The sequence below is a fragment of the Seriola dumerili genome, unplaced genomic scaffold (genome assembly GCF_002260705.1).
Source record: "Seriola dumerili isolate Sdu_G_001 unplaced genomic scaffold, Sdu_1.0 BDQW01000219.1, whole genome shotgun sequence".
Classification (NCBI taxonomy): Eukaryota; Metazoa; Chordata; class Actinopteri; order Carangiformes; family Carangidae; genus Seriola; species Seriola dumerili.
The window spans coordinates 4,663,590-4,781,116 of record NW_019174474.1 but is presented as its reverse complement, the minus strand read 5'-3'; the positions used below and the strand labels follow the sequence as shown (position 1 = coordinate 4,781,116).

The window sequence follows — 117,527 nt, the reverse complement described above, 5'->3', positions numbered from 1 at the left end:
GGGTGGGGTGGGGTGGGGTGGGGTGGGGGTTGCTTCTTCCAGTGTCTGTTTTGAAGACAGAGCAAGAGCTCCAATAAGGAAACGGGAGGTGCTGTGGGAAGGTTGGAGCTGTTGTTTTACACTGACCACATCACTAAACCTTCTCCCTCCTCCACCCCCCTCCATCACTGTTTGCTGATAGATTGAGTTATACTGCTCCCTCGGTGACAGGCATTCCCTCACGTTTCCACGGCAATAAGGTCAGAGGTGGACGCTCGTTATTGGCTGTTGTCTGTAATCATCACAGATCATGCTGTGTGTTTGTTGCCCCTCCTCCTCTTCCTCCTCCTCCTCCTCCTCTCTCAACCTTGCTGACCCTGCTCCGCGCAGCAGAGCGTGACCCCCGGAGGCCAAAGGGTCTCGACTGTTTCGACCCGGAGGTCAGGGGTGTTTACAGAGTGTTGGCGTTTGTGTTTGTATGTGTAAAATGGAGTGTGCATGTAGCATCTTGGGCTGATAATACAGGAAAGGAGATGAATAAGAGTTACATCTGTTTCAGAACCAGTCGCAAGAAACTGACAACAAAACAAAACAAAACAAAACAAAACAGGAAGCATAATTTTCTGACAATTATCCTCTCCCATATCACACACACACACACACACACACACACACACACACACACACACACACATGCGCGCCAATACTCCCCTCGTTCCCTTATCAACCACACAACCACCTCTCCATCCTCTTTGCTGTTTCCTCACTATTCTTTATCTCCTCTCCCCAGTCTGCCCCCACTGTCAGTTTGTGGTCGGCTGATGTTTCACAACTGGTCTCACAGCTGTTGATCTGTGTGTGTGTGTGTGTGTGTGTGTGTTTGTGTGTGTGTGTCTGTGCGTGTACATGAGTGAGGGTCTGCCTGTTGGCTTGCAAGGCTAATGCGCGTCCTTGTGTTTGTGAATGTAAGTGTCTATATGTGTCTGTGTGCATGTGTGCATTGTATTGTATACAGTGTATCCTACAGCAATCTCTCTTCATTGATTCAGCGGTGACAGACGGGGTTATAGATAGCTTTTTGAGAACCTCACGATCAATCTTATCACCAGCAAAGCTTCCTCCTCACAGCTCACAGAGGAGAGAGGTAAAAAAAAAAAAAGAGGAGAAGGAAGATAAAAAAAATGAAGAAGAGGAGGAAAACAGAAATAGAGAGGAAATGGGGAGAGGGGGTGAGATAACTGAGACAGGAAAATATAGCATTAATTTTAATAACATGCCTGTGTCCATCTACATTCTTATACTTGTGTATGAGTGATGAAGCAGACACTGTGTAAGCTATGAGGTTGCACGCACCACATGTGCGTGAGAGAGGAAGTGACAGAGAGAAATGAAGGATACTGTGCAGAGATGGAGACAGTGATAGACGGCCCAGGTTCCTCCAGGCTGCCATGGACACACAGACTGAAACCAAAAGCGGCACAAAGCCGGCCCAAAGCGGCACCATTGACATTATACCACCAACGAGCAGAACACCACAGAACCACCTCAAATAACTGCTCCTAATGGCAGATCATTCCCCTGTGATGCAGCTCGGTTTGATGCTGTGTGTGTGGGCTGTGGTGTCTGGCTCTAACGTGGCTGTGATAGAACTAGGTCTCAGTGACAGTAGACGGGACGTTAGCTCGCCAAGAGTGGACAGTAATTGATGGAAAGCCCGGCTAACGTGATGTGTCAGACATATGAGGCCTGTCTAATCAATGGGAGCATGTGACCGGTTTTGGGGCAGTGTGTGTGCTCACATTTGTGTGTGTGAATGATACAGTTATGCTGGTCACATCATGGTATGCACCAGCGTGTCTGAGATCCAAAGCAGCAGACTGTGTTTTTTTTTTTTCTTCTTTTTTTTTTGAGGACTGGAGGCTGAAAAAGAGGAGAGGAGGAAAGAGAGGAGAGGAAAAGGAGATCTGAATGAAGCAGATGCTTAAGGGCAGGTTTCAACCCTCCCTCCCTGCTCTAAACACACACACACACACACGCATGCACACTCACGCACACACACACACACAGACACACACACACACACACACACACACACACACACACACACACACACACACACACACACACACACACACACACTTCTTCCTCTCCTTCACTCTCTCTCCCATGATGAATCAGCTGTCACTCAGGCACCAGTCCAATCTACTGATAATGAGAACTGCATCAACACCCTCTTTCCTCTCTTCCTCCCTCTTTCTCTTTCTCTCAGTCTCTTTTTACTCTATCTCTCACACACACACGCACACACACACACAGACAAATCATCCTTCCTCCTCTCTTCATATTTCACACACACACAGGCACGTGTGCGCACCACACTCTCATAAACTCATTCATCTCTCCCTCACTCATCCGTCTTATGATTCTCCTCCCCTCTTTTTTTCTTCCTCCCACCCTCCCTCTTTTCTCTCCATGCTTCCCTCCCTCCTCCCTCCTCCTCTCTCCTCCTCCTCCTCCTCCTCCTCCTCCTCCTCTGGGCACGCTGAGCTGAGCAGTCAGTGGTGGGACTGAGGCAAAGGAGGGAGGATAAAGCAAGAATAGAGACAGAAAAGAGAACAGAGGCAGAGAAAAACAGATCATTATACAGCAAACGAGCAAGAGGCCGCTGAATGAATAACAAGGAAGGGATTACAAAGCGCAGGACTAAAATAAGGAGAGGACGCCAGCTGAAGACTCTACTCTCTCTCTTCTCTTTCTCTCACTCCACACTCTCTATCCTTCCTGTCACCCTCCCAACTCTCTCAGAGGCTCTCCCTCCCTGACGATCTCCTCAGTAAGAGATGGCATGAGCACACTGTCACCCATCCTCAGCTTGTGGAGTATTTTCCCCCCTCTCTGTCACTCTTTCTGTGTCTCTCTCTTTCTTCCTCCTCCTCCTCCTTCTCTTCTTCTCTGGGTTTCTCCGATCCATCCACCTGTCTTTTTTCTCTGTACGGGTTCAGTCCAGAGGGTGAAGAGGAGGGGAGGGAGGTAGACAGACAGCTGACCTCTCGCCTCCTCCCTCCTCGCACCCGCAGGGCCCAGAGAGAGAGAGAGAGAGAGAGAGAGGGAGAGAGAAAGAGAGCCGGAGGAGGGAGCCGTCTGATGACTTACACCAACAACGAGCTCCTTAACCTGGCTGACCACAGCCCGATCCCCCTGCCCACCCCCTCCCTGCTTCCTGTAACCCAGACTCTTCTTCTCTGAGACAGTGAAGGAGTGATCCAGGACCATGTTTGGATTAAAGACTCCACACTTCTACCTCCCAGGTAGGACCATTTTTATTTGGTATTTAATTTTTTTATGTGGACAGGTCTGTGCTGGTATTCCTTCCTTCTGTCAAACTGTATCAAACTGTATCAAACTGTACACTGGACACATGGCTGCAGAGTGAATTTCCTTTTCATTCAATCATTCTTTCAAGGCAGAATTAATGACTTGAGAGATTACATGTGCTTATTATATTGCTCCAAAGATTCGCTGCATGCCTTTAGTTGTGTGTTTTCTTTTTGCCAGTTTTCTGAAGGTTATATCTACAATGTGGATATTTTCTATAATGTTGACCACAGTGTCTCTGTACGCACCTGGATTTTCTATTGTTTTACTAGTTTTCTAGCAAAACAATAATTAATTGCTTGTTTATTTTAAAATGTATTAATTAATGCAGTGGACAAAAATGACAAAACACAATTAGAATGAATGGAACTGAACTGAAACGATTAGCTGTTCTAATTAAAATGAATAGGTAACTCTTTTCATAAGCAATTATTTAAGTAATTTTTGGGAAAAATGCAAAAACTATCATGAAATATTTTATCTTAATACATGAACTTAAGCATTTTTTTAAACTGTTTTCTGACATTTTTGTACCAAATAATTAATTGATTAATCAAGAACATAATTGACAGTTTAATAAATAATTTTTTTAAAAGTTAGACGCAGCCTTAAAATGAAATAACTGTAGGATGTCATGATAAATGTTGGTCTGTAACAGCTGCATGTTTGATTGTAACTCTGTGGTTTATCTTTCCTTTGCTGTGGGGCTTTTGCTGCTTCCAGTTAGCTAAACAGCATGAACGTCTATTGTCTGCAGTTGTGCGATATGCTCGAGAGTGCGGCCGGTGTCATTGTGGAGACAGGTGTGAGGTTACCTGAGAAAGGTGCTTAAACATGCCTGATGGCTGGATGACAGAACGACGCTGAAAAGAGAAAGGAGGAGGGGGGAGGAGGACGGTCGGTGAAAAGGCAGTGTGAGGAAGAGAGTTAGGAGGAAAGGGAGGGTGTGTAAATGTTGATGTAAAAAGTAAAGGAAACTATATGAACAGTAATGTTTGAAACACAACAGCTTGCTTGAAGGCAGACCTTCACAACGTGTCTTTCCCCTGACCCCTAACCATGATCTCCAACCTTTTAGTTGTCTGGGCCAGACTGTGGTCAATGATTAAAAACCCTGCTGTGGCAAAAGGTGAAAAGAGAGCGAGAGCGAGAGACGGGGTGAGAGGCAGGGAGGGGGGCAGTAGGGGGGGTTGATGGAGGGAATTAGAGGGCGGAGGGCAGATTAAACAATGTTCTTTGCCTTGTGAATCTTTCATGCTGGTTTTTGAATTATACATCTGCTTTCATAAATGATTGAATGAGAGTGATTATGTGGTGCCATGTCATTGTTTGTATATCTCTCTGTGTGTTTGTGCGTGTGTGCGTGTGTGTGTGTGTGTGTAGTGTTCTCTATCTATGTGTGCATGTCAACGAGAGAGGAAGAAGAAAATCTCTTCAGGAAGCAACAACCCCCCCCCCCCCCCTCTCATCCCTCCCTCCTCTCCACTCTCGCTTTCATCTTCTTTTTTTCAGATTCCTGGGTCTCGCCTAATGTCTGTGTAGTGTGTGCACTTTTGAGCGTCTGTGTCTGCGTGCGTGACGGTGTGCGTGTGTGTTTGTGTGTGTGAACTTGACTGTGTTATTGTGCATGTGTGTAAATGGTTTCTTGTTATTGCTGGCACCTTTATGTATATATGTGTGTGTGTGTGTGTGTGTGTGTGTGTGTATGTGTGTGCACCTGTCTGAGCTGTGTGCATTTATATGGGTATGTTTTCATGTGTGTGTGTTTGTCTGTGCATGTGTGCATGTGTGTGTGTTTGTCTGTGCATGTGTGTGTGTGTGTGTGTGTGTGTGTGTGTGTGTGTGTGCGTGTGTGTGTGCTCTCATCATTCACACACTGGAAGATGCCCCAGCCCCCCTCCTGGTCCTAACTGCCGTTGCTGTGGAGACTGTCAGCCACACACTTGCTCCTCAATGATCATTTGACAATGTAGGGGGTGAGGGGTAAAGAAGGATGTCTGTGTGTGTGTGTGTGTGTGTGTGTGTGTGTGTGTCTGTGCAGTGTGGAGCGATTACTGTGTGATTAGTCAGGGTAGGAGTGGAGCAGAGTAAGGATGAGAGAGGAATGGAGATTAGAAGCAACAATAGAAAATCAGGTTAATGATACATGAAAATCTTTCATAAAACCATAAACTGGAGGAGAAAAAAGTGTGAGATAGAAGACATGACAGTGAGAGAGAGGATGTGCGTGTGTGTGTGTGTGCGCGTGTGTGTGTGTGCGTGTGTGTGTGTGTGTGTGTATGTGCTACATTCACACGTTGTTACCCAGAGCATACCATGACCTTAACATTGTATCATAAGGAAAAGAAAGTGGCATTTTGCTTTCTCCCACTCCCTAGACCCCCTGGTGATATGTGCCACACACATTACTGCAGTTTACAGTTTTCCGTCAGTCGATCACAATCCAAATGTCTTTCCAAAAACTGTTTTAAAAAAAAAAAAAAAAATCAAATTACATTCCCAGCAGAAGGAGCATCAAGGTTTCTGGGAGTTTGCAAATCATGGAATAAACAAAACCATCTTTTATCATATTTAAAGGATAAGGTTGGTGATATTCTATATTCTCCTTATTGCCAACAAATCCCATGAAAAGACCACAACCAACAGTGTGTTAGTCTCTCAATACGTTTCAGTTTCTTTACTCTCTCTACGGTTCTCAGGCTTAAACCCATTTGTTACATCTGAAAATGTAAGTCTATGTAAAAACGATTCACACATATAAATGAACTATTCTGTAGATTTGACCTCATAATGAAGGAAGGGATATGTTATTCACTAAAACAGTGTGGCTTACTGATGTGTAACAATGGAGCTCTCTGGCACAGAGGAATAAGCTACCTCAGGCTTTGGCTACACAGACAATACTTGTAACAGTTCATTTTTGGTTTCGGTCTTTTAATGGGATTTGTTGACAATGAAAAAAAATAAAGAACATCACCAGATTTATCCTTCAATATTACTTGCAGTAGCCCCGTGGGCTGAGATAATTAATCTCCAGTTCTTACAGTATCACCAGGTCAAACCTAGCTGAAATGTCTCCATGAAAAATGGACACACACTCTGTGACATTTGTGTTTCATTTGTCCATGTATTCATTCACTCACGTGCACACACACACACACATTCTCCGCGGCGAGTCGAAAGGGTGAGAAAGCCAGGTTGTTGACGTGTGTATTAGCCTGCCATATTTATTGGCTGCTGTGGTATTTTCGGGGGTTGGGTAGCTCTGTTCGACTTGACCTCTGCATTGATTTCCATGATACGTGTTAGAGCTACAAGGACACTGTGGCTTGTGATTTATGGCAGATGTCACATGAATGCACACACAAACACACACAGTACAACACACACACTTCTCACTCAGCCTCAGGCTCCTGTACTGTCAGTGTGGCATTTGATAACTTCACTCCAAATATTTTTCATGCATTACGCAGCAGCAGCAGCAGCAGCAGCAGCAGCAGCTCTGCACACAAATAAATACTTATTTAATGTTTGTGAATGTTGTGGTAGCGAGTGAAACTGTCCTTCATCCAGAGTGCTACTGAAGCGCCACTGAGCAAAATGGAGGACGACAAAATAGGAGTTCAGAACAGCAGAAAATAATTGATTTAAACAAAAAAAAATCAAAACATAGCTCAAGTTCAGTGCAAACTTACTTCAAACTGTGTTTAAATATTGATGATATCCAGCATGGCTAGTTGTTTTGTGGTACAGACAGACTAAAACTGGTCCTGAGAGCCTGTAATGATAGATTGAGGATGCCTTGGTGGTGGATCAGTATCCCTTAATTTGACTCTCATGCCTCCCAATGCTCTCTCCTTTTTTTCTGCTTCCCTCTCATTTCTTTCCTCCTTGTTTTTCATTTTACCTTGGTTATGATGCTAGGTGGGCTCTGTGCTGTAAGTGAGACCAGAATTCTATCTCTGCTTTCGAGTCTTTATTTTAAGTGGGACACAAGACGTTGTGTGTAACTAAAATATATACATATGTTTATGTTTTAGTGGGTGGAGAAGCTGCTGGCACGCACACACGTGAGGGTGTTTTGGCTACATTTCTATTCTGTATATATGTGTGTGAGAGTCTTTGTGCATTCATGTAGGAGGCTGAGATGGGTGCTGCCTCAAAGGAAGCTGCTGTCAGGCTCTCCTTTGCTGTTAATTGTGTGTGTATACGTGTGTGTGTGTGTGCGTGTGTGTGTGTGTGTGTGTGTGTGTCTCTATCTTTGTGTGCAAGTGTGTGTGCGTGTTTGTGCTCACTAGCGTGTGCTGATGAAAACAGGGTCGCAGAGCTCCACCTCAAGGGCACTGTTATTAATGAGATGAATAAAAGACCATGACAACGGCTTGATAACACAGAGGAGATAAAAACCACACACAATTACAAACACACAAACATCATATGGGAACCGGGCGATTTTCTATGGCCAAGAAAAAAAAAAACAAGAATAAAAGTGCAAAAACAACCATAATCTATTTTTTATGTTTTCTATCCCCCAGAGACGGTGAAAATAAACCCAGAGAAAGGGTGTAAAAGAAAAGGAATGAATAAAACAACGTGTTTGGTAATGTCTCAACCAGAAAACAAACAAGTGAGCAAGGAAGCAAGCCATCCTAATTGGTCAAAGAGCTGGTGTCACTAATGAGCTCTTAATTAACAGAGGACTCACTTAAAGCACATGTAGACACAGCAACAGCAACACACACACACACACACACACACACACACACACACACACACACACACACACACACACACACACACACAGGAAAACATTTCTGCTCTGTGATGTTTACATTCATTTAGAGCAAGCAGAAAGCTTTGATGTGAGATCTAACATGCAAGCATACAATCACACAGAGAACACACACACACACACACACACACACACACACACAGGCAGAGGCGTGCACATGCAGTCTGCCATGCTCACTGAGCTGAGGAGATTGGGATAAATGCCAACAGATTTTGACCCGAGGTGATAACGACAACTCCTGGTAGCTCAGTCACACACAAACACACATGCGCGCACATAGACATGACATGCACATGCTCAAAGCGCACACATACACCAACGCGCAGGGTAAAACTGTAATAAGCAGCTCGGTGTATGATAACGAGCAGATGGCAGGAGGATTAGCCAAATGAAAATACAGCAGCTAAAATTTGCCAGCATTAATATCTTTTACAGGGAGGTGGACTCCTTAACAAGCACACATACACACACTGGCAAACACATATACATCTGCAGGACTGAGTGAAACAGAGAGAGAGGGAGAGAGAGAGAGGGAGAGAGAGGGAGAGTAGTCAAATACTGAGTCCTCTGCCCCTGCTGGTCCTGCACCATCTGCATGTTCATGAACCATGTCAAAACATAATTGATTGAATGTGTCAGAGTGTATGTGTGTTTGTGTGTGGGAGGGGCCTCTACTCTGGGCAAGAGAGCTGGTTAGCAGCAGTTGGATGGCAGTTACTATCAGACAGGGCATGTATGCTTTATAATGCAGATGTTTGTTTGCACATGCCTCGCTCGTGAGGTGCCACAGTGCTCCAGCCGAGAGGGATATGGTCCTCTCACGCACACTCACACAGACACACACGCACACACTCAATGATGTCGCTTCACTGAAGAGCCTGTTGATTACCCATGGGGCATGGCTCTGTGTGCCACCTGGCCGCACCATGTTAGCAGGTTCTCAGTGAACTTTCACATTTGACTACACACACACACACACACACACACACACACACACACACACACACACACACACACACACACACACACACACACACACATTTTTCTTAAAACAAGCAGGCACCGCAAATATAGCTTACTTCTTGTGGTATGTAGCCATACCACAAGCCCATGGGTAATCAGATATTTTCCAAAGTCTACTGACTTTTTAAGATATTCGCTCTGGAGATCTCTACTTTGCTGTTGGTGCTTGTAAAATTCAAGAGAAAAAATATTCTAGTCACTCTGGATGATCCACTGACCTCACTTTGTCAATGATTTTGCAAAAAATTAAGTTTCAATCTGTACCAAGTTATACGAGTACAATAATTATCAGGTATGTACCTAGGCATCTTTTCTTTGATATTCATCCTATTGGTGCAATTCTAAAATACTGAGACGAGATTTATTGTGGGAAGTATAGATACTTGAGCTATCTATTAACCCACCCTATGCATAGACCAGATTTGGGAGAAAGCAGTTTTAGTGAAAACCACTGAGAGTGAGTTCTTATTATCCAGAGTAATCATAACAATGTTTCTGGAAAGACAAACTGCTTGTGCAAGCTGACCCTTAAATTCAGATAAATTCAATTTGGGATTCATTCAAACTTTGTGTAATGCAGATCGCAGCGTGCAGCTTATGAAGGGACTTATGCAGACAGGCTGGTATCTGACATTTAGACTTTTTGTTGAAAGAAAGTGGCACAAAGAAAAACATTAAATATGATAACAAATCAGGAAAATGTCAAATATGTCCCACATTCTATTGCACACATATGTACCTTCTGACACACACATCAACAGTGCACACACACATATACACACGTGCACACACACACACACACACACACACACACACACACTGTTACAGGGCACGTGTTTGCTCATGTGTGATCTCTCACCACCTTGTTCTGCCTCTGACTGTATTTGCATAATCTGCATAATGATGCTGGCTTTAATTGCCCACGCCCAGGTAAGGGATCATGTGGTTAAGTGGGAGATCATAATTATGTAAATAATTGGCCTGACCACAGCAAGCTGCTACTCTCTGCCACCCATCTGGAGGGAGAGGAGGACGAGGAACATTACGAAAAAGTGACAGAGAGAGAGAGAGAGAGAGAGGACAGGGATGAAGGAGAGGAAGAGGTGAGAAAATGAGGTGATAGAGAAGGATAAGAGGGGAGGAGTGAGAGAGAAAGGAGAGACAGAGGGATGAAGGAATGAGGACAGTTTGAGAGGAAGGTGGAGGAAAGAACATATGGTGAAAGTGATGGCTGAGAGGATGAGGAGGAGGAGAATTAGAAAGAAAGAGGAAATGTAAAGAGCAAAAAGCATGAAAGAGAGCTATGTGTGATTGTCTGCATGTTTAATCTGCTGAAGAGTTCACCCACAAGTTCCTGATCTCTTCCGTTTTCATGTAATGCTTGATTTAGTTTCCTCTTTTAAGTTCGTCCCCATGAGACAGCTCTATCTTCAGCTATAGAAAAACCCAAACACACACTTCAAAATGAAGAAAGGACCTGCCGCACATCAAATAGTCAGCTCTAGACAAAATTTAAAAGACAAGTCTAGCGATATTCTTTATTTCTTGATTGTTGAAAAACCAACAATAATTTGATCCTATGGTATTGCCTTTGTAGCCAAGGCCTGTATGTGTCTTATTCCTTTGTGAAGCATGCATGTGCATTTTGCACATGCATGCTTCACTGGGCTCACGTCTCCATCAGGTAAACAGATCACAGATGTGATAGAGAGGAGTTCAGTCATATGATTACAAGCTACACATTACACACATGTGAAATAGCCGGAAATTTAAAAAAGATCACATTACACATGTAATTCAGGAAACAGCCTTATGCAGCCTTATGCTAAAATCATTTGAATTCATCCCCCACAAATTAACACTCAATAATAACAAAGCAAAAACAGAATTTTAGAATTTTTTGCAAATTCATTAAAAAGGAAAATCTGAAATCACATTGACATAATTATTCAGACACTTTGCTATGACACTTGAAAGTTAGCTCAGGTGCCTCTCATTCCTCTTCATCATCTCTGAGATGTTTCGTCACCTTGATTGGAGCACACCTGTGGTCAATTCAATTTATTGGACATGATTTGGAAAGACATGCACCTGTCTGTATCAGGTCTCACAGTTGACAATGCATATCAGAGCAAAAACCAAACAATGAGGAGGAAGGAACTGCCTGCAGAGTTCAGACACAGGACTGTGTCGAGGCACAGATCTGGGGAAGGCTACAAAAAGATTGCTCCATTGAAGGTTCACAAGAGGACAGTGTCCTCCATGACTTATAAAAGGAAGAAGTCTGAACAACCAGGACTCTTCTGAGAGCTGGTTGCCCAGCCAAAATGAGTAATCGAGGAAGAAGGGCCTTGCTAAGACCAAGAACCACTCTGGTCACTCTGGCTGAGCTCCAGAGATCATGTGTGGAGACGACAGAAACTTCCAGAAGGACAACCATCACTGCAGCACTCCACCGAGACAAAGCCTATCCTTAGTGAAAGTTTTAAAAAAAACAAACAGCAAAAGCACACACAGACTGTGAGAAACAAGATTCTCTGGTTTGATGAAACCAAGATGGAACTGTTTTGCCTCAATTTTAAACATCTTGTCCGGAGGAAACCAGACACTACTTGTCACCTGCCCAATACCATCCCAGCGGTGAAGCATGTTGGTGGCAGCACCGTGCTGTGGGTGTGTTTTTCAGCAGCTGGAACAAGGAGACTGGTCAGGGTTGAAGCAAAGCTCGGCAGAGCACAGTACAGAGAGATCCTTAATGAAATCCCTGGTCCAGAGCAATCAGGACCTCAGACTGGGCCAAAGATTTACCTTCCAACAGGACAATGACCATAAGCACACAGCCAAGATTACGCAGGAGTGGCTCAGGGACAACTCTGTGAATGTCCTTCAGCCAGAGCCCTGACTTGAACCCAATCGAACATCTGTGGAGAGACCTGGAAAATGGCTGTTCACTGACAGTCCCCATCCAACCCGACAGAGCCTGAGAGGATCTGCAGAGAAGAACGGCAGAAAATCCTCCAAATTAAAGCTTGTGGTGTCACACACAGAGTCGAGGCTGTAATCGCTGGCAAAGGTGCTTCAACTAAGTACTGAGTAAAATCTCTAAGTGCTTATGTCAATGCGATATTTCAGTTTTTCCATTTCAATAAATCTGTAAAAATGTCTAAAATTCAGTTTTCACTTTGTCATTATGGCATATTGAATGTAGACCAAAAAACAATACATTTAAATGATTTTAGCATAAGGCTGCAACATAACAAAATGTGAAAAAAGTGAAGGGGTCTCAAAACTTTGTAAATGCACTGTAATACATATCTGATCTCATCCAAACACTACACATATAAACCATATTAGGTTTAAAAGAAAACAAATAGATAAAGATAAAGTAACAACATAAAAAAGATTTAAAAATCCAAAAATTTACATTTCAAAAGACTTAACATAGAATTTCATAAACTGAGCATACTCCGTCATATGAGCAAAAGCTCCAGTAGAGCTACTGAATGGATTTTGAGCTATAGGTTTTTTGGTCAGCTGCTGTTTCCAAGATAAAATCTTTAAAATATTACATTTACACAAATTTCAAGACAAATGAGCGAACTACATATGATTAGCATCAGCATTAATATTTGCATTATTAGAATTGTGAGAACCTTACATTGACAACATTTATTCTTAATTCTTATTCTTAAAAATACCTCACCAATAACCTTAAATTTCACCCCCAGTCTTAACTCCCCAAAATGCCCCCTGTAAAGACACCAGATCCTGTGTCTTTATTCTGGAATATTATGGAAGTATAGTGGTACAGAAACACACACATGTGCACACACGCAAGTACACGTACGTACACACACGCCTGCCACTGTATCCGCTGCACAGATGGTAAAGGCAGCAGCCCCTTTACACAGACAAAGGGAAGGTAATTCTCTCTGCAGGACGTGAACAGAGCTGGAGCTGGAAAGGAGCAGCACACATCAACACTCCCCTCCCTGTTTCCTCGTCTCAGCCTCCGGCCAACAAACAACACAGGAGTAAACTGACAATGTGAGCGCTTGTGTTTGTGTGCATGAAATGCGTGTGTCTGTGCACGCTGCTGAAATAGGCTTGAGGAGGAGAGACAGGAAAAATAAGAGAAGAGGAGAGAGAGGGAGAAAATGAGAGAGAGATAAAATGAAAAAGAGAGGGAGAGTGCAGAGAGGGAGGAGGTAATAAACAGGATTAGTGCTTATCTTTACAGCACTGTGTGTGTGTGTGTGTGTGTGTGTGTGTGTGTGTGTGTGTGTGTGTGTGTGTGTGTGTGCGTGTGTGCGTGCGTGTGCACGTGAATGTGTGTGTGTTTTGCCTGAGGACAGAGTGACTGACTCCAGCATTACCTTTGCCAATGTGTCTCCATCCCCAGGTAGGCCTATCTCCTCTCTCTGGACTCCCTCTGCTTTATGTGTGCTTGTACACAATGTACTTTATGTGTGTACAAGTCTGAGTGTATGTGTGTGTGTGTACTTGCACTTACCTATATAGTTACTCTGGCTATGGTCTGTGCACTTTGAGGGTGTGTGTACAAGTGAGAGTAAATACATATGCACTCAGTGTGTGTGTTTAGTGATACAGTAGTGAATCTGTTCTGCTTTGTGTGTGTGTGTGTGTGTGTGTGTTTCTGCACACTGTTTTGCATGGTGATTGTGAGCACACAACTGTACAGTATGTGTGTGTGTGCAGCTGACTGAGGATAAAGAGTGTACTCACCTCCTTGTTGCCTTTGCAGTTTGTCTGAATTGCCAATATTGCTACAGAGTGTGTGTATCTACATGTACGTCTGTGTGTGTCTGTGTGTGTTTGTGTAAATGCTCAGAAGGTGGGTGCAGTTGCCATTATAATACTTGTCCAGCCACGTAGCACCATTGTTTGTGACAGTGTTTCTGTTTGTAATCTCCTACCTGACCAGAGCTAACAGGCTGCTACAGCGTCTCACTTTCACTGGATGGGGAAGGAGGAATACATTTAAATAATCAGGGGTTTGGGTTCATGGCTGATATTATGCCTCGCTGCTTTTGTAAATGAGCATCTGTGTGTGTGTGTGTGTGTGTGTGTGTGTGTTTATTCGCGAGCAAGCGCATCTGTTTTCAAAGACATCTGTGGATGTCTTGGTGGATTGTTCTTGTAGCAGTTTCCCCAGCTCTATACTCTTCTACACTAGATAAGATGAATAGACGGAGAGCAAGAAAGAGAGCAGGAGACGGAGACAAACCATGCATGTGCTTGTGCGTTTGTGCATATAAATGTGTGTATGCTTGGGTGTGTGATGGATAGAGGGCTTTATGAGAGAGGAATAGGCTAATGACCAGGTCTCCAGAGGCAGTAAGATTCCTGGAGCTATTACTGCCGGAGTTCATAATGGCCTCTGTGCTTGGCCTCTTTTACACGCTACTTAATGGGGGATCCAACAGTCCACTGCCAAGTATAACCCACCCAGAGAATACACACCGCTGTGCGCTTTGACCCCAACACTGTGCACAAACACACACAAAAACACACAAAGCAGCACATGTTCAATCAGAAGCTTCTTTCATGCACCTGCAGTTGTACACACACCAGCTCATGTGTACATTTGTCTCTCCCTCTCTCTCTCTTTCTCTCTCTCACACACACACACACACACACACACACACGCTATACAACCTGTATAGGTCACAAAGGATGGAGGTGAGACACCCACCTCAGAGAAAACTGAGAGTGTCTGCCTGCAGCACACAGCCAAACCATAAATCATGTCAGGCTACACACACACACACACACACACACACACACACACACACACACACACAGAATTGTTGTTCGCTCCCCCTCTTTTCTCTTGTGTAGGTTTGAGTACAAGAGAGAGGGATTTGGGGATTATAGAGGAGCCTCACTTTTTTCTTTTCTTCTTCGTTGCTTCCTTCAGTACTTGTTGTTTCCATAGAGAGAAAAGTAGGGAAGTAGGGGGCCACTAATCTGTGTGCATGAGTGTGTGTGTGTGTGTGTGTGTGTGTGTGTGTGTGTGCGTGTGTGTGTGTGTGTGTGCATGAATGTACAAATGTGTGTCTATTAGGGTGTATGCATACCAGTTTGTGTTTATGCATGCTTGTGTGTGTGCTTCTTTCATCACTGAATGGATCTCAGGGAAAGACTTGAAGGAGACAGTCTATTCATTGAGGAAAACATCAACGCTGTTTGGTGTTACTGTGCGTCTGGCATCTTAGAAATGGAGGAGTAGAAGAGGGAGGAGAGGCAGGAGAGGGGGAGACATAAAAAGTGAGCGGGGAGAGGAGGATGGACAAGGTAGAAATCTGCACTCGGATGCGCAAATCAATGCAAAACAGCTGTTAAATAGCTGCAAAGTGGAGCAGCTGCTTGGGAGATGAGGAGAGAGGGATCGGGAGATGAAGGGATGTATGATCAAGAAACAGACAGGGAGACAGAGAGAGAGAGAGAGCGAGAGAGAGGGGGGCCCAGGGGAGATACTGAAATATTAGACTAAATGAAGCAGGCTGAGTGAGCTTATAGCACATGATGACAGATGAATATTAATAAACATGTTTGTTACTTGAAACTCCATACAGTATGTTTGTGACTCCAGTAAATATCATAAATATCATGAATTAATTATGAGTATTTTCACCTTACGTAACTCGTGCTATTATTTGAAGTAGAATGTCAGATAAACACTCAAGATCTGATCAGAAATTATATAAATAGTAAATGCATTAAAAGTAAAACATACATGTTATGGATGTGGTTCTTTAACAACCAAATTTAAAGGATCTTTATCTAAAAGATTTTCTCAGTTCTACTGTTCTACTTATAGCAGTATTACTGTTATTATTAATATGAGTTAAATTGGCCTGTGTATTTATACAGTGTGAGTGTACAGTGAAGCAGCAGGAGGAGCTGACTGGAACAGATCTGATTGTCTCCAGTGGACAGTAAACATGTCCAGGCTTTGAGGTATCAGCAGTCTGGGGCCACATCTTCCTTCTCTCCATCCCTCAATCTCTCCAGGGAGCATCAGTGGAGCAGGTGCTCGCCCTCCTTCTCCTCCCCTCCCCTCCTCCTCTGATACCCCGCCTCTCTCTCTCTGTCTCTCTCTCTCTCTCTCTCTCTCTCTCTCTCTCTCTCCCTGAGGACAGTTAACGTGTTGTCCTTCTCCCTTCCACATCTGCTATCAGGGGGTGGGGGGTGATCACACAGTAGTCAGTATCGCTGCCCACAGACCGGCTGCTATTCATCTTCATAAGGATGCGCAAAAATTGTGGATTCTCTTTTCTTTGGTGAGGCGGTAAGTTTTCTGTTTTCTGATACAAAATGTCTCTACTGCTACTGTACTACTGCCTTTAAAGTTAACATGGGTTTGAAATTATCACTGAATTATTATCGTCTGTGGTCCTGAGCGGTGACTTTACCTTTAATGACCCCATGGTTTCCATTTTTAAAAACATACGATATTTTGTCTATGTGAGGGCTTTACTTTGTCTGTAGTTTTCAACAGTGACTCGCCTGATATGTTCTTCTGTGTTATGGCTGCGATAGTTTTAGATAGTTACATTTCTGGACATCTGGTCTACCTCAAACCGACTGTAAGAAGTAAGAGGAGGAAGTAAAATTATATTTTTAATCGAGACTATTTTTAGATAAACTGCAGATGACTCAGTGTGCCGTGTGTGATTCAATCAGTCGATAATATGTGATCAGACAAACTGGTTGAGCTTGACGATTGGAGGAGGAAACAGCTTCTGGTTCCCACTTTCAAAATAAAGTGTCGTTAACGCGTGACACGGTAACTTACAACTGGAGCAAAAGTATTATTGCAAGGAAAGTTCAAGCACAGGTAAATCCCTTGTCTTCTTTTCCACAGCAAATGATGCATCCTCAAGCAAATCTTCATGTAGGCAGCATTGCATGCTCTTATTTTTAAGTTAGACTTCCCCAACTTCCTGTTTTCGTCTAGTTCACAGCGCGCGTCTTGACGCAGCTGCAGGAGGTGAGGTTTGGAAAGGTGTTTGTGGTTCCTTGTTGTGTTATCTTTCTTGTCAAACCTGTCGGTGATCAAACAGGGTTGCTGTTTGCTCCTAATAAACTTAACGGACTGGAAGACAGACCTGAAACGCTGTGGTGTGTCACCCAGTTTCGCTGAGATGGTTTGTTAAACAGCACCCATGGGAGTTAGAGGAGTCGCTCTTTAATCCGGGACCTTTAACAGCGGCTGTATTGTTTGGCTGAGATAGATGCCGCTGGGCGCATTAGCAGCAGTCAAGCGGATCACGTCGCTTTTGTGTGTGTACACAGCCCGCAGGTGGAGTTCAACACACACACACACACACACACACACACACACACACACACACGCACGCACACATACTCTCCATGCGCCATGTGTTGTTCCTGACCTGCCGTAGACCAGCTGCTCAGCAGGGGTTATTGAGTAAACCTCCAATCTCTTTAATTACCTCCTTCTCATATAGATGCTGTAAACCCAGACTCCACCGCTCAGATCACCTCAGGGTCTATTTCTTCAAAATCTTTAAAGTATGTTGTATTTGTTGGTCAGTGAATTGTTAGAATTGCAGTAAAAATGACCACCATATAACGTGGTTTTTGATAGTCCACTCAGTATGTAAATATCTGATACTATTTACCCCCTGTATTTTTCAGTATTGTTAGAGTTGAAACTTTTATGAAATAGCAAAAAACATTTTCAATTTCCAACCTGTCAAATATGAGGATTTCCTGTTTTTTTATATCACTGTAAATATAATATATGTCGACCTGGACTTAGTTTTAGACCATTGTTTGGACAAAACAAGACATACTGAGGAGGTCCAACAATTAATCGATTGATCAAGAAAACAGTCCATTCTTGACATTGGAAGCCACAGTTGAGTAAACACTCTCACCACAAGCTCCATTTAGAGCTTTGGGTCATATTACATCTTCATCAGCAGATGAAATTATCATGGAGCTGTAGATGTTCACTTTATGGATGTTTTGTCCACATTGGCTGAAAAGTGGAGGTTCATTTTCAACCTTGAAACAACAGCTGAGGAAACTATCCTGACAAAAGAACCATCTACATCCTTTAAAAAATAATTATCACATTAATTGACATAATATTCAGGTTGAACAGCCCTAAAAGTATATCAATAATGGAAATAATCATTAGTTGCTGCCCTACTGAAGATGTACACATGCTATAGAATTTATCTAAACAGCATCATCTGCACCTTTCACATATTGAAAAAAAATAGGGTGGAGGAGCTGAATGAGTCTAGCATGGAAGCACAAAGTAAATTACATTATTACAGCCGTAACAGACTCAAACAAACAAAAATACCAGACATACAACTGACAGCCAAACGGCACATATTCAAGTTGACACACAGGACAGAGGTGATGACAGTAATAAATAAATCAACCACCAGGCTGTTTTCCTATCCCTTTGGTCTCATCTAAACAGTGATAATATACAAAGAAATAATCCATGAAATTTGAAAACCTAATTTTCTCTCTAGCTCTGATTTGCTGACCCAGATTGTACTTTAAATATCTCATTCAACATTAACATCCTTGTTTACGACAGTGATTGTTGTTTTGCAGGTAGCACACACCTCAATTACACCCTGCACTTTATACTTATCCAACACCTGCCTGACAGGCCAGTCTGTTGTATCTTTATGCACCTTTGTGCAATGAGAGTGTGTCTGTGTGTGTTCTCCCCCCTCGTGTTTGTTCAGATGGTTGAGGTCTAGCCGCCGCGGTGTCGACACCTGGTGAGCAGAGGCGGCCTCGGGCCAGAGGAGGAGGAACTGTGGCTGTCAACTGTCTGACACGACCCTCTGTATACACCTCTACCAATGCTGAACACACACACACACACTCATCAAATAAAAACCTGCGTGCAGGAGTCAGACGCAGCCAGGCGCCGAAAACAAACTGAGACAGAGTAAGATTGGTTTGCCTCAGATTGTTTTATCTTTTTGCATCATGTCCTTATCAGAGAGAGGCGAGACTGAGCCACACGTTGCAGAAGAGATCGATGACACAGAGGGGAAAGCAGAAATGTAGCCGACGTGATGGGAGAGGCTGTCGAGTGAGTGGTAGGAGACTGTAAAAGAGATAGTGAGGAGATGACAAGGCAAAGAAACGGCAACACAGACAGATAGAGAGAAGTGTAAGGGGTCCCAAAACAGCTGCTATTTATATTTTCTGCTTTCTGTATCTGACAGACAGTGACAAGATGCTCGTAGACAAGTACACTGATTAGAGAAATGGAGAAGGGGTCACTGAAAGAGAAAAAGTGCCCTGCAGCCAGGAGGAGGGGGGAGTAAAGGCCTGAGTTTGAGAAGAGAAGAGAAGAGAAGAGAAGAGAAGAGAAGAGCTTTTCCAGTGTAGCCATCCCGTCTTTGCTGACAGGCCACATTTCTGCTCTAAGCTGTAGCAGTGATAATTTATAGACCTTTCACTAACATCTCGACTCTGTTATGATTGCACAGTAAACATGGCTCTGCTCTGGCGGACGCACTGTTTAATATAAGACTGAGTAATGACCGCTACATTAACCATCCTTTCTGCATTGTTTCTTTTCCTGCTGTATGCTGCTAACTCTCTGCTGCAGCGTGTCTTCGGATGTGCTTCCTGTTTGTTTGTTTTTTGCTTGAGGTGTTGGTTATTACAGTATGTGGTTTTTCTGCTCCATTTATCCCAGGACCATAAATGCATGCTGGCTGTTTGGTCTCTAGGAGTCACATGCATATGTTTTGTGACGCACAATGCCTGAATCCTGAGTCAGCTAATTGTGTATGTGTCTATATTTGCAACTATTTACACAGACTGCTCCCGTATGTGTGTTTTTGATGATGTCATTGTTCTGTCTTATGTCATTTTACCGACGTTAATGTTAATTTGCGGGCCTATTCCTGTGTCCGTGAATGTGCGAGAGTGGGAGAGTGTGTTCGTTGTTTATGGATTGTAAGGAAGTGTTAAGTGTTTCAGTGCGAGCTGCAGAGTCACTGGAGCTAGTAAAGCCATTTAGCAGCCCCTGGAGTAACCCTGGAGACTGCTGTGTTGACGCCACTCTGACTGCTATTACAGACAAGTTTAAGAGGCTGTAAAACATTTGGCTACTTTTTCTCTCTCTCTCTTTCTCTCTCTCTCTCTCTCTCTCTCTCTCTCTCTCTCTCTCTCTCGCTCCCTGTGTATGTGTGTGTGTGAGTGCGTTCTTGTCAGAGGAATTTGAAAAAGTCTGCCAGCTATTGTAACAGCAACAGTAGCTGTTCTTGTGATTAGTATCAGCTGTAGGAGCCAAAGTAATAGTGTCTTAAAACTTAAATAGAGCATATTTTTGTGTTACTTGTTGTTAAGTCACTGTGTGTGTGTGTGTGTGTGTGTGTGTGTGTGTGTGTGTGTGTGTGTATGTGTGCATTCTCATTATTGGTCTAATGTTAGGTAACTGTAAACACAAATGAGGATAGTTAATTTAATCTCTAAGTGTTAACATGGTAGCCGACACAGGAACACACACACTCAGACATGTCAATGTGATGAGGGTTAATGAGTAGGTAGTGTGTTACAACCTCTTCTTCCAACCTAATCACTCATCCCTGCTCTTGCTCTCTGAAACACACACACACACACACACACACACACACACACACACACACACACACACACACACACACACACACACACACACACACACACACACACACACAAAGTGCTTTTTTTAATGAGCTGATAGGGCAGGGCAGGCCCCCCCTGCTGTCCTCACAGTCCCCCTGTAGTGAGTGTTTGTTTTTGTGTGTCGGAGAGAGAGGGAGAGAGTGAAAGTGAAGGGGGAGACAAAAAAAGTGTTAAAGACACAGGCCTCAACATGTCCTATGTCACTTACTTCATGCTGAGCAGAGTGTGATTGTGTATGTAGTGTGTGTGTGTGTGTGTGTGCGTGTGTATGTGTGTGTGTGTGTGTGTGTGTGTGTGTGTGTTTGTATATGGGTGAATGGAACCACACCCGGATGTAATTTCCATTTTGACAAAGCTGGGAGTAGTTGCACTTGTGATGTTGTGATGCTTATTTTTACCCAGCATAGCAGTGCGGAGCGCAATGAAATTTCATACAGACAGCAATGGCTCACACAGGGTTAATCATAACGACTTTGGTGATCAACTCACTTTCAGGACTCATGGCAGGATACATTAAAAATAATGACTAAAAGCTGGTGACCTCACTTAAAATTTATGCTAACATGCATATGGATAGCTGTTGCATGTTAGCACATTTCTAACTTACTGTATGAATGTTAATGCTAACATGCATATCAAAACATGCCCTCTGTAAATAGCATAATGTTGCCTGCGTTAAACTCACAGCTGAGCTCAAATACACTGAGGTTGACAGTGGAGTTTTGAGCATGAAGGTATGTTCAGATTTGATCTAAATATTGTATGTACTGTAAATATTTAATTTTGAGTGTTTTTGTGCTCTGTGTAAATTCACCCCTAGCTGCGAATGTACCAATTGGCTGTAATGGTTAGCTAGCTAGCAACCTATATGCTGATGGTGTGTAAGCGAAGATTGGCTGTGTGTGTGTGTGTGTATGTTTGAAGCTCTGACTGGTCTCAAAACTAATAAGGGACTGCAATTTTGTTATTTAGCTGATCTTCAGTTCTTCCTCGTGGTTCAGTTCAGTTACATAAACTTCTGCTTAAGTTGAAACATGTCCAACATTTTCAATTTTCGTTTTCATTCTATTGATTTTCTATGTAGTTGTACCACCTCAGTCTGAATACAAACGGAGCTGTAGTTTGATGTTAATGCTTATGCTAAATCTTAGCGTTTTTGTAGCAAATTTAATTTTAGGTTAGTCTATCTGTAGTAATGTTTGCTGTAATTCAGTATGTTGACTTGTTTGTAACATAACAGTAAAAATGTTAGCATACATTCAGCTGAAAGCACAGTTAAACTCCATGAAGCTAAAAACTTAAACAGGAGAAAGTGAAATCTGACGCCCTGGAGAGTCCATCAAAATGGTAACTGTGCATATACATATTTGTTTTGCTTCAGTAGTCTATTGATATGACTTGCAAAGTTGTCTCTTCATTTTTACAGTTTTCTGATGTCTTATGAACATTATAGTCTCATGGGGCTGGAGTCATGTAGATGTGTTTACTCATTCAGTCATAATTTTTTTTTTTAATTCCTAAAGGGAGTTAAATGTCTTAATTTGTCTTTAGGGTGAAAGGGTGAAAGGTCACTGTCAGACCCACCCCCAACCCCAGTGAACTCACCCCTGTCCCCAAAGCAGACAGAGCTGACTTGCAGTAAGACAGAGTGATGGATGGAGGGTTAACACTAGCCTCTGCCACAACACACACACACACACACACACACACACACACACACACACACACACACACACATTCTCAGAGCTTAAACCACACACCCAACCTCCCCGTCATCCCCCTAAACCCCCCTCCTTCTACTCACTCCCCCACCCCAACCACCACCGCCACTGCCACCCTCCCAGGACTGAGAGCCAAAAGGAGGAAAGATGAAGAATGAAGACAGAAAAAACGACAGAGAGCACAGTTTGAGAGAGAGAGAAGGGGCAGCTAAGGAGAGAAAATGGAAAGATAAAAAGAGTGACACAGAAGAGAGGAGGTAGGATGGAGAGGGTGGTAGATGGAGAGGGAGGGGAAGGGGAAGGAGGAGGAGGAGGGGGCGGAGGATGGAGAGGAGGAGGAGGAGGGGGGGTGGGGTGGGGGGAGTGGATAGAAAAGAGGTCACGTGACCACGTAGCAGCTGCAAGGCTGAGAGGGAGAGAGAGAAAGAGTCTCACAGAGGAGCAGAAAGACGACGAGCAGGAGGAGAACAGTGAGTGGGAGGGTGAGTGTGTCTGTTTGCATGTCTGAATTATGTGCACATGCATATGTTAGTATGTTTGTGTTTGTCTTTGTGTGTGTGAATGACATGGATAAATATCAGAGGAAGAGCCTGTAAAAAAAGATTGTAGAAAGAAGGAAGAAAGAAAGCAAGAAACAGAGAGGAGATTATGTGTGTTGGCTTTTGTTAAATAAGCTCCAGTATGCTGAGATAAACGAGAGAGAGGGGGAGAGAGAGAGAGAGAGAGGGAGAGAGAAACGGGAAGGAAAGAGTGAGTGAATAGAGAGGAGGGAGGGAGAGAAAGAGTCGATAGAAACTGTCTTATCATCGCTCCCTGGACTGCTGGGCTCAGCAGAGACAGAGATATAGACGCACACTCACACAGCCTGTCAGGATCTGAGCTTTTACTCTCTTCATCTTTCCCTTTCTGTCTGTCAGTTTCAATTTCAATTTGCTTTATTGACAAGACATGCAAATATATAAGTGAAGCCAAAGAAATAAAGAAAAACAGAGAGTAAAGAAAAGAAATTATGACTACAATAGAAACAAGATAATAAGAAAAGAACATCTTGTGTACACTGTAATCTTCTAATGTATGAAGACAGTCATGTCAGAAGCTGAATGCATGTTAATTGTATACATAACACATGTTATATATCTCATCCAGTGCAGTTAGATGTAGATTGGCAGCTTATCTGTTATTTGTCTGTGTTCTTTTGCAGTAGCTGGTAACAAACTGAGGAGAGGAAGCTTTTTCATCAGCTGGCAGGCTGTAAAACCTGGAATTTCAAACTTTGATATTTAGCTCATAATGAGTTTTATATTTTAGGCATATGCAGAGGACGTGTGTGCAGGTGGCAGTGGTTGTGGATGTGTATCTCTGATGGTTAAGATGATTTCATGTAGAAACCTCTGTCCATCTCCACTTCATGTACCCTTACTTTGAAAATTGGCTTTTGTTAATTTTCTCTCCCTTTCCTCACTGTTTCCTTCATATACCTTCTTCTCTCACTCTGTCGCTCTACAGCTCCCTCTGCATGTTTGTGCTCACGTGTGTGAAGATGGCAGGTATCTGCGCTGACATCTTGTAAATATGAGATTTATTACACTTTGAGCTAACAAACTCTGAGATCTGACTTTCCTTTATTCTTCCGATTCTTCAGAATCATCCATGTGATGAGCAGAACATTGAATAATGGTGTTCAATGTGCATATATGAATTTTTCATGAGTGTGTCCACTGCTTTGGCTGTTTGTTTGTTCCTCCTGTGGTAAATGTGTGTGTATGTATGCTTGAAAGGTAGTTGTGTGTGTGTGTGTGCGTCGTGGTGGTAATGAGATCATTGCTGTAGCAGGCAGGGGGGCTGCTGGCTAATTCCAGCTGTAATTAACATTAGTGGGTCAGTAAGAGGGTAGAGGGTGAAGACAAAGGTTACTCCAACCATGTTTGCTCCAAGTGTGTCCACTGCTCAGTAGATCGATAGGTGTTAGTTGTGTCTGTGGCTGTGCGTATTTATTTGTGTGTGTAGATGCATGTATTTGTGAGGGTGTAAAAATACCTAATAATGTTTACGTGTAGACACGCCCGAGGTCTTAAGATGTGTTGACTGGCTCCCTTGAGGAAATGGACATGTGTGCACTCATGTGTGTGATTTGCTATTAGGGTCACCGCTCTATTTGACACAGCTCTACTCCCTCCACTCTGTCTCTAGTGGAGCTGACCCACGCTTATACACTCACAATGATGTCCAGACACAAAGGGAGGAACACACACACACACACACACACACACACACACACACACACACACACACACACACACACACTTGTCCAATATCTTTGACTACTTGTGTATGACAAGTTTGACTCATTCAAGATAAATGAGATGCCAGCTGTGTTCACAAACTGACGCTTTTTCATACAAACCAATTCAAAGCAGAAACATAATTTTTGGACAACAGCAGGTAATCAAATGCATTAGTTGACAAAGGCCTCATACACCTCTGCAAACTGAATTGTCCATGTTTTATTTAGAGATATCAAATAATAACATCTTTCTTCCCACTCTCCTCAGGTATGAACCATGACTCCAATAAATCATCATCATTAGGAATGATCTCCACGGCAACTCGCACCACGGCTACTGTCAGTCCCCTCAGCCCGCTAACCAATGGGAACGCAGTTGCCCAGTCTGCAAACTCGGGATTCGCTGCTGCTCTTCGTAAACTGGCCAAACAGGCTGAGGATCCCAGAGGTGAGCGGTGATCTAACTTAAAAAAACCCAGAGCTCCAGTGGCTCCCCGCCCTGGAGAGGTAACATAGTCCTGAACACACACACGCACATACATACACACACACACGTTCAGAGGACTCTTCTTTGTTGGTCAAACCCAAAAAACAACCACCTCCACTACTGCTGCCAGGTTTGTTCAGTCTCCTTTAATATATCTGTATATTTAATAATTTCTGTCACCTCTAAACCAAGAAACTGAACTGTGAAAACAAAATAAAAGGAATAGTTCAACATTCTAGGAAATACACTTATTCCGTTTCTCTGCTGAGAAAAGACAATAAGCTTCTGCATCTGTCATAAATGTAACTGATTATTTAGAGATACTGAGAGATGGATTTTGTCACAATATTTTCCCATCTTTTATGCTAGCTTATGCTAACCAGCTCCTGGTTGTATCTTCATATTTACCATACAGACATGAGAGTGGTATCAATCTTCTCATCTAACCTTCCTCCAAAAAGCAAAATGTCAGATTATTCATTTAAGATGTTAACAAGTTATTAATGACTTTAAATTGGACACACTTTTGCAACACAGTGCCAGTAGATCACTTCGCTGACTGAGGTTATGTTTTGTGGATTAATGTAAAATGTTTTAGCGCCTGGTAGCTCTTTGGTTGTGTATGTGTGTGTGTGTGTGTGTGTGTGTGTGTGTGTGTGTGTTTGTGTGTGTCCTCGCTCAGCTTGTTGGTGTCCTAATGAAGGTGTTGGATAAGAGCTGACCCATTCTGACCTCTTCCTCTCTGTCTCTTCCTTCATCCGTTTCCATTCATCTCCTAATAACGAGAATCTAATTACAGCCAATTATAACAAGCTCTCTCTCTCTCCCTGTCCCCAACTCTCTATCACCATCTCTTGCTCTCTGCCTGCAGCTCTTTCTCTTCTTCTCCCACCTTCTCTCCACCTCATTATTTCCTCCTTCTTGCAGTCTCTGAATGTGTTTGTGTTTCTGTGAGTGTATACTGATTAGTGAGTGTTACAGTAATAGAGTAATGGTGGAGTGAATGTTAAGGACAACACACATGTTCTCTCTCTTTGTCACATTTAACACCTCCCCTTGCACTGCGTCACACCCAGGCCTTTTTTTTTAACACTTTCATTTATGACATCCTTCTTTCGTTCTCTATATATCTGGGTTTTTTTTTTATCCTTCATTAGTGTGCACACATACATACTTGTCACATACTTTTATCTTGTACCCTTGTCCTCATCTCTTGTACCTCCTGTATCTTTTTACACTTTCCTTTATTTCTGTCACATTTCACCAGAACACGTTTCATCAAGATGATTGAATCACTTTTTACCTCTTCACAGGCCAGCACACTGACAAAAAAAGTTGATTTTTCCTTTTGTGTACCATCTGTATTATGTCACAGGGGGATTGTTTGATCCTGAAATCTTTTTAATCTGATAAGCCGTCTGATAGCTGCAGTTTATTCTCGACTCTGCCGCTGTCATTCACCCCCTCTCCCCTCCCCAGGTTCGACCCTCAGCGGTGAGTCGTCTCCAGTCTCCTCCCCGGCCACCAGCCACAGCTCGCCAGTCACCACTCCAAAGCGGGGTTCTTTAGGGCCCCTCCTGGGTCAGAGCAGGGGCCACGGTGTCCCCAGCACCCCTCCGGTAGTCACCATTGCCCCCACAAAGACCAGCAACGGCCTGTGGAGGGCCGACGGACGACAGGTAAGAGATGATGTTTATCAAACTGTCATGCCTGCTGGTGTTCCAGACAAGTTTGAGACAAGACATCTGCTGTTCTCTCTGTGTATCAGTACTTCCTGTTCCCTTGTCTTGCTGGTTTGTATTTTTTCATCTCTCTTTTTCTCTCTCTCTCTCTTGCTCTCCTGTGCTCTCTCTCGGCACAGATGAGTCGTCTGTCTCTTTTTGTCTCCCTTATTCGTCCTGCCGCTGCTCCCTCCATTAAAGAAATGGTCCCAGTGCTTCTCAACATCAAACTGTCAAAACCAGCCATCCCTCTGTGTCTCTCTTTCTTTCCCCCTTCCTCTCTTTCTCTTTCTTGTCTCATACTTTTATTTTCATGCTTTCACCCTTCTTCCTCGCTCCTTCTTCCTCTCACTAATCAGTCCATGTCTTTTTCAGCAACACATGAGGGGTTTGTAAAGAAACACTGGAGGCTGCAGAGACTGGCACCTATTGTGTTCAGCTTCCTGCAGTGTGTGTGTGTGAGTGCTCATATGTATGTGTGTGTGTGTGTGTGTGTACTTGACCCTTCACCACAAAAGGCTTAGGATGTGAAGAGGGACCTGTGTATGTGTGTGTGTGCGTCTGTGGATGTGTTTGCTTGTGGGTGTGTGAGTGAATTTAAGCTGGGGCGAGGAACCAGGCCCCTCACACAATGCAGGGGTTAGCCCCCACAGTAGCCACTTCCCCCTGGATCAGAGCTGCCTTTCTCCCCCTTCACAAAGACCACTCTGTGGCTCTGCCTGCCTGGGGCTCCCATTCAGACATTCAGAGAAAGAAGGAGGGAGGGAGGCAGGAAAATAGAGAATAGGATGTTAAGAAAGGAGGGGAGGGAATGTAAGAATGACCAGGAGAGCGACAGAGAGAGGAGTGAGGGCTCTAAAAGTTTGTCTAAATTCAGTATTTGTCCTTTTCTGTATGCAGCTTGTCCTAGACCGGAGAAAGACAAGACAGGATGATTTAAGCTGAAGAAACAGACTGTTTGTGTGTGTTTATTGCTGCATCTGTGAAGGCTGTTGGCTGTCTGCGGGGTCAGAGGTCAAAGAATGTGTTGGCTGTTCTCCAGACCCCTCGTGCATTGCCTCCCCTTCTCATTTTGAAACAGTGTAGATTGCTGAGTGATAGAGAGAAAGAGAGCAATATGGCTCATCACGGGTTTGAATCTGCTTTCCATGAGTGACACATTCAAAACTAGTCAAACATATTCAAAGCACAGATATTTCACTGCAAGTCAAGGGTTGTACAGAGCTAAGGTAGCAGATGGGGTTTTGCTGGGAGAGGTCATTTGTTTGTCGGTTGTCCATGGTCTGTCTGACTTTGTATTGTACTTGTATTGTGGTCTGCTACTGTAGCAACAACATTTGACACATAGGTGTGCATAAATGTATGTGTCTTCTTCTCATTAACATGCTGTAGGCCTAGTCAAAAGTTTCCTGGCAGCTATTTCTTCTTTATCCTGGAAAAATCAATGTCCACAAAGATTTTCTCCACTACTTGGTCCCAGTGTCACAATAAAAGACAATGTTTTGTTTTTTTGCCATGCTAGCATTGTGGCTCTATGATGTCAGGCTGTCAGTCTGCTGGTCAGTTGAACAGTCGGTGTGTCCTGACCAAAATATTTCAGCAACTATTGGATGAGTCGTCATTAAATTTGAACAGACATCTATGGTGTCCAGTAGATGAATCCTAATGATTTTTGTGATTCTCTGACTTTTCACTTGTGCTATCATCAGGTCGAAAATGTCATTTCTCCAGTGTAGTACAGATTTGGTTTATGAACAAATACCTGCAAAACAAATGACATTCACATCAGCTTAGCTGTGTTTGTGCTTAGTGATAATTAGTAAATATCAAAATGCAAACACGTTTAACTAAGATGATGTACCTGCTAAACATCAGCATGTTAACATTGCCATTGGGAGCATGTTAGCATGCTGTCATTAGCATGTAACTCAAAGCACCATTAGCATCACAGAGCTGCTAGCGTGGCTGTAGACTCTTAGTCATATTTAACATTATCTTTTAGCTTTTTGCCTCTTTAGTTGAAATTTTTAGAGACAGGATTGTATAATGACACATGACATATTGAGTGAACTGGGACAAATGCGCTTGTTACAGAAGCATAATGCATTCACTTGAGAGAAAAATGTTTGCCCCTTTTTCCTGAACAAGATTATTATCTCAGAATTCTGAGATAATAAAAACATGGCAAACATTCACTCGAGTGTATTATACTTCTCTACTTCTCTACCTTGGCAGTAGTGGCACTATTAACTGTATATTTATATGCAAGTTTGGGGGAAATTTAAATTTGTAATTTGGGTTTTTTTTCTATTACTATGTTTGTCATGGTGGTGATTTGAGGGTTGGAATTTTACTATAAGGAATCAAGGATCAAATGCAATGTTGTAGCGACCAAATCCAATGAGGGAGAAGCTCTTAGAGAGAGAGAGTGAGTGATGAAGGAGGAGAGCAGTGGGTCTGATATTAGGATCATCTTTCCGCTTTGATCTTGACCTGTTATGACATATCAGACCCACTTTTCCACCGCTGAGCTTCTGGGTGCAGCTTGGGGGGGGTTTTACCCAGTCACTCATTTTCATTTCCATTTCCTCTTTTCCTGAACTTTTTTTCTGCTCAGTTTCAGTCTAACACACATTCTAACCCCACAGATATACATAGTAATGTCTGCTCTCACACTGTCTGTCTCCCTGCTAGGTTGAGCCTGGTGTTCAGGGAATCAGTCGGGAGAGGGTGGGTGCTGAGAACAGCCAGCAACAGCAGGATAAGAGGACTCCGCCCATCCCTTCACCTCACCCACTGGCTCACCCCTTTGGCCTCACCCCTAGCTCCATCATGCAAGATCCCAGAATACAGAGCCTTAGGTAACGCACACTCGTAGTTGGACTGTATTTGCATGAGGGTAAAGAAACATTTTATTTGATTATAAACCCTCAAACTCCTTCGTACAGAGCATGTCTGAAGTCAGATGAAGTATGTTTGGCTTAAATGTATAGTATGAGAGCCAATGTGACACATAAAACTGTGTCATGTTTCCACAGTTTGCCTGGGCAGATGCACCCTGTGATTCCTTCAGGTGCCGTCCCAGAGGAATACCTGAGAGCACTCCGGCCCTTCGCCACCTCAGACGACCTTCGATTGACCTCTTTACCCCTGAGCCTTGATCCTGCTGCTGCTGCTGCCCATGCTGCAGCTGCTGCTGCTTACTATCATCCTGCCTACCTGCACCACCCTCTGTCCTTACCAAGGTAACAATACCCCTTTAAACTCTTCAGTCCCATGAGACCTTGACAAACCCATGTTATTTTACGCACCAAGGTGACACTGCCTATTCTACCATTCTTTTACAATCCTAAACACAATGACACAACATAGATTACACTGAACCCATCACCTTACAGATACTCTTACCACCCTACCTGTGATATCCCAAGTTAAGAAGATTACTTAGTCACAGAACATGTTAAAACAGTTACCAGGGGCAAGGACACATTATTTGAACTTCACAGTTCATACACATGGAAATACAAAGCATTTTAATAAGACAGTAGGGAGGCTTAAAGAAGCATAAACTACAATCTTTAAAATCCTAAATAATCAAAAAAGCGGTTTAAACGTTTATTAAACAATCAAAATGGTCATATACTGGTATCAAGTGTGTGTGTTCTCAAAATTAGAAAAAGCATGTTTTAAAACAATTCATAGTTTTATTGAAAGCAGTGGTGAGAGGTTCGTTATACTGTTTGTCCACAGAGGATCAGTTGGTGTGTTCATGTCCATGCTTCTGAAAATCAGGAGTACTCCTGTAAATACCCCATTCACTCCAACTAATCTGCTAACCTGTATTTTTCTTTCAGATTTCAAGCTATAAAACCTACTTTAATACTTTCATACACTCACATCGTCCTTTCACCTTCACTGTGATGTTACCTTTATATATCAGATAATCTTCCACTTCCATATCTGGCCTGTGCAGATATGCAGTAGTGTGACTGGTTTGCCTCTGTGTGCCTGTCATAGGATGGAGGAGTCTCTGTGTCTTTCTGCGCTGCGGTCACAGTTCTACTCTGTGCCTGCAGGGGGCACCTTCCCTCCTCTACACCCCTCTGCCCTCCACTTGCACCTGCCTGGAGGCCGCTACCCTGGAGAACTAAACCACACAGCACTGGCTGAGAGGTAACATACACACACACACACACACACACACACACACACACACACACACACATAAACACACATACACACACACACACACTTCTTTCTTTCTTACGTTCTTTCTTTCTTTCTTTCTTTCTTCCTTTCTTCTCCCTCTGTCTGTAGGGCTGTGTAATGTATCTCTGTAGGGTAGGCACGGGTTACTGAGTGTGTGATATTTTTAGCACACACCCCACAGTGCCTCCTATACACTCATCACACACACTGCCCTTCACACACACACACACACACACATATACACACACACTGCACACCCATACACATGCATATGCAAGCCACTGCATACATAAAAACTCAAACATGCACATAAGGAAGTCTTTTTTACTCCCTCTCTCTCTCTCTCTCTCTCTCTCTCTCTCGCTTGCTCGCTCGCTCTGTTTTCTTTGAGTACTTTGAGTTCCTTCCTCACTTTCACAATACACATTGTTTCCCTGTGGCATAAAGCACAGGGAAATGTTTGTTTTTGAAATGGATGGTATTTATCATCTGCTTCTATAATGGCTCCTGCATATCTTGTAGGTTTGTTTGTGTGCAATTGATTGCTGGTGAATGTGCTCTGCTTTGTGTGTGTATGCGTGTGTGTGTCCTTTTCCTGTGGATACCTATTAAGTGTTCATCTGCTCTTGCTCAGTCATGCTGTGTATGGATTATTTTCCTCATGGTAAGTGGAGAGCGTGTGTGCATATTTGTGTGTGTTTCTGTGAGTGTGTGTATGTTGGAGCAGAAATGTTTGTGTGAGGTTCACCAGTGTGTGGTTAATATCTGCCTCATGTTGGGTGTTGCATCTCTCACCTTCTCCCCCTGCGTGTGTGTGTCTGTTGTGTATGTGTGCATCCTTGTCAACCTCCCCCACAGGCTACAGATGGAGAATGAGCTCCGCCAGCGAGAGAGAGAGCAAGAGCGTGAACGAGAGAAAGAAAGGGAGCGCGAGGCAGAGCTGGAACGAGAGCGGGAGAGGGAGAGGGAGAGAGAGAGGGAGGAGGAGAGGGAGAGAGAGCGGGAGAGAGAGCTGGACAGACAGAAGGAGAAGCAGAGGGAGAGGCAGCAGCAGATGGTCCGAGCGGCGGAGAGCCACTACCTGGCTGAGCTGCAGGCTCGGAGGGCGCCACCGGAGGACAGGGCCAGGCCAGGGGAGAGGCTGACCCCAAACAGACTGGGTACCTACACACGAACATGCGCACACCCACCACACACATGCACTCATGTATGTCTGCACAGACGCAAGCAAAAACACAACCACATACTCAGAGTTGAAAAAAACGCTTATAATCCTTTTCTCACTAACGAAGTCCCTGGTCTCCACCTGGTTAACTAAATACATTATTCTGAGCACAGATAAGAGATTGTTACTCGTTGAAAATTACATGAGAATGCCATTTAAGAAGTTTTGATCCTAAGTAGTTACATTTTTTGAATAGCCAAATATATTGATATCTACTGGGCAGATGGCCATCAAATTTGGTATGGATACTTATAGCCCCCAAAGGACAATGATTTTCTAGACCCCTTGACCTTCCTCATGTGCACCACCATGCCAAATTTTCCATTTGTATACAAAAATATCAGCATATAATAGGCATAAAATTAGCACAAGCATGCTCCCCAGAGGATGAATCCTCTGAATTTTATTCTCTCCATGAGTTTTAATGGGGCTTCAGCATCAGGTCTTAAGTTCAACTCTGCACACAAGATATCTTGTGATCTCATGCAAAGTAGAGTCTTTGCTGAAATTTGCAGAACACAGTCAAGTTCCTTAAATATTGAACACTTCTGGTTACAATGACCCCGTGACCTTTACTGTAGAGGGTCAGTGTAGGAAGAATACATGACTACTATATGACATGGTTGATAATAGATAATATGCCGTTTGCTTCGTCTTGGATGCTTTTCCTTGTGTCAGATTTGCACTCAAAATGTATTTATGTATAAATGAATCAAGACAAGACAGTGTTTGTAGCACAGCAGTAAATGTGCTTCTTTCACATCTGTTACTACTTTCTACAAAGTAGTACTTTGAAACTTTATGATGATTCACGATGCTTCACTTTTCTCCACTTTCACACATTAAACAAATATAGATTACAAATAAATATACAAAATATATGCATTGAAATTTAATGAAATACAATTATTTTTATTTTTAAACAACCTATACAGCACTAAATGCACATATTTTTAACCTTTTAGTTAGAATTGTATTGGTGATCCATCGGATTTTCCACCCTGTCAAAAAGTGTTAAGTATGGGAATGATGTCTGAATAAATCTCTGGATATTACAGAAAAGATTTTTTGCTGTTCATCCAAATATCTACACAAACATATTAGTATTGACATAACACGTTCAACAACTAATTTTATGGTTTCTGTATTTATGTTTCAGATAAACCCAAGGATTCAGAGCATCCAGGTTTCCCAGCACCTAAACCTCTGCCCCTGCAGGCTGGCCTTCACTCTTCCAGGGGCTCTATCCCACACCCAATGCCCAGCCTGGTGCCTTCTCACCTGGGGAAGCATCATGCTGCTGCTCTGGCAGCCGCCATGATGACTCAAAGGGCCAGCGAGGAGGCGTGGTTAGCACGGCAACGAGGACAAGGGCAGGAGAGGGAGGGTCCGCTGGAGCTGGGCCTCAGGTCACCAGGGAAAGGGGTGGATCAAAGGAGAGACATTTACAGGTGAGAATGCCAAATAAACTAGCTTCACAAAATGGTTTGTTTTCCTTCTGTGATGTCACACAGTTTAGGTGGACTGTGAGTCTAAATGGAACTGTATATGGCTTTCTATTTTCCTAAACAGAACCAATTCAATCCATCACAACCCAGGCAGCAAAGATGTACCCCCTTGCCTCGGTGCCCCACCTCCTCTTATCTCCCCTAAAGGTCCCCATCATACTCCTGCTGCTCCAACTACACTGTGGAACCCAGCTTCCCTTGTTGACACACCTACAGACTCCCGCAGAAAACTCAACCCTCCTACACCACCAAGTCGACCGCCTCCGGGACTGACGAGAAACGACAGACCCTCGCTAAGCTGGGGGGAGAAGCTGGAAGAAGGAGGCAGGAGGAGGGCAGAAGGCCCAGAGAGGTACCCCTCACTGAGGGCGGCTAGTTTACAGGAGTCCTGGAACAGGACTGAGCAGGACAGAGCCATTCAGAGTCTCTACCACCGGCATCACATCAATAACCTCCACCAGAGATCCTGCGTACCTCTGTCGATCCCCAGCACTGACCTGGGGGGACTGTGCCGGGAGGCCTCTCCGTCTCCGGTGAGGGAGCGACAGAGTCAGGCGCCCGACAGCATGCTGGTGTATGACGAGGTTCTCCAGCAGCACCGTCGGCTGCTCAGCAAGCTTGACCTGGAGGAGAAGAGAAGGAAGGAGGCCAGAGAGGGAGGTGAGCAGGATGATAGAGGAGGATAAAGGGGAGGGAGTTTTTTAGCAGGAGGGGGAAGTGGTAGGCAGAGGAGATGACTACAGGGAATGATTGCTTTTTTTGATGAAAGATAATTTCAGTCTTGCTCTGCTCTTGCCAGGTTATTACTATGACCTGGATGAGTCGTATGATGAGAGTGACGAGGAGGAAGTGAAAGCCCATTTGAGGAGAGTGACAGAACAGCCGCCACTCAAACTGGACACGTCCTCTGAGGTGCATAAATATAGGTTCACATACACATTCATCACAGGTTTGAAGTTTGAACACTTTTGTTGATATATATGATATTCACCTGCCCAAATTCCTCTTCCTAAAGAAAGTGGATTTGCTACGTGTGTGTGGTCTGACCACGCTGGCCCATCGCGATGAGCTTCTGGCACAGAAGAGGAGGAAGAGGAGGAGGATGATGAGAGAGCGCAGCCTCTCTCCGCCGGCCGTGCGGGGCAAGAGAAAGGCCTCTTCACCTTCAACACCTACAAATCCCTTAAGTACCCCATACTCTGCCGAGCAGATGGACTGCACCCCCGAACTGGAGGAGAAAAAAGACTTCCTCCTTATGTTCAACCTCTCCCATGTCAGCCCACAGCAGAGGAGAGGTAATAACCTGTTCAGCATCCACACACATCCTACGTGTTACTCTGCTCTGTGCACAGTTGTTCTGGTGATTCCCTGTGGAAAAATACAACATTCAGTTTCTCTCAGTTTTGCTTTTTTACCAAGGATGTAGGAGCAGTGAGGAGAAAATAAAGTTAGGAGAATTCTGGAGGTTGTAGCAGGGTTTTCTACTTTCTCCAGCAAGGGTAGATTTTAATCTACAGTCTGTCAAAGTATACAATAAGTTAAGAATGTATGAATTCCTTTGAAAAAAGTTATTAAACTAATACATTTTTTATGTAAAAATGTAGACATTCACATTTTAAAAATAGGCAAAATTAAATATTTAGATAGATTTTGTTAGGTTTGGAATAATTTTGTACCGCATGCATATATACATACGGTACGAGGGAGAGTTTCTCTACTACATGTTACTGATACAGTAACTCTGCAACAAACACTATCCTCTGTAAAGACTGTGTTTGCAATGTTGAACTGTTGAGCTGTACTCAAGGCTCATTAGTTCCCATTCCTTATTTTTAAAAAGCTGTGAATTTGCTGTGTTTACTTGGTTTTTGCCATTTATTATTTATTATTAATCTGATAAATAAAATTCACAATACAGAAATCCAGGCAAAAATCTGATTTAAAATACAGTTAACAGTGAATATTTACTGTTGTTGAAATTTTTTTACTTGCTTAGAGGGACACTGGCGCATAATCAGCACCTCATTTGCACTGCTTTTCAATTTTTCTCTCCATTTTCTGTTACAGGAAGCAATCAGCATAACAAGAGAATGTAGTTTTCTGTAAACTTCAGTGTTCAGCTTTTGGATGAATAGGGGAGATAAAATCTGGGTTAAAATCTGTATACACCAATCTGCTCCAAACCAGTTGATACTTTTTAGGCGAAAACTGGTACAAACTGAAAGTGAGTCTGTGGTGCTCTTGCAATCGACATTACCCTCAGATCATCCATTTGCTGACCTTTTTCCTTCAGCTCCTGGTGCCAGTCAATTTTTTAAATCCTCCTATTTTCAAATATGAATGACAGCTGTTCTCATTCTGTCTTTTTCTCTGTAGATAAGGAGAGGACAGAGGAGCTGCTGAGGGCCATTCAGAGGAAGACTGTGACGTTAGACACTCTCAGATATAATCCTTTACCTCCGTGTAGCAGTCCTCCTGCTCCCGCAACTGGTAAGACACACACAGACAGAGAGGCAACTACACACACACACACACACACACACACACATTTATGTATAAAGCTGTGGAAAAACTCCTTCTCATGATCTGTGCACATTTGTTTTTAGGTGACTCCTCCTCAGCCCCTCTGCCGTGTCAATCAAATGGACATCTGTACCCAGACTCTCCCAGCCCTTCACCTCCTTACTTACATAAACCTAAGCACCTCCATAATGACACATTCAAACCCTCCATGGACTCGCAGGTGGCCCGTGTTCCTCCACCCTTGGCCTCTCAATGTGAAAAGGTTGAATTCATGGAGGCTCAGCCAAACAGGAAGCTCCAGGGGCTCCAGAACGGCGTTGTTGTTTCGCCTCAGAAAAAGGAGCTCAATCTGGTGCAGAATGGAAGGAATCGACCCTGGGAGAGATTCACACCTGAGGCCTTTGCTCAGCACTTCCACCAGGCTGTGCTGAAGTCCACACACAACACACTGCAGAACAAAGGTTAGCCTCTCACTCCCATAGGTGCATGGCTATTAGGTTTGATTATGAATTGTAAAATGACAATGGTCTGCCATCTGGTGGTGTTTACGTGAACTACCCTAAAATCTCTAATGGTGTACATTCAGTGTGTTGGCTCCTTGTGAGGTGCTGCAAAGACTGACTTTACCCTTTTGTCTCACTCCTTTCCTCTAAGGAATCTCAAATTGTGTCCCTGAAGCTGGCGTGAAGGCTGAGCACTCGTTGGCTCACAACATCTCTCACCCGAAACATTCAAATCTTAACCATGCCCCTCAGCATGCACACATCAACGGCAATCACTTCCATTCTCCGGTGGTCAGGCGGGACACTGCAGCACCACGAGAAAACCTGTCTGATGAGGACGAGGAAGAATCTGGGCAGGAGGATGAGGATGAGGAGGAGGAGGAGGAGGAGGAAGCGGAAGAAGCTCCAAGGAAGTGGCAGGGTATTGAATCTATTTTTGAGGCCTACCAGGAGTATGTGGATGGTAAGTCAATGTCCAGTCAGTTTTATGTGTATAGCCCAGAATTTGTGTCAGAGGGATTCAAGGTTGCTCTGAGTGACTGTTCCCTCATAAAGCATTGAGGGGGTTAAATGGGGGACACAGAATAGATAATCTAAAGAGAAAACAACCATGAAAATACTTAAGCAGGAAATACATCATTGCTCATTTTTGTTTGATGTGAGGAAAAAGTGTTATCATAAAATGATTGAAAATAAGGCTTGACTAATATTGGATTTTGGAGGTTGATACTAATATTTATATTTGACAGTTAAAAAAAACATAACAATATGTTATCCAATATTCACTTTTTAACATAAATGCATAACATAAACATTTCTAGTAAGGAACCCTTTTTAAATGAAATAATTAATTTACAATTGAAAAATATATCTGCAAGCGCTCCCTAGAAGACAAACTATGTCATGCTTTGTATTGGAACTATGTTAAATTGCATTCTCCCTATAAAATGAAAAAAATGTCACTGTTTCTGAATTACCTTTCTGTTGCTTTTTAAGAAATGGAGTTGCACCTTGTGAAGCAATGTCATTTTACATCCCTTACATTACTGTGTGTGAGGCTCAGGGGGACTGTTTTACACTCTGTGTGAAAGAGATAAATGCATATAATTTCCCCTTGTTTATGGTTTCTGTGTATTTCTTCCTTCACAGAATGGAGTATAGAGAGGCAGGTTCTTCACAGTCAGTGTAAAAGACTCGAAGCACAGAACTATAATCTGACCAGAACTGCTGAACAGCTCTCTCTCACTATGGGGGTAAGTATCTGAGAACATATCCGCACGCCTGCCTCTTCGTTTCTTGCAGATTTGTGTGCTTTCGTTCATCCATGTCAGGGTTCCCATTTTCTGTTTAGACTTCTTTCTGTAAGTGATGCAGCTTAGTGCAGAAAATCTTGGGTCCGTAATTAAGAGTTGTGTCCACCCTTCATTTGACAGGAGCTGGTGAGTCAGAGGCAGAAAGTGAGAGAGGAGAGAGAGAGACTGCAGGCCCAGCTGGAGCACTTCAGGAGGTGTTTGACACTACCTAACATTCACTGGGGCAGGGGGCAAGTCAACGGGCACACACCGAGGTGACCTCTGACAACGACTCTGATGGATTCGCCTCTGACAGGAAAGGAGCAGTAACAAGAACAAGATGGACTGGAGCCAGGCCACTCTCTGCACTTGAAGCACTTGAAGGAGCCAATCCTTGTCTTGTTACCTTTTCTGGCCAATCAGTTATGTTACCTGACTGGTTCCAGATTTAATTGATTACCTGCCATGTTTGCCACAGTAACATCAATCCACCATGACCATATAGTCTGGGCATTCCCACTTTCTTTGTTGCTCTGCCAATGGACTGTAACAATACTGTGTAGGCGAAACAGCGTCTCTGTAACGCTAACCACTCCCACTAGTCCCTGAGTTGGCTTTAAGGACTTTCCACCATTTAACTCATATCATATCAATTTCTGTGTAAACTGTATTGATCCACACTAATGAGATGTATCACTTGGCACAAATCTGTAGCCTCTCTGGACAGCAGTGAGAAGAGACTAAGTGTGCAGAGGTCACTTGGTTAAAACTCAGAGAATGAAAATTGAGTCAAGGAATCAAAGCACACCTCAGGCCTTAAACTTGACAGGATGCACTTGAAATGGAATTTGAGGAAATACTTGACCGTCCTCCGTGTGGTATAATGTTGTAGTGTCTACTGAGTACTGTATCTGACAGATGAAGCAGTTTTTGTGCTGGTAATGGTTCTACAGAGGATAGGAAACATCTAAAAGATAATATCTATATAATGGCAAATGGTATCAGTGAAGTTTTTTTTTTTGAGGTTTAATACATTTTTCATTGGTAATGTCACTTGTGATAGACAAAGAATTTTGTATGTTTTATTGTTTTAACCATTTCTTGTGGGAAGCCATATGTTTTGATTGAACTGCTGCTGGTCAGAATCAAAATGTTTAGAAAATAAAGGGTGTTATGACAGTTGTATTTGGAAATTGTCATGTGATGTCAAAATGTTTAGGGGTGGACAAAGAGGAAATAGGGATGAAAGACAACATGGCAACCGTCAGTAATTGTTATGGTTGTCATTACCATCGTTCAGATGGCCCAGAGTCTGTCTCCTGAGCCCTTCACATGCCTACAAATGTCAACAAAACTTGAAGAGAATAAAAGTTTGGATTTGATTTCATTGATTTGACACTATACGTGTAGTTAGATAATTGAGTGAGACTACAGTACTTTTAGATATTCTGTCCAACCATACAAACCTGAAGGTGATCTCATATGGCATTATTTAGAAAAACTAAGTTTCAATTAAGGAGATAGAAAAGCCAAGTCATTATTCACCTTCACTTCAGGACTATGTCAGAACATATAAACAGTGTCTTTTCACTTGATACTCTTAGAGTACTTGAAATTCTGTAATTGTTTATGGGTAACATAGACTTCAGAATGACACTATCCTTCTGTGGATAACAAACTACACCTTCTGTGGTCTTTGGATGAGATTTATTTTTGTTCACACCAGATAAAACAATGTCAGAAAATTCATAATTTCTGCCTGTTTGCCTCTGAATATTGAAAATCCCAGGAGCCCTTTCCTACAAGCACAAACTACAATAACAACTTCCCCAAATCACCTGACCTCCCTCCATCACCTGCTCAGTCTCCTCTGCAAACTTGCTGTGAAATCCTGCATATTTGTTTCAATCAGTTGTTATGTAATGTATTATTTGGGCTGTATAATTGCAATGAATTATTTATTAACATATATTGCTGTACATTCTGATGGAAATTTACATTAAAATATTTGTAAAATGTCTATTATCTGTGATTGTCACGTATCTGGGGAGAGATCAAGTTTTCACTTCTGATGAATATTAAACAGTTGCACAGTTTGTGCAGCCAAACTCACAAATATTTACAACTGAGTCTTCTAATGCATTTGCTCTTCAGTAATCACTAACTATTTTCTCTAATCCTGAACCCCTCTCCAGCTTGGGCTGATGTATGTTGTCAACCGGTTTTGAATACACAGAGGTAGTAAATGAAAATTAGTTTATCATGTCAGACCCTCTATTCATAAAATATTTCCTAGCTACACAATATTTCCCCAGTAATTAAAGTAGCTGAATTTAATCATTGTAATTTTCTACAGAGCATGTGCTCCATTGTCAGTTAATGAAGGGGACAGTTAACTTGCCCTATGATGTAATGGAAGAGTGTAACCAGATGTAAGATGGCTGCTCCGACTGCATGGTTGGTGAAATTCAAAGGTCGCTGTCACTCTAATTACTTAGTGTGTCAGTTCCATGTTTACTGAAAAACACTGCCATGTTTGTCTTCTTTGGTTTGTAAAACAAGATTAAGAAAGACAACCAAATGAAGAAATGAAGTCCCATGAGCAGGTAAGTATGGCGTATATACCATTCTATTGCATAGATGATTAATTTATAGTGCCATATACAGATGGATAACTGACCATCCTTTTCTGATTTTAGATTTTTTGTCTCTGAACTCTACTGGAGGGATGGGACACCAATCTTCCAAAAGATATTCCCTCATTTGGTGAGATGTTGCTCCAAAATCTCCAATGTGTGTTTAATTGGTTTGAGATAATGTGACTGTGAGTATATAGTATAGTAAATGATTCATTTTAATACTCATCAAACCATTCAGTGATCTCTTGTGTCCTGTAGATGGGGGTATAGTCATCTTGGAAGAGACCACTCCCACCAGGATAAAAATGTTTCAACACAGGATAAAAGTAGAGGTGGATATAGGCTACCTTTATACAAGTACTGTGTCTAAGTACAATTTTTAAGTACTTGTACTGTCCCCAAGTTTTTTTCTTTTTATATGACTTAATACTTGTACTCCACTACATTAATTTGACAGCTATGCTTACTAGTTACTTTGCAAATGAAAGGCTCTGCCCACCCACCCAGGTGTTTTCAGTTACCCTGGCTGATTAGACCTCTTGTCAGGTGTAAATTGGATGAAACTATGCTGGACATTACATAATTTCACCGAACTTTGTGCAATAACAATGATACTCGGTAAGTTTTCCAGCCACAATAAAATCAACAGTAGGGTGAGGGAGATGTCAGTAGAGCAAAGCACTGAAAACACCTGTGTGGGTGGACCATGGGTGTGGCCTTTAAGATTTTACATACAAATCATATACCTTTTATAAAATGTGTTGCTATTGATTAAATTACCAAACATAACTTATAGCATGAGCTCCATCTCAACCTGCTACAACATTAACATGCTGCTTGTATATACTTGAAAGCATCACTTGTAGGAAATCAATGATATATGTAATTATATGAACATATAACACTGACAGAGCCCATTCTGAGTAATGAGTACTTTTACTTTAAGTTAATTTTTCTGAAAAACATTTTGAATGCCTGTTTGAAAGTGACCCTTCTCTCTATGGGGACAAGCAGACTCAAACCACAGCTAGGAAATTTATCCTATAGCACACAACCAACAGACCACCTCATTGGGTAAAACATACAGACTATTGCTGATTCCATTGAGTTAAATGCAGATTCCACTTTGGTCACCTTTCCTGTTTCAGTCACAAAGAGTGCTCAGTTTTAGTCAGTTGAGAAGTCTTTGTTGCTGAAGCTCTTAACCATCTGTGGCATAATAAGGACCCCTCCTTTAAAGTTTTCTCTTCTTGCTTTCTTGATCTAAAATCAAGCCCTAATCAAAGCTAACTCAGCATCTTTTATACATTTTATATGATACTTAATAGCTTTGTTTTATGAAACGGTACACCAGTGTGGAAGCATATGTATTTATTATGTTTCTCCTCTGATTTACTCAGGTTTAATATAATGAACATGGCTGATCTATTAACTACAATACAGTGCGCAGCTGCTTAACACCATTGATTTGTTCAACATACGTCAGTTTCAACAAGGACAAGAGGGATTATGCAGTACATGGAGCAACATAACAGTGGAAAAAGATGTTTTGCATGGATAAAGCACCACCATGTGACAAACCAAGGGCTGAAAATGGAAATGCCTGGCAGCTATTCACATGGGTTCTGGATGACTATCAGCAGAAAGTCATTCTCTGCGGAGACATGAAAGAAGAGAAGATGGAGGAATAAAAAAAATGCAGTGAAAACAGTAGAACCTCAGCTCCCCTCTTACAAGTTACAGCTAATGTCTGAAATAATATAAAATCTTTGATAAAATGGTCATCATTAACCCAACAATATCAATGTAATTGCGACGCACTCACCTGGTGCAACCAGGATCTCATGTTTCTTGGAGCGGATGCGGAGGAAGGTGAGATCATTCTGAGGGTCCATATCCCTCACTGTACTCCTGGCCTTCATCGTGAGGTGGCGAAGATGTCCTGCATACTGAACTGTTGTGGAGTTATCTAAAGTTGTTCTGATGGGAATACCTGAAAAGATAAAACAGCAACCTTAACAGTGAGACTGTATAGTGAGCATGTTTTATCAGAGGAAACTGCTGTGCTTGATATTAATGCTGTTTGTCTTACCTTCAGCATTGACAACTATTGTTCCAATTACACCTTTATGGGCTTCGATCCTCTTCAGTGTTTCCTCAACTTCAGCCTGCAGGACAAAGAAAATTAAAAACATTTAATAAAACACCAAGTTATGGAATGACTGGCAAAGTCTGGGTTAATAATAATAAAGAAAAAAATAGTAATAAACATCAACTTTAAGGATGGTCGATTTGGTTTCCGTCAAGGCAATCGTTATCAAGGTCGGTACCAGTAAGGTACGTTACATGTAACATAATTTATCCTGTTACAAATGTTTTCGGTTATCTGACTTTAATATAAACATTAAGGCTATGATGAAATATACATTTATGAAAACGTATGAACTTACGTGCTCAGTTCCTACCATTTTGCGACAACTCCAACTTCTCTGTCTCCACTGCGCGTCTCTCTGTTGCCAAGAGAAACGGAATTAACGTCAGACGCAAGCGGACGTGGTAGCGTAGCCGTCATTGTGTGGAGGTAGGTTGTGCGCTGTTTATCTTCACTGCGAAAATGCCGGAGTTAGCGGTGGAAAATGTGGTCGTTCATCCCCTGGTGTTGCTCAGCGTGGTTGATCACTTTAACAGGTCAGTAAATTCAACATTCGTGATGAGCCTTTACCAGTGCTGGCAGTTAAAATTTCCAGAAACGTAACGCCGATGCTAAGCTAAGCTAATGTTAGCCCTGCTGAGTCAGAGCCCCATTGAGAGTGAATGTAGATATGACCAGGCTAGTTAGCTTGCTGAAACAGTTAAGCTCCTCACCAGTGTTAGTATACAATATATTTTACATTGTTAAATGAGTAAATAACATACAATATATATTAGTATTTTCCCCTGACATGGTCTTATCGTTCATTTCATTAAAAATAGATGAATTGTTAATTTGGGCAGTAGGTTAGCTCACAGTAGCAACCTAGCTAACTACTCAGTCTATGTTTATGAGTCATGGTAAGCAAATAAATTAATTTGTTCTGTTAATTTGACTGTTCAATCTACAGGATAGGAAAAGTTGGCAATCAGAAACGAGTGGTTGGAGTCCTACTGGGATCATGGCAGAAAAAAGTTCTTGACGTTTCAAATAGTTTTGCAGGTGAGTCTCGTCGTGACTGTATTTGCTTGGGAGAAACGTATTCAATAAAAATAAATAAAAAAAAAAAAAAAAAAAAAAAAGTTAAAAAAATTAGCACAAGAGGCCCGAGATATACTGAGTTTTATTCCCTCCTATGACACCAACTCTTAAAAACCTGGATCCTTCCATTCTGTCATCTTTCTTTGTAATACAGATTTTCTATTACAAATGAGTAGTTCCAGTCCTAAATAGTTGACATCATTAGGGTTAGTTTTTTTGACTTTAGAAAGCTCCCACCCCAGCCACAGAAAACATTATACAACACTTACACTGGCTGAGTATTTGGCTGATCATATGTAAAATCAATGAAGTTTCCCTTTTAAGATATGCATTAGTCAGGGTTTTACTGAGGACTCATAAGTGCTACAGCACAATATGAACCAAAATTATTCTAAAGGTCAATAAATATTGTAGGTCTGCCACAGACAGATTTTGTCAGTTCTTTTAGTCATTGTCAATGTTCCTTTCCAGTGCCATTCGATGAGGATGACAGGGATGACTCAGTTTGGTTCCTGGACCATGACTACTTGGAGAACATGTATGGCATGTTCAAGAAAGTCAATGGTAAGGCTACATTTACGTAATTCATTTGTGTATTACATTACTGTTACCCTGATTTTATACTTGTGAATAACTGCCTTCTCTGGTTTTCAGCAAGAGAAAGAATAGTTGGATGGTACCACACAGGCCCCAAATTACATAAGAATGACATTGCCATCAATGAGCTCATCAAGCAGTACTGTACCAATTCGGTATGTAACAACTTTGCCTTTTCCTTCTGCTTAATGTGCATGAATCTGGACAACACTTTGTTCTGCTCATATTCATTCTGATGTTTAATAACCCACTCATATGTCTCTTTTATCCCACCAGGTGTTAGTCATTATTGATGTGAAGCCTAAAGATCTTGGCCTACCCACAGAAGCATACATCTCCGTGGAGGAAATACATGATGTAAGTAAATCACAGATTGTATTGAAACAGATTTTTCCAAATGTCTTTGGAAAGTTTATTTTCTGCTTCCCATTGAATTAGAAATGACAGAATCTATACATTGTAACTGTATGAGTTACATGGCCATGCATGAAGGCTTTCCTAGGCACCAGTAATTTACAATTAGATTTTTTACTTATTTATTTATTTATCTTTTTTGTGAGAAAGTATTGTCATTAAGTCGGGGCAGGTCTGGATGATCCTGAAATGTTATCATCCTGAATCATCTGAAATAATAACTTTTTACTGAAAATTTGAAGTTGTTCATCCAAACACGGTACTGATTATTTCAAACAAATAATTGTCTTTTGAGAGCTAACTGTTATCTAGTTTGAAAACAAACCTAGGATTGTAGTTGGAATTTTTGTTTATATGGGCGATTCACTATTTCTAGGATGGCACTCCAACATCTAAAACATTTGAACACGTCACCAGTGAGATTGGAGCTGAGGAAGCAGAGGAAGTGGGAGTGGAGCACCTGCTCAGGTACTGAAAGAACTTTCGATTTAAGCACACTACAGCCACACTGTTAATAACATTATAAATCTTTTAGTTACCACAGTAAATAATACTGATTTAAGATCCAGAGCACAAATGATACAACGCTGGTACGAATTTGCTAAAAACACCCAAGCACAAACACCAACAGACAGTAATAGCCACCAAATGAGAACTTCCTGTCTACTTGAGTGAACCAAAATATGTAAACATGCCCATTCTCCTGTTATCTTTTATATCCTATTTAAAGAGATATCAAAGACACCACAGTGGGCACTCTGTCTCAACGCATCACAAACCAGGTTCATGGCCTAAAGGGACTAAACTCGAAGCTGCTGGACATCCGCTCTTACCTTGAGAGAGTGGCAGCAGGCAAACTTCCCATCAACCACCAGATCATCTACCAGCTGCAGGATGTCTTTAACCTGCTTCCAGATGTTAATCTGTTGGTAAGTTGTTGGTGTTTGCAGTACATCTAGTGTGTTTTTAAAGTAATCATTGTAGGGAAATGGGTGTGTGTTAAATTGTAGTGAAGCAGATGTCACTTAATTTTAAGTGACATCTACTTCACAAAGATTTTGTTTATAGTTTAATTTACTTAAAGTTGTGAATTTTGTGAATTTCACAGCTTTTGTTTTTACACAGTGTTAATGATGCATTATTGTAAGGGAAAATAGTCCAGCTAAAATGCTTAAATGTGGAAGTATAAAAGAATGTACAGTAATATAAATGAATATACAGTAAAACAAAAAACTTAAGCTGAAAATGTGAATTTTTTCTTTTAGCCGGCATCTCTAACACAGCTTCTCGTTTCATCCACTGGAGGGCAACCTGAGTCTGGTTTAGTGAAACAAATGTAGTTAATGCTTGTTTGTGCTCAGATGTTGCATGTATATCCTGTACTATTGTAGCTCATAACAAAAAAATATCAACTAAGGGCAGTTAAATGTGGATTTAAACTGATTTAATTTAATGATGTTGTGAAATAAAAATTTATAATGAATCAAAGTTTAAAATGACAGTTTATAGTCATGTAGAGCACTTGCTCAATGGATGACATGCTCAACCACCAAAATAAGTCAGTTGCAGTTCTGTGAAGCACATAAACCAAGATTGTAGATACACATAAAACTTTGGGGACGAATATCTGCTCTTTTCATATTTGAGAAACAAAATATAATTCTGTGTTTGGTCCTTGGCCCATTGCCTGTGATTTCTTTTTGTCTTGTTCAAAAAGTTTCAGTGCATCTATATGAAATCACATCACATCAATTATATTGCCTTTCACAATATTTATTATTAAGCTACCAGACCATTGTTCATTTCATATTATGTATTGTGTGTTGTTTGATTTTCTTTGTTGCTGAATTTTATGTGTTCTGTCTTTGCAGGAGTTCACAAAAGCCTTCTACCTTAAGACCAATGACCAGATGCTGGTGGTCTACCTGGCCTCGCTCATACGCTCTGTGGTGGCCCTGCACAACCTGATCAACAACAAGATTTCCAACCGAGACGCAGAAAAGAAGGAAGGACAGGAGAAAGAGGAAGGCAAGAAAGAAAAGAAAGATGACAAAGAGAAAAAAGATGAGAAGGACAAAGACAAGGAGAAGGAGAAAGCAGATGCTGGCAAGAAAGATGAGAAGAAGAAAAAATGAGTTCTTCCTTTGAAGTCTTCTCTCAAATCATGCTGCCTTCATCTGGATGGTGCTCTACTTTCTGCCCACAGTCACAGCTCTGTATTTGGGTCTCAAGCTAAAAGTAGGGCTCTATATGGGGAACAGTGTCATTTGAGATTTGGCCTCACGGTCACATATGGCACTCATAAAGACTGTTATTATCGTACAGAGATGATGATGTTTTCTTCTTTGGTGTTCTGAACTATGAAAACGTTTATTCTGTTTTCGTAGTTGCCCATGTTTCTGGTGTTGTACAACACTTGGTATTCCTTTATTGTAAGATGGAACTCTTTTTGTTTCTGTATCACTCATTAAATTGGGATCATATTAAATTTTTTTTTTTTGCAGTTACGGTTTTCACTTTTCCTGTTCTCTCTAAATTTAGATAGATAGATAGATAGATAGATAATTGGATACTTTATTTATTCCCTAGGGGAAAAGATCATGATCATGATCATTTAAAAACAGTTGGTAAATTGTTGTACAATAGACATGCAAGTAGTTATATGTACAGTGGTCACTTTTAACATGGAGTTATGAAGACTGAACTTAAGACAAAAACTGTGTGCGTGTGTGTGTATTCCCCATAGGGCAGTATGAACTCAGTGATTGTCAATTTATAGCCTGACATGGAAATGAGGACAAGTTATGTTGGTGAGAAGCTTATCTGGGCAGATGCTGTTAAATCTCAGAAAGCTGTAACTAACAAAATTACACATTTTAGATAGGTACTAAACACCAAAAAACTGTGTTCCAGTTGGAATATCATAATATATGGCAACACCATTTACAAAAATCTAACTATTATTTATTGGCATCATCATTAACAGTATTTCCAAAGCATGATTTTGTTTTTAGCCAACATGGAATGAGAAGTCCTTAAAAAGTCAAACAAACCCTAATGTTCTCCCAAAAAATGGAAATTTGAATTTGTAAATTTGAATGAAATCCATCTGGTGATAAAGATCGTGTCATATGTCTGACAGCTGCAGTAGGGTTACAAAATGGACTTTGAGGTGGTATTTTGTCAACAAATGTGTAATCAAGATGCAGAAAATACAACAAATGGATTGGCTTCTTCATATTACAGCATACGGAAAAAAATCTAATAAGTTAAATAAAATGTGAAGATGAGATGTAGCTCAACAGTTTAATGCAATGGTGAGGAGGGATCTTGGGACATTAGGGCTACATACACATAAAAAAAATCCATAAGTACAGTTGTGATCTCACACAGAGCGGTGTGGTGCTTTTAGAGAGGCAGAGGCGGACTGTCATCCGTTATATTTTTAAAACTGCGTCATCTGCAGCGTCTTGCCCGCACTACTTCTCGGCCACTGTTACCACAACATGCAGTTGCAATCGTAGTAACCAGTATAGCGCATTTTAAGCTCCGGTTGTGTCGGACAAATCAGATTATTGGGAAGGTAAACTGGATTCTGACGTAAAGGACTTAACCCCCCCCCCCCCTCTCTCTCCTCCGGCGGCGGAGCATCGCATGTGCTGCTCGGGCTCGCTCACGGTCAGCAGCAGTCTGTGAGGAGAGCGGCTCGTGCAATCTCCAGTCAACAACAAACCACCCACTTCTGTGCCCCCCCCTCCCCCCTCTCTCTCTTTCTCTCTCCTCCCGGACCCGAGCATGACTCCTCAGACATCTCACTGCAACTGAACGGAACACACGGCCGCCGGTAACATGGCTTCGTATCTGCAGGTGAGGCTGTTAACCGCTGCGTTTGCTTGTCCGGGGATTTGTTTGGTATTCTGATAACTTGTTCACTTGTCGGGGTGTGGTTGTAATGCGCGTCCTGCAGGCCTGTTGTGATAGACAGCGGTTGGCACGAGCTTTCCAGTATTTAGGTTTCAGTTGTGCTCTGCTACATTAGCGTTTGATGTCCATTTACCTCCAGCCCTCCTCGGTCATGTGTGAGCGGAGATAAACAGGTGGTTGAGAGGCTTCTGTGTTGCCAGGGGAGGGAGGGGAGCATAGCTTCACTTTGATTAAATGCGTCTTTGGCGCACGCCAGTGCCAACCGTTTTGCGCAGAGCTGAAGAGATGGCTTCTCCTTGGTCTTATTCCAGATCGCTGATGACGAGAAAGGCCATGATCTGGACCTTTTCTGTGTCCCCAGACATTATGAGAACGATTTAGACAAGGTGATCATCCCCCATGGACTCATCATGGACAGGTAAATCGGTTAACAGCAGCCTCACCACCGACGCCGAACACTGGCGATTCTTAGAAGTCACGTGACACACTCACTGTGGCTCTCTCTATTTCACTTTCCCTGTCATACACACATATTCGTGGTTTATGGTTGGATTACAATAGAGAACTATACTGTATTTGCTTGACAAATCACTAGCCTACATACTGAAGCACATTTGAATGTGAATTTGGAAGGGAGGGGTTAAATGTCCAGTGCAGTGTAGTAAAATGCATTGTAAGCAATTATGTTTAAGTGCAATGTCATGTCAGTGATCTCCTCCTTATTCGCAAGAACTATACAACATTCCCCATTCATTTATGATCCATCTCTTTCCTTTGTTTCTCCCCTCTCTGGTCCAGGACAGAGCGTCTGGCCCGCGACATAATCCGGGACATGGGGGAACACCACATCGTAGCTCTGTGTGTGTTAAAAGGGGGCTACAAGTTCTTCGCAGACCTCCTGGACTACATTAAAGCACTGAACCAGAACAGTGATAAATCAGTCCCGCTGACAGTGGATTTCATTAGGGTGAAGAGCTACTGTGTAAGCTGCCTTTTCCCATTTCATTTCTGGGAACCACTTGTGCTGACATGAGGTGTGTGATATGGACTTGGCAAAGAACAAATGAAAGTAATTACTGTTTATCAGAAATGGGCCGCTGCAGTGTTCAGTGTGTGGTGTTGAGACTGGATGCAATGCAGAGACATTTTGAAAATTCAATGTAGATTTGAGGTGAAGGTTTGAGGTGATTTTTCTTGTGACTTAAAAGCAGAACAGGCAAGACAAAAGTGAAAATGCAACCACACTGGTAATGCTGTCTCCTCTTTCTGTCCCTTAGAATGACAAGTCAACAAACAGTGTCAAAGTCATAGGAGGGGATGAGCTGTCAAATCTCTCGGGCAAGGTTAGTCTTCAGATGTTTGTCAGGAAGAAATGCTTCAACTGCACATTTGTTTTTTGTTTTTTTACACTTCATTAACTGTTATTTCATTTTTCCCTGCAGAATGTTTTGATTGTCGAGGTAAGACATTTTGTTTTTATTCTGTATTACCGGTACACAAGTATGTCAACATATTAATGCAGAAATCATTTAAAGTTCCAATATTGCCAAAAATCGGTCTCACTCGTGATTTGCAACATTGTCCATAATGGTATAAATAACTCAAAGGGATACATACCGACCTCCATATAAACAGGTGTTTGACAAATTCATATAGTCTCACTGTATTTGTTGAACCAGTTTGAACCAGTATTTATTCAATTTGTTCATCTTTTAAAATTATATGCTACATTAGGCATAACCTATTAACTTTAAACTAATTGGATATAAAACACAAAAGTCTGTTGTCAAATGTCATATTTTAAGCAATGTTTCCTGTGTGTTGCATTGTCAAAAGGATATTGTGGAGACAGGAAGGACAATGCAGACGCTACTTTCCCTGCTGAGTGAATGTAATCCCAAGATGGTTAAAGTTGTAAGGTAGGCATCATCACATACAGTTTACAGTCTGGGAATTATGAAATGAATGATAGACCTCCACTATAACTGTCTGGTATGCCTTCAGAGAGAGTGCTCTTAGCTAATGGACACACTTCTTTAGGACTGTAATGCGACAGAGGGAGGGAGCAGCTTAACAGTTAATCTGCCATACTATTAACTGCTCTGTGGACATAGAGGCCATTTCTCTTAGGTATTCCTGATAGTTGGTTGAAACAGGAAATATGTTGAGACAATGTGGGTTTCCTCTGATTCTTGCATTGTGGTTTGGTGTACTGGGCAGGATCATTTTTATGGCTTTGATGACAGCCATGTAGTAATTTATCACCCATACATCTCTTGCCAGGCTTCCATCGTGAATAACAATTTCGAACTTGCCTGTGTATTTAAATAAAATTCAGACTTAAACGGTCTGTTAACCCAGTTCACACACACACACACACACACACACACACACACACACACACACACACACACTTGGTATCAAGAATTGCAGATAGTTCCTGTTCCGGTTTTATAATATCTACTACTGACATTTATCCTTCCACCCCAATACAGTAGAGCTAAACAGAATTGTATTTGTGTCACTCAAAGTATAGAAGAAGTACATTTGAAGAATTTAAAGTGCCTTTTTTAATTTGCAGACCTTTTCTTTTAACTGCTTTCATTTACAGCTATTTTTGATGAGGACCAAAAATACAGCGAGGACGGATATTATTCTGAATTTTTTTTACATAATTTTTTCCTTTTTCATTAATTTCCATTTATTCTAGTATTCAGAATAATCTGACACTTTGTTAAATTCATTTTTTTTCAGTAATTTAAGCTTTAAAGCAGAGGAACTCTATTCACTGGTCACCACTTAGCCTGTACTCTGGTATAATGTTGCATCCATGCATGTAAAGTATCCACACAAAGAGGTTGATCTTGAACCCTGAATGGGTATCTGCTCGGTCAAGGTGTTGTGCAGGTCTGTCAGGATTAAAACCTGTACTGAAAATGTATTTTTATGTAAAGGCATTTGTTTCAAATAGGCTTTATTTTCCTCATGTATCATTCCAGCCTCCTGGTGAAGAGGACCCCGAGGAGTTCCGGGTACAGACCAGACTGTGAGTACCTCTGTACTCACGTTACACTACTACATGTTATCTGTGTAGTGTAGTAATGTATGGTAGAGCTTCATGCCTATCACTTTATTTTTTTTAGTTTTATTTAATAAAGCTGTGTTTTCCATGCAGGATTAACATTCATTTCAGAAAATATACTCCAAATGTAGCCAAGCTGGGCACTTATGCACTAATGCATGCCTGATAACCCCCTGTTCACCCTGTCAGTGATTATGTAATGCTTTTAGGTTTGAGTTGGATAATCTCTTTAAGATTGTCCCTCAAGGACAGCTGTTACTGTAAGCGTTTTGACTTTCCACTGTACAGCACTGACAGTTTAAGTACAACCTCACACAGACAGTAAAAGAGCAACATCTATTAGTTTACTACAGAGCCTCTTCTTCTTATTTCAGATTAGCCCAAGAGTTTTACTTTCACTGCACTTAAAGTGGAAATTATGTGTTTTCTTTACACGACTCACATCGATGGTATTTGATATTTATTTCAGACATTGGCTTTGAGGTACCAGATGCCTTTTTGGTAGGCTATGCTCTGGACTACAATGAGTACTTCCGAGATCTCAGTGTAAGTTTGCGTGAGTTGATTACTCCCTTCCTGAGTTACAGCAATTAACAATGGCTGGAAATGCTCTTGCAGAAATATAGGATGTCATAGTGAAGTTGTGCTTTGAGAAATTATTAGATGTTTAAGTTAAATAATTAGTGATTTATTCTTGACCTGGACTCAATGATGAACTGATTAGATTTTGTTGGTCAAAGGTCAACGTCACTGTGACCTCACAAAACACGTTTTTGACTATAACTCATGAATTCATATACTAATTATGATCCAATTTAACACAAAGGTCTAATAGGATAAAATGATGAAGTGATGACATTTTATATCCAAATGGTCAATGGTCAACTTCACTGTGATATCATAATGTTCTGTAAAAACACTTCTGGCCTGTGACCATATTTCCTGCAACTTGGCTGATTGGCAGAGGCATACAATGATGAGGCGGTATTTCTAATATGCATACTGACTTTGAATATACTTGACCTTCTCAGTTCCCCAGTGTAAATACACTGTATACTCAAAACCTGCTTAGAATTGGTGTGTAGTAAAGAATATGCTCATTGTCATTTCTTTTGTGAAGTTTACTTTTGACAGAAATTTGATCTGGATTACTGTAGTTGTTTAGAAGTAGGCATACAATTAGTTTCTGAAAAGAATGAGCCAAGGCCATATCCAAACTTATCCAAACTGAGGTCATAAAAACAAATTCTCTTAGTGTATTCCCATGTACAAAAAATGTTTGACTGTCCACCAAAAAAATCTAAATGCTTGTATTATTATTGTTTTCACATTTTATTTTGCTGTTTAGTATACTTTTGATAAACTTTATCTCCATTTATAATAATCTAAATGCTGCTTCAAATCCTTCTCTACACTCCCAGGAATGCAAAAGGGCCTGTTTGAACTGTCACAGTAGGAAAAGCACAGGTGTAAATAATAAAAGTAATTGTGGCTGAATTCCATTTAGTTGGTTCAGTTTTAGGATCCTGGTATTGTTCATGCTGCATCAGTATCACACTGTCATGACTTACTGGGACATGCTAACAGAACAGAGGCATTGTTAATGTTATTAAGAACACCTGTGTGTTTTCTACTACGACAAGTCACAATGTCTGCTGTGATAATGGCCTTTCTGCTGGAAAAATGCAAAACTCTTCTTGATTAATTCGATTTTAATTAAATGTTTTCTTTGAAAAGTCTAACATAAACACATTGAGTAAAGAATTTGTCACATTTCCAGAAACCAAACCAAAGATATGACCTCTAGTGGGTTTTTCCACTGTGAGAAAAATCTAATTCCTGGACAACTGAAACGAATCAAACATGAACTCACTCTCCTCTGGTTTGCTTTTATTTCAGCACATCTGCATACTAAATGACCAAGCCAAGGAGAAGTACAAAGTGTGAGCAGATAAAGTGCTGCAGAGGTGATACCTGAATCAATGAAGACTAGGACCACTGTGATGACCTTCCTTAGCTTTGCTGTGTTTTGAATCTTATTTATTTTTCTACCTAAGAGTCCACAAAATATGACTTGTGGGTTGTATATAACTTTAAGAAGAACATTTCCTTTGCCCCCCATTGAATAAGTGGGATTAATTATGTATATTAAGAATATTTTGGATGTTAAATTTTGATTTATTTATTCACTTCCGTGTATAGACTCTGCCTGTAAATTGCAGTTTTATCTTGGAGATGGAAAATGAATGTTATTAATTTGCCCTGGCACATTAAATCACAGGTCTCAGGCGTCTGCTTTATGTTCAGTTGTCAGATATTAGCACTCTTCAGTTTGTACACGTTTTTATTTTACTTAGAATGATATGTCCTCTCATTATGCCATAAAATGACTGACTTGGAATGTACTGTATGTTTTATTTCATATCTGATGTTTTCATGGAGGACCTGTTTACAGCAATACAAATCCCTTTGAAACCTTGATTCCTGTTTTTTTTCTGTGGCACTTCATCAGTTTCCCCAGCAGAGGGAGTAATGTTACATGTTACATGTTTACAAATAACGTCGATACTTTTTTTTGTCATATTCGAGTAAACATTTTCAAGTCCCTGTCCTTACATAAGATTTTTTTGTGCAGTCCCACAGTCCGTTTTATTTTGGAGAAGCAAATGTATAAATGCCACAAAACTCGAAGCCACAGTGCCCAGATAATTGAGGCTAACGCTCGTCGCCTAATTATGACGACATATTTTCGTTTTCAGTTTGATTTCATTTAACGTTCGTCTAGCCGTTATAGCAATTAAGAATAACATTTTTCGGGTGAATAATGCAGGTAATCATAAGAATATTGTCACATGTAAACTACTGCTGTCATTAACATTAGGGTTAGCTTTGTGCTAACGTTAGTTTATCGCGTCACCTTGTGACGTACAATGCGTAGTACTGCTGCAACTTGCACCAGTGCTGTGGCATGTTTACTTGTAAACGGAAATCAGCTAGCTATTTAAGACTCAGTCGGACCTGAAAACCCACATATTCAAGCTGTACACGAATAGTTTTCACTTGTAGGTTATAGGTAGGCTTCTAATTTGCTTTTGCATTAAATGCATGGTTTTGTAGCTGTCCCCCGCTTTTCTGTTTCTGCTTTGAAACCGAACAGCTAACATGGATATTAAGGAGGAGACTATAGCCATTTTAAAACAGTTTGACATTGGAAACAAATTGTCTTATCTACCGGTCCTGCCCAAAGCCTCGGTGCTGATCCCGCTGTTTGTGAAGAATGGAGAGCTGTACACCTTGATGACCCTGCGTTCAAAGGAGGTAACCTGCATGGATGTCAGCTGGGTGAAGGACTAATGCGATATCTGTAATTTAACTCTACCTTTGACTGACTTTTGTCTCTGTAAAGTTGAAGACCAGTGCTGGTGAAGTGTGTTTTCCCGGTGGGAAGAGAGACCCCAGTGACAGAGATGATGTGGACACAGCTCTGAGGGAGGCAGAGGAGGAGATAGGTCTATCTCCTGAAGGTGTTCAGGTGGTCTGTAGACTGTTCCCTATCATTAATAAGGTAGGACAACACAAATGACTCTTCCCTGTCAGATCATCAGCTGCTCTGGGTTCATCTTTTTTCTCACATTACCCCCTCAAATCTTTTAACAGAGTGGTCTGTTGGTGACCCCGGTGGTTGGATTCATAGAGGAATCATTTTATCCCTGCCCGAACCCAGCCGAGGTCAGTGCCGTGTTCACAGTCCCTCTGGACTTCTTCACCAGCAAGAAGGAACATTGTGCTGCCCATGGTGCTGCTGGGATGGTTGGGCCATTGCACTCATTTCATTTTGTGGACCCTGATTCAGGAAGCCAGTATCATATATGGGGCCTGACTGCCATGTTGGCCATACTGGTGGCTGCACTTGCTCTCAGAAAACAACCCGAGTTTGATGTTGGTTTTGACTCTGAGGATCCATTATCCTTCTTCCAACAGATTCTACATAGAAGAATTAGTAAACTATGAACACGTCCTTTCCCAATGTTGGTAATGCATTTGTACCAATACAAAATACTGTAAGCCAGATTTATTTAACAGAAGTGTATTAATTTGCATTAATTGTGAGGATATGTGTACAACAGGAAACTTGACTTACATGCAATACTAGATTACTTTGTTTCAGAGCTTTGTATAACTAGTGCATTTAAAACTTTAGAGGGGAGAAAAGAAGCAAATCAAGACGTTTAGATTTTTATTAATTCATTTAATGTAGCAGCAGGATTACAGATATAAACAGAAGAGTATACAAATGTCCAGACCAAGGCAAAGTACATGTTAATAATAATTCAGATGTATGATAACACACTGGGGTTGACCTTTATCCCTACTTCAGGATCTTAAGGCTAGATACTAAAGCTCAAGCTACACAGAACGGATACAACAGAACTGTTGGAGAATGTGAAATAGAAAGCGAACTAGGAAAAGTGAGCAAACTGATTACACACAAGATACAGCTCACACTATTGGCAATTAACAGTTATCATGGTTGCTCCATTTGATCAAGCATTTCACAGCAACAATAGTAATGTTGACAAGCACATCAACACAAGAAAGCTCTCCATAAAACAATCTCCACTGTCTCGTCCCTTTTACCTCACATGTACAAATCTCATGAGGCATGAAAAAAACATTTTCAACAGAAAATAATAAACAAGTTGACAATTCACTGGTGAAGCTGCACAATATTATGTTGAGAGTACTCACTCTGATATCTTGCAATGGATTTCTAAATAGAAAATGTTAACACTAAAATATATGGGTATGGGCTATGGTTGCGCTTGTGTTGTAGAAATAAAACTTAAATCACAGAAAAGTGTCCTGATGTTAGACGGTCCTCAGGAATAAAAAGGACAAGGGGCCAAATAGCAGTGACACAAAAGGGACACCAGTGAACACAGCAGAGTAACGGTTAAGTTATCAAGGCACACAAAGTTCTGTTGAAAGCATCACAATTGAAATTCAAGATACCCCTGCAGTATATTTCACATTTAAATATACATGGATATTCATTTACATGACTGAAGGACAAAACTGATATTGTGTAAAGATTTGTGTGCTATCTTCGCCACTATTAAATCAATGTTTCACATGGTTTTTTTCAGGTGGAAGTGGCTATTCGAAGAGTCAGACTGAGCATCCTGGATTGCTCAAAATGAAACGACTGGACGTGAAAAACATGAAATTACACCACAATCCAAGACAAAACAATCTGACAAATGTACAGTGACACAAATGACAGTTGGTGCCACCCCACCCATCCCCTCTGCCTCAAAATATATGTTCTCATAAACTGTAATTGGTCCGATGTTTGATGTAGAGCAAGCTCTATGTCCACACCATGAGGTAAAATTTACATTCATGAAACTGAAGTCACAGGTTGGCTTTCTGTGTTGGTATGGCTTTAAGAGGCATTACTGTTCCGCACTTCCTCCGCAACATCATGTGCTCTTAAACTCCCCTACCCAAGAGGAATGGAATGCTTGGAAACATCACTACTGTGTTCTAACCTGATCTACACTTAACGGATGAATCAAAGTGCCATTTGAGATGCATGACATTTAAAAAAAAAAAAAAGTTCGAAAAAAAAAAACACACAAGAAACCTAGCCCATGTATTACATTATACAAATTGGGTAAATGTTAAAACAGTAGAATGATGTTCTAACAGATCTGCTTGATGTCCACTTAATTACATTTCTAATTTCAGTCATACACTTCACAATAAACCTCCGCTTCATTTCAGGAAAACATACCAGCAATGATATTCTGTGCTATGAGCATAAACCAAAAACTTTAGTTTTACAAAAATACTCTACATTTTGATACATGGATACAAAATTCTAAAAAAGATAAGTTACTTTAAAATGGATCACTAACAGCTGCAGGACAAAATAGTATGACTATGAAAATGTAAACAGATGCATATGTGAACAATACTACTCTAACATTTGAATTATTCTCAAAAATTGGCCTTTTGATAATGCCAAATTGGCTACTGTTGTAGATATGGAAAGTACAGCAGTGTTATTTTGCATCAAAAAATAGAGTAATGTAATGAGAAATGTAAAAACTGGTGGAAATGTTAATGAGATTAAATGATCCATGAAACAAAGTACCTTTACATGTCTTTTATAAATGTACTTAAAACAAAACAACATGCTGAATTGCTATCCATGTAAGAGCTGCATAATTTAAATGAGTGAGTAAAAATTAGTAAACATGAGAAGGGCATTCGAAAAGGACATGTATGAGACAAGATGACAAGGATTCACAACAGGAGCTTTGGTATGCCTGGGTGCACTCCAGTCTGACCCCACAACAACAGCCAGCTCTCTAGACTCAACTCTGCTTCGAAGCTAACAATTAATGTCAGTGCTATTGATTTAAGTAGAAACTGTTATGTACTAACATCACATCAGAAGTGCCCATCACTCCTGCACATAGCACCATAGATAGAATCAAAATGGCGGCCTCTATGTAACAGAGATTTCATTTACCAGTGAGCCCCTGTTCACAACACAAGGGACGGGTACTGGGTGCCAACTTCACATGGTGCCAGCCTGCGCACGGTACCAACACACTGAGACAAAAACTTAAATATCTAACACAACACAAGGTAAAACAGTCTCAAGTGAAAGAATTGAACAGTAAATAGTACAAATAGCATAACAATGAAAATCCTTCATTTCAATGCACAGTCTAAATGAATCAGTATTTAGGTGTTTTGTCAGTGTGTAAAACACAAAGGCCTACTTACCACTCCAACACTGAAAAATGACAATGCTTTTGTGGGAATGGCTGTTTTTTGACAGACTTGACTGGACCACTGAGACTGAATACAAAGAGGGATTCAACAGTGAGCAGACATTCTATACAAAGTTGTCCTAGACCTCAAAAATATTCTGACATGAGAAAATGTAAAAATGCTTGGTTAAGATGTATTTACCTTTACAAAGACAACTGCTTTCTGTTTTTTTCTTTTTTTTTTTTTTCTTGTTTTTTAACTGGACGTATCCGAGTACAAATTCAGCTGGGTCAGTAGAGAGCTGTGGACGGATATAAGGATTAGCTGGTTACACAAAAGAGGTTATAAAGTGCTTGAGATAAAATGTTTATAAAACCACACAACACTCCATTTTCACTAGTGGAAAGTTTCTTTCTATCCACATTATCAAAACAAAAAGATACACACACTATAATGCTCCTTAAAATTTCACCAAGAAAGCTTCTGCAAACCCAGTGATGAGGCCTAAACATATGAAAACACTGGGAGGTGCCTAAATGAAAGACTAAGTCACATTATTCACCAGGTTGAATCTCATTTGTGAGTGTTAAATATTCTCGCTGCTTTCTGCACATAGGGGAATCCCCTGCAATACCAGAATGTATTGACAGCCCGTTTTGGTGAGCGAGTTCATTTTTGTAGAGCAGAGTTGATATCAACATTTAACTGTCCTCCCTCTAATAGAGTCTGCTCAGGTGCAAACTCCAGCCATGGCAGCAAATATGATGGAGGCAAAAACATTCTACAAATGTACGTATTTTAACAGTCTTTACTCTTAGAGTATAATTTAGTCAAACTGTTGACATGTGCAAACACAAGGGTTTGATTAATTGTGAAAGATCTTATGTCCTCCATGACAAAGAAGTTTAAATTGAGTGGCTGTGAAATTATTTCACCCCTGTTTTTAAGCCAGGTATTTTCCCCACATTTTCACTGTCGCTCTATATGATGAACAGAGAAAAACACTCCTCGCTGACTGCTTCTCTCTGAGTGAAGTGAGTTTACACACTCACAAAATGAGATTCAGCCCATACCTGACACTTATGTGCAATCTGATATACACTCCATGGCTGGCTGTTTTATCTTCTCTGCCTGCTCTTACAGCCTCATCTCCATCACATTACTATTCCCCCTGTTTCCCTGTCACTGACATTCTTTATCCCTTTCCAGTTTTTCCACCAAACCTGACAGGTTTTTTTTTTTTTTTTTTTTTTTTTTTTTTTTAAATCATAATCATCTCTTAGACTCACATTATTAAAACACTCTGACAACAAAACACTGCATTTCTGAGACTGATGGATAAAGCAGTTATTACAGGCCTCTCTGATCCTGCAAGAGGGGTAATAACAAAGGCGGATTCCTCAATTCAAGGTCAATGGATGTATGAAGGCTGTGATTAATGATAGATATTTCATAAAAACAATGAGTTACATGAGCTCATAATTTGGGTTTTAGATAAAAGGGGAATTTAATTCTTAAATTTTTCTAAGTTTTGTGGCATTGGCACAAAAAAACATGCACCACCACTCTGTTGATGTTAGGATGTATAACTCTCAGCTACATATCACTCACTCTCCTTAGTGCCCACATTGTCCAAATATTTATCACTACTTCTGTAGGCTTTCCAGTAGGTCCTCAATTTTATCCATGTTGGACGATGCAGATATTGATGCCTGCAATTGATTCTGTAAGCTGCTCTGTATTTGTGTCTGTAGACTGGTCTGCATTGGAGTTGGCAGACTTGTTTCTATGGTTGCCTGTAAACTGGACTGCAGAGCTGTTTGTGTGTTTGTCTGCATTGCATTCTGTAGGGTGGTCTGTATGGCGCTCTCTAAGCTGGACTGCATCTGTGCCTGGAGGGTGTTCTGTAAGCTGCTGTGCATGGTCGCCGGCATTGGAGAGGCAGCTTGGGCCATGGGCTGGTCCAACAGAGGCTGCATGTGACTGGAGTTCTGGGGCTGGCTCTGAGCTGGCAGAGCGGGTCCGGAGGAATTTAGCAGCTGGGGCGAGTCTGGGAGAAACAGAAAATGTAAATAATCACTATAATCAAACTGCAGGTGAACGACATGATTGTGGCATTGAGGCAACTCAAGGAGTTGTACAGTTGCTCTTAAGAAAAACAAGAATTTCACAATTACTACATTCTGATTTACTGAACTTTGGAGGTAAAGAAGCCCAAAATCATCTTACCATTCTGGATGCCAAACACAAACAGGTTGGCTTGTCCCTGTGGAGCCACATTCCCACCCACAGTTGTCTGGAAAAGCTGCTCTGGGGGCTGCTGGCCAGGGCTGGCTACGACACCCACACCGCCTTGAACCACAAAGATGGTTGTGCCAGGGGCTGGAGCCTGATTGTTTAGCTCCTGTGAGCCAATAGTACTCTGCAGGCTAGACAGAGATGTCTGTGGCAGGAACAGCTCCACAGGTTGACTGCTTGGGACACTGCTGGAGCTTGGGCCCACTTGCATTGGCTGCTGCTCCTGGAACAGGCTCTGCTGTTGGTTCTCAGTGGATGCTGAGTTGGTGCCTGAGGAGCTCTGGTCTTGGAAGGACATGGGCTCTGCTGGGTCTGGCTGAGGGATTCCAACGTTAATGCTCCCTATAGGGGAAGGGCCTTGAGTCGGGGTGCTGAAGAGAATAGTTGGGGGAATAGCCTGAGGGTTAAGATCTGTCGTGCAAAGGAGCAGACCTGTCTGCTGGGGTTGGGAGAGTTGGCTCTGGGAGGCGGGGTTAGCCTGTGAGTGGTTTGGGATACTTTGGAACAAGGAGCCCTGCTGGCCCATTGGAAGCTGTGGTGGCTGTTGTTGGTTCTGCTGCGCAGACTGCTGCTGCTCCATGGGGGTGCTCTGTTGCTGCATTTGGGAGAGCTGAGCTTGGGGTTGGTTTTGAAACATTGCAACGGGCTGGGGTTGGCTGGTAGATGTCTCCATGGAGGAGATAAATGCCAGTTGCTGTTGTTGCTGTTGTTGGGGCTGAGGGTTTGGGGACAGGTAAAGTGATGACCCAGGGGACTGCTGCTCTGAGTTGAGACTGCCACTGGTCAGAACAGTCAGTGTATTCTGGAGCAGGGCAGCTTGGACCTGCTGTTGAGAGCCCTGGGTCTCAGCAAGGGGCCTGGGTGATTGGAAGAGCTGTTGTGGGGGAGATGTGTGGGATGGAGGCTGTGTTGGGAAGCTGGTCTGAATGGTGAGCAGCTCTCCAGCCTGTTGAAGGAGGGACACTGGCTGCTGTACTTGTGTGGTGGAGTGGATCTGGGGCTGCAGCAACTCAGCTTGAAGGTGCTGCTGCAAATTCTCCAAGACCTGCTGCTCTTGTAGTTGTTGTTGCTGTTGTAGGTTGCTCAATGCCTGATTTTGCTGCTGTTGTTGTTGCTGCTGTTGTAGCTGATGTTGTTGTAAGTTTGTAAGTATTTGATTTTGTTGTTGCTGATCCTGAAGTTGGATGTTGTTTAGGACTTGCTGTTGCTGATTTTGTTGTAACTGTTGCTGCTGTTGGATATTCTCCATGAGTTGCTGCTGCTGCAGCTGTTGTTGGTCTTGTGGCTGTAGTATTAGTTGCTGTTGGATCTGCATGTTGCCAAGGACCTGCTGCTGTTGTTGCTGTAGATGTTGCTGCTGTTGTTGATGCTGAAGGTTACCAAGGATTTGCTGTTGTTGCTGCAGTTGTTGATGTTGTTGAAACTGTTGTTGTATTTGTTGTTGTTGCTGCTGTTGTTGTTGCATTTGCTGTTGCTGTTGTATCTGTAACTGTTGTTGTGTAGAAAGTGAATTATCTGTGGTTCCCAATCTAAGGCTGTTCATGTTCTCCTGGACGTGCTGCTGGAGAGAGTCTGCAGAGGGTGTGGGGCTGTAAAGCACAGAGTTTAGTTGCTGCTGGGCTACAGCTGCCTCCAACACCTGTTGGAGCGTGGTGTTACCTCCAGCCTGTAGCTCCCTTACTGCCCTCTCCAGCTGCGCCACCCCTTCCTGGGGGAACAAGGGAACCTGTGACTGTTGTGGCTGGGGCTGAGCGGGAGTTGCTATCTGGGGCATGGCCACAACTACAACCCCCCCACTATTGTTAGAACTCTCAGGAGGCAGGCTATCCTGAGGGTCTCTAAGGAATTGTTGAGGGACTTCTGGTGTCACAGGGGGGATTGTGGTGTCTCCTGACACTGGGAAGGAAGTTGTGGGGGCAATGTCTTGCTTTTGTATAGTGCTGAGAGACTCTAGGCTAGGAAAGACAGGGGGCGCCTGGGGAAGCTCCACATCCTCAGGTTGTAGGGGCATTGGGCTCTGAAAAGACTCTCCTCCTGGATGAGGACTAGCACTGAGCTCCAGGGTCTGCTGCACTGAGACGAGAGGGTCAGGGGATGGCTGAGAAAGGAAACATTAGTGTTACCAACTGAAATTCTGAAATAGATATTTCAATTCCTCTTTCTTTGGAATGAAATGTATATTACCTTAAAAACATCTGTGGGTGGTGGATTGCTAGACACTTCCATTGGTGTGTCCTCTTGCCGTTTGGAAGGCTGACCAGAGCAGTCGGTCCGCTCAGAGGACATAGATTTCATCTGACCATCAAATATACATGTCTTGACCAGTGAGGGTCCCTCTGTTTTTACTGTCCGGACATTTGAGTTATCAGCTGAAAGTAAAAGTGGAAACACAGGATAGCTTGGTGTCTGTGAGAAAACCATGCACCTACTGGAAGTATATACCTTAAGTTTCACAATTTATTAACCTATAACAGTGTGATTCAAGTTTCAGTGATGAGTCATGGATGAATTCTGATCCTGAAACCTTTCATTTAAATGCATCTTCTGTAACTGAAAAAAGTCAAGATGTTTATTGATACAGACAATACAAGTAGTATTTTTCCTAACAAAATCAAAAAAATTATATTACCATGTTAGCTATAATCATAAAGCCCCATCCACACCTCTAAGAAATAACCTACAAGAGGCCTCTAATCCAAAGAGATTATCCCCATGTAGTCTGAAAATTATCAGCTAGTCAAACTCTGCGCTTGAGCTAGTGACTGTACCTGAATCTGGAGTGTAGGTGAAGGGCTGGGCGTCATGTGATCTACCAGCATTGGTCATCACAAAGATTCCCACAGAAACGGGAGAAGTAATTGACTGGTTGTGGAACGGAGGGACTGTCACTATCAAATGGTTCTGGAAAACATTGGAAATCCAAGAGTGTGATATTTAGTAGAATCTCATGAGGAGTATGGTCAATGAAAAGAGGCAGGTTTGACACAGCATCTTATATTATTCAAGAACAAACACAACAGTATACATACAATTCTGTTGCATTTACCTGATGGAAAAGGTCCATGTCAATCTTTGCCTCGGCTTGCCAGGAATTATCGTCTACAAATAAAACAAAAAATATTTTTTTATTCTTCCATCCACCAGGAGCTCTACATGCAGAAACCCGTATCCACATAAATACAAAGCACAACACGGACAACATCAAGCTGGCTACAGCACCTGCAATGTTCTCCTGAAAAATAACTTTGGTTCCTTTGAGGAAGTTCTTTCCAATGATAAATACTTCCTCTCCTCCTCTCACTGAGCAGCTCTGAAGACTCTTCTTCAGGATCTCTGGCACTCCTGCTGGCTGGGCTGGAGAATGACAGAAGAGTCAAACAATCAAAACTCACATGACATCTGGGTTAGTGTTTGCCAGAGGGCATGCACCTGACCATGATCTGTGGTCTGTTCCAACCAAAAACTGAGTTCTATGGATCATCACAGTAAATGCTGTGTGTGACAAAAAAGCCAAACAACACACACTGTAAACACACCATTTGGATTCCCTAGCATTTAGCCTCATGAAGCCTGGTGATAACTGCTGCCTTTGTAGTTTTGGACTATTTTTTAGTTCATGTTATGACTGAACTACTCACTGCAGAGGATGGGCGATGAAGGGACCTGTAAAGTGAGGACAGATCCATCAGGTTGGGGGATGTTGACTCTGAAAGCCAGCCTGGCTCGGGTACTCTTCTTCTTGGATCCTGCTACACCAATACGGGCCTCCACGTCTGCATTACGCAGCTTCAAAATTCCTACACAGTCCACCCTGTAGAAGCAAGCACAAGATGTGGACTACAGAGCAAGCACACAGCACACTTCTTAAACATCAACACAGCGTAAATATTAACTAATCCCAAATTATGAACAAAAAATAACATCTTACGCGAGTGTCATGTCATTGCTAGGCTCCAGGGGGATCTCAATAACAGTGGTGCCCTCTATGTCCACCTCCTTGCAGGCAGTGGTGTTGCGTCCTGTCACTCTGCAAGCCTGGTAGAAACCGTGAGGCTTCACTCGGCCTGCATCATTAGCTACAAAGACCTGCAGCACCACTGGCTCAGTCACACCCTCCAACTGGGGACAGAATAGAAAATTGTGTAAATAACTTGACCATCAGTAATAATGAAAAACATATCACTATTAAACAATAAAGATGTTTTAAGCGCAAAGCAACACGTGTCATGGGCTAAACGCAAAATGCATGAAGAGTAATGTTTCCCCTATTAAAGAATCCTTGTTAGGCAACAAGAATGCACACAAAAGAAATGCATACTGAAGAGTGCAATGTAATGTGTGGATGCTTGCCAGGGTGGTAAGAAAAAGTCTGTATAAACTCACAACAGTATACAAGGGTAATACAATGCAAATAGGAAACTTTGAATTATATCACAAAAGAAGCACATGAATTTGTTCAAAGCTAGACTCTCTAGCATCTTTAGTGTTGTTGTCATACAACACATGCGCTGATGAATTTCAGGGTCGTTCTGTTGAGTGCTTCATACTTTATACACAATGACAACTGGGAGCAGCCTCAGTGGAGCAGTGGAAGGTTAAGTGCCTTATTAATGAATACAGAGCAGCAGCTACTCCTTCACTTCCCTGGCCAGATTTTTCAGTAACAGGATAAGTTTCTATAGGATGATCTGGTTTTCAATTTTTTGCCCTCCTAAAATCGGGCATGTTGTTGAATACAGAATACAGCACGTTAGCCATTGTAAAATCAAGCTTTTGAAGTAACTGAAAACAAACTCTCGTTGGTAGTGGTTAAGAGTGAATGCTTCTGATGTGTCTGTACTGGCATTCTCATGTGGTGCACAGTACTCCACACTCCGTGTCCTGTGTATCTTTGGCCTTATTCAGTCATTTCCAACTTAGGTGTTAATATTTTTCCTGTGTCAAGAAGCAGCCGTTGGCCTTCTTTGTCAAACCTTGACAGTGGGGAATCCCTGCTGTGTGCGGTCTTTGACAGAACCTCTGCTGCCCTCGGTCAGATAGCGAGCTCTGTGCTGGGTCTCTGGCTGCACCAGGATCTTGAGCTCCTTCCCATCACTCTTCTGGGGGAACTGAGCAGACAGTGACCCACCCTTCACAACAGTCCCTGACTCAAGAGAGCTGCAGGGCAACAAAAAAAGAAACAAATCACATGATGGCATTAATATGGCTTCCAGAAATTCAATTACCCCAGACAAAACTAAATTAAATGACTTTTACTGTATTCCTACAGGGGGACAGAGGTAGTCTGAGTTACAATGCTAACACAATGTTCATTGGACAAGGGTCACCGCACCTGGTCATGGCACTGCTCTTGTCTGTGCCCAGCTGGGATAGGACAAAGTGAGGGGCTTTGGCGCTGTCAGCATCGAACACATCCATGCTGTCCTCCGGAGGAGCAGGCTTGGGGCCAGGCCGCTGGCGAGGCGTGCGTTTTCTAGATTTGCGCGGCACCTCTGTGTTGTCATTGTAGGAGATGGAGCTGATCAAGCTGAAGTTGGAGACGGAGTCATCAGCCCACATGCTGCTGCTATGCTCAGAGTCTGGACCTGGTGGACCAGATATGGTAGGCTCCTCTTGGCAAGACATCTGGCTGTCGTCAAATAGGTCCTCAGGTGGCGGGGATATGCTCAACACAGGCCTCCGTTTTGATGGGGTGTTCTGAGGCTGCTGGACTCCTAGCCCTGACAACACTCCTGACCCTATGTCTCCTGCTGCAGTGTTTGCTCCACTGTTGCCTCTGCTGGGGGCAGATACAGCGCCCTCCATACCTTGCATCTCTGAAGCTCCAACTCCATCCCCTCCAGTGGAATGGAGATGCTGAGGAACCTTGAGATGGTCTGAGGATGAGGTAGCGGGGCCAGTGGATGGGACTCCAATGGCCAGGGAGGAAGAGGCAGAGGGGCTGGAGGTGGAAGAGGTGGCATCTGCAGTAGTATATACAGATAAATAAGTTAGTACAGATGTTCAGCACATTGCAGGCTAGCAGTCCCATTCAAGCAGCTGAATTTGTGCATAATTTGTATTGATTTCCCCTCTTCCCAACTCTAATTTCAATAGACTGTTGTGGGTTATATGCTCTCACTGTGCATGCGAGAGCTGTCAAGCATTGATCAAATATTCTGAAGTTAAAGTTGAGAAGGGTACTATAGGTCCCACAATGTTTTGATTCCTACAAAACCTTTCTCAATATAAATCAATGTGACAAAACTGGCATGCTTTGTTTACAAAAACAAAAGCAAGCTACAAATTGTTACATACACATTGCCAGAAAAAAACATAACAAAATCTGGTCAAACTTTCTTGTACAGCCAAATTTGCAAGCTGGTAATGTGGCGCCAAATTAAGTTGCCAGGGTTGCCAGGGTTACAGTACAGTTTGTGCAATGTGCATTCAGTAGTAAACAGTAGTTTGCGCATGCCAATTGGAAGATTTGGTTGGGACTGAGCGTAGCCATGGAGACAGAATAAACAAGCCTCTGACCTATGGAGCAGTGAACTGCAGACCATTTTATATGCAGACACTCCCTGCCTCAGAGGGAACTTCCTGCAATAAAAACGAGACAGCCAATGAGCAACAAGAGAGCTGATCATTCAAGACTCAACTTCTGTCAATCAGTAAATTGGATGAGTTAATATACTGAACGAAGGAGTAACTTTTGAAGTTGATCATTTATAGACATTTTGAAGCACGTGTATTTGGTTAATGATGATCTTAAGGACATTACAGTAGTCATGCTTTTGATCAGCACTGCTTAGGGCCAGCTGGGTCAGACAGGATAGTGAAAAGGTAGCGTTAACAAAAGCGCTCTCTCCAACATGATTGTGGACCAGTTAGTTTGCTCTTTAAATGAAACTGAAGACTAGAATCCTTCCCAGTTATAGCTGACATTGACTGCCCTGAACCATGATCCAAGATCAGACCATATTCCTTTGCTTTACTACATGAAATTGAAAAGACAGTCCATTGTCTGCCAGGGGCAACTTCACTGTTTCATAAAGAGACAGAACCTTCATAATTAATGAAAATATCAGCTGCTTTCAAACGTGGGAGTAGCTGCATTTAGCTGCAAAGCTCAAACAGTTTGAAACCTCAGGAAATTTTCACATGACCTTCTGTTGAATGAGTGTGTATAAGATTAAGTGTGAAAATGCGTAGGCTGTTTCTGCTCTAGGCACTTGTTAAGGCATTACAGAATAAAACCTAACTATACTGACGCCTTCAAACTATGGTGCTAATACACAGACTCTGAGACACAATGTAAAGGCATAACATGGGGGATGTCTGAGATGACTGCTAAAGCCAAGGGACAGTACAGGGTTACGCTGCATGGGTTTTTTTTCTATGTTTTTGAAGCTGGACCACCCAAATATATTTTTCATTTGCCTAAAAAGCCAAGTGACAAAAAAAACATTTAGCACAAGCATCACAGGGAAAAGTGCTGCTGAAAAAATGAGTGAAATGAGAAAGAACAAGCTATGTTAGCATGCTGTTAATGCGAACTCAACATTTCTTGTAGCTGTTATTCAGAGTAAAGCTTTCCAGGAGAAAAAAAAACATTCTGTGTATGACTTTTATTCCAAAGAAACCACTAATTTATAGTTGCTGCCAGTAGCATAGAACAGTTACATAGTAATTGCTTTTAGAAACTGGTTTAAACTATACAACAATTTTCAAATGTATATCTTTTTTGGTGTCAATCAGATTTATTAAGTAAACTGGTCATGTGAAGAGCTGCAGACACTTATTGCAGTTGCACTTTGAGGGAATATCAAAGCTTCAATGCATAGAGTAAAGGTGAGCAATGCCTCTTCCCATGCTTTCACTATGTTAATCACATAATTATCTAAAATACCTAACAGGGTCCCCCAACCCTGACAATGTCAAACAAGCTTTCAGACAGGCCTTTGGGATTAATCAAAACAATTACAACAGATATTCACAAATTGGTTGTTTCTTTAATACAACACAATAATAGAATAAATTACAATCCCAAAATATATCTAAATACAGCTCAAGTACAACTGTAAAAATTGGCTCTGCCCCCACCCCCCCAACTGGTACTACTATTGCTCTGTGGAGCCAGGAAGGGGAACCCCTAATATACCCAAGTGAAACCCTAATGACTATGCCAGCAGTATTAAAATAGCTTTGCTGAAATATAAATAATATATTAGCCAATATAATCTCATACAGTCACAAAGATGAATTGTCTCCGAAACTGGTGAAAGGGTGAAGTTGCCCCCAGACAATTGATACAAGGCCATATTAGTTTCTTTACCCCTACTGACTTGGGGAATAGTTTGGCAAGGGGAAAACTGATCCCAGATCATGGTTTTCATTGGCTGAGCAGGTAGCTCACCTGAGGCCAAGGCTGCAGAGGGTGGAGGTCCCGCCTCTCCCCCACTCTTCTGGCTCATGGTGGGTGGGTCGGTCTGGGTGGACGACGGCTGGAGCTGGAGCTCTTTGGGGAGGAGGTCATATACTGACTCTGCCATAAAGGATGAGCAGGAGAAGATAAATTAGGCTCTGAAAAACATAAATCAGATTGTTTATTTACTGGACCAAGTAATTAGAAACGGTAGTGGAAATGTTCTGACAACTTTGAATTCAGCAATTTTGCCTTAAGCCTGTACAATTGTGCCCAATTTTTTAAGAGGAGAACAAAACATCTGCTTTTGCTATCACTTAACCCAAATCGGAGTTCTCACAAGTTTAAACACCAAACATACAGTATTATGCACAAAACGTCCTATGTAAAACATACGGCATCAAGAGTTCCATGCCAGCCATGCTCTTGGCCTGGACACTGAGGCGAATGCAGGAGTGCCTTAAGATGCAGCACCACTAATGATTGCTAGACACTGGCTCCAACATTTTCAGACTGCACTTAACTAAATTCAGTACAGCCAATACATTTTCTTCACAAAATGTAATTGTGTCAATAGTTAATTGCACTTACACTAGTGTAATCTTGACAGCAATTACAAAACTAGTAAAGTATCTCACTCAGATTAGTTGTTGTTTCCATGTTCCCTTTTCAGAAATAAGTGGAGGCAATCCTGGAATGAGACTGGAAGCAAACCTTGGTCTTATGATCAAAATTTCTCCTGCATTCAACACTAACATAACACAGGGTATCTTATGATGATCTAAATTAGCCTCCCATGGGGTTTACTGTAATAAAACCTGCAGAGACATTACTTGGTATTTGATGGTGATTCCAAGTAGACTATAAGCAACCACTGCAGTTACACTGGCATAAACCACATTTGATGGCAGATGAACACATCATTAGGTAGTCTGGTTGCTAAGAAACAGGGACCTGTCAACTCCCTGACATGGGTGTTTCAGCTGTGCATCGGCGGCACCCAGCAAGTGTAGTAGTCATCTGATACACAGCTATGACTTAGCACCAGCAGAACGATGAAACTGACAAGACACATGATCTCGCACTTCTGTGACGTCAACGATGCTGAGGGAGTGACAAGACAAAGTCCTCACAGTTCACACAAAGAATTACACAGTACACTAATTGACAAAAATCAGACAGGGAAAACTTGAAAGCATTGAGATGGAGGCCCACTTCATGCTCTATTGCTTATCCAAAGCTAATCTGTCTTAAATGAATAGTCCCGTCAAAATTACAGAAAATCTTGTCCATCTAGAGGGATAACCCTCCATCTGAGACTGTTGTGCTTTGTTCATGGTGTGAAGAGAGGGGGTCTTTGTGCATGGATGTATAACGGATTGACTGGCAACCCGACATGACCTCAGTCTTGACTAATAGCCCTTTCACACAGGAGGTGTGTGTATGATGTGAGTCTACTGAATGTTTGTTCAACCTGCCTGGAACCCATTCATATACGACAAGCATTCACATATGAACAAATGTCGTCACTGGTCACAGACTCACACTACATCTGCGACGGTAGGCTGTTACATAAATATTCCTGCTAAATTGATTTATATTACATTACATAGTAAAGATAACAGAAATGACTGTTAATTGGGCTGGGCATTCTCTGACCCAGGTAAGGAGGGTCACAAAGCCAGGTAGGATGACATGCATTGCCGAGTCAACACTATAAAAATGTATATATTTTTTTCAATTAAATTTTACAATACATTTCAACAGTGCAGTTTCTGCTTAAACACATTTCCCACTTGCTCTCAATTAGATCATTTTATAAAATTCACAACAGAACAGACCAACCTCAAATTTGCACCATATCAAAGTATGAAAAATATCCTCTGGAAAATGGATCCATGGTCAAAAAATGTAAAAGGTGACTTTAAAAAAAAAAATACTGACAGTTGTTATAGGGATGGTTTTGTTCAAACATGCAAAGTATAAATTAGTTTATTTCAATCATTGTTTTTCCATGGGTTCTGCATTACAATGCACTAATTTATGATGCCATGCATAGACAGAACAGTGTAGCCAAGTATTCATCTATTCAGCAGAAATAAACTTCATAGGCAAACTTAGAGGTGAGGGAGGTTCTACATAGAAGTCAGAACATAAGGCTGCTTAAAATACCAACCTAAAATTTAACTAAAGTGCTGTTTAAGCATACAGGTTTTTTTTCCGAATGTCATTTATGTCATAGTTTTACTTGAATCTGCCAAATTAACAATCAGGGGCATTTTATAGTGTCAATATAAAAAAAAGATCTCATGAAGCTTATCAGCCATAATAGTCAATAAGAGATGACTGTATTTGCCTGTCACACACTGAATGTTTGTTTTCATGTGTACTAATACCTTTAGTATTATCATATAAAATATTTAATCTAATCATCTTAAACTCATAAGGCTCATAACCAGCTCAAGCACAAACCAGCTGACACACAATGTTGCTGCTCAATCATTCCACTCAGTTTGGATATGTAAATGGATAGTCTGGATTTCATTCGGTGTTTTGAATTTACTCATGGACCAGACTGCCCAGGGACTGAGCAGAATGCAAAACAGTGTTTGTACAGTACATACACTCACTGAGCACTTTATTAGGAACACTGTACTAATACTGGTTAGGTCCTCCCTTTGCTCTCAAAACAGCTTTAATTCTTCGTGGCATGGATTCCATTAGATATTGGAAACATTTCTTTGAGATTCTGGTCCATGTCGACATGCCTGCATTGCATCATTTCTGCAGATTTGTCAGCTGCATATTCATGCTGTGAATCTCCCGTTTTACCACATCCCAAAGGTGTTCTACTGGATTCAGATCTGGTGACTGGCCAATTAAGTACACTGCACTCACTGTCATGTTCATAACACCAGTTTGAGACTTTTGCTTTGTGACATTGTGCATTATCACGCTGGACGTAGTCATGAGAAGATGGTAAATGGTGGCTATAAAGGGATCCACATGGTCAGCAACAATACTCAGATAGGCAGTGGCATCAAACCATGATTGATTGGTACTAAGGGGCTCAAGGTGTGCCAAGTAAAACATTCCCCTCAGTCTGACTTGCCGATTCCGATTTGAGCCAATTCAGAGTTTTTTCTAGGATCATATACAGAACTATAATTGATAGCTACACAAACATTTTGTTACTTTTCTTTAATGGACAATTCAATTGTATGTTCATAATAAAACATAGACTATTGACTATCAAATAACGAAGTTAAAGGCTCTTCCTCTCTCTTGCTGTGAACCAGGGTAAACAAAAATCATGTGAGTACTTTCTGGTTACAATTCATTATGCAAACTATTGTGTGGCGCATGATTGTAAACTTGACCTGCACAGAATTGGATATCTGAGACTGATCCGGCCGGTCACAGTCCATTCATTTTCATCACACTGAAAACCTGGCTTTTCCTATCGCCAGCCGATCGATCTGTGCATCTCTATAAGGCTTGGTTACACTCAATGCTTTGATACTGATACAAATACAACATTGGGTTTTGGTTTCAATATCAAAACAATACTTACATAGCAAACTTTGCGAGTATGAACATATTTTACTACATAAAAATTCACCTTAAGGAAAAGGCCCAATGCATGTGCCTATTATTGTCCAACAGCTGTACCTAAAACTGACAAGAGACCAAGTAAACAAGAAGAATCTGACTTAAGTGTTCGATACTCATATTTGGTACTTGATGGTTTTTGATATTCCATCCTACTGTCACATTATGGTTAATACTAAAAACTTAAATTTTGATACACAGCTCTGTTCATCAACACCATCACTGAAGTCCCTTCATTTGTCTTCTCTTACTGTGTGAACAGAATAAGGTGCTTCCTAAAGGCTACTACACATCCTTCCAGAAACAATCATCAAATACATCACACAAATCTTTAGTTTTACTGGAGAAATTGCCTTACATTGAACCATGTTAACATTTTAATCAAACTGTTACTCTTACTGTTGTCTTAACAGAGGGAAGCTTCAGAATGAGTAACTTCACAAGAAAAAAAATATTAGGCTAATCTTGACTCAGACAATCCTCAGTTGATAAGGAAAAGAAGTTTAAATTTCCTCTGTGCTCAAATGGACAATGGATGCTGATAATGTTGTGAAATGGATTTTAGTATTGGTCTTAATTTGCTTTTATAGAAGTCAGATGACATCTGTACAAGTTTATTTGCCTGCCAGAGTATGCCCAACAAAGTAAATTGCAACACACTAGCCAGCCAGGGGTGGACTGACTTTAACCTACACTTTGAACAATTAAATTACCTCATCTCATAGTTATGCACTGCTCACATTACACATGCCTTAAAGGTTTTGCCAAATGGCAAGGCCACCAGTCCATTTTTATTCATTGCAGCTGGCTTAGGACTAAGACGGGGGATGACAGATGAATAGACAATTCATGAGGGCTATGTTTTTGTTGCAAATGAAAAAATATGCAGACCAAGAATGTATCTCAGTGCCCAACAATGGCTGCTTTAATTACACTCTTGAACACATAACGATATGCTCAAGCCAGAGTACTGACAAAAGAGCCACTCACTGCACTCAAACCACAAAGAATGCCATTTTTGGCTATTTGCACCATTTCTGTTTACCTTGAAATGTAATGGCAAGGAATGGCTGGATACTGTATTTGATGTGAGAGCAATAGTAAATGGTTATAATAATAAATGTATTTAAACTTTCTAAAATGTTCTTTTAATTGTTAACCTAGCCTGTATTTAACCATTGTTTTGAGTTTGGAAAGAAGCAGTGAATACACATACACAAACAGACATGAATGTGTACATGAAAGTTATTAGGCAGCATGCTTTTAAATGATTATTTCCAGAGTGGACTTTCATTTCTTCTCATATGTCTCAGGTGACTGACAGTAAATGGAGCCTAATGGATGCCTGCACTGATATGAACACACTCAGTTCAGGAACAATGAAATAAAAATAGAACACAGCAAAGCCAAACTAAGATTTCATATTTAACATGTTGATTTCTAGTCTTCCCAATCTCCATAATGTACAAAAAAAATTAATGTCAGACAACAAATGGCTTGTTCTGGAGCTATGAGAATGAGCTAGAGCTGCTAAAGGTATCCAGCCATGCAGATAGTTTTGGTTTTATTTATCCAGTTTTTGACTTTTCCATCTCTTAGATTTATGCTGATTTGAAGTTGAAGAACTACATCAAATCACATCTTTCCAGAAGCACTGTCCACTTTCTCTGGATAATACACAAACTGCAATGTGAAAAATGTTGGAACTACTCTCTATCAAAGAAATGATCCCTTAGAAAACGACTTGCATTGTTCATCATGTAAAGCATCCATATAAATGAACACTTATTGTCATTTAATGGTTGAACCAAATCTCAACGGCGCTGTAATGAATGTCCTGTGTGTCAGTCTCACACATTGGAATCCAATCGCACACACTGATGCTGCAGCTCAAGCTTCTCACACTGATAAGTTGATGTGGGATTTTTTCCCCCTCTCACTAAGATTAAACTGTCTTTCTGGATTTTCTATCCATCTAAATGAAAACATTTGAAATGGGAGCTCGATAAGATAATACACAAGCTGTGTAATGCAACGATAAAATATTTCAGCAATATAATCACATTACATGTTTCCACTTGAAGTTTGAGGGAAAAGTACTGATGAAGCCAAATAGATAACCCTTCAGCAAGTGTCAAAGAAGCATCACACAATTTCTCTCTTACTGAATATTTTAAAATGCTGGTAGATAAGCTTATTTTCTCTCACATGTAAAATGAACTTCAACCTATGAGTTGGCATATTTCCATTGTTTTAATAAATCATTATGTTAATAAAACAAACCAGATTTTTTTCTAATGATGGATGTCAATAATTAAACTACTGTGAATATGGACATACAGATGGGAAAAGTATGATAATCATAATTTGAGATGAATAAAGAGTAATCATGAGGTTCCCAGTCATAAAGTTGTATAAGTTTATAACCAGATTGTAAAGGTGTTTATAATTTTGCTGTTCGTCATTTACAATGAAACATATATGCCTTTTGCTTTAGTGTTGGAGTAGGGAGACAAAGCAAGTCCGTGGTGGTGCTTCCTAGAGCAAGACTGGGCAAATGGGGTCTCATGCATCTACTAAAAGCGACTGGCAGGTTATTTTCCACTTTAAAAACATCAGGGTTCAGTAGTTCACTTTTGAGGTTTCACATTTGCCTAATTTTCAACCAAAAAAAAAAAAACATGACCAACTAAATGGTGCAATGTACTTGGGCAGGCCAAAATGCAACTTGGCCAGCTGTCCCCTCTCTTACTTACAGCCTGATATACATGAGGTCTCTGACTAGATCTTTGATGGGCAAGTCAGCTACCTTGACCCCAACACAACACATACCCAATTACTGAGATATAAATAAACAGCCATCATGTGATACAGTGCGACCATATGGCAGGCTCAACTGAGTAATTCAGGGTCACAGAGCAATGCTTTCCGCTGGCTCATGAGTACCCTATACATAACAGCCAGACAGATGTGGGACCAGCAGGTCAGACAGCAGGCGGGTAAATGCTGCATTAGATATTATTGCAAAATTATTTGTTAACTTTGAGCAATCAGAATATAGACTACAGCTTAGACCAGGGGGTAAAATAGGCAGTAGGGGAAGCTCTGTTGTCTACCAGCATTCTATCAAAATGCATAAATTCATGCTTCTCAGGCTACATTACAACTTTGAGTGCAGTGCACAACAACACACAGTATACAAGGCTTTCTCATGAATAAGCAACAATACGATAGCTGACAGTGTTGAGTGGAAGATTAAGAGACAGTTTCTTTACACATTAAGTTGATACACTTGTTAACAGAGGGCAAATTAACTTAAAGACTGAGGGCTGCTGAAAGCCAGTACAACCCACTAACCCTGCTAACCACAACAAGAGTTAACTGTCTAGTTCCTACATGATGCAGCAACATCCTCCTAATAATAACATAACAGTTGGCTGACACGTGTCCAAAGCCTATTACAGATAGGATACATTTTGGCACTAGCAGCCCCGGTGGCAACACCTCTTATCCTGTCAGGGAGAATGAGCCCTGGGCTTTGAAATGCCAACAACTGCATTCTTTCTGTGAAACCAGAGAATGTGAGGAGGATAACGCTGGCTCAATTCCACCCATAACCCAAAACAACAGGGGCACTGTCACTTTGCAAAACTAAACAAGAAGAATAAACAAAACAACACGCATGTACAACTTTTCGACCTTCTCTCGCGATGCGATACACACACACATACACACACACACACATACACACACACACCTCTGCAGGATCTGACCAAGACTTAAAGTACGTTAAACTGCTGAACAATGTGGCTGGAGAACGACCTCACGTAGCTGTGGCTAGCTAATCGTATGTACTTAACATAATGCTAGCCACCAGCCTATCAAAACTATAAACAATCTAATGAAGTCAATGTGATCTCACGTATCACTGTTGCAATTAGAAGAGCAACCTAGCGTACCATCTCTTCCAGGCATGTGACATGGACAGCTAACCAGTCAGGTAGTCGCCAATGCAAATACAGCTAACTATCTAGGCTAGCTCGGCTGGCTAACAGCAGAAAAGAAGCTAACTACAGCTAGCTAGCAGCTTAACATGAGCTATCAAGACATTCATATCACTTCCGTTCAAACCAGGACAGAACGGGTTAGTTTCGCAACAGTAGCCTTTCTTTAGTAAAATCTTACCTTTAGAGTAAAGCGATTTGGGGGAATTGAGGTCGAGATCCGAGCTAAGAAGGGATATAAAATCAGAGGGCATCGCAACGCTTCATCGAGGGGAGGGGAAGCGGACACTCTTTAGAAGAAACGAAGTCGGCTGCTCTTAGCCAATAAATATTGCGTTTTACAAGCGGAATGTTTAATATACAGAGTACAACATCGAAACAGTCTTAAGGCGACAAAACAAAACTTTAAATACCTAAAAAAAACCGTTAACTAGCACGTCTCACGTTAGTGTGTATGTTTTTGCTGAGAGGACACACATTTCGTGCTACGTTGAGACGAACACACACAAACACACACACTTGCCTACAGTTGGTCGGCCCACCTCCTGGCCCCTCCCCTTTCTGCTGCCTACGAGCATGCGCTTTAGCATACGGTTCCATTAATACATCCATGGTTTCAACAATCAAAGAGGAAAGTAATAGAATTACATTATATACTGCTTGGTTTATTGTTATTATTGGTATATGGTAACTGATCTAATTTATGTGTCATTTATATCATGTACACCTTGGGTAAATAGACCGATTGTGACACCAAGTTGAATTAAACAACTGGTTACAGGTCCAGGGGTCCAAGAGGTCTGTGGGTCTCAAAGCAATAGTCTGAAGTGACAGTGACAATTAATATTTCTTTTTTGGAAGTCATAGAGCTCAGTTAGACACAAAACGACCCTAAAGAGATGCAAAATGACCAAAAAGAGACACAACATGACCAAAGACAGGTGCAAATCCAAGCAAAAAGAGATGTCAAGCGACCGTAAAAGGACCAAAAAGAGAGTCAAAATGACTACAAAGAGACCCAAAATGACCATAAATAGATGCAAAATGACCACAAAGACAACCAAAACCATCACAAAGAGACACAAAACAGCTACGTACATAAAGACCAATAATGACCAAGACACAAAACATCCTCAAATGACATTGAAGGTGTAGGCCTAGTTGTTTCGTTTTTCGCTGTTTTGCTAAGCTGTAAACGGTACATTTCACTATCATAAGCTCTGTATCATTTGCACTGTCTGAAACATCTTCTGTCTTGTGACTATGCCATCACGATGACACCATAAGAGAAGATTAGCCAAGTGGTGTTCATATGCTATTCACTGAAAGGCAAACTGGAGGAACTCTCAGTGTTTGTATGCAATAAGTATATTTGCAGTGGATTGTACTAAATCAGTTACTAGGTTGAACAAGTCAGCATACAGATATACATGCAAATATTTCATATTTCATGTTTCCTTGGAAGCCACAATATCCAAATCGCTCTCACTGTCCGTCAATCCAACTGCTCACTTAAAGTCGTAGTTGAATCATTACACAAGCAAACTTATGTGGCAGAAGTGGAGCTCAAGAAAATAGTCAAGTGTGAAAACCAGCTAATCTTTGTGTGGCCCTCACTGCAGCTTCCTGTTTTACAACCACACTAAACTCCAAATAAACATATGTAAACCATTATGTGGCTCTCAGTTCATTTAATTAAGACATATCAATAGCAAGTACATTAATAGTTTATAAGGGTGATTAATAGAAATGAAAGAAATGCAGTTCTGTCCAATTTGAGTTTACAGACATGAAAAGATAAAAACACAAAAAGACAATTTACCCACAAATATAAAATATGAAAAATACTTAATTTGCTTGTATAAGGATATGAGATAATGAATTAATAGGCCTATTTCATGGCAGACCATTTGGCTTATCCTAGTAGGAAAAGTGTCACTAATAATGTTAACAATGGCTCTGTTCTATTCAACTGTCCCAGTGAGCCAGGACTCAGTGACAGTGAGCCAGCATGCATAATACCAGGACCCTGAAACTGAAGCAGCTTTGAACTCAGTCATAATTAACTTCATTATTTACATCTGTGCTATGGGCAATGAGGAAACAGGAGTTATTGTTGAAAGAGTGGAGTTTTTATTTAGCCAAAAGATGCAAGAACACAAGAACATGAAGGAAAATAAATAGTGGCTTGGCCAAACCATATAACACACAAGGGGTAAAAGATGGACACTAACTATAACTAAATACCAAGCAGAACTAACTTAACCTGAAATCCCCCCCATGACACTTTGGCACATGGTTTGGCCCAATGAGCTGGCTCAGGATTTAAGAGTCCCCAAATCTCAGCCACACCTTTCGACCAGAGGAACATATTGAGGACTAATTTGGAACAAGAAGGGATAAAAAAGCATGGATCTACACTGTCTTTACAAATAATCCTGGGAATAGTATTTAGAATTATATTTTTAGTTACCTTAAAGACACTGGATTAATAACAAGGATATAAGGATTCTATAATTCTGCAGTAGGTGGCGATAATGCTCCATATGGTTGCAATTTGCCATAAAAACGAAGAAGAAAGGGAGCCACACCTTTCACTCCACCAAGAATATAAAACAATGTGATTAAAAGCAAATAAACAGATTGAAAAGCAAACAAACTGTGTGATATTAATTGTGTAGGTGTGGATGAGTGCAAATGAAAATAACCTGTGTTGGGCTGTAATATTATCACCATGTGTGGCTGTGGCCAGAAAACACATATCAAAATGTTTTCTATGAGGAATGCCTGTGAAAACAAGGTTTGAACACAGCTATCATAGTTTCAGTACATAAAAAAGAGACAGTGACTAAAGGGGAAGCTTTTCATCTGCTTCTTTTGGTGCCTTGTTTTTATATACAGTCTATGGTTTTGAACACGTGACCTTTGTACAGAGGAATGTGTGTCACCAGTAGAACGCTGCAGGAGAACAGAACAGCAGAACTAGAACCCGCCGCAGTTCTGCCGGTTGTGACATCACAATGGAACAAGTGCAGAGATACAGGTGGACACAGTCCTAGCCTCATTCCAACATCAACCATTGAGAAGGTAAGACCATTATTTAGCTGGGACCCAAATGTTTCTGTTTTAACTTGAATTTATCTGTTTAATAGAACTGTATTGTGTTCAAGAATAAGAACATTTACTTTCCCTGTGTTTATCAGTCGAGTAAATGACTTTTTTCATTAGTTACATTGCAAACAACAAGCTGTGTTTGCAAACAAGCTGTAATCAGAAGATGTAAAATGATGTGCAAAACGTAGTTTCCACTTGTAAACTTTGCTTCACTTGTGGCCTCTGTTGCATTTGTGCAAACTGGACTGAATTTAGTCCTTTTTTTTGCACAAGAGCAAAATTCACATCGATCGAACAGTTTCTAGTTCTTTCACTTGTGACACTTTGCAGTTTCTCTTACATAAATAAAATAAAACACAAAGATTATTTAATGTTTATTTGACTAAGTATGATTCTTTTTTTTAATTTTAATTTTTTGTTTTTTCTGCATGTTGTTTGCTGATGACAAATAATATCATGTCATGTTACTGAAAAATCTTCTCTTAATTAACTAATTGTGAGATTATTAACACCAATAGTGCTTTTATTATTATCATAATTACAATTATGAGTATTATTAGTAGTATTACTGTAACAACATTTGGCAGCAGTGCAAGTTCAGTACCATCTGATGCACCAGTAACAGCAATACTCAGTTGTGGATATAATAATTTTCCAACTTATTTTTAGTACTCGATGTGAACTTGAAATGACATTATTGTATTTTAAGTGTTTACCATGTACAGAGTCATGTTTACCATGTACAGTATTGATGGAAGAAATGCTTCTCAGTTCACTTTGGTTGAGTAAGAAAGTTTAGTTGAAGAACCTGCAGAGCATGTTTGTGTTGTGTGTGTTTGTGTCTGCATTTTTTCGTCGTTGGTTAGTGAGAATATTACAATGTCCTGTTCTGTTCAACTATCGTTTACGAGACCCTGGTCTCTTGGAGATTTGTGCTCCTTTAAAAGAAGGAAGTGCAGCCGAAAAGCTGTGAGATCTGGTATCTGGCAGATGATGCCGATACCTCGCCTGATTCCACCTGGCAGGATCCCGGCCCTTTGGCTTCTCAGTGTAAGACTGAACAAAGGGGTGAGAGCACCTATAAAACTGTGAGGATGACGAAGGTCCTATCAGACCAAGGGCCGAGGTAACATCTGGTAAATATGATCGGCCTTTTGTCGCCTGGGAGACGAGAGAGGAGAGGGATGAGAGAGAGAAGGAGGAGAAAGAGAGATAGAAGACGGAGGAGGAGGAGAGAGAAAGTGGAGAGAGAGAAGAGGAGGAGGAGGAGACTCCGAAGATGAGCTGGATCTCCAGACTGTACATGTGGTTGATCAACAGCCAGAGAACCCGAGTCATCAGCGCCATGTGCGTCTCACTCAACCACTCAACAGTAAGAAACTCACACTCACAGTTTCACACACTTCTATAGAAGCATGCACCACCTCCTATAGGCGACACACACAGTCACTGTAAAGTCTATTTTATAATATATATTTGACATTAAGCCAATTAATAAGCAAATTAATTAATATTAATCACATGACTAACAAAAAACACTTGTGGGAACATGGCTTTGATCAGTATATGTGGGTTTGATACTGAGGGTAGTTACTACTGCAGATTTAAACTTTACATTATATTATTACATTATAAAGTGCATTGTTAAAGAACAAATGTTTCCCTGTGTCATGGTGAAGATGTTTGAGTTTTCCTTCCAAACTGCTCACATGGTTTTGTTTACATATTGTTTAAGGTTCAGAGAGGTTTTTTAATCCTAAATACAATCACCAGAGGTAAAACGCTAACACCAGGCTGTAAACTAACAACACCACGGTCACATGACTTCAACATCACCACTAAACTTCACCTTGTAGTTTGATTTAGCTCTGACCTCTTCTACAAAAGCCTTTCATCTTACAAAGTCAGTAATAGTTTGAAACGCAAAAGGGTCGAGTATGGAAGAATGTTCAACCTATGACGGGTAAGATCCCCCTGCTGAACCTCGGGACGACCTAAGACAGGTACAGCCACGAATACTTGACATTGTAGTTGACGAGTAGTTGGCATTGTGAGCAGGCAAGACTTGATTTTACAGCAGACTTAGGGGAAATCCTACAGACCTGAACGATGTAGGAGGGTGTTGTGTGTGCATTGACCTTGAGTGGTGGCAGCTTATTGATACCTGGGCCTAGGAGAGACACCCAATCACTGCCCTCTGGTGCACCTTCCTCAGGGCTTAGAGCCCACTTCAGACTGTCTTTGGTCCTGTGGATTTCTATATGGCACATTTATCTACTTTGAAGATTGGTTTAATTATTATTATTATTATTTTTTTCACCTCTTCTGACACCAATAAGAGAATAGTGTTAAACGATAACGAATGTTTAAATATTTAACCCCCCCCCCAAACAAAAAAACAAAAAAACAAACAAACAAAAAAACGACACTGCTGAAGTGACACATATGAGTGAAACCATGGATGTATTTCCTGGTGGCACCCGCCGCACGTTTCTCGAGCCTCAATTACCCAAAAGGCAATTCGACAATCGTCACCGTGTTGTTACGGAAGTGCCGGGGAACGCTGTGTTGCTACTCTGACAGTTGCATTCATTCTTCAGAGCAGATATTACTCACTGGTTTGTGTTTGTGGCTCCAACGTTTACGCGAAAAACTTGAGCAATGGCAGCTTTAAAATACGCAGGTATGGACGATACAGACAGTGAGGACGAGTTACCGCCTGGGTGGGAAGAAAGATCTACGAAAGATGGATGGGTCTACTATGCAAAGTAAGTGTAATCCCTCTAGTAACGTTCAGTATATGTATGCTAACCAGTGTCAGTATATGGAGTTTAGTTTTAACCAAAGGGTCATATCGGTGTTATCGGTCTGTGGCTAACAGCTTGTTAGCTACACCAGTTTAGATAAACTCATACATCTGAACCGACAGCATGAAAAGTCCACAGAGCTCATGTTACGGTAGGTTTTGTGCGCACTGGTGCTCAGCAGCTATTTAATGTGAAATGTCTCGATAAGACTGTGTCTCCGCTATCGCGAGTTGTTGCGGTGGCGTGCAGTAGCTGTGTGATCGTGAAATGAGATGCATAACAGTATGACAGTGATATTCTTTGAAAATATAATCCTAAAACCCTCATCAGTGATAGGACAGTGCACCCGCTTGCTTGTGGTGACATGGGAAGAATACACAAACCAGTACCTTACCTGGAAAATATGAAATTTTGGTTATTGGAGAAACAACTGTGTTCATCTTACTCTTTACATCAATGTCTACCACTGATAGATAGATATGATTGATTTGTTAGACATATTTCAGGTTGGTTTGCATGTCACAGGCCTATGTGATGTCTATATTGGTTGTCTTGTGTGCCTATTTGTTTTCTTTTATGAATATGTGTCATGTGTCCTTAGTATTTGGTTGAGTTTCATTGTTTTTGCAGTCTTTTTTTTCTTGCCTGTTTGTTTTTTATGTATAACACCAACCAACCAAGAGACTGCTGATGAAAATGAGCCTTTTGTCAAAATCTTGCACATTAACATTACATTGATGTTGAGCAATATGCATTGTCCTCAATATATAGATAAACGGATAAATGGAGTAGAGTAAAAACCAAGGCCACTTGATATAAACTCTTCTTTTGTCTCTGTGTATCAACAGCCACGATGAGATGAAGACACAGTGGGAACACCCCAAGACAGGAAAGAAAAAGCGTTGTGCTGGAGGTTTGCTTTATTCACTTGTTTTTTAGTTTCTTACACGTATTTCTGTGTCAGGACTAAACACGTATGCAGAGCAGAGATGTTTTTTTTTCTAACCACAGCAAGAAACAGACTCCTTATAAATCAGTTTCACCGCAGAATTCAGTGTATGAATTATACATATAATTACCTTATCTTATATGTAACCTTAGGATTATAGTCAGGGGATTGGACAGCTGTTAAATGCCTTGCTTCTTGATTGTCTTGAAGTTGTTTGGGAAAGTACAACATAAATTTTTTTTTTTTTGTGAACATAACTTTCATCCATGTGGCAAAGATATTAATTCTGGCTGTTAAAACAAATGATGTCTGTCTTTTCCCACAGATTTACCGTATGGTTGGGAGCAAGAAACAGATGAAAAAGGACAGATAATTTATGTCGAGTAAGTAGATAATTGAACCTTTGATTGCTTAACAAAGGAAGCGAATGTGTTTATTTTGGCTCCATGGGATTTGTTAGATGGCGCAATCCTGGAATTATGTTTCTATTATAACATCCTATTCCCTATTTCATTTTCAGTCACATTAACAAGCGAACCACATACTTTGACCCACGCCAGGCGTTTACAGTAGAGGATGTGATGGTGAAACCAAAACGGTATGATGGAAACACTGCTGCTCTAGAGATCCTGCAAGGTCGTGACCTCTCTGACAAGGTTGTCCTCATTACTGGGGGCAACTCGGGTGTTGGTGAGTTTCATTAAATCCTTATGTGTTTTCCCAGTTCAATAATGTTTTGTTATGGCTATGGTAGAAATCATGGACTAAAGTGTGTTTCTATAATAACACCACTAGGTGGTGATGTAGTATCACTTTGTGGTAGATAAGCGTCTGACAAGAGCATCTCCGCTCCCTGCAAGTACCCATCCCTCCACAGCCAGACATTCATCAGCATTAGCCTCCAAAATGATACACTTAGACTCAACAAATCACTCCTTAATACCGAACATGATTGTATTGAAGTTCATTAGCTGGGCTGAATTGGATGTCATTGTTAACTGTAATGAATGGTGTCCATTCGTACCCAGAAAATGCATGGCTCACTATATAATGATTTGGAAACAAATGTATTTCCTCTTTCCTTTAGTTTAAATTAGCACAAATAGTGGCCATTTGTTCAGACTTGCTGCTTTGTTCGGGATAGATAATGACAGCATGAGGGAAATAAAATAAACATAAAATCGTTAATTGTCTTTATATTCAAATCCTTTGTCCCCAGGAAAGCCACAGCAGTGTAATTGTTGTGTGTGTATATTATGAGATGTTGCAAAGCAGCACTGTAGTACATAGATTAACAGCAGCCTGGAGACCTTCACTAAACAAAGAAGCTTGTGAACTTAAACGCATTCCTGGCCTTGATCTTCATCTCTACATATATACATTATTATACAGTGAACAGTGTGGATTGTTTAGGTGTATTAATAACAAATATAACTTCTCAACTGAACTGCTTTTACTGTCTTTTCTTTGAGGAAGTTCATTTATGCAGTGGAAAATGACACAAAATAAACCAAATAACAATCACTGCAAAATCATGGAACATCCATAAAGGTAAAACAATTACTGTCTGCACCCAGGAAACAAATAATGAAAATACCACAAGCTTATGGTAAAAAACAGAGATAAATAAATGGGGACAGTAATGGCTTAAACAAATCTTTAAAGTGTAGCATGGGTCACATACCAAAATATAATTGTGTCAATTTAAGTCCTTCCGATGAAACAAACTTGACCTCTGTGGCTGCAGATGGAGAGCTTGTGTAGAGATCACTGTGTGAGGTGTACATAAACCCTCAAGTCTATCTGGAAATAATTGAGTTGTTGTAACATTTGACCTATTTTGGAGTTGGTGACTTGTATTGGAAAAACTACAGCTATTCCTTCCGGCTTACATTTGTGTAAAATCAGCATATATAAAATCTGAAGTAATTTGAAATAAATTATCCCGCAGGATAATGACGCAAAGCATGCAAAAAAAAAAAAAATTCTATCTATTCTAAGGAAGTCATGTATTCATTTTGAAATGATTAAAGACGTACTGGTTTAAAAGTATTTTCTGCAGGTTACTAAAAGTCCATCATTATGTTAAAGAACGTTTGAGAATGGAAAAAGTGAGCTGTCAACATCATTAGACAGTCTGTGGGATGCTCTAAAAGACTGCCGGATTCTGAAATAAAACAAAATTATGTGGCCTTTTGATAAAAAGGTGGCGAGCAATAATTGAAGAGGGAGAATGCAGAAAATGTAAATAATTTCAACCACAAGAGGGCACAGGAGGTCCACGATGTTGTTGCTATTTAGGGTTGAAAATGTTCCCATATTAACTCCCTCACATGGGCCTGTTTTTGCCTTAGTTAAAAAAAATATAGTGAAAAAGATAATCCACATTTAACATTTGTTGTGATGTGTTTAGTAAATGAAAATTTGTTCATCTGAAAAAAAAGCTTTTCTCAAAAGAATGCATGAACCAGTTACAACACACAGACATTTTAATACTATGTGAATGCTTAATAAACCCATATTAACATAACCTTTGTTTTACTCTACCACATATTAAATATGCATCAGCCATAATTAATAGTATTCTAATAGTAATTGCTACTGCTGGTGTGCTCCTTTGACATTCCTCTAGTGAAATGTGGTTATGCCAATTGGTTGGACCCACTTAGCATTTTAATGACATCAATAGTGTTTTAATCCAAGTGTCAAGGCTATTTCCATTTTCTTCAGTGCTTATTTCCTCCACAGGAAATGTGACATTTTTATTAGTAATGGTGGGATATTATTTAATTAGCAAATTTACATTTCAGCTCTTTAATTTAGTTCTTAATGCACACGAACATGAAAAGCACATATATGAGTTTATTTATGCATGAAATGTCATAGTCTCTGGTTTTGTGACCAGCCTTGAAGCTTCATTGCAGCAGTGCTTGGAGGCGGGACAGTAATGTGGTTTGTCTTGCCGATGTGATCGCTGCTCTCAGTTCACAACATTAGTCTTCCTCTCTCTGCTTTCTTTTGTAAATTAAAAACCAGTACCAACCTGAATGCTGTTTTTAATTGTGATAATGGAAATAAATGATCGCAGTTTGTTTTCCCCCTATTTCTCCCTCTCTCACTCTCTCCCCCCTCTCTTTAAAGGTTTTCTTACTCTTATAGACCTGTGGTTGTGCACCTGTACCTCTGCATTGATTCCTAAGTGGCTGTGACCCAGGCCTGAGCCTCCTATCCATCCCTATTACACACTCCTGCTCAGGCTCTAATTCCCCTCCTATCAACTAACTCTCAGGTTATTTACTGGCCAGGGGTCCATGGAACAGTTGTCCTTAAAGGGCCACTGTCATCATATCTCTGGCCCCTGCTGATTCCACAGACAAAACGCTTTCTTTCTCAAAATAGTGCACAACGTTGTTTTTTAAAAAAAATCTGACATTTTTGTTGTTTTTTTTTTTTTCACGCTGATCTTGAATCCTCAGTGTAAGCCCTTTCCTAAATAATCTGTTGTTGAGGCAAGACTATATTTGTATTCTCTTGACACATGCAGTCACCTCTGCCCTGTGACAGCTCTTTTGGGAACTGTACATAACTACATATATGTGTCCCCTTACCTGGGCAGGCTCTTACAGCAGGTGCCGTGCTGTCAGCACAATGTATGTTTGATAGTGGACAGAAATAACATATTGACCCTCTGTCTCACTCAAATACACATTGAAGACAGTTGGAAATTTATCCAACTGTCTTCCATGTGCTATTTTAATCCCAGTACTGTATGTCTGATGTATGAAACATGTTTAGGTGTCATTTTACTTTTGTTGATAACTGTTTTTTCTATTTTTCTAGACAGGCATTCAGAAATATAGTAGTACTGTGTATTTAGTATTATCAGTCACAACTTTTTAAAGTGTACTTATATTATTCTACATTTTCAGTGTTTATTCTTCTTTATGTTGACATGTTTGATCTGAATGTTTTTGGCCTTTCTGTACAGTGGTTGGTTGTAGAGCAATACCTGCAGTTGCAAGGCTGTACTCAATCTAAATGCATGCACTGAATTCCACATGGTATTGTTGTTTAGGTGCAGGGTCAATGCTGGAATAAGAAGCAGAAAAGACTCAGGCGGCCCAGACGGGGAATAGCAAGGATTTGGAAAGGAGCGCTTCATAATGTTTTAGTATCTCTATGCATCGTCTCTGCAGTGTTTTAGGACTTTGAATGTTATTCTTATTCATGAAAGACTAACATTGTTCTATGTTTGTGTTGATCCCAGTGTTGTGTTGGGAGGATTAAGTGTCAGGCCGGTGCTCTCCTCTCTCTGGATGGAGAGATCCCTAAGCATATTCAGTGAGTCGCAGAGCTGGGGGAGCCTCTGTGTGCAGATTAAACCCATAGCCTAGCTTTGTGGCTGATCATTAGATTGAGGCAGATTTGTTAAGCATAACTGCCATTAAATTGGCTGCAAAGCTCTGGTATTTACTGCACTGCTGTTTATGAATAAGGACCCCCTTAAAGACCCGCGCAGCGATGCGTTAAACCCGAGCCTCGGTAAGGAGGGAAATGCATTATTCATAGTGGGAGGAATTAGATGGATAAAAAGATGTTCCTGGTGAGGGTGGCATGCGGTGCCTGTGTCTCGGCGTGTGTGTGTCTCTGAGCATCTCTGAGTGGCTGCGTGTGGTTTAGATGACATCCAGAATGCATCTGTGTTTATATTCAGAGGTCTGATATTATTTTGTGTGTGTGTGTGTGTGTGTGTGTGTCCGCTGAGGGGAATGGCCGGCCCATGTCCTGCTCTGTGTCAGCTTGTGAACTTAGCGAGGAAATTGAAGGAGAGTTTTATTTTTTTTTCAACTGGCATTTCATGTCCTCTCTGATGAATGTGTTTATTGGCTACGTAATGAGAACCAGTTATGGTTGGTTAGTCAAATTATTCAACTTTATTAACCTTGGATGAAATTTGCTATGCAGACCCAAACTGGTGTAACATGCAAAGAGTATTATGCTGGAGGCCAGAAGGGTTCAATAATGATTACAGCTCTAATATAATAGAACTGAAGTGGTTAGAGAGAAAAGATGGAATACATATATGTGCTCAAAGGCTGTAGGTAAAATAAAATGAAAGGTTACTGGGTTATTGTGTGTAGTCAAGTAGTTTATAGACCTATCGAGTTTACAGTCTGCAGATGATGAGGGGATGAAAGTTACATGATGGGGGGGATTTTGATGACAGTGATGAAAATAGCTCTAATGCTCAGGAGATATGTGTGCATGAGCAGGCTTCTGGGATCTGTTTATCTTTGTGCATTTGTGTGATTTGGTGTGGTGTGTGTGTGTTTATCAAGTTTACTGGTGTCAGCGTGCGTGCGTGTGTGCGTGTGTGTGTGTGTGTGTGTGTGTGTGCGTGTGTGCGTGCGTGTGTGCATGTGCGCGTGCGTGTGTGTGTGTGAGTGCGTGTGTGCATGTGCGCGTGCGTGTGTGTGTGTGTGTGTGTGTGTGTGAGTGAGAGAGGTAGTCGGGTTAAGTCTGGCTGCAGGAGGAGCATGGGGTGACCAGTGTGGTGTGAGGCCATGATGAGAGATTGTGTAGGGAGTTGGAGGTTGACACAGAGGGTCAGAGGAAGAGAAGGGGGGGGTGGGGGTTGGGTGGGTACTAGATAGGCGCTGCATGGAGGGTGAGACAGCATTGAGGGGGTAGGAAGGAGGCAGAAGGAGACAGGGAGGGGTAATAGAACCACTCCAGTGCTCTGGCCTGGAACAGCTCAACCTTGGGCTGTAATTACTAACCATACATCCCACTTTTGGGGTGACATCGCCCTCCTCTTGGACTAATGGAGGGGAATTAGAGGGGATCTTAAAAGTCACAAAGTGTGTGTGTGTGTGTGTGTGTGTGTGTGTGTGTGTGGGTGGGGGGGGGGGGGGGGGGGGGGGGAGTTGTGCCGTTCCTCACTTCTTGGGACAAGAAATACACAAGCACAGGGCAGCAGCAGGTACAGGTGCGCTCATCACGAGACAGTCAGGAGTTAGTCTGAATCTGGAATCACTCCATTGTTTACTTATTTACTATGTTCTATATACTGTAAAAGACACTCAATAGATTACAGAGCGCAGAGAACAAATATTTTGACTAAAACTTTATTTATTTATACAGCACAAATCATACATCAAATGTGACTCCAAGTGCTTAACATAAAAAGAGCATGAGTTTAAATAAAAACACTTAAATGATAAAACAAAGCATGATATAATAAAGATAATAAATTGGAGATAGAAATAACAGTAAAAGTGGAAGTGTCAGTAGACAACAGTAGATAAAAGCCAGGCTAAAAAGGTGTGTTTTAAGTTTTCTTTGAAAGATAAGCACACAGTCTGCTTCCCACAGGTCCTCTGGCAGACTCGACCAGAGCTGAAAAGATCAGCTGATTAACTGATTCCCTCGTTTCAACTTCTCCAATGTGACGATTTGCTTTTATATCATATTAAACTGAAGACGTTTGGGATATCTGAAGACATTACCTTTGTCTTACAGGAATTATAACAGGCATTTTTCACTGTTTTCTGACAATTTATTGAACAAACATTCATTGATTAATTTATAAAATGATCTGCGGATTAATCAGTAATAAAAATAATTGTTAGTTGTGGCTTGTTTCAGACACACGAGTCATTGGTCATTTTGCCTCATATATAGCTGACAGGCGTAGGGTCATAGAACTGTCATTTTGATATCTGGGTGGGATTGTTAGGGTGTCCTGGTGGCCTAGGGGTTAAGAATGACCATGAACTGAAACGTCCTGGGTTCAAGTCCAGCTGGGAAGCTCTGTTGCATTTCATTCCCAATTTCTCTTTCCCTTCATTTCCTGTTATCACTCTACTGTCAACTTCATAATAAAGGCATATAATACTAAAGAAAATAATTTTTCTAAAAATGTTGGATTGTTAGCAGAATGTGGTGTACACATCATTGACAGTGTAGTGCACTGGACCAGATGGAGAGGGACTGCAGCTCGCTCGTGCCTCACATCACTTTTAATAAATCTATTAATTTATAAACACTTTACCAACTCAAAGTCCCAAGAATCCTTATGAATAAATCAAATTGATTGCACCAAATTAAACCAGTGAGAGATGCACAGAATTAAACTGTATAATTAACAGTCGCAGATTTAACATATTTATTCATCCAGTGATATAACACACAACATATTTTTATGCTGGGCATTACAGTTAAAAATGGCGTGTAATTCACAGAGGTGGGGTGATATGTAGTGTGTTCATGATCTGTGTTGCTCCTTCAGGTACAAATTCAGCTCTGGCGAAAGGGGATTGTGGGAACTCGACATGTTTACCCACAGGTCTTGTAATGATCTGAATTGACTTCTGTTTGCCCAATTGTACTGCAGAGCTTATTTTAGTTAAATGCCTCTTTGGATGCAGATCAAGAGAGAGAAGGAGCAGGCAGCTTCGTTTGCCAAATAAACACGTTTACTGACGAGGCTGGTAATGATCTCATTACACTGAGCCAATACACCTGTGTACGAGGGGGATCCAGAGAGGGGCGGCGGGCCAGGAAGGACAAACAAAGCGTGAAATCACTAAATCACACTCATTATTGGGGGATATCAGTAGGGCCAGGATCCTAATGTACCATGAAGAGCATTCACTGCTTAATGGACATTTTACACAATTTTTATACATTTTATACATTTATACATACACGGTAAAGCAAATTTTCAACAATAGCTGAGGCATTTACTTATTTTACGTATTTTTTATTTCATTGTGAATCTTCAGATTTAACAAGCGCATTATCTTCATCTCACACCTTTTTTCAAAATGTTCTGAGACTCTTCTTCTTATATCTCCATGTTTACCATGTTGTTGTCTGATTAGACAAAAGAACCTGGAAGATCACAGCAGCGTAGCATAATAGTCAGGCCTCCTGTGTGTTGTAAAACAGTTTATGGCGTCTGTCAATCCACCGGAGCAAAAGAAACCTCCCTCTGACCTCTCGTCATGTTCCACCATCAGTGTACAACGCTCAAACAGGCTCTCTTTGTTGTACACCTGACCAGGAGCTAATTTCAGTGCGGCCCTCTCCACCGTCAACATGGGTGAGAGGGCAGGGAGTCTCTGTAACAGCAACGCCGCTCTCGTTATTTCACAATTAATGTCAAGCCCTTGTTATTTGTCACTGGAAATACATGGCTTTGGTGCTGCTGCTGTTGTTGCTGCCATATTCTAATTTGTTCTCCATTATGGAAAACACTGGTGTCGATTAATTTCACTTTCATGGCTTGTACACACAACAAGTGAGAGGGAGGTGGTGTTGTTTACCAGCAGCCAGCACTCGTGTCCAATTTATAATGGCAAAAAAAAATGCTTTTAAATTATGGCATGTTTGAAATCCTTTTTTTTTTTGTTTTTTTTTTATCATTTGCAAATTTTGGTTGGTCCTCTGTTGTACAAATTATGTGCTGAGCTGTAACCTTCACACTTTTCCTTATTAGTATTTAATTAAATTATAGTGACAATGCAGACGTTTTGTATGACGTTGAGAAGATTTTATGACGTTTGTTTCCTAAAGCCTGCTGCTCCACCTGCAAATTCAAAAGCGCATATTTACTCCGGGAGTCACACTGCTCATTTTTTTTTTTTTTTTTTTCCTGTCATGTTGTTTTTATTTTCATTTCCATTTCCTCTGAGTGAAATGATCTCCGCTCACAGCCACAGTCCCCTCCATTACACCTAATAAGGTGTCATATAATTTAATTCCATGCTTCACTTGTCAGAAAGGGCTTCCAATCCTACTCCAATTTTGAGTTTTAATAGATATTAGTCCTTAACACTCTCCTCACAATTAGGCCTCCCAGTTTTGCTCTTAATGAAAATCAGATTAAGACATATAATCTAATTACAGTTCATATTAATCCACCCTCTGATACACTCTGCCTCTCAGACCCTCTTTGGTGCAATCAGTTATTTTGCCCGCCAGTTTGTCAGTCAGGACACTCGCACTGCGAATGTGTCTATGTGACTCTGGTTTGTATTTACTGTAGAGGTGGGACTGAATAATGTGATGCTGCTCTACGCTGTTGAACTTTTCCACGACACTTTGAGGGATAGTAAATGTCAAAGGAAATAAAAATACGGTGAAGGAAAAAAGTTAATCTCATAAATTAATTCAACCTACGGGTTGAAATGACCCATTTAGACTTGTAATTTAGAAATGAACTTCTCTCCCTCTATCTTCCGTTTTTGTCAGTTTTATCGTGACTACATGATTTGGATGGAGCCATGAAGTAGTCTTAGACTGATAAATTCTGTGCGTATCTGCGGACCTCGTTTCATGGGAGAAATGTCCTTATCAGAGGCCCTTTGATGTTCTGAAATATCACACCGTGGTTCAGTCTGAATGTCATGTCTGTTCGATTGTTCATTTGACACTCCTCTATTATGAGCCATGTTTTCATAATTACTGCCATCACTGTATAATTACCAACATAATTAATAACCGACCTCCCTTCCTCTAACCCAGTATGAGCGGAGATACCTTCTTGAGAGCCGGCGGTCAGATCCAAAACTTTATCTTAGACGAGAGGAAGAAGTCTTGAACCACAATTCCATCAGTTTCATCACTTCAGAGAGAAATGATTAACTCTCTCTACTAGACCACTGGGTTTCTCAATGAAAGAAATTATATGGAAAATTGATAGGGATTTTAACTTTCAACCCCCACCATCACCACCACCACCCCATTAGATTCAACCCCTGAGAATCAAAGTTATCTTCAGAAAAAACTAATCTTTGAAGCATTGCTCGCTTTCATTATTATTTTTTTTTCTCTTCACGTCTTTATCTGTCTCTGTGTCTCTCTGTCTCCCTCCTCATGTCTCAGGCTTTGAGACAGCCAGGTCCTTTGCTCTTCATGGTGCCCACGTGATCCTGGCATGTCGAAACCTGTCCCGGGCCAGCAAGGCTGTTGGCCTCATACAGCAGGAGTGGGTAAGTGACAGGCAAACCCCCCCCAAGAACCTAGCAAATTGTCTGATCTTTCTCTGCTCTCTGTTGTTTTCTTATCATCAACAAATGTTATAAAAAGACCAAAAGTAACAATGAATTGATCTTACTAACAGGTTTTGGCAGGGAAGCTAAAACATGATGTATCTTACTCCTTTATGCTACTGGCATCTGTTGCCCAAAAACTACTTAAAACACATTAGTGAGCCACTCTGTTACACTGGATGACTTCATTATAACAAATATGTGCACTGTATTTTATTTTGAGTCAATCCCACATTCATCGTCCTGCTGCCATAAATACTTACTGGCATACCAAATGTGTATTAATCCACAGTTGAAAATAGTCAGAAGGTTCGGACACTATAGACGGATTAATATGCTGCTGATTTTGGTCTTTTCATGGGATTTGTTTGTCGTAATAAAACAAAAAAAAAACAAAAAAGAAAAAAATTTAAAAACATAAAAAAGAATTTTATCAGCCTTATCCTTTCCTTTTCTATCCTTTCATGTAATATGTGTGAAACATTATAGCCCTATGTTTATTTGGTATTGTCAATTCTATATGTAGTGCTACAGAGTATAATCTATATATAGACTATCTAATTGAATCTCTGTATGAGAGATCTGTGTTATGTCTATCCGTTACCCCCTTTGATCCCTCCATTAAGGCCTTTTTTCTAGACTCCAGACACATTTGTGTTCAAGGGCTATATAAATACAAATTGACTTGACTTGTTCCAATGTGAACAGTGGACGTGTGATATGTCTCATGTTACATTAATTCACCTCTCAATGGCATGAAATAAATTATCATGAAACGAGCATAAAATTTCTCCATGATCCATGTACTCAGGTCTCCCTTGTTAAAGAGAAAACCTTTGTATTTATGTTTAGGCTTTCACAAACTGTCTGCACACTTCTCAGGAAAGGTGAAGAAACTTCTGTATAGCTGTCTTTAGTAAAGCAAGAGAGAAAGGGAGAGTTAAAGGGAGGGAGGCAGAGAGAGGGAGAAAAAGTGTGAGAGGGCATCTGATAATTACCTGAGATTATTGCTCTAATATCGCTGCGCTTGTGACGCGTCCCCAGATTTACGAGTGTGGGAAAATAAACAAGTGAAATGTGGGTGCTGGAGCAGAAAGAATAAGCCATTAGCACTGGGTTGATTACAGAGACCAGGACTTGAAGAAGAAGGAGTGTGAGTGCTCGGCACAGATATGGAGAGAGAGGCTGAGAGGGGGGGAAAAGAGGGAGAGAGAAAGAGAGAGGGAGACAAACGCCTTTGAGCGAGAGTAGATCCGCAGTGTTTAAACTCACCCAAGTCTCTAATTGAAGTATGCCCCTGGGGCTGTCAGTGCTGCTCCACAGTGTGAAATCCAGTGTACAGATCTATTAATGTAGCTGCTTTGTCTGAATGAGTGAGAAAAAGCTCTGATCCAAGTACCAGATTTTGTAGCCAAATTGATTTTCACATCACACCTGACACAGAATTATCCAAGGTGTTGTTAAATGTTTATTAATTAACAAATGGAAGCTGCTTGGAATTGTTTCAAAAGATTAAACGATTGGTGACCTCTGCAGTGTAAACGATAATCTTCCCTATTTGTGGTACAGTGGCATACAGCATGTGCAGATTGTCAGCAAATTTAATAGAGACTGAGTTAATAGAGTTCTGTATAGTTCAAATGGAGCATGAGTAGTGAATTAGCATTCCCTACGCTCACTCCATATTTCCTTCTCAAGGAATCCCCCTGTTATAGGCTAATGAATAAAAGTCACAATATCAGAATAAATCTTTGCCGCAAATTCTCCCCTCTGGCGGCATTATTAATAGATTCAGGAGAAGAATAGAGAGGAGGATTAATCTTTAAGATGATGGATGGGCTCTGCTCGCCTTCCCATGCTCCTACGTTAAGGTCATTTTGATAAGAGAGTATATTTTGGGGTCCTCTGTACAAAAGGTCATCATATCTACTTCCAGGTCCCTCTCAGAGTTCCGCTCTGGCTGCCAGGAGTGGAACTGCTGTCCCGATTGCACAGGACCTCTGACCCCTAACTACCTGCTTACTATTACTCTGAACTCTCTCTTTCTCTAACTCTCTCTCTCTGTGTCTCTGGCTGTGTGGGCTAGCGTTGCTGTTCGGAGGTGAGAGTGATGGCTCATCCGCAGTGCAGGGTGGTGCGGTTCAGCGTAGCGCCATGTACTGACAGTGGGTGTAATAGGGGGGTCACAGATGGATAATGGGCAGGTCAGAACAGCCACTGGCTGTTAGGAAGAGCAAGGTCAGAGGGTTTATCCTTCCCAGGCAATCATACTGTGCTCTGCCAGAAACGGCTACAGTATAAACAGAACAATACATTTTACACAAGATTCCTGGAAGAAATCTCCTCTGTACGCCTTCTTTAACCAGTATGAAAATATTTGTTTCTATATTTAGCATATTTAACTGTTCATTTGTACTTGACATAATAGAGCTTTTTGCACTTCGGAGTTTTGCGTTTGTGCTGAGCTTTTATCATAAAATTAGTTTCTTGCTGTGATTATGCTACACACTGTGTTCATGATGGGACTTTAGTTGCATCTCCACTGCAGGCCCAGTCTGAGCAGAACGTGTTGTTTTCTCTGCCTCTATTCGAGCTGTGAGGTGAAACCCCTCCAGCAGGCTCATTAGGGGAGTTTAGAGTGGCGGAGAGGGGATAAACATTTACCTTATGATTGTGTTTTACAATAAGCCTGATGCTGGTTGCCTTTATAGGGTTCAAAGGGGGCTGTTTTTACAGGCTGTGATGAAGCCACAGTAAAACCAGGAGGGGATTAAGCAGCAGATGGGTGCTGAGAGAGATGGAGGGAGAGCAGAGGGAGATGGGAAGACAGATAGAGAAGGAGAAAATGCAGAGAGTGAAGTGTGGTAAGCCCAAAAAGAGACAAGACAGATAGATTAGGTGAACCCAAAACTTTGACTAATGTACTTTGTAATTTTCCATATTATTGTAAAATTTGCACTCTAGTATTGTCATATGGAGACCTTCAGGGAGATCTGCTGTGTGAATCTTTAAGCTCAGAGTTTTTGGCCTCTGCCCTACGCTTTAACTACATGTCATTTTACCACAGCCCCTTACCTACATATCTATCTCCTATTCTGCTCACAGTACAGGCAGGTTAAGTTGCTGGTTAACAACCAAAGTGTTGCCTGCGTGCCAGAGATTTATTTTTCCTGATTGCCTTTAAAATTCTGCTTATCTTTGACTCCAGTTTTTCCCTCAGAAGGCTGTAATGGACTCCCCTGAGATGCAGCCCACTGCTTGGTGGGCCAAGCAAGGCCCTTGGCCCCTGAGTAGAATACAACACACACACACACACACACACACACACACACACACACACACACACACACACACACACACAAACACACACGTGTGCCATGGTCTTATTTTGTAATTTCTTTCCTTTTTTTAAAATCCAAAATGCTTATTTCCCCTACTGCCCCTTTCTACAACACATGCTAATGAGATGCTTTGTAAAGGCGTTAATTAGCGAGCTAGTCACTGATTGCTGTGCTTGTTTTTGTTGTGTGTGTGTGTGTGTGTGTGTGTGTGTATGGCAGGGGGGTATTAATATGGCTGTGTGCCGCTGAGGAGAGTTCTGTCAGGGTCTGCTCTGGAACCAATTAGGCTAAAGCTCAGTGTCCACTGAGGCTGCTGGGAGAAAAAAGCCTGCTGCTTGCAATGTCAAACAGCAGCATTAACACAGGCCAGAGAGGCAGAGTGAGACAGGCGGACTGAGAGCCGATAAACAGTGGTCACTCATACAGGCAGACAGACTGCCTGATAGACCTGATAGACCTGATAGACAGTTCCTCTGCTAGATATGAAAAGCAGACAAAGAATACACTCATAATCTCTGCCACAAACCTCTACCTTCATTACCTTAATCTCTCTCACTGTTTACACATTACATATACATAATATATATATATATATATATATATATATATATATACTGTATATATAATATAAAATGTTGAAAAACTATCCATGTTGACACTCTTGCTGGAGCTCATGCTGTAGGATAAGGTAACATCAGAATCAATGAAACACAATGTTCCTTCCCAAGTGTCTGCTATTTCAGGTGGAGAGACTGGATTTTTACAAAGCACAGGTGGAAGAGGTCTTGAAAGACAAATGGAAAAAAGACAGCCTCACCTTGAAGATGTCAGTACATAAAGTTGTGCTCCCATACCTTCCTGAAGCACAATCTTTCCGAACCTCACTGGCTTGTGATTTATAATGAGAATATCACATGTTTATGTGTCATGGCCTACATACAGCAGTATGAGGTGGCAAAGTTCTGGATGAGTCCCACATTTCCTCTAGAAAGCTACTTTCTTGCATGACTGTGTTGATGCAGTCATACATTCAGACCTCTTTCTGTGTCACCCTCACTCTGCATTTAACCTGAATCACACTTGTTTGTAGAGAATTGGTGGGTGTTTGTGTGTTTGTGTGTTTGTGTGTGTGTGTGTGTGTGTGTGTGTGTGTGTTTGTGTGTGTGTTGATGCATGTGTGCCTGCATTTGTCCATTTGCCCGGTGCATAACCTCCTGTGTCAGTCTGACAGGCCCTGTGCCCCCGCTGGCCACCATGCCATGCGACGCTCCTCCTGCTGAGGCCAACAGGAAGTGACACATGTGAAATGCTGACCTGGTCAGTTGCAGCCCCCTCCAGGGCCTCAGGATGCTGCTCTTTTAGTCACTCTTCCCCTCTCTTCCCTCGCTCCCTGGCTTTTTCTTTTCTATTTTTTTATCTTCCAGAAGAACCTCAAAAGACTTGCGTCCGCCTCCATTCACCCGTCGATTCTGTAACACTTTTTTCCCTCTTTGTCTCTCTCCCAAAATGATTAAGGAAATTGCAGCCCATTTCCCAGGTCAGTGAGCAGTTCTGTATCACTCTTCTCTGCTGCCAGAGAGCCCGGTAGATCATAGTTCATAATGTTTAGGTCTTATATCTTGCAGGATTTGACCTTTAGCTTGTTTTTCCTAATGCGATTTCACAACCACCTTAAATGTTTTAATGTCATGTGAACACACAAAAGATTATTTTCTTCCCTTTTTGACCTAAAAACAAGACAACAGCAGTTTCTCTGATTACTTTAGTGAAACATACCTGTTTAGGACAGCTCACGTGGTGCACCTCCTTTCATTAAAAAGCATAGGCAAAAGTATTTTTTTTGCATGAAGGTTATGCTGACACACCACTGTTAAAGCTCAGATAAATCCGGTGGAGATTGTTGTTGGTGATGTGGAAGCTTGTACTTAAGCAGCCCTAGAGCTCCTTTTCAGACCGTCCCCAGACTATACCAACATTATACCTACGCTTCTACCTCTCGCTGCTTTCCCAATCCTCTCCTCCAATCTCAGGTGCATCCACTGAATCATTTAGGGAGAGGCGGCTGTCCCTTATTTTCAGGATGAAGCATTGTGCAAATCGGTCTGTTTCCTTGCGTATTAGTAGCACGTGCACCCCCCCTCTCTGGGGAGACCTTCTCATCTCTCTTTATTTACTTATTTATTTGCGTGTTTCCTGCCTGTGTTCTGTCTGTAAACTGGGAATAGAAAGGTCCCACATCCCCAACTATACTCTGCATCAGCTTGGCGCTGAAGAGAGCAGAAAGGATGGATGGAATGAGGGTGGAATTGCGATATGTAAATTTGATGAGGAAACCCCTTTTTTCTTCAAATTTATCCAGCTCTGATTCCTCCAACAAGCAACCACACAAAGCTCTGAAACTACAATAGGGTTTACTGTAATATACCACTGAGGAGTTCTTTACATTACACAGGTGGCGGTTACAATGCAGCTTGTGGGAATACTAAAGGAGTCTTTGTGTAGTGTAGGCTGTTAGTATAAAAGTGTAAGAGTTGAATACCTCCAGGTTGTAACAGCACAAAGCATTTCATGTGTATGTGTGTGTGTGTGTGTGTGTGTGTGTATATATATGATTGTGCATCTCTGTAATACATGTCACAAGTACAGTATATATGCACACGTACATGCACGTGCGTGGTCATTGCGCACACCCATCCACATGGTGTGTATTTAAATGCTTGATTATGCATTTTGCATAGCTTTGGGACATGCATCACTCTTCCCAGACTGCTAATAAAGTGACCAGGGAGATGGGGAACCTAAATGAATCCTAAAGTGCCTGGCTTGCATTCCTCACTCCCTCACTCTCCCTCACCGCTCTGCTTAGTTATTCCAGCCCGTCGTGAAAAGCTGTGCGCCGCTCAGCTCTCCTCCTCCTTATGTCTGTCTGCTATAGCCAGGTGCTCTGTCTCCTGAAGAGGTGTGGCCTGCTCCTAATTGCCTGGACCACAGTGAACTATGGGCAAATGCTCTGTGTGAAGGAGCACCGTTGAGGAATAATTTTGAATAAATCACATAGTTAGCCGGGTGGTATTTTCTGCTAAATAAGCAGTTCGGCAGCCGTCTCACATGGAGGTGTGAGCGTTAGAATGACGGGTCACTTGCCATAGGTCATGTTGGGGAGGATTTAAATGATTTAAATGATGTCACTGCCACTGAAGGGGACAGGTTGAGGAAGGATGTGTAAGGCAGCACCTCTTTGTTGTTTGAACCTGACAGACTCTCATCCTTCACTCCTTCACTCTCCCCTCTGAAGGAGGGCTCATAGCCCTGGGACGAGGGCTTCTTATGATGAGAGAGGTGAGAGGTTGCTTGGATCTCTTTCACTCTTTCCCTCTCTCTTTCTCTCTCTGCCAGCAGAGAATGTTTTTATTGAAGTCTGAGAAGTGCTGACCACAGAGAGACAAGTCCAGTGCACACTGTAATGTTTTAAATCAGGAGATGAGCCAGTTGTAATAAGCTGCAGCCAAATAGACTCAGGCTTAGTTGATGTCTGCCAAACAAGCAAACATAACGTAATGTTGAATGCAGAAACCATCTGGCAACTGGCTATAACATTTATCTGCTATTACCCCAAGCTCCTTTAGCATCTTTAGCACAGTTTGAAACGAGCACAGGCTCTCAGATCCCATGATAAAGTTCATAAGAGATGCAATAGACTAATTAGATGTAATTCTGTGTTTGATGTCGCCATGAGATTTAAATTGTCTGATGCTGTCTCTCATCATCTTTCATAACCCACCAAGAGTATGTTCAGGCATGAAATGGGAACTTAATGAGTTTATGTATGTGTATGTACGTGCATGTGTTTGGTGCCCTACATATCCATGTCTGATTGCATTTCACATATTAGAGGGAAGAAAAAAAACAAAGGGAAAAGGAGAGGACGGTGTATGCGTGTAGTCGGTTGTCAGTTTGTTTCTGCTGTGAAGGACAGAGGGATTGTCTGCTAATGAACAGACAAGTGCGTCACAACGAGTCAACAGCTGCCATGTCCGACCATTCGGACACTGTAAGTCACAAATTTCAATGTCAGACTGTTCAAGAATAAGAGCTGCAAAGCTCTCTATAGTCAAATGCCATCGCCAGAAGAAACGTGTGGAATCATGATGATGCTGTCGCGAACAAGATGAGAATGTTTTTTTCTTTTCAGTTGTGAGTGTTTTTTTTTAAAGCAAATAGAAAGCAGGGCAACAAAAGCAATCTTTAATTTTTACCATGTAAAAATATACTATTTTATTTTATTTTTTATTAATAGTATTTTTTTTTAATATTTTCGTTGTATTTTGGGAAGAACTTTGCAAATCATCTTTCTTGACTTTTGCTTGACTTTTGCTTTGACTTGGCTTTTGCTGATATGGCTGTGTCTGTGAGCCTTGTTGTTTGTAGGATATCCTCTGCAGTCAGGTCTCATGGAACTGATATCAGTGAACCGCTGCAGGCATCCAAACAATCCTGCCCCAGGCACAGCTATCATTATTTTCTAGGAAGTTGTGTTCATGTACTGTATGTGTGAGCGTGCATCTAAGTATGTATGTGTGTGTGTGTGTGTGTGTGTGTGTGTGTGTGTGTGTGTGTTTGTGGGTGTGTGTGCGTGTTTGTATGCGCTTTGACACAGAGTTAACACTGGTTTACAGCTTAATCAGTCTGTGTAACTGAATGCATATTTATCAGAGAGAAAATTCATGCTCAAAGAATCAGACCTCAGCCCATACATCATTATCAAACACACATACGCACATGCATGCACACCTTGGACACACACAGACACGCACACATGCACACCCTTGGACACACACAGACACACACACACGGATCCACATTTCATTAGAGAGGCAGATTCAGGCAGCAGTAGATTAAAAACAACGTGTGTTTTTACAGGTCCATAAATCAAGCATGGGACGAGGGGGATTCATTTAGAGAACACCAGAGTTGTGGCGTAGTTGCCCTCACGTGACTAATGCTTAACTGCGATACTTTGATACACTGCCTTTTTATTAGTTTCATTCTCTCCTGCCCCATATCAATGATTATCTCTCAGCTCACATTTGACTTGCAGAGTAGGCTAGATGTTGTGTTCATTTTGGTCGAAGATTTCGATGATGAAGCGGCTTCCTTAGCTAACCAGTGATTAAGCCTACACATTGGCAAGTGATCAGGCCTACAGAACAGTATAACAGCATAATGTGTCCTAATTGTACACAGCTATCGTACATAGGATTGATCTTGCGTCTATGATCTAGATAAAGCACTTTATTTTTCTACTTACAGATTCTGTATTTGGATGGTAAAGCCAGGTCACATTCTTTATTCTCTCCATGCATTGAACTGGTCTCCCGGTGGATGCTGAACAGGGCTGTTAATCTGTTATTGCTGTTTGGGCTGCTCATACTTTCAAAATGGTACCAGTGTATTAATGGTGTGTGAAGCACTCCTATAAAATGTTTTGTTGATCGGTGATGTTGGGATATAAATGCAACATCACACATGCACACCCACACACTCACTCCCTCTTCATATGTCATACAGCTGTAGTCTGAATGCCCACTCTGCAGGGTGCTTCTGATGTTTACCTCTACGTTCATGTGTCTGTGTGTTTGTAATCCTTGGTTTCACAGCCGTCTGTGTGTGTGTCAGTGCTGGTCTCAGGCTAGAGAGCAGGTGTAATTTCCCCTGCACTAAAACCCCAACAAGTGGCACCAGGGGAGAGAGGAGCATATTACAGGTTCAAACGGCTCTGCTCCCGTGGACTACAGAGAGCTACAGGCTCTCCTGACCTGCGACCAGGCACAGCCCTGGTGTGTGTGTGTGTGTGTGTGTTTGTGTGTTTGTGTGTTGAGGGAGGCTCAGAGGTGTCGGAGCTGCCTCACTGTGTTTCTTTCATAGTGTAAAGCCTTTATTAGGGTCTGGACCTGTTTGGGGGGCCGCAGGGCAATATTATTTCACATGTTCCAGTCGAGAAATGAGCATGTGTGTGTTTGCGTGCGTGTGGGTGTGTGTTTACTGTACAACTTTTAGATAACCAGCTCTATATAGAGGCAGGTTAGAAGGTGAACAGGTTGGGTAAATATATCAAATAACTCTGTAATGAAAACCTGCTGTAAACCAGTGAACACAGTTTGACCTCTAACCTCTAACTCCCACAGTCACAACATTATATGTAGACCACAGGGGCTCAGCTGATTAAATCTGCGGGGGGTCTGGATGCCATAAAGAGGAAGTGTGATGTCTCAAACTTTGGTGAGCTTTTTGTTCTATCAGTATTGTCATAATGGATTGGGTTATTTTTTTTCTGAGAGGACAGTTGACTTTTATGCAATTTTTAAAGCAATTTTAGTCGTTGACTATTTGCAAAATCACTCCCCTGGACAGCAAATGTCCAATCCTTGGATGCTAGAGACAGAATCAGAGTTTAGGGTATCTTTATCAGCTCTGTCCTGCTCCATTAGATTTGGGAAAGATGACACTCCATCCACCCCAGCCAAACTCGTTATCTGAGATAGCGTTATGTGTGTTAAACACATTAGTTAGTCCTCATCCTAACAGCCTTTTCTCCTGTAATGTTAAAAGGGAAACACAGTGTTTGGAAATATGAACAATAAAGCATAAATCCAATCTTTTTCCTGATAACACTATCTGACTCTACACTGCAATACAAGAACACTGCTGTGTTTCCATTTTGTTGTCTTCTTCATGGCTCATCAACTGGTGAGGATGTTAACTTTTTGCCAGGAATATACAGCTTTAGCCTCAGTCTTTTAGCAAACTATCACGAGTATATATTTTATTTTTAAAATTAGGTAACTGTAAACCTTAAAAAGTCATCCGAAAATGCCGTTTTCAGCCAACTCGGTGAGTCAGTGTTAACTTAGTTGTTGCAGTTGATAAAATCTACTTCGCCCTGTTTATGTCTCTATCTGTCAGAAATCAACCCACTGCTTCCAAAATTACTGAGAAATTAAAGTGGTAAATCCGCCCTCACTATTGTTGTAAACTGCACACAGGCAATGCGAGAATGGAAAGCTTGACGGTCGTGGCAACAGTAGTTAAAGGTCAGTTGGGTCAGACTCCTATTGGTATTTTAGAGCGCAGGTGCAGAAGTGTCAGTACAAATGTCTGAGGAAAATATTAGCTCTAATTCATTTCTACTTGATAATCCACAGAGCGTCTTCTCCCCTGTCATTTACAGTGGTATTCTATCAGACACAGAGACCTGCTACAAGATAGAGTAATTTGACAGACCTTTGTCATTCAGGTCTGACTGTGGCAGTGAATGGTGAACGGAGTTAATTGGTGCCTCTCATCTCTCCTCCGAAGGGCACTGCTGCCTAATAATACAGTGTCATGATAAATTAGCCCAAATAAAACCCTACACACAGCAATGAATGATGTGCTTATGTCTGTATGAGTGCATGTGGGTACATGGGCACTTGAATATTTCCTCGAGTGAGTCTGCCTCATTAATTTTTTGGTAACCAAATCTCCATTAGGTTTGAATGAATGACCAAAGTTGAGCCAACTAGGGCAAACAAGAGGGCCGGACTGATGGGCAGGCGGGAGGTAAAATCACTAGGGATGAAGGGAAGAGTGCAGAGTGTGGGTGAGGAGAGAGTGAAGGAAGGAGTGAGGTGAGGTGAGATGGGGGTGGTGTGGCAAGGATGCTCATCCATTACATCCCACAGCGGCCCAGGGGTTGGCTTCAGCAAGACTGATTCAGAGCGATCAGGTTTGGACTCCATCTCCCATAAATCCTGGCATGTGACGCTGATGGATATGGGCCATAAAGCCTCCCGCTCTGACATGTGGAGAGCAACATGGAGAACCATGGGAAAATGTGAGTGCTCCAGGTTAATGTCAACGAGGCCTGGGAGTGAAGAGGGGATGATGGAGAGAAGGAAAGACAGGGACAGTGAGAGATCAGAGGTGCAGAGAGGGGGATTGAGAAGACTGAGTGGGCCGAGAGCAGAATGTGAAACAGCAGAGAGTATGTGGGAACACTCTAACAGAATTTACTGTGACATTGCAATAATTCAGCTGTCACCATACTGGTTTAAACTCATGTTGCTTGGAGTGCAGTAGGTAGTGGCACCCCATTTGAAAGAGACAAAGACATGTAAATATCTTGACACTGACACTCATTTTGTAATTTATTTCCTCCCATCTTCAGAGCTTGGTAATAAGCCACATGGCTATATCACAGTGTTTGGCAAGAGTATTAGTGTTTTTGTAGTGTAATTAATTGTGTGTGTCTTTTCATTTATTCTGTTATTGTATGTCTACGTGGTGTTTAATGCATGACCAAGACAGATATAGCTCATTAAAAAAGCCTTGTGATTATAAAAGGGCCAAATACAGGAACTGCCGACCTGGCTAGACAGGAAATGGAGACATGTATACTTCCTCATTAACAGAACCCCATTTGGGCCATAAAGTACCATCCCAATGCGCTCAAGGAAAATGCCCTGATTAGAGGAGTGGAGGGGCATTGTTGCCCTAATGAAGGTTTCCCCCACAGTCATTTATGATATTGGTATGGGTGGTATGGTGACTAGGCCTGTGGGATGAGCTGACTTACGGAGAGATGGACGTGAGCTAGCGGATGCAGTATATTTGGATTGGTGGGAGAGATGAGAGGGCCAGGGGAATGCATATCCACAACTCATTTGCGGGAGTCAGTTTTACTAGGTTGGGCTAATGGAGATGAGCTTGTGTTAAGAGCCAGGGGAGACGCTAATTTTACATAAAACCAAAAGAGGCCTGAGAGCTGCGAGGGTGTGTGTGTTTTGTGTGTTAGGTCAGGTTGTGCTTGCTTTATTCTGCCGGCTCACCAAGCGAGCACTGACCATCTTTTCTCATAGAAGCTTTCTCTATCCAGCTTGAAGAGAAACGATTGACGTCACTTATCATTACCATGTTTGCTCTTTTAATTTACATTTTAATGAATTGATATCTGATTAAAAAACACTGCATTTGGTTTAATCGTGCAGAGAGAGAGAGACCTCCGTTCAGATTTACTGAGATTGTGTTTGAGGATAATCTGCACATTTTTTTGTTTTTTTTTTTGTTTTTGCGATTCTGTTGTGAAGAGAGCAAACTTTTCATTCCTTCTCTCTGACAAATTCATGCAAATTAGAGACCTTTGCACAATGTTTCTGCCAATGTTCAAAGGATTTTACTGGCACTACAACAATTTTTGGGCGAGCTGGAGAGTTTTAATAGACAAAATGTTTTATTTGCTCAGCCTTGTGTAGAAACCGCTATTATGTAGGACAGATAGTGGGATTTTGTGTGGGAATTTATGAGGCTTTGTTTTTTTTGGTGCCATTATGGTGTTTCATAAATAGCATTCTGACTGTCTACTATTTTCCTCTATAAAGTCCTCACCATCTTAGTAATAATGGCAGTCACTGAAGGAGTGCTGCTTTTTATATAGGGAAGAATATTGAACTAACTCCTGCAATGAATTTGAAAAAGTCTTGCTTGGAAAAATCAACATACTTGTAAATATTGATGTTAAGGCCTGCTTACAAATACCTCGGCCAAATCTTAAGCATAAACTTCTCTTCTGCCCACAGCCGTCTCCTCCTCTCCCACCCTCCTAATTTCTCCACTTTTTCTCGTCCCACCCCCCATCACCCCCCCCCCCCACCATCAGCCACAGGAGCTACCTGAGGCCCTTGTGTCCACCTCATTCATCACCTGGGTTTGATTCCTCTGCTTTGAGAGAGAGAGAGAGAGAGAGAAAGAGAGAGAGAGAGAAGGAGAGAGAAAGGAAGAAAGAGTTGAGGAGGAAGAGTAAAGAGTCATAACAAACCCTCCTCTGTTCTCTCCTCTTCTTTTCTACCCCCCTTCTTCAGTGTGTGAGGGAGAGATGAATGCAGCCAGTGGAATTAATTGCACCCCGTTACTGAAGATCAGCAAGTTTGCACTGTTGGCGTGCTGATCTGCCATATGGCTGCCCACTAGGTGAACACTTTGATTAATGTTGCCCACTCCCCAGTTTTTTTCCCCCACTAATATTTGATTCTGATAACTGAAACTCAGCTCCTCATTCTGAGTCTCTCCATCTTCAGTCCTCACTCTCCTCCTGTTTCTCTTTTGTGTAGTCTTTTCCTCCGCTCACCTGAGCCATCTGTGTTTGCAGGCAAAGTTTGGTTTCCAGTCTTGCATTCTCTTTCATTGTTGTTTTTCTTCAAGTTTCACTTACAAAGTCTTTGTGTGATGTGGCGTCGGTGTGGGCCGTGTGGAGTTTACAGTATCAGTGAGATTAGAGGGAGAAAGAAAGGCCAGAGTGCGTCTGTGTTCGAGAGACGTTTGGAGCTATGGGTAGATGTCCTTTGCAGTTGATTAGGCCCCTGGTGTGCCGAGTGTTTCTCTATTAGCCTCCTCAGCCTCTTGTCTTCTACTGTGCACAGTGACTACTTTCCACCCCAGAGGTCCGGGATACACACACACACACACGCACAAACAAACAGGTACGGACACACACACATGCCATGCACACAGTCAGATAGGAAGCTGTGCTGTGGTCCAGGCAGTAACAAGGAGGTGAACAGATGCTGGAGTCACAATATCAATAGGGCTGAGTGTAGGTAATAATACCTTAGCAGGGTTCAGCCATGAGACAGCGCTAACTAGAGAGGCAACTCTCAAGTGGAGCATTCACTATCTGCAAATCACACCATGTAGCTGTGTGTGCATGTGCGTGTTTGTGTTTGTGGGTGCACATACTCCCATTACATGTAGGAGAGAGCCTGTTTTTGCTGCAGGGGAGCAGTGGGATGGTGTCAGTGCCATCATCAACTCTGAGATAAAATGTTCTCACCTAAGGTCACAAGTTCAAGTTTGTTTTCTTTTTTCTTCTGCTATAATGAGGCAGCAATACAGAACACTATGCAGACATCTATGCTGGAGCATCTATTACAATATCTCGGGTGCTTTGTTTTCTCTCTGTTTTATGGCTTGTTCCTGCTGCTCGTCTATTTTGGTCTTCCTCAGTCTTGTTAAGTGCTGCCATTCTCCTGTGTTTGGATGTGGCCCAGAGGGCCCTTAGCAAGACCAGGGGCTGGGAATGAGCTGCGAGCCCCAGCCAGGGGGTGCCCATGGTAGGCTGCCAGTTCCACTAAATCTCCCTGATTACCCGGGGTGGCTGTGGTGTGATGGGGGTGTTACCAAGGTGGTGGGCTCTCCAAAGAGGCTGATTGAGATGCAAATGGAGGCTATAACTCAGAGGTAATGCAGACCTGAGCACCCTTTGCCTCGTCCGTTCCTGCTCACCTCACCCTCTCATCGCTCCCCATTTACTCCAGCATAGGAGGAGGGACTGTTATTGTCGCAGGATAAAGTTAGATATTTATCATAGTGTTAGATGGGAGGAGAGAAATAAGATGTTAGTGTGGCGGCTGAGAAGAATAAGAAAGTACGTACATGTAGATTGGTAGTGGTTTTGATGAAGGTAAACAATAACACCAGATACAGCCAGAGGCAGTGCACACACTCCCGTAGCTGACCACATTAGCACACTCAGAGACACACCTGGAGATAGCCAAGTCTGCTTCTGTTTCTTAGAAAGAGCAGATGGACACAATAAAGAGCGAGGGACTCTGCTTGCTAGTAGAAAGGTGGAATGAACAGGGGAAGAGGAGGGGGAGGAGTAATTGCAGAGTCCTTTGCTGAATTGTTCTGTGGATGCAAATTTAAATCCCTCCTATTATTTTAATAATCTGCCTTTTACTGCTTGTGCTCGGATCATTTGTTTGCAAACCAGGTTATTTGGAGAGGGAGGCTCGGGGGTAATTTCATGCTTTGGAGCATTTATATCTATAACTTAATGAGGAGAGGGCCTGTTGTTTCCTGGTAATACACTGCTAGAGGGGAGCAAACTTTTTATTCTCCGTTTAGGGTACTGTTAGAGGGCAATAATGTGAGATTACTCTGATGGAATTAAGGAGCAAACTGAGGAGAGACCTAATGCAGCTTTAGGTGATAGACCAAACTTAATAGTGATGCTTCATTCAAGGTTTTTTAGGTTCATGGGGTGTACCATAGGAGATGGGCTTTCCCATTTGCCCATCACAATAAAAGTGCACAGATTTTTTTCAAAGATTTCTCCAAATTTACGCATCCTCAATCCCCAACCGCTGTCTAATTGGACACAGTCTGTTTTTACCCTTACGTACATTTTCTTTTCCTTCTATTATCTCAACTTCTTAAAATGTTTATGCAGACTGAACGTAGTCTGTGTATCAGTTTATGAAATTCAAATCTGTCTCCTGCTTATTGTCACTCAGTTCGTGCCAGGGCAGGGAGTCAGCCTAGTGGCCCAGCCCAACTCAATTTAACACAACCTTATTACATTTAGCTGAGAGACAAAAGAAGGACTCGCCATCTCCAGAAAGTAGCACACAGTCTAGTGAGATGATCAGGATTGTTAATGTAGTTACTCTCCTTCAGTGGAGCCAAAGACGTCGTGGGATGTCGCGATGGAGGGAGAAGATGTGTGTCCACGTCTCGTCGTCCACCGCCTCTCCTCCTCTTCCTCTTTCCTTCCTCCTTCGCTCTCATTCCTTCACTCCTCAGTTCCCCTGTGAAGGACTCTTCTCCGGGGCAAATTGAATCAGACTGCATGAATTAAAGCAATAATTCAATTTGTTTACAAGGCATCATTTATTCTCTGTCAGGCCCGCACTCCGTTGACAATCGGTGGCTCGCTGACCCCCGACCTTTGCTGAGGTCACATGATGCATTTATTACATTGTTCAACGAGAGTCTTTCAAGCTATTATCAGGTGACAAGGGGCTAAAGATGCATGATGAGAATCCTATTATTCAAATTTGCGCAACACTGTAACAGAATGCAAAACCACATGACCTTATCAGCAGACAGGGTGGATCATGTAAATGGTGCTTGAACAACTACAGTTGGCGGAAATGAATGTTCTCATGAATAGGAAAATTATAATAATGATACTTTTTTATTATTGTTTAATATCTGACAGTGGCACTGTGAGCCTTTTGCTTGTTCCCCCGTTTATTTCCCCTTTCTAAAAAATTTCATCCCCGGCTCTTCCATTCATTCATTTGTTATTTTTGTAACGCTAACTCAGTATCACTACTGTGAGAGAAAACAAGATACTCTATCCCAGAGAGCAGTGAAAAAAAAAGGCACAATCTCTTGTATTTCCAGGCTAAACTATTGTGACAGTGGAAAATGGTAAGCAGTTTAGAATATTGCTAAACAAAAGAGCTTTTAATCAAAGTGCATACAAGACCCTGCGGAGTGTAAAACACTCCCTCATCAAAAGGCCTATTATACACTTACACACATCAAAGGCCTCCATGTTTCTTAATTGCCAGATTCTTTTCTTATTCAATTATGTCATGCTTATGTTTTTATAAAGCTGATACAAAAAAGGCTTGGGTAACCAAATCAAAGGCGCTTAATTTATCATCTCTGTACAGTGATGTGTGTTCACACAGTGTATGTATGTGTAAATGTGTGCATTTCCGCGTGTGTGTTTGGTACTTTACCAGCCCTCCAGATACCGAGATGATACAAGGCGCAAGTGTTTCAGGAGAAATTAAACAGTGAAAAACTAGCAGGTTTAGATAAAGCAATCACATTACCGCCACACTTGAAAAGAACACATTATTTTGTACTTGAGAGAGTCGCGCTTTATTGCTGACACCCCCAAATAGAAAGTTGTATATACAGTATAAGTTCACAGGGTCTAGGTTGTTTTTCTCCAACTTTATTGTTATCTAACCACAACATAATCAGCCTCTAAGTCTGCGCGTGCCGTTCACCCAGTCACTAAAGTCCCTGTGCAGAATTGCAAAATAAGCTGGGTGTAAATATGTAATTGCCAGTGCTTATTCTGAGATCTGAAATATTAGGGAGCAATATGGATTGCATTAAAATCCTGGTTGTTAGGGGTATCGGTTACACTGAAGACATGCAGGAAAATGTGCACTGTCTGCGAATCTGGCGGAGATGGAGTTGGTGAGATGAGGGGGGAGATAGGAGCAGGAGAGGGTGAGGAAATGGAGAGGAAGAGACAGAGAGGAAGAGGAGAGTAAGATGAAAATCTCTTGATGTCTTTCTGAGAACATAGACACATTATTTAAATCTCCATCACTTTTTAATGTAAATCTGATCAGGCTCCGCGCTGGACGAAGAGGGGGAGAAGTGAGGCAGAAACGGAGACACACACACACACACACACACACAAACACTCACACACACACACACACACACACACACACACACACTTTATATACATAGGAAGACAGAGAGCAGGTTTATAATATAACATTGTTAGGATTGAAAGCTGAATGTTACCATCTCACTTCACACTTTATCTGCTATAGAACACAAATGCGCACAAAACACTTTTGAAAAGATATCAGCTGTCCTTTGCCTTAATGAAAAAACACTCACGCAGGCTGGCTGCTGAATATTTCGTGTGTGCGTTTCGGTACATATGGGTGCATGTGTAAGTTTGTATGTGCGTGTGTATGTGTGCGTTTGTGTGGAATCTGATATCTGCCTCAGGCCCCATGGCCCTGGTCTGTCTGCATCCGAAAAGCAAACTCTGCAATTATGATGACCGCCCTGTCCTTTTCATTTCCCATCTCTGTCTCTCTCTCTCTGTCTCTCTCTCTCTCTCTCTCTCTCTCTCATTCTGTCTGTCTCTCTTTCCCTCTTTCTGTCTTTATTTTTCTCTCTCTCTCTGACCTGTCTGTCTCTCTCCTGAAAGGTAAAGAAATTCTCAACAGTTAGCCAATAACAGATTTGATCACACCGCGTAGGTCTTCTTGCACTTCCTTCTGTGTGCAGTCTGCCTCTCACACATGCTTAAATATCACCTTTCCTTCTGCTTCTGATATTTTATTTATGTTTTGGGCGACAACCTCAACATCGCATAGTTCTCAAACAAACAAAGAGTTTTGTGTATTTTTAGGATTTTAGTTGAAGTATTAACACCTCTAATGTGAATGAACGTAAAAAATGACTAATTAATGATGCAAAAAATGTTACTATTATCATGATGGTTTCCTGCATTTTTTCTCAGTTTTTATTTCATTCTATAAATTTTTTATATTGTTGGTATTTTTTGCATGATATTCCCAATTTAAACTGTGGTCTGAAATTTATATTATATTATATTATATATATTATATTGTATTGGTGGAAAGTAGCTGAGTACATTTACTTTATTGTGCTGTACTTGTGCTTTACTTGAATATTGCTATTTGATGATACTGTACTTCTATTCCACTACATTACAGGGAAATATACTTTTTACTTCACTAAATTTATTTGATAGTTAAAGTTCATAGTTACATTGCAGATTAAGAATTTGAAAACCTATAATGAGCATATAAAATATAATGCATCGCTATACAGTGAATTAAATTACACAGCAGTATATAAAGTACTTAAATTCGCTTCACCTCAACCAGCTATAACATTAAAATTCTGCTTACATGTTAATGCATCAGTATTAATAATCCTATACTATAAAATGTAATTGTCTAACTCTAACTTTGTCAGCATAATTAGTACCTTTTGTTTATTAAAGGTACATATGCTGCCAATACTTACTAATACATTTGCCTAAGTCAGTTTTTTAATAGAGGAGTTGGAATGAAGTATTTTAATGTTTATCTGTAGTTATTTTTGCCTTTTGTCATTTCAAATCCTCCCTCCTTCTTTGTGTTTTCTCTCAGCATGTTCAGTGTTTCTCTGCAGCCTCTACACAGCTTCTTGTCAGGTCTCAGTGAGTGATTACCTGATTGAAGTGCTTACTAATTAATATGTTTCATTAATTACAGTCATTAATGCTGTGTTTACTAACATGGCCCTGCTGTACCCTCAGTGCGTCACTGAACGGAAATGTCAGCAAGTACTTAACTTAGGCCTGGCCTTTACTCCCTGTGTGTGTGTATGTGTGTGTGTGTGTGTGTGTGTGTGTGTGTGTGTGTGTGTGTGTGTGTGTGTGTGTGTGTGTGTGAGAGAGAGGTACCCCTGATGTCCGTGTTAAGAGTATCAGCACGTATGTGCCTCATTCTTCATGTTTCTCATCTGGAAAATCATCCCATGTCCTTCCTTCACCTTTCCCATATCTGCCCCTGCAATTGCTTGATTTGTAACTTGATTTCAGGAAAGGGAAAACCTGTAGATTATCCAGCTTTCATTAGGGGGGAAAAACCCAGTCCGTTTCAGAGAAAGAAGAAATCAATTTAATACAGACTTAACTGGAGGAAATTGCATATTCTGCCTGTATGTGCTGAACAGGCACTTTCTCTTCCTCACCAGAGACCTGCCTCCCTATTAATTGCAGTGTGTGTGCATGTCAGTGAGTAAGTGGATGTGTATGTGTATGTGCACACTTGTTTGTTTGTGTGTGTTTGTGTTTGTAATGTGCAGAGCGTCTGAATTCATTTCTGTGCTAGGTGTTTGAATGCATGTTGCTTGAGTGTGTATTCAGTCTCTTTGTGTGTGGAGGTCAGTTCTCCGATCTGCGGTAAGGCACTCAGCCAGATGTGTCTGTTTCTTTATTTGTGGTGTGCATGTGCGTTCACCGCACGTGGTGTGTGTCCATATTTCTTTGTTGGTGTATGGAGCATGCATAAGCACAAGCGCATGTGACTTAGCCAGGTGGAGAGGAGATTGGTTGGTATTTATGAACAAACGTCATAATTGTGACAGGATGATATACGAGCAGCACATTCCACGGTTTCCCCCCTCCTTTCTGTTCTCTTTTTCTTTTTGCTAAAAATATATATCAATGATAAAATACAGTCTTAAAAGCTGATGACCAATTTAGTGTGGCGTGTTGCGGACAAGGTCATGGAGATCTGAGTTCCTCTGTGTTCCTCCCTCCGAGGCCTGTTCTAATCTACAGAGCAAGAAGAGGGGCTCAAAGTCATTTCTCTAATTGCTTTTATAAGGTGCCCTTTTCACATGGTGTCTTCCCTGCTCATTCACTTTCACCGCCATTACAAAACCTTACCTCCGCACCTGCAAGTAAAAATATAGCCATTGAATATTGCCATTGCTTTATACTGATATTAGTTGTTTTATATTCACACAGAGTGAGAGAAACTATATCAAACTATAGAAATGAACATGGTTCACTTTTTATCTTCCCCTACTCACTCTTTTACCATCCCTCTCCCTGCCTGAGGTGTTAACTGAGGTCTGCAGGCCAAGTGTTTCATCTATATGGGGGGGACTTTTGATTTCTTAAGTGTTGTCCCTGCATTGGTGATCTATAAGGGGAGCTGAGGTGGTGAGGGGGCAGCATGGGGTGAGGGAAGATGGAAACAGGGGTTAAAGTGTGAGAGGGAGGACTGAGAGGGATAAGGGGAGAGGGGGATGAGATTGAGCCTAGTGCATTAAGACAGTGTATTATTTGGCGGTTCCACTTGCTTGCGTCCATTAGGGGCGGCTGCTGTGCTATTAAAGGGGTCAGCGAAGTGTGTGTACCTGTGTGTGCACATGTGTGAGTATGCCTACATGTGTGTGTTTTAAGAGTTAGTAGAGTGGTCCAGTATCTTATTGAACAGGATGGGGCTCCCCTGCTCTAATACCTCTTCATTTTATTGGATTGGATGGTCCCAGTTATAATTGTATTAGAGCTCTTCCCCCTCCATCCCCCACTCTGTCTCCGTCTTTCTCCACAGCAGTGACCACACGTCATTCCCCAACACACGTGGAAAACACCAGGAGAGACGAGGAGAACCTCTGCAGAGGCCAGCTACCTCAACTCACGGGGGCACACTTTTTCCCCTCCTTCCTTCTTTGCCTCCTCCTGGTGAAAGTCGTGAAGGTCATTGTCACGTTACAGACAGCTGTTCTCTTGGGCTGACGGCTGGAGGTGTGTGTGTGTGTGGGGGGGGGGTGGGGGGGGGGGGGGGGGGGGGGGGGGGGGGGGGGGGGGGGGTGAGAGGTGGCGGCAGGAGTAGAGGGCTGAGGGATCTGATGCCCCTGTTATCGTCTTGGTGACCTTGCCGCTTTCTCTCTCAAACATGCGTCTCTTTTGCGGATGTGCAGTCATGAAGATGAGCACACAGTCGTCGCAATTTCGAGTTTTCAAGCCCTAAAAGCTTATTTACACGTCTGTTTCATTCATAATTAGCCTTTTGCTTTTAGATGGAGCAATAGGTTGTGTGTAGCTGGGGGCGGTGAGCTCTGTCACCCCGAGCTGAGCTCTGTGGTGTTGCACACTCAGCGATTACTCCAGAGTTAACCAGAGAGGCTTTGCTGCCTCTCACTTTTCCTTCGCCCTTGAAGAGACCAGGAGTTGTCAGGGTCCTCATAAAAACCCTGAACGATTGCGGCCGTGCGTTCTCCCTCTCTTTTTCTACCCCTTTTTTTCCTCTTCTCCTTCCAAAACCTGGCCATCTGTCTAATTGTTCACCTCCATCGCTTTAATGCTTTTTACATGCTTTTCCCCCCCTCTTTCCAGGCAATAAACTTTATTTTCTTCGCAAGACTTCAATCTGCAGGGGGAGGGTAGGCGGACGGGCGGGCAGGCAGGCAGGCTGCTCACCTTCTCCCTGCTGGATTTGCTCCAGTGGCCCCCCTTCAACCCCCCTCTATCCTCCCTCTGGTCTCCCATTACTCCATCTCGCCTTCCCTTTTCCCCCCTGTCTCTAGAGAAGGGGATATGTGTTCGTCAAGCTGACACCTGCTCTCATCTTCTCTGCTGGTCATACACACACTGAGGGCTACCCTGTTGAGGAGGCCTTATACTGACCTGTTAATGATCACACTGCTGCGTGCTCTGACCTTGTTCGGGAGTAATGTTTCATTTTTCTCTTCGTATAATTCAATTCTCCGTTTCCAAAGAACAACCGAAGGCTTTTTTTTTTTTTTAAACACACATTTAAACTGTAACGTTTTCTCATTACATCACTCAGCTTCCTCTTACACTTGTATGAATACCTGGTGTCCAAATATTTGTTTCACAGCTAAGGCCTTTTCCTTTTACCTGCATCTCTGTTAATGTATACTGTGTAAAAGTGGCTAGGAGTGTAAATGCATATTGCAGATAGAAGTCATTAAATTAGACAGTTGTCTCCTCTCACCTGTGATTACTGCTGTGTGCAGATCATATAAGCAGGTACCCTATAATCATATCTATAATAGCCATAATCAGCCCTTTAATGCTTTGTAATAGCATCCATATAATGGTATAGAGTAGCATCAAGAGAATAATTCAGGCATAGATAATGGTGTGATACCCTTGAGTCACAACATTGAATTTGTTGTGTGCGTGTGTGGGTGTGCGTGTGCCTGTGTATGCATGTATAAATACACCCTGGGGCAGTTAAGGTGTCTGTAAAATGCCTGAAGAATCACATTTCCATCAGAAGGCGCTCTTAACCCTTTGTTGTTTTCTTTGTGCTCACTGCTCCATGGAGCGTCCTCGCTGTGAGTGTCATGTACACTTAGCTCTACGTAGACAGACATGCAGAGGAAAGACGTTCCCATATGACGCCCACAGACTGGAGATCAGATCAGTGGAAAAGGCTGACAGGGGAGCAGCAGCAGCAGCAGCAGCAGCAGCAGCAGCAGCGGTGGTGGCGGGTGGAGAGCGGAACGCTGAACGCTCTTCCGGGGTGTAATGTGAGCTGACAGTGTTCCTCTGGGATGGCGGGCAGGACGAAGGGGAGAGGTAGCATCAGGAATACCTGGCGCTACTGAAGCCAGAGCCCAGCTGGGAGTCCTGGGAGAAATATCTCCTTTTCCCTTCCCAGCATGAGGGATGAGTGTAATGGACCGTTAGTCTGAACCGAACACACTCCACCTCGATTCACACTGTACACACTTGTGCTAACATACACCAAGGTCCCAC

At 41.6% G+C, this 117,527-nt stretch overlaps 7 protein-coding genes across 12 annotated transcripts in view; 5 read left to right on the top strand and 2 right to left on the bottom strand.

Annotated features, from left to right (window-relative positions):
• Window positions 1–3,232: 3,232 nt before the first annotated feature.
• LOC111228724 (genetic suppressor element 1-like) lies at window positions 3,233–41,252 on the top strand. Of its 2 annotated transcripts, none has more exons than XM_022754739.1 (16): window positions 3,233–3,287; window positions 25,155–25,334; window positions 26,853–27,052; window positions 29,789–29,955; window positions 30,133–30,339; window positions 31,112–31,267; window positions 32,162–32,463; window positions 33,688–33,979; window positions 34,101–34,696; window positions 34,836–34,948; window positions 35,052–35,331; window positions 36,413–36,526; window positions 36,643–37,020; window positions 37,214–37,525; window positions 38,212–38,315; window positions 38,496–41,252. In XM_022754739.1, exons 1-16 carry the CDS (start codon window positions 3,251–3,253, stop codon window positions 38,631–38,633), a joined length of 3,576 nt encoding a protein of 1,191 aa, XP_022610460.1. In that variant the 5' UTR covers window positions 3,233–3,250; the 3' UTR covers window positions 38,634–41,252. The 2 variants fall into 2 exon arrangements, with proteins under 2 accessions (XP_022610460.1, XP_022610461.1); XM_022754740.1 differs by lacking the exon at window positions 3,233–3,287 and adding an exon at window positions 16,398–16,484.
• Window positions 41,253–42,356: 1,104 nt separating this feature from the next.
• Window positions 42,357–43,496, bottom strand: dynlrb2 (dynein light chain roadblock-type 2). Of its 2 annotated transcripts, none has more exons than XM_022754618.1 (4): window positions 43,444–43,496; window positions 43,086–43,161; window positions 42,819–42,986; window positions 42,357–42,647 (listed from the first exon to the last, which is right to left on the bottom strand). In XM_022754618.1, the coding sequence occupies exons 1-4, from the start codon at window positions 43,459–43,461 to the stop codon at window positions 42,604–42,606; spliced, it is 306 nt and encodes a 101-aa protein (XP_022610339.1). In that variant the 5' UTR covers window positions 43,462–43,496; the 3' UTR covers window positions 42,357–42,603. The 2 variants fall into 2 exon arrangements, with proteins under 2 accessions (XP_022610339.1, XP_022610340.1); XM_022754619.1 differs by having other exon boundaries at window positions 43,459–43,492.
• Window positions 43,497–43,546: 50 nt separating this feature from the next.
• On the top strand, window positions 43,547–47,724 carry psmd7 (proteasome 26S subunit, non-ATPase 7). Its single transcript, XM_022754399.1, has 8 exons — window positions 43,547–43,681; window positions 44,095–44,186; window positions 44,697–44,789; window positions 44,880–44,977; window positions 45,099–45,179; window positions 45,613–45,704; window positions 45,967–46,165; window positions 47,108–47,724. The coding sequence occupies exons 1-8, from the start codon at window positions 43,608–43,610 to the stop codon at window positions 47,369–47,371; spliced, it is 993 nt and encodes a 330-aa protein (XP_022610120.1). The 5' UTR covers window positions 43,547–43,607; the 3' UTR covers window positions 47,372–47,724.
• A 1,086-nt stretch (window positions 47,725–48,810) lies between these two features.
• Window positions 48,811–54,723, top strand: LOC111228470 (hypoxanthine-guanine phosphoribosyltransferase-like). Of its 2 annotated transcripts, XM_022754359.1 has the most exons (9): window positions 48,814–49,103; window positions 49,472–49,578; window positions 49,959–50,142; window positions 50,438–50,503; window positions 50,603–50,620; window positions 50,997–51,079; window positions 52,160–52,206; window positions 52,712–52,788; window positions 54,142–54,723. In XM_022754359.1, exons 1-9 carry the CDS (start codon window positions 49,086–49,088, stop codon window positions 54,187–54,189), a joined length of 648 nt encoding a protein of 215 aa, XP_022610080.1. In that variant the 5' UTR covers window positions 48,814–49,085; the 3' UTR covers window positions 54,190–54,723. The 2 variants fall into 2 exon arrangements, with proteins under 2 accessions (XP_022610081.1, XP_022610080.1); XM_022754360.1 differs by lacking the exon at window positions 52,712–52,788 and having other exon boundaries at window positions 48,811–49,103.
• A 495-nt stretch (window positions 54,724–55,218) lies between these two features.
• On the top strand, window positions 55,219–57,864 carry nudt7 (nudix hydrolase 7). Of its 3 annotated transcripts, none has more exons than XM_022754288.1 (4): window positions 55,219–55,560; window positions 55,649–55,807; window positions 55,900–55,971; window positions 57,390–57,864. In XM_022754288.1, exons 1-4 carry the CDS (start codon window positions 55,405–55,407, stop codon window positions 57,441–57,443), a joined length of 441 nt encoding a protein of 146 aa, XP_022610009.1. In that variant the 5' UTR covers window positions 55,219–55,404; the 3' UTR covers window positions 57,444–57,864. The 3 variants fall into 3 exon arrangements, with proteins under 3 accessions (XP_022610009.1, XP_022610007.1, XP_022610008.1); XM_022754286.1 differs by having other exon boundaries at window positions 55,900–56,270; XM_022754287.1 differs by having other exon boundaries at window positions 55,900–56,274; window positions 57,390–57,452.
• A 2,449-nt stretch (window positions 57,865–60,313) lies between these two features.
• On the bottom strand, window positions 60,314–77,659 carry LOC111228422 (nuclear factor of activated T-cells 5-like). Its single transcript, XM_022754285.1, has 12 exons — window positions 77,534–77,659; window positions 69,728–69,856; window positions 66,662–67,292; window positions 66,303–66,486; window positions 65,258–65,448; window positions 64,968–65,140; window positions 64,549–64,683; window positions 64,376–64,428; window positions 64,098–64,230; window positions 63,514–63,698; window positions 61,261–63,427; window positions 60,314–61,081 (listed from the first exon to the last, which is right to left on the bottom strand). The coding sequence occupies exons 1-12, from the start codon at window positions 77,604–77,606 to the stop codon at window positions 60,678–60,680; spliced, it is 4,458 nt and encodes a 1,485-aa protein (XP_022610006.1). The 5' UTR covers window positions 77,607–77,659; the 3' UTR covers window positions 60,314–60,677.
• A 5,366-nt stretch (window positions 77,660–83,025) lies between these two features.
• Window positions 83,026–117,527, top strand: part of wwox (WW domain containing oxidoreductase) — a 143,974-nt gene continuing 109,472 nt past the window's right edge. Inside the window, exons 1-5 of the mRNA XM_022754530.1 lie at window positions 83,026–83,234; window positions 84,122–84,186; window positions 84,548–84,605; window positions 84,743–84,912; window positions 94,114–94,220. Coding sequence (XP_022610251.1) covers window positions 83,128–83,234; window positions 84,122–84,186; window positions 84,548–84,605; window positions 84,743–84,912; window positions 94,114–94,220 — 507 coding nt within the window. The 5' untranslated portion in view covers window positions 83,026–83,127. The remainder of the gene's footprint in view (window positions 83,235–84,121; window positions 84,187–84,547; window positions 84,606–84,742; window positions 84,913–94,113; window positions 94,221–117,527) is intronic.

Coding starts and splice junctions, on each gene's coding strand:
- LOC111228724 (XM_022754739.1), top strand. CDS start 3,251: ATGTTTGGATTAAAGACTCCACACTTCTACCTCCCAG. Junction 25,335..26,852: donor ACAGGCTGAGGATCCCAGAG/GTGAGCGGTGAT, acceptor TCCCCTCCCCAG/GTTCGACCCTCAGCGGTGAG. Junction 33,980..34,100: donor CAAAGGAGAGACATTTACAG/GTGAGAATGCCA, acceptor TTTCCTAAACAG/AACCAATTCAATCCATCACA.
- dynlrb2 (XM_022754618.1), bottom strand. Junction 42,987..43,085: donor AATAGTTGTCAATGCTGAAG/GTAAGACAAACA, acceptor TTATCTTTTCAG/GTATTCCCATCAGAACAACT. Junction 42,648..42,818: donor TGAGATCCTGGTTGCACCAG/GTGAGTGCGTCG, acceptor ATGTCTCCGCAG/AGAATGACTTTCTGCTGATA.
- psmd7 (XM_022754399.1), top strand. CDS start 43,608: ATGCCGGAGTTAGCGGTGGAAAATGTGGTCGTTCATCCCCTGGTGTTG. Junction 45,180..45,612: donor CCGTGGAGGAAATACATGAT/GTAAGTAAATCA, acceptor CACTATTTCTAG/GATGGCACTCCAACATCTAA. Junction 45,705..45,966: donor GGAGTGGAGCACCTGCTCAG/GTACTGAAAGAA, acceptor TCCTATTTAAAG/AGATATCAAAGACACCACAG.
- LOC111228470 (XM_022754359.1), top strand. Junction 49,579..49,958: donor CATGGACTCATCATGGACAG/GTAAATCGGTTA, acceptor TCTCTGGTCCAG/GACAGAGCGTCTGGCCCGCG. Junction 52,789..54,141: donor AGTACTTCCGAGATCTCAGT/GTAAGTTTGCGT, acceptor CTTTTATTTCAG/CACATCTGCATACTAAATGA.
- nudt7 (XM_022754286.1), top strand. CDS start 55,405: ATGGATATTAAGGAGGAGACTATAGCCATTTTAAAACAGTTTGACATT. Junction 55,561..55,648: donor TGACCCTGCGTTCAAAGGAG/GTAACCTGCATG, acceptor GTCTCTGTAAAG/TTGAAGACCAGTGCTGGTGA. Junction 55,808..55,899: donor TGTTCCCTATCATTAATAAG/GTAGGACAACAC, acceptor ATCTTTTAACAG/AGTGGTCTGTTGGTGACCCC.
- LOC111228422 (XM_022754285.1), bottom strand. CDS start 77,606: ATGCCCTCTGATTTTATATCCCTTCTTAGCTCGGATCTCGACCTCAAT. Junction 65,449..66,302: donor AGGGATTCCCCACTGTCAAG/GTTTGACAAAGA, acceptor TTCTGTCCCCAG/TTGGAGGGTGTGACTGAGCC. Junction 63,428..63,513: donor CACCCACAGATGTTTTTAAG/GTAATATACATT, acceptor TTCCTTTCTCAG/CCATCCCCTGACCCTCTCGT.